The following is a 144,179-nucleotide window of genomic DNA, read 5'->3' as shown; positions in this document are numbered from 1 at the left end:
CAATGAGGAAAAGTCCTGCATTCATTTTCTCTGCTCTGCCCCAGTTGAGGGAAGGAAATGAGTATTCACAAGTGCGGAAGAAGCTCCCTCAGCACTTGAGTTAGTATGCTGCTAAAGAGCATGCCAATACTGGGATAAAGAGTCCTGAGTCAGGGCATGCCCAGAATCATAGGGTTGGATGAAATTCAACTGTTATAATTTTTATGGTGTACTTTTAATTTCTAAATTACACTGTTTACATAGCAAATTATTCGCTCTACCATTAAACATTTTATTCTTGAACCGACAAGTGTATTTTTTTTTTAGCTGTGTGTAGGCAGCCATCTGCATTGTGCCTGAGTCTGAGCTTTCAGAAAGAGCCAACTGTGGAACTGGCCCACCAGGATTGCATGGATCAGTGGGCCCCCCTGCTCCTAACAATTTGACCTACTTCATGGTCATTTCTGAGTGGGAACAAAGAGGAGAAATAGATGTAAGCATGTAAATAAAAGAGACTAGGAGAATAAAGTGGCTGAGTGAGGAAAGGAGGAAAAATAGTTTTGAGAGTGGGCCCATGGTCTAAGGGTTTCTGGTGGGCCCCTGGGGTCCCAGTCCGACACTGGTGCTACTCATTAGGACTGCTTTCAGATAACCTATTGCTTGTCCTACTCCCATCTAACTGGAGGTGTCCCAAGCCAGACTTGGATTTCTTACTATTGAGTGCTGTTCTGATCTACTGTGAGCTACTATCTTGCTCCCTTTCCATTATTCTCTTGATCAGCTGCTGGGGGAAAAAGGAGGGGGGCGATATCACTTCAACTTACAGCTCAGCAGTAAAGTGTGACTGAAGTTTATCAGAGCACAGATCACATGGCTGTAGCCCCCTGTGAAATTTTTTAATTAAATATAAAAAAAAGTCTGTTTGTGTTTTTGAAAAATGTATTTGAATGCAGGAATCACTAGAGAAGCTCTAAAATATGTTTTCCCATGACAGTATTCCTTTTGGATGAAGAATGTTAAAGTCTAAACTTCGACAAAAGAAAATACAAAAAAAAGTGTAAATCTCAGGGAAGGGGCTCAATCAAACAGTGGTGTAGGTTTCGCCAGATCCACTTCAATAAGTACCATGTAAAAATAAAAAAAAAAATCCACTGGAGAGCCAAATGTGTTCTGTGTTGTTTATTGGTTTAGAGATGCATAGCACTACATGTTTCAGACCTCTGGGGCATGGGCATTTGGCATTTGGCTCTCCAGTGGATTTTTTTATTTTTAGTCTAAACTTCCATGTTTTTAATTGTATATAGCCCATGCCAGTCAACAGACAAAAATAGTATTTTCTGGTGTTTCTGGATAATCAGATCTTTAAGAAACCTATTATTCAAAAGTACAATTTAGCATTACAAGCACCTTGTTTGGGTTAAAGTTCTTGCGAATGAATTTAGGGTCTGTAAAGGACTAGATGATGTCTGGTTATGGTACTTATCTGGGATTTTACACATTTATTTAAATATTGTTTACTAATGTTCTTCCCCAATACAGAACTAAGGTTCTAACCACTCTAGTAGTGATAAATACATACATATACAAAATTTGTATATATAGTAATTAATTGGTCTTTGGTTTAAAAATATCTTTCTCTTCTCTTAAACAGCCTGATGCTGTATTAATGCATGTATTCAGTGTGGTAACTTGTCCTTTGGTATTTAAATCCAAATTCAAACTAAAATGTAGTCACTTTAATTTAAAGTATAGCTTATGGCAACCACTGATATAGGTTAAAGTAAGGAGCAGTTATTGCATGTCATTACTGGTGGAATTACTGGTGGATCTGTCAGGGGTGGGAGTTAAGATTAACAGAGACCACCTACTCCTTACAACTGGACTGCCATCTTTATTATAGTACAGTAAGCACTCTTATAAATAGTATTTTTTGTAAGAAAAAAAATATATTATTTGTGTGTCCTGAAGACCGTTTGAGTCTAAGCTGAAATGTTGAATTAAACATAATTTTTTGCTTCATACAAGTCCTGTGAGTGTATATATATATATATACACACATACATACATACACATACATACATACATTATTGAAACACTTGAGGCATGTTCGATCTTGGGCTGAATTCCTTTTTAATATGGATTTAAAACAAACATATTAAAACCTGATGTGCCAACCCTGTTTTAAACGGTTAAAATGGAATGGTTAAAAGTGCAAAAAAAGGTGCAGAAAGTCATACGTCACTCTATTTGCAGTGCCACCTGCATTTGGTGCTGCTGGACACTGAGTGGGTGGTAAGTGGGCAGCACATTTCCTAGGCAGTACTGGTGGGGGGGTATTCAGGGTGCTAGGGTGCCATGTATCACCTGCCTAAAACAAGTGTTAAGTAAAGTGCTTCCTTGTGCCCAACAGTGTTGCACAAGTGTAAAACAAGAAGATGTGTGCCCCTGAGTGCTCTAGCACTAGTAAATGAGCACTTGTGTGAAATGCAATTTAAAGTGGGGGAGTTTTATTTTATCTGTAGTAATAAGTCAAATCAAGTGTCATCTGACTGGCTTTCTCAGTTTGGGTTATCTTCTCTAAATGTTCAGTTAGAGTTTTTGTTTTTTAAAATTGTTTGACATATGCTAAAAGGCAAATAATTTAAAGGAATTTGACAAATATGTCAGAATATTTACTTTTACTGTATATACTCGAGTATAAGCCTAGTTTTTCAGCACCCAAAATGTGCTGAAAAAGTTACCCTCGGCTTATACTCGAGTCGGGTGCCATGGGTCCCTCCAGACTAGCACCCTCTGTACTTTGTGTGCAAATTAGGCCACCCACAACCAGACCCTCCAGTGCCTGTTGTTTTTGTTGACCCTCTTCTCCACTTACAGAGCTAGTTTACTATTTTTCTTTGAAATAAATATTTATAAACATATACCCCACTGATGCCTCAATTAATGTAATTTTATTGGTATTTATTTTGATTATTGAAACTTAGCAGTAGCGGCTGCATTTCCCACCCTAGGCTTATACTCGAGTCAATACGTTTTTCCAGTTTTCTTAGGTAAAATTAGGTACCTCGGCTTATATTCGGATCGGCTTATACTCGAGTATATACGGTACATATAGCTTTTCTCAAAACCCTTTAACTGCCATGGCTTTAACCTTTCAACATAGAAAATATATCAGTTTGCCTCTAGTTATTTCCTTTTTATGTATAAATGGCATTCTTCTACCAAAGTTTTAATCTTTTTTATTCATTTATTGCAATTCATATGCAGGGAAAAATGTATATATATGTTGCACACTACACAGGGATTTATGCAGACAAACCAAAGATAAGTCATTTTGCTTCAATTTCCAGTGCACCATTTCCAGAGATGTTTCATTATCTATGTTGCTGTGAAAAATAATGATTTATTCGTGTGCTTCAATATTTCATTCAGCCAAGCTACCTTTGCTCGGTTGCATTTCATTTTACTTATTAAAAGCACCAGGAAGTTTAAGAATTTTTCTTTGAACTTTCCCCTAGAAATGTAATGACTTGTGACCTCCCCACATGCTGAAATACCCATGAGAGGTCTTTTAACATAAGTCAAGGCTTATTTATCTCATTGGTTATCCACCAAAAAGATGCTTCACTTGTTGATGCATTTAGAAATCCCTTTTCCTTAGCCTTCCTTGAGGTGGCTTAGGAGCTAAGTAACAAAGGCCTTGAGTGGATTTTATGTAGGAGTCCATATAGCTGGAATCCCTTAGGAGCTAAATATGAAATGTGACTAATTACCCTCTATGGAAAATAAGTAAATTAAGTAAAAAAAAAAAATTAGAAAGCTTAAAAGCTCTTGCCACGTCTATAGATCAGTCATTAAGGCAGTCAATATTATGTTATTCTTAGAGAGTACTTGTAATAGATATGCCATTTGTTTATTTACACTAACTGCTTTTTGGAATGGAATACTCCTCTAGAGATTGCTCTTTTAATAGGGACCTGAACCTCAGACAATGTTCTGAAGCTTCTGCATGTGCCGAGACTTTGTCTCATTAAATCAAAGGATTGATTAATCCTATAACCCCTTTAAATGGCTCTTTGCCACAATGACAGCCGGTATGTCCCAGTTGTAAAAGCATGTGTAAATGAAGTTCAGGATGCTGATGGGAAGGTAATTTTCCCTGAGACTCAGACCAAGTTGAAAGTATTGAATTCTTGTCAGCTTACGACTCATCCAATAACAGAAGTCACCCTGCCTTTACCCTTTTCTAAGAAGCATAGTGCTATGATGTGATTGCATCCATTCCCAAAATTCACAACTTGCATGGCAGTCAAACAGTTAAACAAAAGAAATGTTAAATGTTATAAAAGCCACTACTTCTTTTACAGTGTTGTAGAACACAAGTGTTTCAATGAGTTCACCAATGAAATGGCACATCAATTAAATGACACTGAGATAGAGAGGAAGATGTCCTGGGTTCTCATCCATGAAGGGTGAACATAATTTCATTTCCACATTTCAAAACCCTGCAATTGCTAATGGAAGGAGCCACAAATGAGTTATAACCCTTTTAAAGATGGATTTCATAACATTAATCACATATTGGAGGGCACACAAATTATTTGTTTAAAAGAAATGTAATAATTAACTCTTTCAGGGAATTTTGGGAATAAAGAAGAAAAGATGTATCACCAAGAAAGCAACTAGTTTATGTGCTATACACATAGATTGCACTATTTATGTAAAACAATGGCAAGATAAACTGCAGATCATAAAATAGCCCTACAATAGTACAATAGTACACAAAACCAGAGTGCATACCTGCTTATTTGTACCTAGAGATTTTGTTATAAGTAACAAATGCAGTGTTTGTTTACAAATCAATAAACTATTTTTCAATCTGGATGATTGGTTCATCTCAACAAAGTTGATGTTTATTTGTAAACACGTGTTTTTTTATTGTACAGCCTGTACTTATTTTGTAATAAATGAGGTCTCAGCACACCATTAGTAAGCTGGACATTTCTGACAAAACATTGTTATAAAGCCCTTCTTTCAGTGCTCACCGACTGAAGTAAATCATTTATCAGGCTTAGTGGCTTAATACATACAGATTGTTCCAAGCATTATCCAAAGCCATGATATTCACAGTTTTTACCACCTCTTTATTGATTGCGGTGGAGTTGAGGATCATTCTTTACTAATGTACTATATTAAGCAGCATTTGAGCTGTGCGTTTCATTTGTATACCTTGCACATCATGTATACTGCAATAAATGATACTGTTTATACAAAGTAAAATCTTGATAGCATTATTGGAATAATTTAGAAAATGTAGAAAAAATGCATTAATGGTTTGGGTTGTGAAGCAGGTGTATACTGTTGAATGAACCTTATCAGAATTCAAAGCAATGCAATTGCATAACATTAGTGAGGTTTTTACACACTTGTGTTTGCCCAAATTGTTAATATGACTTTGGTTTATTTGTATTATGGCATAGGACTGCTGTGTCGCTCACTATGACCTACTGACTGAAACTTCCTAAGTTATAGTACAGGTTAATATCCCCATTTACTTGTGGGTTTCTTTTCCCTTGCCCTCTCCATGTCATTACTAACCAGGACTTGCTCCTTCACTCATGTTGTCCTCTATAACCCTACCTGGCACCTTTTTTGTTATTCTCTTTTCCCCCCACTCCTTTGAGAACTTAGCTTTTCTTTTTCAGGAGGCATTAGCATGCCCATAAGGTGTCCCTACAATAGGATTTTTCCTTCCTGGGTCTGCTTGTCTGCTGACAGTATTAGCCCCCCCATTACCATCTCCTTGCAGGTCTGGTATTCACAATTAAGGCGTATCCATGCTCCTTATAAAGAATCTGGCATCCGGGCTCTTTTTAGATACAGGTAGGGAGTATGAAAGGCTGGTGTTGTCCAGAAGTAGAAGTTAAGTGTTTCCTTTGCACCAGGAGGAAGTAGATTTAGTTAAGTCTGAGTTTGTCAGGCCTGGCCTCTGGCAAGAGGCCAGCAGGTAGGAGCCTTTGTGTATTAACCCTCAGAACTCCCTTAAAGGGCCAGACAGCCAAGTATGAGAATTAAGGATGTTTAATAAAGACCAAAACAGAACAAAGTAAAAATAAAGTACAAGCCAGAGAAGAGCAAATAGAGTCTGGCAAAAGGCAAGTCCGTAGGCAGGCAGAGGTCAGTCCAGGCAGAGTTCAAGCAAGTCCGTAGGCAGGCAGAGGTCAGTCCAGGCAGAGTTCAAGCAAGTCCGTAGTCAGGCAGAAGTCAAACCAGGGTATTCAATCAAAGGGACCAGGCAGGGCACAAGCAGGGAACACGGTAACAGAAAGTATCCGGAATCAGGTGGCAAGACCAGGCTAAGCGGGAGCGATGATCGAGCAACTGGGTGTTGCCCGAAGAGGGTTTATATAGGCGGGTAATTAGAGAAGCAGCCACACATGTGATAAATGATAACTGTTGCAACATAAGCAAAACTGGTGGAAATGCAGAAGGCACATAAGGGCGACTGATCCCATGGAGCTCATGGAGCCTCCGGTGGCTCACCAAGCAAGTGCACCTGCAGTTCCACACACAGTCCAGGGATCGAATCCCTATAGTTCCTGACAGAGTTGGAGGAGTTGGAACTTTTGTCCAACCCAGCAGAAGTTTAGCTAATTGTATCCTTTAAATTAAATGACATTAAAGACTTTTGCTCAGTCCCATGGCTTAAAAACACTACTATGCCTACTGATGATAAAGCAACCTACGTGGATTCAATAGAGGCAGACGAGAAGCATTGATTTTTCATTTCTGAGGATCCTGGGATCATTCCCCAAATTATGCCTGGATTTACATGGTGATCAAGAAGGGCTACAGACTGGAATTCACAATCAGACATATTTTGTTGGGTTGTCTTCAATCAGCAATTCCAAGAATCCCCTTAAACTTGAAAGCTCCCTTTCAGTGCCTTGACTTGTCAGGCACTTATTGTTTCAGTTTCATAGGACAAGTTAAGATCTGGAGTTTATTCAGTATTGTTTCTGGTCAAGAAGGCAGTGAGTGCAACTTTTAAGCATGGAATAATTGGATTTGGTGAAGCAGTCTCTAGGGCCAGACTACTGGATGTGCCTATCATCCCTTACCCATTGCATCCCGGAACCAGGAGCACTACATTGGCAGAGGATACACATCTTTAACCACCTTAATGACTGTATTCTCCTTAACCCTTCCAGGGATCACAAGAAACAGGGATACATTTCCTGCAGGGGTCATGGTTGATCTCACAACTGGCTGAAAAGCAAGTGTTGCCCTTCTCAGAGGATTGTCTACCTAGGGGCCACCATATATTCTCATGAGGGATTCACTTTACTTCAGAGCAAAGGCAGATGGCTGTCCCTCAAGCAGTCAGGGAAGTGGCTTCATCAGAGAATTAAAAATGACATTTTTACTCTAAGGGCCAGACTGGTGCACACTAGCAGTAGATGCCTTTTTGCAGAAGTGGAACTATCCTTTTGCCTAGATTGTCCTCCTCTTCCTCTGATTTGGAGAGTGATTCAGAAGATCAGGGAGGACATGGCAGAGGTAATATGTATAATTATAGCACAGGTGAGGCTTCCCTTGTCTCCACAGCTACTACAAATGGCAGTGGATTCCCCATGGTTCAGGATGTATTTATACATCAAGATCTGGATCCATTGGCCTTAACAGCTTGGGACTGAATGGCAAAACCTAGAGGTGCAGAGCTCCTCTGTTAGTGCTGTAAGCACCTTACTTAAGTCCAGGAAGTATTCTACTACTTTCTATTTCCAGGTAGAAAGAACACAGGCAAGGCCTTTCATACATGATCTCAATTTGGATAAGCTGGTCATCAGGAGAGCTTATTCATCTAGGTGTAAAGCACACTTTACAAGGGAGAAAGCAACTTCATTGGTGGCTGAAGCTTTAAGGTCCTCTTCGAACACCTTACCTTTTCACTATAAGCTTGGTGTCTCCTCTACAGGAAACTCTCAATTCGGTGTCATGTGCTTAAATGTGTCACTAGAAAGCATTAAACATTCATTAGCACTTTTGTATTTTCAGACCACTACACTCAATTTTGATCTAGAGTAACCAGTTCAAGTTTTAAAATGGCAACCAATAAACTAAAAATAGAACCTTCAAGTTAACAATGACTGGTATATTTTTTCACTTTTATTATTTAAAAGGTACCCTGGATTAAGATATGATCTCCCCTGGCTGCCCCTCTTTTATACAGTGCTGCCAAATATATTGTATTTATTAGGAGGTGGTCCTTGTGTTTTATTCTAATACTTGTAGTAGCACATTGGAGGAACAGGGTGTAAAAGGTAAAAACCATGGTGGCTTTTATCTGTTTTTCCCTTTGCACCTTTTCCTGCCATTTGTAAATGACCCCTTATATATCAACCTATAAAAAAGAGCTCAGTACTGTATACTGGGGGTGGGGGGTGGGGTGGGGTATGATTGGATAAAGGTGTTTTCCCCCACAACTGTTAGATACATATTAGCACAGGCATTTGGAAGGTTATAAGGAATAATGATAAAGCAGCCAGTATTGCAATGTATTGGTTCTAGATTTAGTTTTTTTTTCTTTTAATCTTTTTTATTCATGAATTGTAAAAATTGTCCAATTTATGTATTTTGGATGGAATACTTATCAAATATTTAATTCATATTTTATAAACATATAGTAACATTCTCTTTAATAACCACAATTATTTGAGCATTGTGCCATATTCATTACCTTGCTCTTTTAAACTGATATTTATCAAAGGGCGAAAATGGACTTTGCCACAATTGGCCAGAGGGACATTTGGTGGTCGGTGAATCCTTTTTCAATTCTTTAACCACATATTTATCAAAAGATGAATTATTTAAATGTGAGTAGAAAGGAAATAGCCAGCTAATGCAAACTCTTTGTTTTATCCTGTTATAAATATATCCATTTGAGTCTGATTTATGCTGTTATTTTGGGGTCCTTGTAAATTGCAGTAGAGATCACAAATTAGTAACCATTTCTTTTGTTATTATTTCTTTGCTAGAATTTGTATTCTATTCTACAGTTACACTTTTACACTATGCCAAATTAATTTTGAATTCCTACCTAGAGATTAAGGAAGACCACTTTGTGCTGAGTAGAAACATGAAAGAATAGCAATCTTAGCACAAGAAATATATAATTATCTTATATCTTTGTGAAGATTTAGGATCAGTTTGAGAAGAGAACACTGGTCATTTAATGTTCATTGTACTCTATTTTGTTCCTCTGCTAGAGCACTTGATTGCACATCAGGGTAGAATAACTCTACGCTAGAGACAGAGTTTTTATGCTTCAAACGTCTGTACTTACTTAGTATAATATATATTCCACACCAACCAACTTCATTAAATTCTGCTAGATGTAGGGGTGACAATGCTTTAACTGATATTATGTGACAGTTTCTATAGAACTGGGAAAAGGCATAATGAAATATTAAACTAACTTAGAATATGACATTCTATACAAGGTAATTGCATGGCAAGCAGTGCATTTTTATGGATAGCTTGCAATTTTCTTCAGGGACACATCTCCAAAAGCCAAAAACGCAGCCTCAACAAAAAAAAAAAAAAATCTGTTAGTGAAATACACTGACCTTCATTTTTTTTAATCTAAGGTAATGTGCTTTTCCTGGGGCTCAAGGTCAGGCAGTATTTGGTCAAGAAAAAAAGATCTGCAGATATATTTCAAACTTTCAGTATGTCCACTGATTTTTAAGCATACCATCAAAAAATCTTACAGAATTTCTCTTCCTAAAGGGGAATACCAATATCTATGTCAGAATAAGTTTGCAGTTACTCTGTGTGTATGGACTATGAAAAAACCTAGGGAGATATCTATATGGTAAAGCATGCCACACTACATCCTTGGACTAGCCCACACCATTTATAAAAATTAAGATGTAGTAACCAGAATAACAACCCACAAAACTAAAATTTTGATTGGTGATTCTGAGTGGTGGCCAAACAATAGCCAGATGTATGGATCCTCAAACTATTTGGGGTTAATTCATGAAAATCTTTAACTTCTGTATTTAGTCACATGGTCTGGATTGGTCTGGTCTGGAGTTAATTACATTCTAAAATTGTTAAATTTACATGCTGTAGCGCCCTTTGCATAGTAACCTTCCATTAGCATTTTTGCAACTATTCAGTGGTCTACCACCATTTGAACAATGACATCTAGTTTCTGCTAGTTAATAGCTGTTTGCCAGCTTCAGCCATATTGTTACATCACCTCACTAATGCCTTCATAATACACGTATCAGTCCAAGCAGATCTGACCTTGTGCCTTATAACACTACTCAATACCACTTATGCAGAACAAAGGCAACATTCTACATCCATGTGCTAAATACATATGTCTTGTCCTAGACAAAATACTCTGTATTGTTGAAAAAAGATGGCACAAAAGTATCAGAAACATGTTCTTTTCTCCATTTATTTAAACCATTTATATTATATCAAAGTTAACTTTTACTACATGGTAAAGTAGAGGAGATTGGACATGCAGATGCATCTGGAAAAGAATCGCCCAGCCTCTGCTTTGAGTTATGACAGGGTATCCTCCTGTGCAGATGAGAGTGAGAGTTCATAGCTATAACCTGTCACTTCTAAACAAACTACATATGTATTTAAATGTACTGTAGGCCAACTGACCCAAATCCATAAATATACTTCTTTAGCAGCTCACAGCTTTGAAAAAGAGAAGAACATCAGTCAAACGATGATGTTGCTAAGTAGTCATGAAACTACACAAATCTATGAGTTATACCTAGGATGCTTGGGGTTGATGAGGCAGGAACTGTATGCAAACAGTCAGCAGTAAATGGGGCATATGGGTCTACTAGTATATTGCTCATCTGGCAAAATACTATATAAAATAAATGGAAATAATTTGCATCTACATGGCAAGGATAAATGTGGATGTACTATTATAATAGCATTTAAAAGGGGGGTATGTTCAGATGTTCTTTACCTCTTTACCCCTTGCTCACCTTAGAATATGGGGTATATGTTTAGTAACATTCCTATGAAGGGCAAATGGAGCACAGCATGCAGCTATCTATCCACCTAGCAGTCACTTTGTTACCAAAAAAAACAAAAAGATAAGGCATAAAGCTTGCTAGAGAGCCATCTCCTGCTTATAACAGATGTAAGGGACAGGGCTCTTCTTCAGGAGTGTGCTTTGTGACATATTTTGAATTCAGTTTGCAGTGTGCAAGATCCAGACGCAAGTGCATTGCAGCCCTTTGTACTTAGATATTTCTAAACTAAAGCAAAAATCTGTAAAATTGAAGGAGAAGGAGAGGCTAAATCATTAGGGAGTGCTAAATGTTAGGCACCCCCCCAGTGATTGTAATTGCTTACCTAAAACCCAGTGCTCCTGTTACGAGAAAACTGCCCCGGCTCAGGATAAATTCAGGAACACAATCCTCTTGCCTCTAGAGGTAAAGGAATGCTCGCTTGCATTCACCCAGGCCGGTGCAGTTTTCTCCTAACAGGGGCACCGGGTTTCAGGTGCCTCAATTTGGCACCCCCAGGGATTGTAACTTTCTTTATTTAAATAGGCAGCTGGGTAAATAGCACAGGATCGGACAAAATGCATGCCCAATGGAACAAAGTAATACTGAGCTATAAAAAAGTACCCGGTATTTTCATTTTCCCAGTCTTTATCTGAAAAACAACTACTTTCTAACTAAGGTTCCAGTATTGTTGTTTGTACATGGATAGAAAACCGATTCATGGAGCAGTGTACAGAGGGTGGTTGTTAATGTTATATTCTATATACTTAGGGGGAGATTTATCAATCCACGAACGCTCTGAATGCGTCAGAATGGTTTTTTTTTAGTAATCGTTAGTTTTGCGACAATTTCATTGCCATTGCGACTTTTGCGCAAATTTATTTTCGCCATCGCGACAAATTCGTATTGTCGCGCCGAGTACGAGCTGCAGAGTGCCATTGAGTCCTATGGGAGGCTTCCAAAATCATGCATAGAAGGATCGAAGTCGGAAAGGTTTTCCCGCCGTTTACAATCGTTCAATACGAAAAAGTCACGCCGGCGACGAAAAATTTGTGCAAGAAACGAAAAAGTCGCAATTCAAACTCGTGTTTTAATGAATCGGCCCCTTAGAGTAGGGTTTTTAGTGGAGTCCCAGAGGGTTCTGTATTGGGTCCACTTTTAATTAGCTTATTTTACTTATTTAATATTAATTAGTAGTGTGTGTAATGCATCTGTATTTACATATGAGACAAAACTATGCAGCCCTATTAATTCCATCCAGGATGTGGCATCCTTGCAGCAGGGGTGACCGGCAATATGGGTAACTAAGTGGCAGATGAGATTTAATGTTGCTAATTGCAAGGTTATTCACCTGGTATGTAAAAAAGATGCAATACATTTATACCCTTAATGGAGCTGCACTAGGCAAATCTATAATAAAGGAGGACCTCAGAATCCTTTTATATATAAAGGTACCAGAGAAGGGTAACTAAACTGGTAAAGGGTATGGAAAGTTATTGGGAAAAGACTAGCAAAGTTGGGGCTCTGTAAAAGAGTCGCTTAAGGGGAGATATGATTTATGTATAAAGTTGAGGGACTGGTCTGACTGCCTTCTTGGAGTCAGGAGGGAATTACTTCATGGACATGTGTTATTTTTTTTTAACCTTAGTTACTACTTAATTTATTATATTACATGCATTTCATTTGTGTTTACTTGGGGTACTAAATTGTGCTCTTAATTTTCATCGAATAGGTTTTTACTTTGTAAGTTTATGTCCTGACTGGACAATATTGTACACACCCTGCCTTGTACACCTTGCTTCATATTGGGTAATTGTTTTACACCACGCTGTAGGGAATGCAGCTTTAATATGGAAAATCTTAAATCCAATGACTATGAAAAGATATACCTGCATATGTTTCATTGATCAGTGGAAATCAGTCATGTTAGAAATAAGTAGATGTTCTTATTATGTTAATTTAAAAAACTTGAATTGCAAATTATCTTTAGAAAATGTAGTATGCAGTATAACCTCAAAAAAAAGCAAAATAAAAAATGAGATGAAAATAAAACCACAAAATTAAACAGCGGTACAACAAGCACATTTTATTAAAAACAGAAAATTTACTGCAGCCTTGAAACTATCCTGCGCAACCTTGTAAAATATTTTGACACAAAAGGGAAAATGTACTTTGGTACAGGAACATCTATGGCCGAATTTCAAAATATAAAGATGCCTTTTACAATTGAAAGCTGTTTACTGCTCAGGGAACAAAATGCTATTTCCTCTTCAGCATGAGGAAGTTTACATTAAGTAAAAAAAGAAATCAGCTTTTTTCTTTTATCTTTTGTCCCCGTATCCCAGGAGATAAAATTATGTTTTTCTCTTGCTTAGGGGTGGAAAATATCCAAACCAGAAATGATCATCATCCCAAGAGGTTCCCAAGAAGAGTAGCCTGGCACACAAATGTCCTTGGAGATTTGTTACTGTTCCTTTCTATATTCTGGCTACTTCACAATAAATCTTGTAACATTCTTGGCATCATGAAAATGTAACAGCTGGGTAGTCAGTTCTTTAATTTTACTCGTTGCTTTAAATTCTGCATGCCAGGCCTAGCTGCTGTCATAAATGAAATCACTTGCACTATATTTTCTTTTAATAGCAGCTAAGTAATGGAGTGAGCTGTGATGCTGGTAAGCATATATTTGGGTATGTTATTTTTTCTTTCAAATGAGTGCTGGAATGAGAGGGAAAACAAAAAGATACGATAACAGGAAATTTAATGTCAGTCTGCACATTTGGTGAGAGAACAAAAACACATCCAAGTCATTTCCTTTACAAGTTTAACCCTTTTGACTCACGTGCCACTTATTAAGTTCTTTAATAGGCTTTCATCTATACAGAATGGACTCCTGAACACATTCTCTTTGGTTAATAGCCTAAACCTTTTGTGGTTAACTGATGATGATAAAGATGATATGTCTCAAGAAGATTTTATTCATCTATTATGACATGTATAGTACTGAATGTTTACTATCACTAATCATTTTTTATTCTAAAGGCTACCATGCATTTATTCTATTTAGAGCTGTTTATTCTGTTGCTTATGAAATTGACCTTGAAAATGGGCAGTGACTGCATTCAGTCGTTGAGGAATTTATGTCGGAAGACATGATGTTTTTTGTAAATGGTGACTATGTGGCGTTTCTTTTTCCCCCGCAATTCATGTTTTTTTTAGCTTAAGTATTTTTTTGAGAAAAAAGTGACAATTTCACCATTTACTATGCAGAAAAACTACAAAAAATGTGAAAGTAAAATATGCCATCTAAAAGCTGACGAAGTTAGGTAGATGTCAATGTCAGTTATCCTAGGCAAATTGTAAGAATCTTTAATTTGTGGATTTAGTGCACAAAAATTCTTACAAACATGAAATGTTTGATGTTTTTTGTGGTTTTATTCATCCTTTTTTTGTGTGACATTCATGCTTTTTTAAAAAGTGAGTTTAGCTGTGGTAGAAAAAATTACACAAACACGAATTTTAATAAATCTGCCGCTATGTGTGCTCATTTGTATTTTATCTTGGAACTTACCCACATTGCCTACAATATTTTTGCGTGCAACTTTTGAACAAAGTGTAAAATACCCACAACCCACAAACCTTTTTCCTGTTGTTTCCATTGTTCATTCCTGCAATGGTGTGCTTGCAGGCTCAACTTGTAACTACATAGAGTAAATTAGGTGCCCTTTGATGGCTTCAACCTAAACATCATTCTGAAAACAGTCTTAAATATGGTGCTTAGTGATGAGCAAATTTTTTCGCCAGGCATGGGTTTGCTGCAAATTTCCGCATTTTGCCATTGGTTTTGCGAAACTTCCATGAAAATTTGCCGCAACCCGGTCAGCCACCTCACCCCTGCACCTGCATCCCGCACCAACCCCCGCCCCCCTCTTCCCCCCGCGCTCGAACTGGCTTGCATGTGCAGTTCGAGCGCGGGGGGGGGTCGATGTACGATGCGAAGCGTCGCAAAGTGGATCGAAGACTGGGGGTAGGCAGGAGATGCTCCTGTCTGGCGCCCCTCAACCGTTTTTCCCTAGGCAGCTGCCTATTCTGCCTACCCCTAGTTCCGGCCCTGCTTACAAATAAACTTTACATTTATACTGCAAACTTTTTCTGCTACCATTATTCAGGATTTTGTGTATACATTTTGTTTTGGGCCAATGTCAAACAGAATGTAATTTTAAAATACACATTTCCTAGCTCCCATACACTTGTGCCTGAAAGTGCCTTTGTGAGCCTGGGCTGAAAAGTGTTTGCACCGCAATTACTGGTTTTCCTGTTCAAGTGATTGGGGGGGGCAACAACAAACATATTTCATCCAGCTGAAAGGAAGCATGTCATGCCTTAGACTGAGACCATTATTAAGAAAATAGTAGAGAGGAGTGGATCTCACCGCTGAACTCTGGGTCAGCAATCACTGGAACACAAAAGTAAAAAGTATAATGTATTTATAAACTGTAAAGTGAAGGTGTAGTTAAAGGTGTAATTAACTTTCAGTATGATGTAGACATTGCTATTCTGAGACACTTTGCAATTGGTCTTCTTTTTAGGTTTTAGGTTTCTTTCAGCTATTTATATATTTGTTTAGCACCTTTCCAGTTTGGTATTTCAGCAGCTATATGGTCGCTAGGGTCTTATTTACCCTAGAACCAGTGCTTTGAATAAGAGACTGGAATATAAATAGGAGTAATAAAATAGGAATAGAATGGGAATAGGAGAAAATTAACAGTATCAATAAAATAGTAGCTGAACAAGGCAATTGTTTTTTTGACTGTGGAGTCAGTGACCCCCATTTGATATACTAAAATTTAAAGTTAACCTGAAAGGAGGACTAAAGTCAGAATATAATACTAACTTGATGGTATGTCTCATTTTTTCAAAGCACATTGACCAAGGGTACTTTCTAGTGCAGCACTGCCATCTTTTTTTATGTTTGCAGGTATTTTACAAGGTATGTGCCAGGATAATCGATTGCAGTGATTTTGACTTTCATTCTGTTTTACTCCTTTAAAGCTAGACCTGATTTTATTTAATCTGAATATTAAAAGGTGAGGACAGAACATTTTAGCTGAAGGGTTGGTAGCTAGTGGGTAAGGCTTCACAGCAGGGAAAAGTCATTTAAGTGAAGGTTTACTCTATAAAATAAAGCTTATCTTCTATAGTGTGCTATCAAACTACTTGTACAACCATATTAACTGTTTTGCCAGGAATTACACGCCACCATAGGTCTTTAAGAGTATGACTGAAATTAATTTTGCAAGATTAAAGGTTTGGGATAAAACACTTGCAGTGAGAAGCCATTTAGTGCTAGGATCAGTATCACAGAGAGAGGTTAGAGGGGTTCAGAGGGGATTGAATTCATTATACAGGAAGCAGGTGAGAAAATGATAAAGCTGAAGTAACCTCATTCTCTGTTGTGAACTGAATGAGTCAAGGATTAAAACTGAGGTGGTCCATGAATAGCAAGGTGCAGTGAGATATTATGCCAGGCAGAGTCAATTTTATTCTTACATTTCTGAGAATATCACAATCTTTAAAGTGGATTAGCAATCTGTCATCTGCGAAGATGACATAATAGGAGTTAAAAGAAAGAATATATGAAGATGACAACTAGGTTTGCATATGGAGAAAGAAATCAAATCTAGAGCAGCTCTATAAAAAAAATATTCTGGCTGTAACAATGAATGACATAAAGTTCTTCAGCTTTTTCCTCATGGGATATCCTTGACAAATTTACACTGTTTGGGATTATTATTGCATTAAAGAGTGCTTCTAGGTAATTTTAAAATTCTAGATATACAGTTTGGTGTTTTTCTGCTAAAATATTTATTTATATATAAGCAGCAAGTAATCAGCACTTCATAAGAAAAAGCTAATACCTAGGTGTTCGTGCATCCCTGATGAAAGTCCCAGTAAGGGACTGAAATGTTGGATTAAATAAACCAAAGAAGCTTCTTTTCAGACCTTTTGTGTATGAAAATTCCTGCGAGTGCCGTCATTTGCCTAACTATATATATATATATATATCCTTGTTTGGGTAAGGGAGCTAATAGGCAAGCACCTTTTAAAATTGAAACCAATTTTACTAGGCTCCAAGGCAAGTGTGCATTGATAAAAATTAGGAGAAAATGTATAGTCCAGATAATGCAGTAAGTACAAACTCTATAATTAGGTCTTAAAAAGTATCATATCATTTCAAATGTATGCAATTAAAACAAATATCAGAATTATGCCTCACAAATACCATTTAAAGTAAAATTAAGTACAGGGATTGTAATAAGCCCCTTACAGTATGCATTTAGCAAATTTATGCAGAGTCATAATTTACGGTAAAATATGCCTCTTTATTTTTAGTACACAGAGCTGAGCTCTGTTAGCTAATAAGGTGTTGAGTTACGACAGCGTGGCCTTGCAATCCATAATCAGAGGCACAAGGGAGATAACACACAGTGATGATGTATTTGTGCTCCTTGTAAAGCAAGTAAATTCTGAATTAACGAACCATCTGCTGTATATGTATTTAATGATTAAGTGTACTTGTGGAGATTATGTTAAAAAATAATAATTCCACAGGGCACAGCTCTACTGTTTCGATATTATCAATCACAGTGTTTGAACACCAAATACCTAATGAATTACTCCACTGGTAGAAATAATCCTCCAAATGGTGAATATTAATGATCAGGCTTGCTACCAAGTAAGTTTGTATAATTTAAGCAAAAAAAGGCAATGACAACTGATGCTTAAAGGAGATCTATAAATCTTATTATGTGTAGAGCAGCCAGCTTATTTTTGTTGAAGCAGATCTAATTGATCTTTCAGAGACTGTATTGTATAGAGCAGTGATTCCCAAATTGTGTTGATGGCCCACTAGGGGACCAAATGCAGTGGAAGGGGGACTAAGGCGGAAGGCCAATTAGAAGGAAATTTGAGGATGAATGATGATTTGCTGTCATGGTTTTCCCTAGAACTATAGCATTGTGTTAGTCATATTTTCATAGGTCTGTGATTTAAGGGTAGACACAGCCAAGTTTGCCTGAAAAGGAGTTGGGGCGGAACCAAAAGCAATCATGGATTTTCTTGAAACATTGATTTGGTGTTTAATAAATGGATTTTTATTTCACAGAAAAAGTTCAACAGTATCCATTCTTGACTCTCAGATCAAGAGTACAGTGTACATACATTCTATTGCATACTCCTTGAAATCTGTATCTATTCTTATTTAGCTCTGGGGCCAAATCAGGGATACAAACTATGTGAACAGCAGAAAATAAAACTTTTAAATTAACCTTGGCACTTCATTTAATATATTCAGTAAGATTCTGAATTTATCCATGCAAATGTCCCACTAGTTTGTACCTCTAATGAGCAAAGCTCTCTTTATTTATTGGTGAATATTTTTATTTTCACGTTTGAAGTATACACCTGTCTAACTACCACCCCTCTTATAAAATACTGCAGAATATGTTAGAACCTTAATAATATGTGTTATGAATAATAATCATCAACAATACTCTCTGGTTGCTATGGGGTACTGCACTGGGGCAAACTTGCACAAGCTAGTACCTGCAGCACCTTCCTCCATTAATTCAGGCAGGTACAATTTAATATCTAGTCATGGCAGTTTTTTTTCACTTTAATAAACTTAAACTGATACTGACACTAAAAAACTAGACTTCAAAATGTTATTGGTATATTAAAAGTTACATATAGGCCATGTTGATTGTTTTTTTACTGATAGAGCTGCTTTTGTAAATAATTGTTACTTATAAATAATTGTTAATTGCTACTTAAGGTTCCCTGTCCCTTCAGTCAGTTATATGGGAGAATGTAATAAAAGTCAGAAACAGGAAAAAAATTGCACAAATAAGAATAAAAATTTGCAATGTAATATTTTTCATTATACAGTTATTGCATTGCAAATTTTAATTGTACATGTGCAAACTTTTAACTTAAATATTATTGCGTTTATTACATACACTGGGCACTGGCACAAACTAAAAAAATGACAAACTTTCTTCTACTGTAAGAAGTGGTCACTAAACTGTAACTACATTTGCAAAAGCTATATTAAATTTGCACAATGACAAATTTGTTTTTATTAACTAATTGAACTATTTATATGAACTTATTATTATTAGGGATGCACTGAATCCCATATTCGGTTTGGGATTCAGATTTGGACGAATCAAACTACAAATGTGCATTTGCAAATTAGGGTTCAGATTCCATTCTGGATTTGTTTCCCAAAATAGAGAGTACCATGCATCCCTACTTGAGCCACAGCTGTTTATGTTGGAATGACTGTTTTTGGGCCCCACGTCAAAATCACTGGGCCCCTAAACTTTGGGACAAGACATTTTCTAGAACAAATATTCCAGCTGCTATATCTGTAGTAATAAGTCAAATCAACTGGACTTGCTGTGTTTTTTTTTCTCTTGAAGACGTTTCACCAGTCATCCAACTGGTTTCTCAATTCAGAATGACTTGTACAAAGTTCTTCCTGGAATAAATACCCTGGAATGTTGCTCCAATCAGCATAATCTGTTTATCATAACCAGCATAGGATCAGGGATCGCATGAAGGTGAGGTGTTGATTGTATCAGCATGATTGGAGCTTTGAGGTGTTATTATACCTTCCAGGGGTGCCAAAACAGCACTGGTCCAAGAAGAACTTTGTACAAGTTATTTTGAATTGAGAAAGCCAGTTGCATGACTGATGAAACGTCTTCAAGGAAAAAAAACAACAACGAAAAACAGCATGTCCAGTTGATTTGACTTATTACTACAGATATACCATGACCTGGATGAATAAGAATCTTCAGTTCTTCACAAACTTTCCAGCTGCTGTGCACCTGATGAAGGATCATTGGATCTGAAATGTGCATTTTTCACCTAAATAAATGATGGATTGATTTACAAGGTTCTCCAGATTGATTTAGTTGCTAACTTATAAAGATTTGGAAGGTTTGGAAGAGCCGCGGGCGACGAAACAAGAGCCGCGGGCGACGAAACAAGAGCCGCGGGCGACGAAACAAGAGCCGCGGGCGACGAAACAAGAGCCGCGCAACGAAACAAGAGCTGCGCGACGAAACAAGAGCCGCGCGACGAAACAAGAGCCGCGCGACAAAATAATAGCCGAATTTTTCGCCGTTTCGCGGATCTTTTCAAAGATTCGCGAATTTTTCGGCGAAGCGAAACGGAACAGATTCGCTCATCACTAATCTTCACAAACTTTCCAGCTGCTGTGCACCTGATGAAGGATCATTGGATCTGAAATGTGCATTTTTCACCTAAATAAATGATGGATTGATTTACAAGGTTCTCCAGATTGATTTAGTTGCTAACTTATAAAGATTTGGAAGGTTTGTCAGCGTCTCTGCTCTGTATGAGGAACCCAGATACAGGAGTGATGAAGTAAAATTCACCAGCTGTTATGTATTGCAGCTGCTTATCAATCAAAGTCCTACTGGCCCCCCTATAGTTCCTTGGTCTCCAGCAATTGAAGGGTCAGTTTCCTTTATAGTTATACCCCTGCTTTTCAGTAAAATGATTGGTGAGTTTGTATTGTAGTATCTGTGGTTGAAAATCAAAAATTTTCATCAAGTTCAAACTTTCTGCCTAGCAAACCCTACCCAGTGACTAGTTGTAGTGGACACAAGAAGTCTGGCCAAAAATGTTAGTACTACGCACTTGAGTCCATTTGGGGGCCCCAGATGAATAACTGATTTAATAAACATGTCCTAATGTGTCTCACACTCCCTTCTGTTAGATTGTAATGGGCGAGGCTTTTTATCTTCTGCATCTTCTGGTGTACAGTTCTATAAAACATGCTGGTGCCTTATAAATATGTTACTGATAGTAGTGATTTTTTTCACCAGGCATGGAGGTTTTTCACAAAACTGACACAAAAATTCACTGGGACAAAAATTCGCAGAGCGGGTAAAAAAGTTTTTTTTAAACAAAAAGTTGCAGTCGTGTTAAAAAAGTTGGTGTTGCGTCAAATAAGTCCTAAAAAATTAATGCAGGAGCCGTGTTTTGCAAACTTTTCACCACTTTATAAATTTTTCAGCAGTTTCGAGAATTTTTCAGTGCAGCAAAACGGGACAGATTCACTCATCTCTAATTGATGGTAAACATCAACATCATCATAAAGTGCAGTTTTATACTCATGATGCAATTTTCATACTGCTTAGTTTTGGCACAAGGTTCGGCAGTTCAATAGGTTTTGAGTAACACAATGTTTTTGTTTTGTCACAAAGTTTCAATGACTCTTCACACAAAGCGTATTTAGCAAAATCCCAAAACAGTTTTTTCTTTATTTAGTCACCTTTGTGGCATGTCCGTAAAAAGGTATATGGCAAACGTATTCATCTCTTGATGGATAAACAAATGATGATCATTCCAGATGCATACTTAACATGTGTTTTATAAACTGATTTATTCATCTGAACTAATCGCCAATATGTAATGGAATATTAATATTTTAGAGCTGGAAGATTACCTTAAAATTCATTGTATAAATAACACCTTTAATATCTATAAACTACAATTTCAGCAAAGAGTACACGTATGCAACCTGAATTTGTATTCTAATCTTTCTTCAATGTTCTAGGCTAACGACTATACACTGCAGAAAGTAGTGTGAGTCTATGGTTTGGAAAGCAATGTATGAAACTAAACTCATCTATAATTCATCACTAAGAAATAACCTTCAAGGCTGACCCTTGAAGAGGCATCACACATTATTTTACCAGTAAGAAGCACCCCTCCTATACACACAAGAAACAGAATTTGAAAAATGCATTTTCAAGGGGTCCTTAATCTTGCCATTTTAATCTGTAAATTAAAGATATACTGAATAAATGCATAGAAAAATATATCTGACACAATAATGACTGGTTCTGCTGGATTGATTTATACATTTCTACATCCCGCAGTGCAGCGTGGAAAGAAGCTTCTTGCTGTTAGCTATAGGAATGTTACCTTTATTAATCTTGCATTGTTAACATGTTGGCCCTAAGTGGATTTATATATCCCTCCTGCCACTTTGGTGCAATCAAGTGACATTAAATAGTTATGAGATTAATCACAAGGTGAGTTCGTGAATACCATATTTCAAAGTGTATTTTTATTTTTCAGATCGCTCTAAGCTTCCTGTTTATTATATTTCATGTTTGCAGTGCCCCCTGTCCCCTCTGGCTGTCATTTATTTCAGCAAGAAAATGCATATTAGAATGCAGTATCCCCACTGGATTCATACCTGTTCTATTCTTTTTCATTGAACTAGGAAGAAAACCAGCCACAGGTCTTATTTCTGCAGACTAAGAACGTCTTATCATGTAACTAGATTCTAATCTATTCCAATTACATGAGTATGAAAGTATATTATGTCTTCTAACTGTCTAAGAATATAGAAAAAATATTCTGTGAAGAGTATACTTTATGAAGTAAAGAAAAATAAGGTGATAACATTTTGTCCTTAGGGGATTCTTTAGAAGTGCAGGATCAACACAATAACAGACAGAATATTACAAATGTGTTCTTTGCCCCACTACCATCTTTTATTATGCCTACATTTTTTAAAAGTTTTAGTTGCTAGAAAAAAAAAAAAAAAGATAAAATAATACATTTTTTATGGATTCTGGACCACGGCTAATGTGGCCATTTGACAAAATCTGGGACAGCTTTAGTCCTCTAGGAGCAAAATCTCTGTTCTTCAAACCCCTTACTGAAAACTGTAATGGTAGACATACAGCCCACAGGAGTTCCATGGTTAGTAAAAGAGGTGGGCCAAGCTGGCTGGGCGCACCATTGAGGGGGGAGTGCAGCACTAAACGTGGAGACAGCGCACAGAGGGGGGAGCGACCCGGAAATCAGCTCTAGGGGTAAAAGATCCCAGACTAGGGGTTGCAACGGAGGTACCTGCCTAGCACCCCTTAGCTGTTGTGCCCTAGGCAGGTGCCTCTTCTGCCTACCCCTAGTTCCAGCTCTGGTTAGTAACAATGAAAAAAGCAGAATCCACTGGGAAGGGGGGGGGGTGCAAACAATTAAGCACCCTCCTGAGAATCCAACTGCTATGTTTCTAACTGTTCAGGTGTCCCTTGCACTGACTGACTGAATTGTGCATGCGAGTTGGTACCTGGAGGAGCAGCGTTCTGTTTCTTTTTCCTTTAGGTTCAGCTTTTGCCTTAAAAGAATCACAGTCTGGGACAACAACATGCCAACTGGATTAACTGGGAGGTGCATAACAATTTGCCCTTCTAGTGAATCTGCTTTTCAGTCACTAAAATTTGATTTCCGAGAAAACTGAAAAATCAGCTTAGCATCATACTAAAAAGACTCCGTTGTCCAGGATATAAAAAGAATATATAGAAGAAGAATTAAAATGCAATTTAAAGGGTCTTAGTCAAAATCTCACAGGAAGAAGTTGAAGAATACATGAAGATGGAAGGGGCATTTAGAAACTGGTGATCACTGGGCTACTGCTACAAAACCTTAACTTACTGAATCACTAGAATCCTTAGAATTCACTAAAATCCTTAGAATTTAATGGCACAAACTTATGTGCATTAAAATGGCTCAAAAACTTAATGTATTAATCAATATTTCACTAAGAAGTTAATCTACAATTAAAGGGATAGTAAAATCATAGAATAATAATGTAGTGGTCATCTCCAGACATTTTGTTCACATTTTAGGCAGCACTTTTGGTCAATCCACTTTAGAAATGTAAAAAGCACCTAAAACTTAATAGGTTAAAGAAGAGTAGATTCTTATTTCAAGTTAGATATTTAACAGAAATTAAAAAAGGGGCACAGTAAAAAGCATGTAATACAACAATTTATTAGATACATACAGTGGTGTGAAAAACTATTTGCCCCCTTCCTGATTCTTCTTATTCTTTTGCATGTTTGTCACACAAAATGTTTCTGATCATCAAACACATTTAACTATTAGTCAAAGATAACACAAGTAAACACAAAATACAGTTTTTAAATGAGGGTTTTTATTATTTAGGGAGAAAAAAATCCAAACCTACATGGCCCTGTGTGAAAAAGTAATTGCCCTCTGAACCTAATAACTGGTTGGGCCACCCTTATCAGCAATAACTGCAATCAAGCGTTTGCGATAACTTGCAACGAGTCTTTTACAGCGCTCTGGAGGAATTTTGGCCCACTCATCTTTGCAGAATTGTTGTAATTCAGCTTTATTTGAGGATTTTCTAGCATGAACCGCCTTTTTAAGGTCATGCCCCAACATCTCAATAGGATTCAGGTCAGGACTTTGACTAGGCCACTCCAAAGTCTTCATTTTGTTTTTCTTCAGCCATTCAGAGGTGGATTTGCTGGTGTGTTTTGGGTCATTGTCCTGCTGCAGCACCCAAGATTGCTTCAGCTTGAGTTGACGAACAGATGGCCGGACATTCTCCTTCAGGATTTTTTGGTAGACAGTAGAATTCATGGTTCCATCTATCACAGCAAGCCTTCCAGGTCCTGAAGCAGCAAAACAACCCCAGACCATCACACTACCACCACCATATTTTACTGTTGGTATGATGTTCTTTTTCTGAAATGCTGTGTTACTTTTACGCCAGATGTAACGGGACACGCACCTTCCAAAAAGTTCAACTTTTGTCTCGTCGGTCCACAAGGTATTTTCCCAAAAGTCTTGGCAATCATTGAGATGTTTTTTAGCAAAATTGAGACGAGCCTTAATGTTCTTTTTGCTTAAAAGTGGTTTGCGCCTTGGAAATCTGCCATGCAGGCCGTTTTTTGCCCAGTCTCTTTCTTATGGTGGAGTCGTGAACACTGACCTTAATTGAGGCAAGTGAGGCCTGCAGTTCTTTAGATGTTGTCCTGGGGTCTTTTGTGGCCTCTCGGATGAGTTGTCTCTGTGCTCTTGGGGTAATTTTGGTCAGCCGGTAACTCCTGGGAAGGTTCACCATTGTTCCATGTTTTTGCCATTTGTGGATAATGGCTCTCACTGTGGTTCGCTGGAGTCCCAAAGCTTTAGAAATGGTTTTATAACCTTTACCAGACTGATAGATCTCAATTACTTTTGTTCTCATTTGTTCCTCTATTTCTTTGGATCTTGGCATGATGTCTAGCTTTTGAGGTGCTTTTGGTCTAGTTCTCTGTGTCAGGTAGCTCCTATTTAAGTGATTTCTTGATTGAAACAGGTGTGGCAGTAACCAGGCCGGGGGGTGACTACAGAAATTGAACTCAGGTGTGATAAACCACAGTTAAGTTATTTTTTAACAAGGGGGGCAATCACTTTTTCACACAGGGCCATGTAGATTTGGAGTTTTTTTTCTCCCTTAATAACGTAAACCTTCATTTAAAAACTGCATTTTGTGTTCAATTATGTTATCTTTGACTAATAGTCAACGGTTTTTGATGAGCAGAAACATTTAAGTGTGACAAACATGCAAAAGAATAAGAAATTAGGTAGCAAATAGTTTTTCACACCACTAAAAATGTTGTAAATACATACATAACTATATAATAAAATGTGAATATATAGTATGGGATTCATTATCTGGAAACCTGTTATCCAGAAAGCTCCAAATTATGGGAAAGCAAATAATTCACATTTCTACAAATTATTCCTTTTTTTCTCTGTAATAATAAAACAGTAACTTGTACATGATCCTGACTAAAGGTCCCCATACACGGTAAGATCCGCTCGCTTGGCGAGATCGCTAATCGAGCGGATCTTCCCCCGATATCCCCACCTACGGGTGGGCGATATCAGGGAGCTTGAAGTTTAAAAAAAAAATAATCCGAACGTTTGGCCCTGGGACCAAACGACCAGATTATGTAGGCGGCAATGGGGCAGTCGGATTGGGGACCGCATCAACGAGCCGACGCGGCCCCCGATCCGACTGAATTTTTTAACCAATTTCAGGCCAGATATCGGTCAGCCAGCCCGCTCGTTTCTGCCCCTACATGGGCAGATAAGCTGCCGAGTCGGTCCAAGAGACGGATATCGGCAGCTTCTATCGGCCCGTGTATGGGGGCCTTAAGACATAATTAATCCTGATTGGAAGCAAAACAATCCCATTTGGTTTATATTATGTTTAAATAATGTTTAGGTAGACTTAATGCATGGAAATCCAAACTACAAAGAAAACCCCAGGTCCCGAGCATTCTAGATAACAGATCCCATACCTGTACTAAATTTACAGTTACTGAATGCTGCTGTAATGTGCTTGTCTTTCTTTTTCTTGTGAGCGACGTAAGTAGAAAGACCATTTTGGTATAGTCTTTGTTTTGAGACATTGACTTTCCTTTTAAACATAGGTCTTTTATACATATTGTAGTTTTGTCTTTAAGAAGTATTTTTGTGGACCTGTTAGAAAAAAAGAAGATCTTTCTGGCTGCAGCCAATGTAATCTTGATCAAAACAAAAAAGAAGCACAATTTTTTTCTGTTGTTGTGGATAGCTTCCCTAATTTATTTTACCAACTCTGAATTTGGTATCATACAAATGATCTGTCTTGGCTTTGTTACATTTTGAACAATTCATTTCGAAGGCTACTTTACAATGTTTTATAGAAAATCCTCTATAGATTAAATTAATACTGCTTATACTGCTGACTTTTCAAGGTTTCTGCATGAGTTTTTTCCAGGTAGATTTATCTCCTATGCATTTATCAGAATCTGAATCCTTTCACTCAGATTTTGATCTTCTAATCTAGAGAAATGTACTTGGAGAAGAGTTCACTGTATTTATGTCACTATGTTTTTAGATTACCATTAGATCAATTAATTTCAAGAATGTTAACATTTTATACAAAGACATTCTCCAAAATTCAGTACATTTTCTGTAGTTAAAGAAGGGCAGTTTAGAAGACAGTCTGAAAGATCAACAACATATAATTGGCTTTCAGTACTAAGCTGCAAGGGGTAGAACCTGAGAATTTTCTATAAATTGAGAATTTTTGACAACTGATGATATATCATCTGCAGAAGCAGTGAGTTTTATTTGATGTGCATTATTTTTTTCTTGATAACTCTGAGCTCTAATTAAGAGTTATATCAGTACATTTAAGAGGAGAAGGCAAAGGAGATAGTATGGGGTGAGTTCTTTCTATAACAAATAAAGATTGTGAATTATTATATCATATATATTTATATTAAATCCAAAATAATTCAATGTTTTTAACAGATACTGTAGCTGCAGTATACAGTGCATTATCTTGTCTGAAATCAATGATAGGATTTTGTTTTGCATAAGAAATTAATTTTAAAAAAGTTACTAATGACTTTTCTTAGTACCTGAATGATTTTTAATAAAATGAAACCAAAGACTGTAGAATTCTTCCCACTCTTTTCAACTTTTGTATTTTAATTACCAACCACATGCTCATCTGAACACTAGCTAATTTCTCAAACATTCTATTTACTACAGTAGGATGTTTGTTTCCTTAATGGTAACAAGTACAGTATTCTGTGTCTTTTACGCATTATAGATATTTTCCTACTACAGTCTCAAAAAAAATGCACAAACTTGACCTCTATTCCTTCTATTCTCTTGTGTCGGAAGCAAAATGTTTGACAAAATGTAGAGAAGGATACTGCCAAAATGGAAGGGCTTGCCACACTTCTATTATTTAAACAAAAATGCCAGTTACATTATATGAGAAAGTAAAATTAATGGAGAAAGGGAAAGTAATATGAGAATAAGAAGACAGGAAAGTACTGGGATGATGGAGGCATGCACAAGAAACAAGGAAGGGAGGCTCTATCACAGCAATATAGGTCACAGTAAAACATAAAAATAAATGATGTCTTGTTACCGAGTTGCCATGTCAAATGACATGAGGGATAGTGGCTCTACCAAGGTGTGACTCTTTTGACACTGACTGCAGATGGAAGAACAGAGAAGGTTACTAAAACACCTTATGATAAAGCAATATGAAAACTAATCCCTTTTAGGTAAGTAGCCTGGAATGTTTTATATCCCTAATCATTAGTTAAATATGAATATATATGAAATATGAATATAATAAAAAAGCTTAGTACATTTATAATCTCACAACAAAATAGAATTTTCTACTGTATTTTTGACAAAATATTATCATTTAATGAATATATCAAAACAGTCTTAATCCCCTAAAGGTTCAAAACTTGTATCTGTTGGTTCTGTAGAGATTAATAATAATTTTGGAATGTCTGAAAAATTAGCTGTTTTAAGTCTTCTTTTAGGACAGCCAATATATAGAAATAGCTACAAAAGCAGTATAGGTATGGGACCCATTATCCAAAATGCTCGGAACCTGGGTTTTTTTTGGATAAGGGGTCTTTCTTTAATTTGGATCTCCTTCCTTAAGTCTGCTAAAAAAAAATATTCAAACCGTAATTAAACTCAGTAGGATTGTTTTGCCTCCAATAAGCATTAATTATATGTAAGCTGGGATCAAGTACAAGGTACTGTTTTATTATTAAAGAGAAAAAGGATATCATATTTAAAAATGTGAATTGTTTGATTAAAATGGAGTCTACGGGAGATGAACTTTCCGTAATTCAGAACTTTCTGGATAATGGCTTTCTGGGTAATGTGTCTCATACCTGTATTACACATTAATAATTACCATTTCTGAGGTTGAAATACTATCATGTACCTCAAGGCAGAAGGCTTGTCTTGATTGGAGAGAGTTGATCATAACCCAGCCTCTCCTACACCTCCCATAGGGTACACAGTCACTAAGGGTTGCAACAGGACTGTAATTAAAGGAGTGATAGATTTTGCTTTTTTTGGTGGGTGGCACACCAATTGTCTGAAACTCAAAGCAGAATAAAACACTTCACAATGAAACAAGATGAAGGAGGGTTTGTATTATACTTTAAGCCTAATGGGGGTATGGGTTGAAATCTTCATTGAAACACAAACAGACTATCATGGATTCCTTTCAATCTGCAGAATCAGTTATGTCTTTGTAAAAAATAAATTGGAAGTTCAGGCAGCGTTTATGCTTTTTCTAAATAAGCCCAACTAAATGAGCTAATGCTCAAAAGGATATTTTCACCTCAGTTATTATTATAGTGTGCTTAATGGAAGGACTTATCCAAATGGCTTCTTCAATCAGAAAGAAACACATTCAACTCTTTCTTACAAAATAGAGATATTCCTATCAGCCCTTCAAGTAAAGTGCAAGCTAAACAGGATTCATTGAGTAAATGGATAAACTGTAGTAACACAAGTTTTTCATCTCATTAACTCCATTATGTGTCCATAAGTATCCAACCACTCCATCTAAAACCATGTGCCCTATGTTAGAACACTCAATGCCAACTTCCTGTCTCTGGAAGCAACATCAGCACATGCTCAAAGCATGACCATTTAACTGGTGTGTTGTAAATGTCACTGCATACTCGGTATTAGCAAATATTATTCCCTGCAGTAATTCATCATGTCTGCAAGATTGGTGTGTGGTTGGCAGGTGCAAGGAGAATGCTACCTGCCTGAATGTATAGTACCAACTGTATAGTTGGTGGAGGAGTACAACTGCACCCTACACTTGCCACTTGTTGCAAATGTTTAGTGAAAGACCTTTCTTGTTTTGTTCCTATGGACCTTGCTTTCTTGTTTTGTTCCTTCCACCCTCTACCTGCACCTGACCCTCCATGTCACTTAGGGGCCCATTTACTTACTCACGAACGGGCCGAATGCGTCCGATTGCGTTTTTTTCGTAATGATCGGTATTTTGCGATTTTTTCGGAAAATTATCGCGACTTTTTCGTTACCAATACGATTTTTGCGGAAAAACGCAAGTTTTTCGTAGCCATTCCGAAAGTTGCGATTTTTTCGTAGCGTTAAAACTTGCGCGAAAAGTTGCGATTTTTTCGTAGCGTTAAAACTTAAAAGGCGCGACGTTTTGCGCAAGTTTTAACACTACGAAAAAATCGCAACTTTTTGCGCAAGTTTTAACGCTACGAAAAAATCGCAACTTTCGGAATGGCTACGAAAAACTCGCGTTTCGTATTGGTAACGAAAAAGTCGCGATAATTTCCGAAAAGTCATAAAGGCGCCGAAAAAAAAACCAGCAAAGATACAACCACAGGGGAACAGAACAGAAATGTAATACAGACCACAACATAACTGTTCTGTAGTACTGTCCTAAGTGAATCCTGTACAAATATAAATAAATGGTAGAAAAAAACAATTTCCATTTAAATGTGATTAAAAACAAGCTTTCTTAAATGTATTTAAAGGTGTGCAATTGAGCAGAACATTATTGAAAAATATGGTGTACACATATACAGTATGTTGGCATGTTTAAACAAAGCAAACATTTGAATGTGCCTTTTGCCACATCTTTGTCTTGCTACTCACACTATAAAGGACTGGCAGGACTGTCAATAAACTACCAAAGAAAAATATACATTTCATTTTCTTCTACACACATCTCAGTGAAAAGTAGTATATGCTAATTTCCCAGGACTTAAATTGAGAATATTTTATAAGGTGATGGAAAATTCATGAACATGAAGTTGCCAGTATTCACCTGATTAGATTTCCTAATGAGTGCTTTGCTCACATCAAGCCAAGACTCCAGCATGAAAAAATGAATTAAAAATAAAAGACCATGCCTGCCGTACATTAATTGAATTATGCTTGTCATGGTCCTATTTCACCTAAGGGCAGTCGAACCAGTGGATAAAAAATAGTGCCTCTGCATTTCTTCCACCCATATATTTCATAAAAATGCAATGTAAAATTTTTCACATTTCATGGGAGATCTAATTCTATCATAATACCAATATGAACATAATAGCAACTAAAAGACTAAACAGCACATAGTTTATATTTAAGAAACAATAGAGGGGGGGGAGTGCAAAAGCATTAAGGGGTGCAAGAATGTGCTCCTTAGTACTCAATTAACACCTGCACCGCTGGGGTTGTAGTATCAGGAGGCACAACCCAGCCCTGTCCTTTAGGCCATAATTTAAGGGCCAATATGTGGCCTGTCTCATGTTCTACTTCCTAAATAGTTAGGGCAGGTAGGGAGTTGGAAGGAAAGACACCTATGTGCCTCCCCCCACCAACCCATTTTAAATCTGATGCGTTCTAATGCAAACAGCACTACATTCAAACAGCAATCCCCAGGACTATGTGCTCTGAAATAGAGTAAAGAGGCCTGCATCTATTTGCACAATGCCCCCCCTCACAGTAGCCAAAGTGTGAAAAATGGCCGACTGCAGGTTTTTTGTTTATACTTTGTACATTGTGTGACACATTTTTTGTGACACATACTTTTGGAATTTTTAGATATTCAGTGGGAGGAAAAGTCTGCCCTTTAACCAATATTGTTTTGCACAGCTTTCCATAATTACTTGTGCAACACTTGTAAAAGAATGTAATCATAGCTGTTTATACTGTTAATTATAACTGTTTTTCACAATTAGCTCCAACTACTCTAATCTAATTGATGTACAGCCCTAATGCAAAGGTTAAAAGATGCATCAAAGCATTTATCATGTCGGCAAAAGATGGCTATATCATGTCTTTGTTATGCCTACAAGGGTGATATTCACTGTGCAAACAGATGGTAATAAAATATAATGTATAAGTAATAAATAAATGCTGTATTACTGGATAAAACAGCCTTAAAACATGTCTTTTTATCAGTCATACATTGTGCAGATACTTCTTTACTAACAAACTTATTTGGCGACAAAAGTGCTTAATTGCTAAATCGTTTAAACCAAGCCCAAACAAAAACTATTATTCAGAGCCGTATTTTCTACAAAATGGTGCATGTTTAAATGTAAATGTTCTTGTTTCCACATCAAACAATGCAAAGGAGAATAGAAAGCAGTAACACAGCTCATATTCCATTATTTGGCAAAATGATCACAGCAATATGTTTGCCAACACAATCACACACACACACACACACATATATATATATGCATATATAAACCTGATTCAAACTGTTTTAATGGTTTCTAATACAAAACTTCACCATTGTCATTAAGCTGCAAACACTGATATTATTGTCAATCAATCCTACTTGGGTGTCAATATATTTTAGTGTATATAAGGTATGCTTAACCAAATTATGGTAAGACCCTTTTTTCAGAAAACCCCTTTTCCAGAATACCCTAGGTGTCAAGTAATAGATCCTGTGCCGGAATAAACAGACCAAAAGAGCACCATGCTATCAGAATTTGCACAACAGAAAAAAAAAAGAAATTTATTGGACAAGTCCAACGTTTCAGTCACTAGATGTTTGACCTCAGGAACAAACATTATCACTTTGAATTCCCTTAGGATTTCTGGCATGCATGGCTCTGTGCATGTGTATTTGAACAATTCAAAGGGGGGTAGGGACTGGCCTACACATCTATCTGATCTATCTGCAGGCTGTACCTGACTAAATAAATGCAAGCAGAGGCACTGGAAGCTGTAATACACAGTCTCTCCTGTTTATGCTACCTGCGTTCTGTCGAGCAGGACCTATAAGACCCCAATCCCCCTGCATTGGTTAACCTTCAATTTTCTGTAACCTACACACAGCAGGAACTACCAGTCTACCAACTGAGGTGCAAAGAAATGAAGGAAGCAAAGTGAAATTGTTTTATGTTATTTTTCTACAAAATGCCTGGAAAATATGTGCAGAACAACATATTAAAGGTCCCCAATGTAGAAATATTTTGGGACCTTATTTCACAAAAAACAGCAGAAAGCCATTCTGTTGTACTATTTAAACTCAGTGAGCTGCTGTCATTGCCTGAGCCCCTGCAGCTACCCCCGCTGCACCAATGATTGTACTGCCCTGGAAGCAAAACATACTGGCATTGTTCATTCTGCACAAGAATCTTCTTAGGCACATATTTGTATTTAGATTATTATCAGTGTTACCATACTGCTATAATACAATCATCTACAGAATAAATGGAAACAGTGCCCTCTGTGATCAAATAACCATGAGAAAATGAAAAATCTCTGCGCTAACCTCACTAAGCATGTCATTGTTATCAAAGCATTTATTAGACATTAGTGCCCATATGTCAGTATAAAGCTCCTTTCATTTATTTATTTCCTGTATTTATATAGTGCCACACATTTTTTTGCAGCGCTTTACAGTGATTATACATCATTCACATCAGTTCCTGCCCCAGTGGAGCTTACAATCTAAGGTTCCTTTCAAATTCATGCACAGAGGGGACAATATTTATCAGGAGCCAAGTAGTCTGCCTGTATGTTTTTGGAGCATGGGAGGAAAGCAGAGTATGTGGAGGAAACCCACGTAGACACAGGGTGATTAAAGGGCTATTCTGATCTTGTATAAGACTGATACTTGCTATTGCTACTAGCTCAATCAGTCTCTATTCATATACTGAGAATAGCACTCTGTGCCCAGAATGCATGTGGTAGGGCTTTTAGAGAAGAGTATTTTTAACTGTATTCTCCAGCACTGGATCTTTCATGAGTTTCAGCACATGAAAATTCTGGAAGAAATGTTGGGCTGTATTACCTATTAAGCTGTACTCATTGTGGCGCATTCCAAATGCAGGTGGATTGCAACTCGATATATTTCACCAGCTTTCAGCACTTGCTTGCTCTTTATTGAATACAAAATGATTGGGAAAAAAGGGTTGCATTTCTTTCCCTAGGTAGAGGGTGGCAGTTAAGAATGATCGTGTGCAAGAGCCTTTAAGGTAGAAAAGGTAGAACCAGACAAATAGAAAACCCAAAACACGGAAGGTTGTCTGACCACAAAGAACATAGAAGACCATAACTTTTACAATAGAAGGCTGTCCAAGAGGAAGGACACAGTGTTTCATGGCAGGAGTTGTGCCACCTTGGGCAAATACTGCTTATAAACCCAAGTGCCAACCACACCAGGGTTATGGATTTAAGATTCTATGAAAAAGGCAATACCACTAAAGCAGCTGAAGGATCCAATATACCTGTATTGGATGTACCATTATGTTAAGTACATTTTAGGGAGAGGTATGTTATTGTATCTCTACATATCTCTCTGAGGATTATTTTACAAACATTTTCTGTGTGGCTATCAATAAAACCCATGAATGGTCTAATACAAAATCAAGCAACTGGAAACTAATGTATTTTAGGCACAAATTTATAGCAAGTATGGGACCTGGTATCCGGAATGCTCAGGATCTGGGGTTTTGTTGGATATGGGATTGTATTATAAATTGCGTCTCCATATTTTTAAGTCTACTAAAAATGATTTACTTATTAAACACAGTATGATTGCTTTGCCCTTAATAAGGACTAATTATATCTTAGTTAGGATCAAGTATAAGGTACTGTTTTATTATTACAGAGAAAAAGTAAATTGTTTTTAAAAAAATTGAATTACCTGATTAAAATTGAGTTTATGGGAGATGGCCTTAACATATTTCTGAGCTTTCTGAACAACAGATTTGTTGATAATGGATCCTATACCTGTAGTAGCATAAAGTCCATCATATCCAAATAAGCTATTGAATAATAAGTAAAAATATAAAATTTTTTGGACCCTGTCACCAGCGTTTGAAGACAAAGAAAAACGGTTTGCTTGTTTGTTAGGACATGCAGCCACACAGAGGTGGTCACTTGCTGCAGGGACAGTTTTGGGGGAAGGTCCGAGAAGGTGTTTGCCCAGCGCCCACAGGGGACACGGGGCATGGTAAGAGAAATACGCTATGTCAGGCTGTTTCCCTCCTGCTTTTGTGAAACTATATCCCCAGAGATTATCTGGCAGTTGCACTACAACATCATTTTCTATTAACATATCTATTTCTCTCACACCCAGTTCCCAGTCCCCCCTGCATAGACCCCTTTCCAACCCTGACTTGCTCACTGTTACCTCACACACACTATTTACTACACACACATTGCAGGCACTGCCTTTCCTCTATTAGCATTAAACATGGAGCAAGGCTACAGAGCTATAACATTGCCTCATAATCACCTTTCCCGTGTGTAAGCAGAATGCACGTGATTAAACTTCGCACATAGCTCGGGATAATAGAGGCAAGCATTTATTCCTGAATCATCACAAACAAACGAGCTAGAGAGGGATGCAAGGTGCACCGGCTGTTCATCCATTCCGGAGTGAAACATACATTATTTGCCACAGAAGGCAGAGCCTTGCTATTATCAGGCTGCTGCTGCTGCTGCTGGATGTGCTTTCTCGCATCTTAAATTGCAGTGTGAGTTGTGAGGAGGAGATCATGTGAGCCCTGACTGTCGACAAGAGCTGGCAGTGTGCGAGGCCAGCAATGAGCTGAGGAGTATTATAGAAGCTACTTTCCTCTCCTGCTGAGCTGATTTACTTGTTTAAGGTGTGACCTCATCGCCCTGTCAGTATGGAATCCCACCTCCACACTTAGCCTTGCATGGGACTGAGTGGCTGCAGCATGCTACACAGGGACAACTGTTATTTGCAGGTTCTTTTAGGAGACAGAGGAGGCAGACAGAAAGGCTACAAAGAAAGTAACAACAAAGGATTTTAACCAGCTCTGGAAATACACCAGTGCTCTATTACCTCTCTTTCTCTCCTTTTCTTATTTTTTTAATATACATATATTTTAGCTTTCCTTCTTCTTCTTCTTCCTTCTCTTCTTCTTCTTCTTCTTCTCCATTCACCTTATTTTTTTGTAGAAGCATGTCGGTATCTGGGAAAAAGGAGTTTGATGTGAAGCAGATCCTAAGGCTGCGTTGGAGGTGGTTCAGCCACCCCTCTCAGGGCTCTGCAGGCTCTGGTGGCTGCCTGCAGCAGGAAGGATATGAGCACAGGGGGACACCGGTTCACAATAGGTTGAAAAGCCACTCACGGGACAGGAATGGACTAAAGAAAAACAGCAGCCCTGTCCATAACATACTGGCACCAGTGCCAGGTCCAACCCCTGCATACAATCGATCCATCCAGTCCTGGCAGCAACAAAACATCATTGAAAATTTTCAGGCAAGCGAGGATATTCCAAAGCCTGGCACTGAGGAGAAACTGGCGAAGGAAGAAGAGAGCAAGGGTGCTGAGGAGGTGCAGGCAATCCCAGAGGAGCACCCTGAGGCTGCCACTGACAGGTAAGTTTGGCACACTTTTTGGCTCCCTTAACTGGAAGCACATGGTTAAAATCTGAATGACTGTAGTATTCTTGAGCTAAATACGTTATCATACAATAGACAACTTCTAAGAAATTTCATTTTTTGTATTATTTGTATCATTTAAAAAGCAGAGTGAGCCATTTCTTTTACCAGCAATGCCCTGACAGTCACAGAGTTGTACTGGTGCAGCGGCACATTCCACAAAAGATGCAAAACTATTTGTGTGACTGTCTATACAGCAAACAGAGAGAGAAGATGGAGGAAAACCTTTTTGTGAACAGTGGGAATCCACTGCTTCATCCTTTTGTTTTTTCCTAGATTTGCAATTAACCTTGAGCCATGTGAAAAATGGAGCAACTTTGCTCGGCTTTTCACATGCTTTATCTCCAGGCATGCTACACTGGCCTTTTGGCTGCTTTACAGAGACAGCAATAAACTCCATGCAACCATGGTAATAAAATCCTAGTTATAGAGTGCTGCTATCTTGATGCAGAGATTGCCAGGTAATTCATGAAAAGGATGTAGATCTGAGATGGCAGCTTCTCCGGAGCACATCTATCCTTTTAGGAATGAAAAAGCTTATAGGGAATACAGGGCTTTATATCTATATATAAGAAGTAAGACTGGCGCTTTCAGGCAGACGTACCTTGAGATCAGATTCTTGCTAGCACAACATTTAATATTTTCTGTAAAAGGACTGCAAGAGGAAGCATGTAAAGGTATATGGCTCTTTTAGAGTGTATATATAGATTGACAGCAGCCCTGACATTGAAGTTGATAAATGGGGTAGTCTTGTATATGTTACTTTGGGTATTTGCACTATAAAGTCAACTTTTGTTTGCTCAGTGGTGCTGGGCACTTAGCTCAACAAGCGAGAAGTACTTCTGTATTAATAAGTCTGTGTTAGTATCTTATATGTGTGTAGTCTGGCTGCAAATGGAATGGGCTTGCGAAATGCAGCTTTTCTTCACAGCCTGAATGCTAGAGGAGGCTATGGTGTACAGTAAACTGTGCACGGAATGATCATTAAACATAGCAGATCATTAAACATAGCCCACTTCTTTATGATCCAAACACTAGGGACCAGCAGTATTGCTGCCTTGCAGAGATATGATCTAATAAAATAAATTCCAAAAAGCAGTTTTCCAGCTTGTGTTTACTACAGATCCCAGCATTCTTTGTCAGCAGCTGGGGAATACTGGGACGTGTAGTTTGGAAACAACCACAGCACTGCAGTTTGGAAATCCTTGACCTTAATTGAGTCTTTTTATTGTGGGTAGTAAAAAGACAGGATACAGGGTTAGTCAGGGATCATTTTAAATTCCTTCCTGGGTTAAACTTTTGAGTGATTTCTAAAGGAATGACACCAGTTTCCTCTGTGTGTTCCTTTATTTCTCACTCAGCTCAAAAGAGGGTTATGTTACCAGAATATGTCTTTTTCTAGTGTATAATTATTTTTATGTGTGCTTTCTCTTTTCTAGAATAGGTTTTTAGGGGATAGTTGCAAATGTATTTTCTTAAGATGGAAAAAAGGAAATGGTTTCATAACCCAGTGTAAACTGTTATGGCAAGCTTATTATAGAACTCAGAGAAAGGTTAAAAGAACCTTTCCCAGTAGTACACACAAAACCATTTGTATATTTTAATACTTTAATTTGCAAAGAACTGCAATTGTTTCATGAGTGGCTAGGAATATTAATATATGCACCACAGGTTTTTTTTAACATTAATTTCTGTATCTAAAAATGTTGCAATTTAATACTCATCCCGATAAACATCTCAGGGTATCGTCCGATGTTGAATAACATTTAACAAAAACAATTATTTTATTTCTTATCCAGATACAGTACTGTACTAAGTTCCACTCCATGAGAATGAACAAGGAATGCCAGCCAAGTCACTGATTAAAACAGATTATATATATATATATATATATATATAGGAATAGAAGTCACTGGCACTCACGTGTAAAGCACAAATTCTGCCTGGGTGCAGCGTCCAAAATCCGGAAACAGAATAGAAAATAAAGAAGCCGCTCTCACAGGACTTATGTGAAAAAATAAAGATTCCTTTAATGAATGGTGGACTGACGTTTTGGCTGAACACCTCAGCCTTTCTCAAAGTGAGAAAGGCTGAGGTGTTCAGCCGAAACGTCAGTCCACCATTCATTAAAGGAATCTTTATTTTTTCACATAAGTCCTGTGAGAGCGGCTTCTTTATTTTCTATTCTATATATATATATATATATATATATCTATATATATATAGATATATATATATATATATATATATATACACATATTAGCTAAAAAACAAAACTTTATTTATGAGAGTATACACTGTTAACGTTGTTTTCAAATGTTATTTTCTTAATTAAAAATCTGCCAGCAGTAAAACCTAGAGGGGGGAAACAGTGGAAGCAACAAAATGTTCATAGCGGAACAGCAGGGGATATTGAATCAACTAATGGATTCAAAGTTAAAATGAAAAATAAAAAAAAAAATCCTTTTCCTATAACCTGCTTGGTTTTTAAAGTATATTTATTTCTGCTGCAGAGGTTTTACATACTGATGGGTATTTTTGCTACCTCCAAAGTCATGAAAGGCACTTTTATCAGAATTAAGAACCAAAACCTTTTCTAACAGGCCTTTCTGGACATCTTATATGGACACTTGCATTTTCTGCTAAAGAGGTTGTTTACCTGTAGGTTAAATTTCAGTATGAAAATAGCCAATAGGTAGCAACTTTGCAGTTGGTCTTAATTTGTTTCATTCCTTATGGTTTTTGACTTATGCCTTTATATTCTGACTCTTTCCAGCTTTCAAATGGGGTCACTGATCAAAGAAGCAAAAATCTATTGCTCTGTGAGGCTACAATGTAATTGTTATTGTTAGCTTTTATCTTATTTTCTCATCTTTCTATTCAGCCACTTTCCTATTCATTTTACAGCAATACTCAAACCCCTGCTTGGTTGCTAGTTTAATTTGGACCCTAGCAACCAGATACCTGCTGAAATTCCAAAATGGACAGCTGCTGAACAAAATGCTAAATAATTAAAAAATCACAAATAATGAAAAAATGAAAACCAGTTGCAGATTGTCTTAGAATATCAATCTCTACATAATACTAAAAGTTATTTTAGTTAACATTTCAAGGTGAATAACCCCTTTAATAGTTGAAGTGACTCTCCTTCAGCTTACCTACCCTCTCTGTTTAAAGTTGGATGCCAAGAGTGCAAACTGCACCAATCTTGTTTCCTATGCAAGCAGAAAGAAAAAGAAGAGGTACATGACAACTTATTTAAATGTTGTCTTTAACAGAAAAAAGGTTGATTTACTAAGGTGCCAAGTTGTTCATTTGCAGTTACCAACAGCAACCAGTTGCTTTTAATTTCATTTAGTTCAAAACGAATTACTGATTGACTGCTATTGCTATTGACTGCATTCTCTTTATCTATTATAATAATATTGGCAAAAACCTTTGTGTGGTTGCTTGTGTTTGTAAATCAGCCCCAAGTGTGCTATAAATGCAATTGTTTCAGAGGAATAATTCAAATTGTTATAGTATTAGAAGAGCAGTAAATAAAAACCAGGCTTTTTATACTGGCAACACTTTTAAGACTAACAAGCCTTTTTCCATTTATCTATTACCTTAGCTACCCCAAGTTATTACTTGTTTTCAGAGCACTCGCTACTCTGTGCATGGAATATGTGCTAACTGTACAGTCTAAAAATGAGGAAGACTGATATTGTTTTTTTGTGTCACACCTCGGGGGCCTTTTGGAAAGATCACACCATTCTCCCCTGCAATTCTGAAATCCTGTGTAATGAATCAGAGATGCACACAAGTGACTGTGGTGATGAGTGCTAGCCAGCATAATAGGAAAGAAATGAAAAACTGATAATATATACCCATGACAATATTCAGTTGACCCAGGTTTACTGCACTGGAAGCCTTGGAAATATCAGTGATTCAATTAATGATTATTTTGCCTATAGGGTTTTGAACAGTGTTTTTTTGATTACCATGTTTGATTTGAGGACCGAATAGCCTTTAGAAAAGACCTACTTTATTTGTGCCTATAAAAAGTTATGCGGTGCATGCTTAGAAAAAATAGTAAGGGGGTGGTTCACCCTTAACTTAACTTTTAGTATGTTATAGAATGCCCTAGCAACTTTGCAATTGGTCTTTTTAAAAATAGGTTTTTAATTATTTGCCTTACTTTCCTGTATTTTTCCAGCTTTCAAATGTGTGTCATTGACCTCCAGACAACAGTTTTATTGTTATTCTTTCTATTTATTACTTATCTTTCTATTCAGTCCTTCACCTGTTCAGATTTCCATTTCTCTGTTGAATTACTGCCTGGATGCTAGGGTAAATAAGGCCATAGAAACCAGACAGCTACTGAAATACCAAATTCAAGATCTGCCAAACAAAAAGCTAAATAACAAAAAAACCACAACAAAATACAAAAATGAAGACCAATTGCAAATTTTTCATCATCAGGTTAACTTTTAGTATGTTATAGAATGCCCTAGCAACTTTGCAATTGGTCTTTTTAAAAATAGGTTTTTAATTATTTGCCTTACTTTCCTGTATTTTTCCAGCTTTCAAATGTGTGTCATTGACCTCCAGACAACAGTTTTATTGTTATTCTTTCTATTTATTACTTATCTTTCTATTCAGTCCTTCACCTATTCAGATTTCCATTTCTCTGTTGAATTACTGACTGGATGCTAGGGTAAATAAGGTCATAGCAACCAGACAGCTACTGAAATACCAAATTCAAGATCTGCCAAACAAAAAGCTAAATAATAAAAAAACCACAACAAAATAAAAAAAATGAAGACCAATTGCAAATTGTCTCAGAATTTTTCATCATCAGGTTAACTTTTAGTATGTTATAGAATGGCCTATTCTTAGCAACTTCTCAATTAGTATTCATTTTTTTTTATAGTTTTTTAATTATTTGTCTTCCTCTTTTGACCTCTTCTGACTTCAAATCTCTGTGAGGCTACAATTGTTATTGTTACTTTTTATTACTTATTTTACTTAGTCCCTCTCCTATTCATATTCCAGTCTCTCTTTCAAACCACTGCCTGGTTGTTGGTTAGATTGGAATCTAGCAACCAGATAGCTGTTGAAATTCCAAACTAGAGAGCTGCTGAACAAAAAGCTAAATAATTGAAATATTTCAAATAAAAAAATGAAGACCAATTGCAAACTGTCTCAGAATAGCACTGTCTACATCATACTAAAGATTAATTTAAAGGTGAGCAACCCCTTTATGGTCACCTATACCTGCAGCAGAGTAACATAAGTCATGCAAAAATGGTCAGTAAAACTGAGAGAAAATTGAGAAAACCATTCAGCTGTCTTAACTGATTACACTAAAATGTCTGTTATTCATGGGAGATATTTAATGCAACATTTATTCTATCATTGTTGTTTTATTCTGAACATAAAACAATAAATTTTAGGTTCTCTTGTAGCATCAGATAACATAAAAAAAAGAAATGCAATATTACATTTTCAGTACACCTTAGCAATGTGTAAACTTGCTAACCATGTGTCAATGCACCAATAAAGGTACATACTTGTAGCAAAATCAGCAGCAAACTCATGCAGATAATGCCAATCATTTTTATCAGTTTTGAGTAACTAGCTCAAATTTTGCCTGTGTGGTTCCAAAATAAACCAGGCATTCTGACCAGGTCTCGATGGTTTGTAATCCCTTTTCCATCAAGTTTTGTAGGCATTCAACTTTAAAGAGGTTTATGGTTTTTCCAAGTCATACAACTTTTTAAAAACTCTTTTGCCAGTCTGTCCCATGGCATTTATGGCAAGATTGCTATATTTTTATCTTACGTTCCTATTAACACTGGCACCAAGCATCATTTTTACTGGCCAGACCAGTAAAATACCAGCCTAGATGTAGTTCAACACTGTATCACTAATAGTGTCTCAGGACACCTATTCTGCTATACTTGCCAGGGTCTTCCAGGCTTGTAGGGGATAGTAGAGGTGACTCCTACTGTATGCAAGGTGTGTTACAAAGCTCTTTCCCAGTATAATAAAAAGCAAGCAAAACTATATCCTACACCAAAGTTTGAGTCTTATCTGGTCATTGTTATAGGATTACTCTCAACTCAGTTGAGAATTATTTGCATTTGTCTATTTGGTCTTTTTTGCTTGGAGTTGTACTTTCTATCACAGAAAGTGAGCACACATACACAAGGGCACAAATTAAAAATAAACCTCCCTTAAAAAGGAAAGGCTCCTATACTTAAGTCCTACAGCTGCACAAAATCTCTTCCTGACCCACCTTTGCTGAAGCTAGGTTGGGCAGGGTCTTCAGACCCTTCTTTGCCTCATGGCTTTTTCTGGGTTAAGCTGAAGCTTCCCTCAGGGTTTCAGGGAGGACTGGTGCCTGATAGTCACACAGTCACCTAGATCTAAAGGGGAGAGCCCTGATGGGTCCATCCTCAAAATCCCAGTAAGGAAAAAGATAAAGTAGAAAAAGTGACAAACAGCAGTGCAAAAAGATACAGGTAATTGTATGAAATGATAGAAGAGTGCCATGAATTACAGCCCCAACTGATGGCCAGAGTTATAACAAAAATGTCTCTGCATCAGCTAGGAGGCCAGAACATTTGTCCCACTCCCAAACCCAGCATACTACTGTGGTAGCCATGGCGGAACAGTTATTGGAGTCAAGTACAGATAACAACTAAATCATTAGTGGTGGCCATATGTTAGTGACCAGAAACGTCTAATAATAACCCACTAATGTCTTTATTACACTTCTCCAAGGAGCTTGCAGTGCTTTAGTTTGCTTTTTTATTTAATCATGCCCAATATATTGAAGAGGAAGACATTTTTATGGTACAGGTTAGCTAACAGCAATGTTATACTTTTACATGTTGTTTGTCCTCTAACCTATTCTGAATAATTTATGGTGTCAGAAACTTGTATATGTTTCATCTCTCTGATGTGAAAATGACATTTTTAATACCTCTTCTCTTATAAATATATATATGTTATGCTGTTTCTAAAAGATTGCTCTAAAATTCATAGATTCAAAAACTCCACTGTATTTAGGATGTCAGTTGCATAAAATTGCTCAGTTGGTTTATAGAAATGTGAAAATATACATCAGTAAAAATGTTTTAGTATAGCATGTATACGTCAGTGGCTGGTAAGTGAAGTAGGCATATTCCATAGATAGACATTTGCTGCTAACAGATTTTTTTTAACTGTACTATTTCAGTGGAATCTTTTAGTCTAAAGAACAATAACTGGTGTAGCCTTATGCTAAGAGCCCTTGTACACTGGTGTATTATATAATTATCAAGCCAGCAAGGAGCGTTTCAGTCACAAGGCAAGGTGAGAACCAGGTGAGAAGCTGCCTCTGGTAACTTTCAGAATCAAATTTCCTTTTTATTGAAACATGCATTTAGCTCTTCTAGTGTAATTGCACTCTCTGCACTAGCGATGCAGCCTCCCCTCAAACCCACTCCTCTAACATGAAGGAGATAAGAGCTGGAGGTTGCGGGGGGCAGCAGAGGCCCCTGGCTTGCCAAAGCTACATGTCCTAAAAGGGTAAAAAGGTGAAAACACTGCCATCAGCACCTCTGGATAAAACCACAAGCTGTCGGAATTTCACTAAAAAGCAGTCAATGTCCAAGAGACAGTTTATATAAATGTATCTTTTAAATGAATTCTTGGTCTTGGGGTACATAAGTGAGCAACCAGGGTTGCCTGTGTGGGTTATTTATTGATGGCCCCCACTATATACAGTATAAGTTGGTTCCTGTAAAGTGAGTGCCTTTATACAGGAAATAGAATTTTGAGGTGACTTCTACAGGAAGTACTATTTATTTACTATGGAAGATGTTTTATTATTCTTATATTTTTGCAAAAGTTTTAATTGCTATGTTTTTTGTACAGAACTTTTACTAAGATGTGATGTTACATTACTAAATATTTATTGTAACTGATGAACTCACTAAGTCCCCTCTATAAGGATGTATTTTACATATTTTTCATGTATCTATTAAATAACATATGTATAGCATGCACACAAACAGAATAAAAATGCAGGAAACTTCTATATGTGTACTATTATTATCTTGCTATCTTATTGTGTTCAACTCTAGGATAATAGTTAGATTTTTTTTAAGAAAAGCAGTGATCTACAGTTACCTGGAGGTATAGCATTTTCTGCATACATTACTTACTGTTTTTAATAGAAAATGTAGAATCAACATTTTACAGCAATTTTTTTTCTTTTTATCCTGGAGCATCTGTTAATCTGTGAAGCTTTAGATACCATGAAAAGAAATGTACCACAATGCAAATTCTAGCTTACATCTATATGAACATGATGCCTGAATAGTTATCTAGTTTTACCCTGTTTTACATATTTGCATTGGAGTCAAGGCCTATATGGTCATATTCATACACTAGAAATGAGCGTATTGATCCATAAAAGTTTCACTTCTATAAATGATTACAGTTTCCGGTCCCTGCAGTGTGTGACCATATATCTGAACAGAGGTCCCAAAAGCATCCCTTTTGATCAGAAGACAGGAACTTACACTGTAAGGCAGTGATCCCCAACCAGTGGTTCGTGAGCAACATGTTGCTCCCCAACCCATTGGATGTTGCCCCCTGTGGCCTCAAATCAGGTGCTTGTTTTTGAATTTCTGGCTTGGAGGCAAGTTTTGGTTGCATGAAACCCAGTTGTACTGCCAAATAGAGTATCATTTAGGCTGCCAGTCCACATAGGCACTACCAAATAGCCAATCACAGCCTTATTTGGCACCCTCATGAACATTTTCCATGCTTGTGTTGCTCCCCAACTCTTTTTACATTTGAGTATAGCTCACAGGTGAAAAAGGTTGGGGATCCCTGCTGTAAGGTGTGGTTGGTGATAATTGTGGAAGTTGTGGAATTCTCTACAAAAAGTATCTTACAGATACACTAGATATTTTTAATAAAGGGTTAAATTCCCTTATAGGCAAATAAGAAAATCTCAGGCTGCTGGTATTATGATTTATATATACTGTTGATCTGAGAATGGTCAGAACTGTGCACATTTGTTCCCTTCTGACCCAGTTTGAAGACAGCTTGCAACATTTCTAGAAGATTTTTCATGTGCCTAAAACAACTGTTACATGGCCAAATGTGTGAACATAATGGGCCTAAAAATCTTCAAATGCTCCTGATTTAGGATAGACAATCGCACATCATTGGCCCCAAAGGCTTGGGGGCTTAGAGGAAAATTTGGGATTTACTAGGGGTATGTCTGGGCATAGCCTAAATTGTTACACTTGTTTATATATTTAAATGTTGAAGGTATGTCTGAAATCACTGGGGGGGAGAGAAGACCCTTAAAGGGGACCGGTCATCCTAACAGATAATCTAAATTTATTTGTATTGTGTTTGTAAAGCAAAATTTCACTTACACTATATAAATCCTATAAATATTGTTTCTTTTAGCATGCAGGCAGGTGCCATTTTGTGTGCACTGCTATTAAGGCAAGTTTTGCGTCACCCCAAAATCTTGTGTATGCACCAGAATAGGGGACCTGATGCACATGCCCATGCACAAGCTACACAATTACAGATGAAGCCACTTTTGTTTGTGTGTTTAACATAGAATAACTAAACTCATTTAACTCACTTATCCCATTGAAATTTGCATCACGGTATCCTGTTTAATTTAGTAGTTGCCTTATGTAAACAATGGTGCTCTTTGAAAGGTTAAATGTGTTAAATGAGTTTACATGACTTAAAATAACACAGTTTCTTCGGTTTATCTCTAGTCATGATGCATTTAACACACAAACCCAAGTGGCTTCAACTGTAGATGGTGAGGAGGGAGGGGGAAAGGGAGTGCTGAATGGAAAGTTAAAGTGTCTGCCCCGCCTCTATATCTAAGGCATAGAGAAGGGGCAGGCAATATATGATTGACAGCTAGAATTTTTAACAATGGGTACAGATGTGTTAATAGAAAATGTAATTTGGGTTTCATGTTTAATTTGAAATTGACTTTTATTATACAGCTTTTTATGTCTGGGTGAGTGGTCCCCTTAAACTAATACCTCAGGCTGGTGCTCCTTTTAGGAAAAAACTACTGGCTTAGGGTTATTCTAAGCAAGCAACAAAGGGCAATCTGCTTCTCTTCTTCCTACTTGTTTGCATTAGTGCTTTGTGCAGTAGGGATGCACCAAATCCAGGGTTCCGAATTAAAAAAAAAAACCATGTGACTTTTTGTCATGTAAACGCATAAGTTAGAAATGTAATCCTTCCAAAATCAAATTAGTGTATGTGGTTCGGTATTCAGCCGAATCCTTTGCTAAGGATTTGGGAGTTTGGCAGAATCCAAAAAAGTAGATTTGGTGCATCCCTATTGTGCAGTAAAGTAAAATGCCAAATTTTAAGCAAAAAAGCTGGCTTTTTCTCTCTACTATACATGCATCAGCCATTAAGAAGAAGAAGAAAAATTATGATAGCTCCATGGTATCTGGTATCAGAAGCACCAGAGTAGCAGGTAAGTGATTATAATCACCTCTCCTTCTTGTAAACAAGTCTATAGATAGACATAGAAAATTTAAGCTGTATGGCACACATAATTGCTCTTGGCTTTACTAAGCTAGGATTCTTAACATTCAGTTTGACCAAAGTGGAGAACCAGTTTATCTAATATCCACCCATTTTTCATCCTTCACTTCACTCATCACATAATCAACATGTCTACCACCTCCCAACTCTGTTCAGCAACTTACAATTAATCCTTCCCCCCAACCCACAGTGCTGATGGCAGAAGGCAAAGCTAGGGGTAAGCAGACAGATGACATATTTACCTAGAGACACCCGGCTGTTGCATCTATGCACATGCCTATTTTGCCTACCCTCCTAGACACTACTGTATTAAGATAATAGATTAGAACAATAACACTATCATTTTATAGAGGTATTTATAAGAGGTTTACTTTCCATCATTGCTCTAGGTACCCCTTCTTTAAGATATTTGTTATATTTGAACTTAACTTATCTTGGAGGTAAGAAATTTATACTTGCTTCTTTCAGATCTGAATGGGTAGAATAGTGGAAGTGAGAATGATACATATATGGGTTTCCTAGCCAGAGGCTTACTTTCATTGAATACCAGAATGCTAACAATAATACATCAATATCAAGGTCAATTATTTATCCAAACATTGGCCTATTTTTCAACCAAATGTTTGGCCTTATTTATGCAAACATTTTTTCTGTTTACAACTTTTATTATATTTCCCCCATGTTCTCCCATGTTCCTGCTACACAAACCTTTATTTATTAATTTTTTGCATAAAAATACTTGCTTGGCTTTTATGTTATCTTGTCAGTCACACAGACACTTAGATATATCAATCCATACACAAGAATTCATAACAACATCCCACAGATTTTGCTTATTTTGCAGTTTGGCTTTGGGAGATTTAATGGACTCCCAGGATTCAATCCTTGTTTAAGGTACCACGTAGTCTAAAAACTAAGATTGTGTGATTTAGTGTTTAATGGTACTGAATCACACTGACATGAATATCAACTACATCAGCTATCCATCATCTATGTATCTATAAAAATATAAGCATAGCTCTTTTGGTTTTCCAGGATGACTGTTAAATTGATGCACTAATTGAACAATTCTATCATGAAATATATATTTATTATAAAACTTGCCATGGAATGGGGTCCTCCATGGAATTGGGTCATACAGTATGTACGTTCCGTATGTATACTAAATATGATTTACTGCTGTGGAGTGAAATTCATGTAATTGCTAATTTTAAACAAAAGTTTTACTATGGAAGTGACACAGAAAATTGTATAATACGGTTAGCACTGAAGGATATATTCCTGCATTCCAATTAGTAGTTTGTTCTTTCTCTTCCCTGCCCACCATTCATCTGTCAACATTTCTCAGCTAAATTTGTATTTTTAAAGAAAATAACCATGATACAGCAGACTGTAACCTTTCTTCTTTTCAACTGGATACTTACAAAGAAAACAATAGTATTTATTTTTCTCTATTTTATTTTTTTACATGGTTTACTAGTGCTATTTTGAGCAGCACAGTGGCTTAGCGGTTAGGACTTTTGACATACAGAGCTGGGATCCAGCCTTTACTTCTGGTCTGGGTGATCTGCAAGAGTTTGTATACTTTCCCTGTGTCTGCATTGGTTTCCTTTGAGTTCTTCAGTTTACTCATACACTCCAAAAACACACAGGCAGTTTGATTAGCTCAGTGTAAGCGTGACCATAGTATTTGGGAATAGCTGTCAACTCAACTAATTTGGCCTCCTCCCCCCCCCCCATCTCATGTCACCATAGCCAGTTCCTCAGGATTTTACAAGTTCTCTGGTGAACACCGTGTGGGTATATAGAATAAGCATTCAGTGATGTCAGCATGAGCATAGAGTATGGTGATGTCATGGTGTACATCAACATTTTTCACTGTTTCCCCCAGCAACGACCATGGTCAGTTCGATATCCCAGGTGATAGGGATCTTCGATTTCAAGCTTCACTGGGGCAGGCACTGATGTAAAAGATGAACAATCTTTGTATAAATGTGTCAGTGCTCTATAAATAGCAGACAATAAATAACAATTTGGTAACATAGTAGGTTCTGAATTCATGTAGATTTAAAATTAAGGAAACTGTATATTTGCCCTCAGCTGAGCAAATTAAAACCTTTATTCATCAATGTAACTACTACTCACAAAACATAAGAGCAGTATAGACATATCAATTCGGCCTCTCACTTCCTCAACATATTTTGCACCAGAATCTGGTTTCAGCAGTACACAGAAGGGAAGTTTCAGCGTGCCATTTTTGCTGTAGCTATTTTGTTAAATTAATATCTACAAGCAGCAGAGAAGTAAATATTGATGTGCCTTTCAAATAAAGGGTAATTGAACTTGCTTTTTGTTGTGGGAATTTGTCTTGAGGGATTTTTTCTTTTGGGATTCTTGATACTGAGAGTTAATGTAGATTCCATGCAATTAAGCAGTTGAGGGCTCCTGTTATTTGCCAGAAAAGAAATAGATATAGCCACGTGAGTACAACAAAAAGAATTCCTCCATTAAGCATAAGATTTTTGTAGAGGATTAAAGCATGCTTTGAAGACTACAAATTACAAAGATAGCATTTTCCAATATTCATCAATACATAGCAGATATTTTACTATATTTAAGGACTGTTTTCAGTGTTTGATTTTTCATTTATTTTTGGGGATTAAAAATTAGAGGCATAATAATAACGAACAATATAAGTTATACACTATGCCATTTTTTGCTTTTTAAGGGTGAGTTTTCACAGTGCAGAACCCCAAGAAAGGATGTCTGTAAAATGTGTCTGCATATGCTTATGGAATATGCAAATGATTTTTCTTTCATTATTATGAAAGGGACAAACACCCTCTCTTTGACAGAGGTCATTTAGTTGGCTTCTGTAAACCAGAGTGCCTGAAACCAGAGCTTATATAAAGGCCTTTCTTTTTTCTTTTCTTGCGCCTTGTACCTCACAATTAAACAGAGGATGTTCACATGTAGGACTGGAAAAAAGCATAGATGTGCATTTTCTCAGTGTATTTCTTTGGAGCTTGGCCAATTAAAGGCTTACTTGCACTTTCTCTGTACTTATAAAAGATCTATATAAGTCCTGGATATGGGTACTACCTGTATAAAAGCACTTGGCTTACGACCTTTGTGCTTTAATACGGCAATAGTGACTTCTAATATCCTTATACAGGATCTGTAATGAGTAATGCTTGGGACCTGGGGTTTTGTTGATAAGGGTTTTTATTATCCCAAAATTTGGATCACTGTACCATAAGTCTACTAAAAAAAGAAAATATTAAATAAACCAAAAAATATTTTTTTAATCAATATAGATTCATGCAGCTTTGTTATGCTCATGTTCAAGGTAATTATAATTATTTGCTAAAATGAAAGATGGCCTTTCTGTAAAATATAGTTTTTCTGATTGGATATCAGAGATCTAATACTTATAAAAGAGGATACATTACTGTATACACTATGGGGCAGATTTATTATGGTGTGTAAAAAATGGCAACAAAATTTGCCACGCATCGCCGTTTAAAAATGGTGTAAAATTGGCATATTTTGTACGTGGTTTTTCTTCCACCGGAACTTACATAAAATAAACGTGTAAAATCTGGTCAACTTCTCCATCTTTTTCACACAGCCATTTTTTGCAGCGAATTTAATTTTTTCTGTTTTTTTTAATTCCACCATAACTTACATAAAATGATGGTGTAAAATCCCTAGATATTCTTATCCTGTGTCACCATAAATGACACCTGTATTTTTTCACAGATAACAATTTAATGCTGTGCCCCTCCCTCTAAATAAATAAAACCGCAATCCCTGCAACATATAGTACTGTTTGAGAAACCTTGATTTCATAATAAATAGTATGTTTAAAATGAAAAAAGGTCTTGCCATTAGAAGCACTTCTTTTTTGCAGAGAATGGATAACAGTTTGTTTCATTTCGTTCTACATTACATTACAGAATTGCATTGATACTGTAGCTGGAATACTTAACATGAGTGTGTATTAATTGTAATATCTGTCTGTGTCTGTAGCATGTGTTAAGCACTTAAAATAAGGCTAGCATATTGAAAACAAAGCAATAAAGACATCTATTCCTTAAGTAGAAACTAGAAAACCACTCGTATAGAGATGACACATTAAAGTCCATTTTCTCAGTCTGCAAGATCTTTGTGACAATTATTATTCTTGCATTAAAAATGCTTCTTCTTGCTTAACAGTACCTATGCTTCTAGGGTTTGGAGTATGAAGTTTTCCAGAGGTTAAAAGAATAGTAAAACCTTTTACTTAAAAATCAACTTGCAAAATTTTGCTTATTAATAGTTAATTTTTTTTGGGAAACAACATTCAAGCATTTCCTATCTGGCAATGGGGCAGCTTTATTAACATTTTTTTGTTATATTTCTTTCTGATCTATAAAATTGCATATTTAGATTATTACTCTAAAACACAAATTTTTCATAATTTATTGTAAAAACCACGAAAAACTTGAATAAAAAACTAAACATTGAATACCAAACATCTAAAAGCAGTATCATGTAGAAGTCAATGGGAACTGTCCTTATTAAACTGTAAGATCTTTATTTAATTCAAGGCTTAAGAGATTTTTTAAATTTGGAATCGCACAAAAATTCGACCAAAAATAAGGATTTTGAAGTTTTCATATTCTTATTTGTTTACGTCTTTCTATTTTCTTGCACTTTTTATATTCAGATTTATTAATATATGAGTAGACATTCATGCTTTTTTTTTTAAAAAGAAAGTTTAGTAATGTAGAAAAAAAAAATACACAAATATGAATTTTAATATTTTGTGTATTGGATATTGGTATCAATAAACATTAAATAATATATAAACTAAAGCCCTGTGCTACTACTCTTCTACATTTGGCTTTTACAAGCAATGATTTTATGGTTATTGTGCAGATTTCACTTGCTGTGCACCCCCTTCCGGTGGGCTGTGAATGAGAGCTGCAGAGCAGTGAGGAATGGCAATATAACAGCAGTCACTATGCTCACTGAAGCAGAACTCACTTGACATAAAAGCAGCTGCAGAAGTCATGTTGTGACCAAACCATACCTTTTTTGCTGTGCCCCTTAGAGAGGTATTTGCATACAAAAGCAATGAAAGTTGATTCTTGTGCTTATTTATCAAAGCAAACCATTCAGTTAAACATTTCTACCAATATTTTTCTTGATAAACATTTCTATGGCCCTCATACAGCTATTTTTAATTAACTGCAATGGATTTTGTTACCAGAGACAAGATGACTGTATCCAGTGTTATCCGTGATACCGCTGTATTTACTGTAGGGTAAGCTTGAGAAATGTCAACTAGGTAGGATTACCTGTGAGATGAATCACGTCCAAATGTGTTGTTTCATGCAGTTCTTTTCACACGCAAGATGCCAATTCTCTTTAGAGAAAATCTTTTTATACTGCAACTCAGCTGCCTTAAGAGACAAATATAAAATTGTGTTCCGCTGGTTCCATTAGCTGTAGCAGCTGAACATATTCCTTGAGAATATTCAGTGTTTAACTGTTGTCTACATTTAATTACTAAGGCAGTTGTCTTTGTTCTGTCAAGTATTTCTGACACTGTAAGCAGTTTCTACTCCCTAAACCGCACTGTCTGGACAAAATGATAACTCAGGGGACTATTACTAAATGTTGTCCTCCAGAATAATTCAATTTGAATAAGGCATTTAATTCTTTATTTCCTAGTTAATGCCTGAAGCAATTTTCCCGAGATGTTTTATTTTTGTTTATGCGGCATTAAAATACATTGGCATTTTCTATGTTAGTTTCCTGTGTCAGGAAAATGATTCAAATCTTATTTATGTTTAGAAGAGTGTATCAAATTTAGATGATGCACTTTGGAAATTTGGTAATCACTATGTTAAAGATAAATTCTTATAAACTCCTGGTGTTATAATGCCATCACAGCCTATGCGCCATGAACATGCATCTATTCAACACCTTTTTATCTAATCTTAAAGTGTTGCATCTCACAGAAGTATTTGTAAAATGAGCAAAGGTGACTTATTTAATTTAAGGCTTTAGACATTTTTGGGATTTTTTTCTGGCCCTGCAGTTTATGCAGTAATCTGTACCTAAAGGTTTGTGGAGATGCTCCAGTTTGTACCAAGGCTCCACTGATACATCCCTGTCAACCAACAGTGCAGCAGCAAACAACATACTGAAAAATCATCTATACAATGGAAATAGTGATTTAGCTTAACAAATTTAGTGAGCTGAGATGGAAACTGTAACTCTTTATACATATATAACAAGGACTTGAACTGTCAGGTTTTCTTCTATAATGTGCAAAATATCCCATAAAACTAGTACCCCTTTTTATAAATTCGAGACAGATATCTCATTGGGAAAGGGCAGAATAATCATGATTCGCTAATGAGACACACTGACCATAATCAGCTGTATACTATTTCCACAAAGAAGCATAACAGAAAATTAAGTAGGCATGCATCTAGTTTTTGCATGTACCTGCTTACCTAGCTGACCATACTTTTACTCTAGCTTCCCTTATTGAAATAATATGTCATGAAGAGTAACTTAAAAGTAACTAATTGTAAACATTTTTCTATTTTCACTTGCTAATTTGCCCATTGAATGTACTGACAAATTTAAGTTTAAATATACTTTTCAGTTTTACCTTAACATTGTTAATTAAAGAGTAGCTCTTACATATATAAATTAATACAAATATTTTGGAAATAAGGTTGTGGGGAAAGCGGTTTGAGTTTATACTATGACAATATATGACATATATAAATATATATATATATATATATATATATATATATATATATATATATATATATATATACACTAAACTCTAAGTACTTTACAAGCAGAATGAAAAAAATATATAGATCATTTTAAGAGTCTTTCCAATATCCATATATTACAAATATTCTTTTTGTAAATTTAATTGCAACTGAAATCTGTATTTTTGTTGCCTTTGTGTTCTGAAGTTTTGACTTATTGAAATATTTTAGCAGAAGTCAATTTTTCTCCAGTTGTGCTAATCCATTGACTTCTGCTGCATTGTTTGAGGAATCAGAAAAAGGCTAAATTATATTGCATATAAGCTATGCTATTTTTAGCTATATGATTACATTGCCCTACATTGTTAGAGAAGCTCCTTTCTACTATGCTACATTTGTTCTTTATAGAACTTATTCATATTGACAATGTCTTCCAAACACTGCACCTGGCCAGTCCTTAGAAAGACTGGTGATGCGGGGGTGTGGAGAGATCCCGTTGGCTGATGTGGAAGGCTAGGGGTGCACAATAATTATGTTTGCATTATACTCTCTGTTGATTTTAATAAATTGACTGAATTAATTTTATTAGTTTAATACATCATTTCTATTAATTATACCTTAATTTAAATTTAGGGTCCATAAATGATTTTAGAGTCCAGTATGGGGCTTTTTGTATACATGACATTAATAAAAAAATGAAAAAGGCATTTTGGCATGGTGCAAAAACTCCTGGAACACCCCTACCTACCTTATCATCCAGGGTATGCAAAGAAATAGTGCAAGGGGGCATAAAGGAGAGCAGTGCGTAATAGTACTGGGTTCTCTTGCAGCTGTAAGTGTTGCTTGATCAGTCTTTCAGTTCATCAAAAGGTACAGAGTGCAGTAGCACAAACAAAGACAGTGCTAAGAGCATGGGGTATAAGAGGCCAAATCTTGCTCCCCTTTGTGCCTTCAGCACTTCCATTACTGACCATACTAAGTAGACTCTATAATGTATGGAGAAACTCATTTGGTGAAGTAGAGATAGTTATTTATATAGCCATAAACTCAATATAAACAGCCTTCTGTCTTCACACACAAACACAAATGTGTATCCTACTGTGATTATTGCTGGAAAATATTTGAGACCCCATGGCCATGACAACTAATCAACTGAAAGGCATATGTTGCTGCAAAACCTCTCGAGAAGCATTGTTCTTTCTTATGAACCTCTCCAATACAAGAAAAAATAAGAAAGATGGTTCTAGTTGTTATGTTTATACAGAGAGAGTGAGTGTGAACATTTATATAAGCACGTGCACGTAAGTTATTTTGAAAGAATGAAGCCAGAGCTGTGTCAGTAAGTCCCATGGTGCATTATTAGACATTCTTCCTTTTCATTGACGTGCTTCCCAATAAGATATGGGGTCAACGGAATCTCTTAACATTTCACAGCAGTACATCAACTTGGCATTAAAGAGTCAGGCCCTAAGTACAAAAGTATACACTTATCTATGGTAGTTTCATAGCAATCACCTTCTACAACTAAAACCTTAGCACCTGCCTATGCCTGTAAATCGGTGCGTAAATTATTAAAGTATAAAAAAAAGTGTAAAATGTTTGATAAGCTATTCTAAGAGCTTACCAAGGGTTCCTGTTGCTAGGGTAACCACAGTTTTTTGCACTGAATGTGTTTCGAACAGCTGCTCATTTGGAACCTATTAAAGGTAATTTCAGATTACATTACAGCATTAACAATAATAATAGCGATAAAGAGAGAAAATATAGCTCAATGAAAGGGAAACTAATCGAGAGTAGTTAAAGTTGAATACACCAAACTCTCACAAACCTCTCTAGTGACTCTTGAATATTGAAAAGCATGTTTCTATTCTACATTAATAGTATTTTTCAGGAATTTTTATTATTTTTATTAATACTGAGAAAGCAAATTATATAGTGCAAGATTAGCAATTGGTCTTATCAGCAGGAAACCAAAAAACATGTACAGGTATCGGACAACCCATTATCCAGAAAGTTTAGAATTATGGAAAGGCCATCTTCCATAGACTCAATTTTAATAAAATAGTTCACATTTTTAAAAATGGTTTCCTTTTTCTCTGTAATAGTAAAATAGTACAGGTATAGGACCCGTTATCCAGAATGCTCGGGACCAAGGGTATTCAGGATAAGGGGTCTTTCCGTAATTTGGATCTCCATACCTTAAGTCAACTAAAAAATCAATTAAACATTATTTAAACCCAATAGGATTATTTTGCATCCAATGAGGATTATTTATATCTTAGTTGGGAACAATTACAAGGTACTGTTTTATTATTACAGAGATAAAGGAAATCAGTTTTAAAATTCTCAATTATTTGATTATAATGGAGTCTATGGGAGACAAGCTTTCTGTAATTGGGAGCTTTCTGGATAACGGGTTTCCGGATAAGGGATCCCATACCTGTACCTTGTCCTTGATCCCAACTAAGATATAATGAATCCTTATTGGAGCCAAAATAATTCTGTCGGGTTTAATTATTGCTTAAATACGTTTGTTGGCAGACTTAAGGTAGGAGCAGATCGGAATTACGGAAAGAACCCTTATTCAGAAAACCCCAGGTCCTGAGCATTCTGGATAACGGGTCCCATACCTATATTTGCAAAGGTATTAGAACTTAGTTAGAAATCCACAAAACCGAAAGTTCTACCAAGTTTTTATAATTTATTTTTTGTGCATGTTTTTATCTATGGCTACATGCTCACAAACAGTTATTTATACCAAGATTTATTAACATTTCTTATGGGGTTTTCCAGGTAAAGGATAACCTCTGCACTTTTAGCTAGAGGTTAGTGATAGGGACAGCCTGTGTCACAGCTAGAGTGAAGAGGAGTGAACATTATTATTACATATTGCCCAGGGCAACCAATCAGCAATTAGATTTCAACAGTTAAAAAACCAATGCAAAGCATATAATTGGCTGCTATAAGCAACATCGCCGGTTATGTTTTACTCCACTTTTTACACAGCATAATAAATAAACCCCTTAGTGTATGTGTATGTATATATATATATATATATATATATATATATATATATATGAACCATTGAATACTGCTCCATCTGTATCAGTGAAGTATATAATATAGATACAGTGTATAGCATAAGGATAGTGCATGATGGCCTTTCATTTGTTTAGATTTTTTTTTTTTGTTTTTTTTTTAACAAATCAGAAAATCTAAAGAGGAAGAGAATGACAAACCATAAAACTGCCCAGCAGTGACTGAAGGTACAAAAGGAAAAACTCTTGCTTCTGCTTTTTGAAATAATACTTTGGGTTATAGACAAACTATTGTGAAGTAAATAAAGGGAATTTTATACATTTTGAAACTTTTTAAAAACTTTTTTTTAAAACATGTATAAGCCTTGAAAATATGAGGAAAGTCCATTCCATATATATTCTGTCATACATTTTAAAATTCTGGTTTCTATATGTCAGTTAACATTTACTTGAAATAGCTTTTTCTACATGAAAGTGATGAGTGCAAAAGGGAGCAAGCCACCATGATGTGACCTCTCATTAACTTTTGAAGTGTAATAGTTTCTGTCCACAGAGAAATAAGGAAGAACTTTTCTCTTAAATACATTTTAATTAAAATACCACTCGGGTTGGGAATTTGGTTATTATAACAAGTCTTTTAAAGGATGCTCTTCTGATTCCTTACACTAAAAATAACAATGTCAAGCTAAGATAAAACCAAGGCAGAAAGTTTTCAGATCCCTTTCTTTTAATTAAATATTTCTTCAACATCCCACAACTGCATTTAGAATGGAGCTTCTGACCTTAATGCAGCTGTGATAGTCTATAAACCTTTCTATTGTTATGTTTATTCTAACTAACAGCCTTAATACAGGTATAGAACTTGTTATCCAGAATGCTTGGGACCAAGGGTATTCTGGATAAGGTGTCTTTCCGTAATTTAGATCTCCATACCTTAAGCCTACTAAAAAATCAATAAACCATTAATTAAACCCAATAGGATTGTTTTGCACCCAATAAGGATTATTTATATCTTAGTTGCGATCAATTACAAGATACTGTTTTATTACTACAGAGTAAAAGAAAATTGGTTTTCAAATTCTGAATTATTTGAATAAAATGGAGTTTATGGGAGACATGCTTTCCGTTATTCGGAGCTTTCTGGATAATGAGTTTCCGAATAAGGGATCACATACCTGTAGTTGGAACAGCAGGAAGAGAAGAGGAGTTGCAGCTTCACTTATTTTAAACACCCCTTTTTTGACATTATGGGGCTGATTTACTAACCCACGAATCCGACCCGAATTGGAAAAGTTCCGACTTGAAAACGAACATTTTGCGACTTTTTCGTATGTTTTGCGATTTTTTCGGATTCTGTACGAATTTTTCGTTACCAATACGATTTTTGCGTAAAAACGCGAGTTTTTCGTATCCATTACGAAAGTTGCGTAAAAAGTTGCGCATTTTGCGTAGCGTTAAAACTTACGCGAAAAATGCGCAACTTTTCGCGTAAGTTTTAACGCTACGCAAAATGCGCAACTTTTTACGCAACTTTCGTAAAGGATAGGAAAACTCGCGTTTTTACGCAAAAATCGTATTGGATCCGAAAAATTCGTAAAGAATCCGAAAAAATCGCAAAACATACGAAAAAATCGCAAAGTACCGATCATTACGAAAAAAACGCAATCGGACTCCATTCGACCCGTTCGTGGGTAAGTAAATCAGCCCCTATGACTAGAATATACTCTGTCCCCAGGTCATTCCCAAAGCTTTCTGTTGATTTGTCGACACAGTTTTTAGAGGAACAATGATTAGTGGAACTGAACTTTCATTTGAAGCAGCGTAGGTGGTTTTCTAACAGTGAGGTTGGGGAAATCCCTTCCTAGTGATGTTGTGATAGCAGATTCTGCCTGGATGAGTTCTTGAACAAGCATAGTATCCAAGGCTATTGTGATGCTAAAATCTACAGTTAGTATGAATGTATGGTTTATGTATAAAAATAAAAAATTGTCAGTGAACTTTGTATAAAATACTTGAGAAAGAAACCTTTAGCTCCTAGTTGTTGCTCTTTGCTGCAACCAAATACAATTGTAGAAATCCCAAAAATAGGAAATAAGCTTCAGCAGGTTTGCTGTAAAACATTTATTATGGGTAGTGGTAACACAACATGTTTCGGGTCAATACCCTTTATCAAGTGTACACTTGATAAAAATTGTAGCCTCAAAGAGCAGTAGTTCAGTAGTCCAATAATGTGGTATTCAAAGAACTTCTAGAATTGTAGTCTTTTGGTTAATTATTTGAATGGTAATGGTCAGGGCTGGCAGCAAATTGCATACTCTAGTTGGAGATATTCAATATAGTCAGGAAACATGGTAGACAATTATAGTGCACCCAGGAACTTAGGAAACTTTCGACCATTGAACCTGTGTCCAAATGTGATTTTTAATTTAAATTTGGATCTAGAGCGTTGTGTCACTGACATCATTCATACATAACCGTCTCTCTGATCAGGGAGAGAAGTGCAACCCAACAGAAATGTCTTATACGGTTTTAAAATAGATATGATTTTAAATGTGTTTGTGTTTTATACATTATTTTGCATTATTTGACACTTTACTGCAAAATGTAACATCCTAGGACATTTCCAGGAACAGAGGGTCACAAATGTAGGTGCAACTATAATAACTAACCATTGTACTAGTGCAGTTCATGGCACAAAGACCTGTCTAGTGTAGCCAAAAATATTCAGTGTTTCTAAATGAGAATTTTGAATGGTATGGTGATGTTGTATTGCTCATTAGACCTCACTATTGGGATCCACTCAATATGCCACTGGGTCTTGCACCCTATTTATATTTTGCACTAGAGATTGAGACATTGAGAAACTTACTATGTAATGCACTGACCTCTTTATCAATGTTCTGTATGATAAAACTAGATTAGTTTCCTTTTTAAAGGACTAAATATTACTTGCCAGAGGTTTGAAATATAAGCACTCAAATGCAACTGAAAGAGCCATATCAAAGTAAATACATCGTAGCTTTTGCCTGAAAAGTTCCATCTTGCTGTGCAAGCTGCAATTATAGTATTGGTCCACAAAAGCAAAGGTTAACTGAGAAAAAAAGGACATTCTTTCCATCTCTTTCCGAACTTCATTTGTTAGCATTCAATTTCCTCAGTTAATCAGGTCTATTGAAATCATCCCAGCTGTTAAAACTGATAGCAGCAACAGCTAGACCCAATGGGAGATTGGCAGATTGAAGAAAACCTTTGAGGGAGAAAATCTAAACCTTTCATGTATAAATACATTCTTTTAAAGTTATCCAGACTATAACAGCATGTTCACTTGCAACATAGTGTCCAGTGATGAAGCATGTATAATCTATTTTTCTGGGCTAATTTTAAAATAGTCATCTGTAAATGCACATATAATTATAGGCCTACTGCTAGGTTATTCATTCCAAAAAAATATCAACTAAATGAAAAATATATAAGGAAAAAAATCTTGGGGGGTATAGTAAATTGCAGTAATAAAGTAAAAATGTGTGGGGGCCATACAAATAAAGAAAGCAGGCAATTTGCAAACACTTTATGTTCATTATAAACAATTACTGAACATCACTGGGAAAACTCAGTACTACATGTATATAGAAAGGAACAAAAAGAAAACAATACCGGAGACACGGAAAAGAAAAGTAGGGAAGATAAAAGAGGATACGAAGGAGGAAGAAAGAGAAGAATGGGCAAAGGAACATTTGAAACAGGCCATATAATTACCCTTGACCTCACAGAGCAGTTTTGGCAAGGTCGTAGGTGCCTGGGATATCTAGCCATGATTTTAAGATCTTTAAACATTGGTTGGGCTTCTAACCATCTTACCTTGACTGGGTTAAGGAAAGGTTTTGATTCTATAACTAACTAAATGCAATTAATTCTATACAGCTTATTTCTTATATTCTGTGTAAACACGTGGCTTTTTGTCCTATTCAACTTGAATGGCTGCCAAACTGTCCACACAGCAGCAGCTAATTTATATAAACTATATTAGTGTTTCTATAGCACGCACACTATTTGCCAGTTCACTGTAGTACACATCATTATATTTTAATGAATATAAAGCACTTTAATTTTAGGCCTTATATTAAACATACTTGCTCCACCTCTTCCTGAAGGAAATACTACGAGACAAAAATTAAGAATACAAATCCACAACTTTCACAGATTTTTAAAATAATAGTTTACAAATAAGTTCTCCAAAACAATAAAGATTAAAATCCTGATTTATTCTATTGTGTTCCAGTGTTAATTTCCTGGTTACGTGTGGCCTTGGTATAATTAGGGTATCGTGCTGGTGTGGTCAAGACACATCTGGATCTGAAGGGATATTGGTTGGTGTCTATGCAGAGAGCTCCCCATTCATCCACATGCCTAATATAATTTATTCACATGCCTACTATTATTTTTTTAAAGGTGTCTAAAACATACAAAAGTATGGCATTACAGTTTATATGCTGTTATGTAAGCCAGAGTAACAGATGGTTATGTCAAATTTGTCAGGTGCTCCTCTAGATAAATATGTTAGTTTGTAGAGTCCAAGTTGAGCATTAACTAGGCTTTTCCAGTGATCCATAAGCCTACTATTGTTGAACTGCAGCTTGTCTTTCATCATCACTCCTGGCTTGCAAGGGAGGCTGGACCATATATTTCAGTAAGAGGTGTATAAGTACTTCATGCAGAGAAGAGACTGAGTATCTAAGTGTTCTGTGATTTTAAGAGGTGTCTATCAGGGTAACTGGCTTTTACATGGGTATATTAAGAACTAAAGCTCAGAGAAATATACATTTAAAAATATTGCATAGTAGGCCCGGCCCACACATGAGGTAGGCAGAACACATTTATAAAATTAATTAAGAAGGGACATCTGAGAGCTGTACAAAAAATGGATCTTTTATCCAAAATACTTGGGGGGCAAGGGTTTTCTGGATAGGGTTTTTTTTTGTTATTTGGCTCCATATACTTAAAGTCTACAAAAAAATAAATCAAATAAAGCCAAAAGCATTGTTACACCAACAAAATCAATTTATGCGAATTGGTTAATGTTGTACTACAAACTACAAGGTATCGCTTATTATCGCAGAGAAAATGACATAGTTGCAAAAATTAGAATAATTTACTTAAAATGGACTCTATGGTAGATGTCCTTCCTGAAATTCAGAGTTTTCTGAATACCAAGTGAGATAAGAGTAAGATAAGTATGTAAAATAAGAGATCCCATACCTGTGGTAATAGAAATGGCATTTTCATATCATTATGCTCAAGTTTTATAGATAATTTACTATTACTTGTATGTATACATTAATCAGCATTAAACATTTTCAGCTATGCATAAATATATACCTACAGAGGAACACTGTGTGTTAACAAAATGCTGAAATTGGGAAAAACCCTTGCAAAACCTCTAAATTATTTAGAACAAAAAAGTAGGTGAAATTCTTTTTTTTCTTTTTTTTTTACTATTTATCAAATATGCATGGCAAGACAACAAGGTTCCCATGTATAATTTATTACATATGCAGTTTCCCTGCCTCTAAAATGGTTTGTTATTTTACTGCATATTGAAATGGATAAAATAATATATTATTCAATATTTATTTTGCATGCAGAAACTTTCTCAACTGCTTTAATCCCTTCTGGTGCTTGATAGACAAAGGTTCACGTTTTTTATTGCCTTAAGTAAACGCTGATGAAATACAGTATGCAGCCAGTAAGGGATTTGCTACTGTTGTTCAAGAGCTGCCTTCTGTGTCCACTGATTATCCGAGCCCACAAATCACTCACAATCAATTGGTTGGGAAACTATACAGACAACCCCTGCACGTGTCTGGCCCCATTTCTCCTCTGGCTCGCCCACAGTCGTCGGATCTGCTGTGTGAGTTGTACCACTTAGTAAGGGTCTCTTATATCCTGAGTAATAGAAGCTGAAAACATTGGGGGAACTAACAAAGTTCAAGAGAAAACAATTAATGCCACAGTCTAAAGGCTAAACCTTGCTATAGGGTCAGGGTCAGCTGGGCCCGGCGGCCTAGACCCCACCCTTGCCGGCACTCTTCCTCCCCTGACGCGTCAAATTTATGCTCTCGGGGGAGGACATCGGGTGGGGGCCCTGCGAGGGGGGTTAGGGGGGCCCCTACGGGGGGGTGGTTAGAGGATGCGCCCGGCCTGTACAGAGTTAAAAAGAGAGTACAGTATTCAGTACTCACAATATAGACTATGAAGTATCATTGAACACCTCAGGATCAGAGTAGTATATGCCACTGCAGAAATAGACACATGAGGGTTATTTATAAAGTTTGTGCAGCTCATATTGTATGCCATATTTAAAAACCTTTTAAGGACAACCACACAAAAATTCACTAATATATTTGCACATTAAATGAACCAATCTTATCCAGCTTTATAAATATAAACATGACAGGGCAAATATGTTCACTGTGCAAATAATTCTGTGCTGCGCAAACTTCATAAATGAGCCCCACTGTGCTTTATCGTCTGTGCTGTTACCCGTAACTATAAGCCATACACATCTATGCAGGACTGCCTTATTAAATCTCCAAGAATATAGAAGACTGTCTGACAATTGCATGTTTGTAAGAGATGGAATCAGTAATAAATTATTAATAAATTAGCTCTGGATAATTAAATCACAAAGAGGCACAAGTAAGCATTGTCAATACACTTTATTTACTAGCTGCAAAATGTTACAATTATTAAAGCTGTAAAATACAGCCTATTAAACAGGTGGTTCACCATTAAATTAACTTTTCATATGTTATAGAGTGGCTTTTTCCATTGGTCTACATTCTTTCTTGTTTATAGTTCAGTCTTTTTCCAGCTTTAAATGGGGGTCACTGACCCCAGCAGCCAAAAAACTATTGCCTGGTGAGGCTACTGTTTATTACTTATTTATTTATTATTCAGGCCCTTTTCTATTCATATTCCCATCACTTGTTCAAATCAGTGCCTGGTTGCTAGGGTAATTTTAACCCTAATAACCAGATAGCTGCTGAAATTCCATCAATAGGCACAGCATACCGGTACCTAAAAAATTATGTAAGGATGTTATTTTAATGCCGGTGCTAAAATGACGCAACCCTGACTACAAAAATTTTCAGCATAACTGGGTCCAATTCATCAAAACAGACATGCGATTGCATGTGTTTTGACACAATGGGTGTGACTGCCAGATGCACCTGCCCCTCATAGCTGCCATTATGCCAGAATTATGGAACAAACACTGCATTCTGGGTAAACACATTTCATTATAAATTGCACTTTGCAGTTGCATTCGTAAATGAGCTGTCTTGTATGGTTGAATGGTTAGGAGTCAAAAAATGGGAGCCTGGGTAAAAATGTGTCTTTGCCTTGAGATAAATAACTTATTTGTGCTTTTGTACAAAGTAAACCCAGTCCCGTTCATTTGATTAATAACGCATTAGCTCCTAAGCATGTCCCATTTCAGGTCTGTGGTTCAGAGATGTCTTGCATAATGCTCAAAAAACACAGTTTCAGTGATGCGGTAGAAGACTTACCCTTGGTTATGATAGGTCCGGGTGCTCATGCCCTAGACCTTTTTGTCCTGCATAAACTAGGACCATTGGGGGGTATGGGTAGGTGTTGTTGTTAATGTTTGTGTATTCATTGTGTGCTGCATTCTCAAACAAATTATTCACCAAGTATCTGTTATAGAGGTAATAATTCACATTCACACTGTATGTAACAATGCTTGTTTATAGTGATGAGCGAATCTGTTCCGTTTCGCTTCGCCGAAAAATTCGCGAATCTTTGAAAAGATCCGCGAAACGGCGAAAAATTCGCGAAGCGGCGAAAATGTCGTGCGACAAAAAAAATTGTCGCCCGCGGCTATTATTTTGTCGCGCGGCTATTATCTGTCGCGCACGGCTCTTGTTTCGTCGTGCGGCTCTTGTTTCGTCGCCCGCGGCTCTTGTTTCGTCGCGCGGCTCTTGTTTCGTCGCGCGCGGCTCTTGTTTCGTCGTGCGGCTCTTGTTTCGTCGCCCACGACTATTCTTTTTTGACGCCGCGACAATTTTTGGACGTGCGGCGAATTTTTCCGCGGTGAAATTTTTCATCCGTTTCGCAAAACAATCCGCCAATGGCGAAACGCGGAAATTCGCCGCGAATCCATGCCTGGCGAAACTTTTCGCCCATCACTACTTGTTTATTAACGTAGCAAATTCATATTATTCAAGCTATGCTATCCACTGAGAATGACTAATTTATCTGACATTATCCATTACCTAAATTAAGCCTATTGACCCTGTAATAAATATTAAAGAAGGAGAAGTTAAAATCCCAAAATGCCAAATGTTAGGCATCCCCCAGTGATTGTAATCACTTACCTGATATTGCACCAGCCCAGGGTACATGCAGGCAAGCGATCCTCTTCCTTCGTTCTCATTTTGTTGCCATCCCACTGGCCACACATGTGCAGCAGAGTAAAAAAGCTGACTTTTTAGTCAAAGTGCAGACAGAAGAGGATTGCTCCCCTGCATGTACCCCGGGCAAGTGACGTTTTTTGCTAACAGGACATATTTTCTAATATGTGTTTTACGCTGGAAATGTCTTCTCCAATTCCTAACACATTTTGTAAAGATTACACCTGGAAAAGATGAAATGGTATTTAGATCTCAAATTGTTTGAGGTTTTAGATTGCTTAAGTGGAACACACTCATTTGCCTTCAAAAAATCACATGGAACACAGAAGGACTTTCCTTATGGAAATACAGTGAAATATATTAATTTGGTTAAATTCAACCTACTCTGTAAAGAAAATACACACTTAGCTTTGGCAAACAGGGTTGGGAGCAAGCTACTATAAGGGGATAAAGAATGGCAACTTTCCAGGGCTTTGCGCCTTTCTCTCACATCAGAGCAATGCTTTTAATTCAAATGTATAGCAAAGGAAAATATTCTCCCATAAAAAGAGGTGTTAGCTTGAAAAAAGCTGAATAAAAACTGGAATTGAGGTTTTGTACAATATTCAGTACATGTATGGTGGATCGACGAGACGATATTGGTGGGTTGGAAATTTTGATCCAGCACCATTAAAGGAGCCCAAACAAATGCTGCACTTAGGGCTAAATCATCAGATAGGGGCAGACTTTTTATTATTTCTACCTCCATATCTGCCGATTCAGCCCTGAACGTCAATGGAGGGTATAAACGATCAACGGTTGCAGCAAAGATTGTAACTGTAACGTGTATGGCCAAACTTTAGATGGTGTGTATAATCTCTGTTTGCCTTTCACTGGTGGGATCTGTCATCCAATGACAATCCAATGATAGTGTAGGTGTTCGGAAAATGTGTATGTCTGTCATCTTACTGATATATAGTTACATAGTTACATAGTTACATAGGGTTGAAAAAAGACCATTGTCCATCAAGTTCAACCCATCCGAGTAAACCCAGCACACAACCTATACTAACCAATCTATACACTCTATACATAAACTATATATATACAACCAGTAATACTAACTGTAGATATTAGTATCACAATAGCCTTGGATATTCTGCTTGTTCAAAAACTCATCCAGGCCCCTCTTAAAGGCATTAACAGAGTCTGCCATTACCACATCACTAGGAAGGGCATTCCACAGCCTCACTGCCCTCACCGTGAAAAACCACCTACGCTGCTTCAAATGGAAGCTCCGTTCCTCTAATCTATAGGGGTGACCTCTGCCATCTCCAAGTTGGCAATCAAACCAGTCCCTGGATCAACTTGTACTAAGAGCTATCTCCCATAACCCCGTATTCCCTCACTTGCTAAAAAGCCATTCAGGCCCTTCTTAAAGCTATATAATGTATCATAGTTACATAGTTACATAGGGTTGAAAAAAGACCAGTGTCCATCAAGTTCAACCCATCCAAGTAAACCCAGCACACACAACCCACACCTACCAATCTATGCACTCACATACATAAACTATAATTACAACCACTAATAATAACTGTAGATATTAGTATCACAATAGCCTTGGATATTCTGATTGTTCAAGAACTCATCCAGGCCCCTCTTAAAGGCATTAATAGTATCTGCCATTATCACATCTCTAGGAAGGGCATTCCCCAACCTCACTGCCCTCACCATGAAAAACCACCTACGCTGATTCAAATGGAAGCTCCGTTCCTCTAATCTAAAGGGGTGACCTCTGGTGCGTTGATTGTTTTTATGGGAAAAAAGAACATCCCCCATCTGCCTATAATCCCCTCTAATGTACTTGTACAGAGTAATCATGTCCCCTCACAAGCGCCTCTTTTCCATAGAAAACAACCCCAACCTTGACAGTCTCACCTCATAGTTTAAATCTTCCATCACCTTAACCAGTTTAATTGCACGTCTCTGCACTCTCTCCAGCTCATTAATATCCTTCTTAAGGACTGGAGCCCAAAACTGCACCGCATACTCAAGGTGAGGCCTTACCAGGGGACCTATAAAGGGGCAAAATTATGTTCTCATCCCTTGAGTCAATGCCCTTTTTTATACAAGACAGCACTTTATTTGCTTTAGTAGCCACAGAATGACACTGCCTGGAATTAGACAACTTGTTATCTACAAAAACCCCTAGATCCTTCTCCATTAAGGAAACCCCCAACACACTACCATTCAGTAGATAGTTCGCGTTTATATTATTTCTACCAAAATGCATAACTTTGCACTTATCAACATTGAACCTCATTTTCCAGTTTGCTGCCCAGTTTTCCAATTTTGTCAAATCGCTCTGCAAAGCGGCAGCATCCTGCATGGAACTTATAGTTTTGCACAATTTTGTGTCATCAGCAAAAATAGAAACAGTACTCTCTATGCCCACCTCCAGGTCATTAATAAACAAGCTAAAAAGCAAAAGACCAAGGACTGACCCCTGTGGTACTCCACTAACCACACTGGTCCAATTAGAAAATGTTCAATTTACCCCCACTCTTTGTACTCTATCCTTCAGCCAGTTCTCTATCCAATTACAAATATTATGTTCTAGGCCAATATTCCTCAATTTGATCATTAACCTTCTGTGAGGTACTGTATCAAACACTTTAGCAAAGTCCAAATAGATGACTGACATTCCAGCATCGAGATTCCTACTCACCTCCTCATAAAAGGCGACTAAATTAGTCTGGCAAGATCTGTTATGTATAAAACCATGCTGCCACAAACTCATAGGGGCTGATTTACTTACCCACGAACGGGTCGAATGGAGTCCGATTGCGTTTTTTTCGTAATGATCGGTATTTTGCGATTTTTTCGGATTCTGTACGAATTTTTCGTTACCAATACGATTTTTGCGTAAAAACGCGAGTTTTCCTATCCATTACGAAAGTTGCATAAAAAAGTTGCGCATTTTTCGTAGCGTTAAAACTTACGCGAAAAGTTGCGCATTTTTCGCGTAAGTTTTAACGCTACGAAAAATGCGCAACTTTTTACGCAACTTTCGTAATGGATACGAAAAACTCGCGTTTTTACGCAAAAATCGTATTGGTAACGAAAAATTCGTACAGAATCCGAAAAAATCGCAAAACATACGAAAAAGTCGCAAAATGTTCGTTTTCAAGTCGGAACTTTTCCAATTCGGGTCAGATTCGTGGGTTAGTAAATCAGCCCCATAGTATTGTGAACTGCAATGTATTCAAGTACCCTATCCTTTATTACAGCTCCCAAAAGTTTTCCTACTACTGATATCAGCCAGTACGACTGATTCAGGGAGGGAATTCCACAACTTCACAGCTCTCACAGTAAAAAATATTTTCCGAACGGAACTCCCCTTTTTCTAAACGGAGCGGGTGCCCTCGTGTCCGTTGGAAGGACCTACTGGTATTTCCGCATTTTTTTGCACAAAAAAGGTCACGGTCACGTCAAAAAGTCAAGGTTGCGTCTAAAATTGGCGCAACCATTTTTGACACGACTGCCACTTAGACGTGTGACAAATTTTTCCGTTGCTCAAATAGGGTGTGGTCACATCAAATTGGGCATGTCTGTGTAAAAAATTGATGTGATCGCGTCAAAATTGGACGTGGTAACGTCAAAATCAGCCCCTACCAAGGGCAAGGTCATTAGTCACGTGCAACAGATGAAACTAATGAAGGAGATGACCTTGAGGTATAAAGGGTTAATTATACGTAGTTTAAGGAAACACCTTCCACCTTAATAACATATTTGATTTTTTTTTTCTACTTCAATCTCCAGTCCCCCTGGATTTTGTTTCCCTTTCCTTCTTTTTCTCTGTTTTTTCCTTTTTTCATGGCTTTCGCCTTAGGTTTGGGACTGTTATGATTTACTTTGTATAAGAGAAATATAGACATTTTAATGTTTGTGAAATTGCATACAAAGTATGAAAGAATTCATATGTTAGTGGCTTGTATAAAATATAAAAAAAGTCCGCCAAAATTAGCCTTTACTAGGCACTCAATTCATCCTTCTCACCATTTAGGAACTGGTTATGTGTTATGTACCTTTTTCTGGGGGAAATCCTCCTGAACCCTAAACTGTCATCCTTAGATTAAGAAAACATTTTTAAGATTAATAGTAAGACCTTTCTGAAAGATGTTTTCCCAACACCCAAGCTGTCCTAGACAGGGGTAAAACTAATGCTGGATGCTAATGGTGGATTTTTTCATTTCTAGTCATTTTTGCTGGTTGTCTGCACTGCCACAAATATTTATTGCTTTGAGACCCTCTTTAACATTTCTGATTATTGTATACTACAGCTGAATGTCTGTCTCTTGCTGCCTCGTAACCAAGCAAAATCAAGTGCAATGTTAAGTGTATGAAAATGTAGCTATAGAGTCTGTAATAAAACTTTAGTATTCTGTCTTTAACCTTTTTATACAGCCTATTTAATTCTAATTGACTTTCCATGACTAACAATAATTTATTTAATGTTGGCCTTGCTAAAAAATATTTGCTTTGCTTAGGTATTTATTATTTCCATTTAAATTGCATTGTGGAAGAAAAAAAAAAAAAAGACGACCTTGTTGTGAGTTTTCAAAAGTAGACATTATGTTAATTTTCAATTCTATTTTTGAATCTCTTCAACAACTCTCCAGCATTTGATGAGATGCTATCCTCACATTTAATAGCATGTGTCAGAAAATTAAATAGGATAGAGATTATACCAGTCTTGTTTGTTATAGAGCCTAGAAACAAAATGTAGCTTCAGGTGCGTGTCATGTCTTTAAAATATTTTGTCTAGCAATATATAAGAGTTATTCTTTTTGTAATATTATAATAATTAGTTTACTAATTATATAAAATATCAGTATCTACAAGAATTAACTTATGGATAGCTTATGGATACAGTAACATATTGTTGCCCAGAATCTGTAATCATTTTATAAAATGATTCAGTTTGGAAATATTAAGGTGAAACACCCTGTCTTTTTCCTCTACAATATTGGCTCTTAAAACAATGTAGAATATTGATGAGCATTCCCCTTTATCAATTTATTCCTGGGTTATGGGCTGTAGCAGCAGTAGCAGCAGTAGACAGGTAACACACCTGGTCCCTTCTCCAGTAGCTCAAGTTCAACTCTGTTTTCAAGATGACACTTATCTCACTGACAGGTAGGGAGATGTGAGGTTAGAAAATATTTTTATTCTTTTATTATTATTATTATTATTATTATTATTAACATTTAAGCGCCAACATATTCCGCAGTGCGGTACAATAAGTGGGTTTCATACATTGGACATACAGAGTAACATATAAAGCAATCAATAACCGATACAAGATGTGAAGAGAGCCCTGCCCAAAAGAGCTTACAAAACAAGCTACAAATCTACAATCTACTTTTAAGGTTATGGTTAAATGCTCTTTAAAGAAGAAGAAAAGGTAAACATCACTGGTTGGTGCCAAATGTTAGGCAACCCCCAGTGATTGTTATGGCTAACCTGAAACCCCCGGCTGGTGCTCCTGTTAGGTAAAAACTGCACCGGCTGGGGGTTCATACAGGTAAGCGATCCTCTTCCTTCCGTCTCCTATTGACAAGATTCCAAGGCCCATGCATGTCCATGTAGTTTATAGGTAAAAAAAAACCAATCACATTAAAAACTTGAATTCAAACATTAATAAATAATCTCCCAAGTTGCAACAAAATAGTGTGCTGCCCATCTGATGTTTATAATTGTGCAAAATCTATTTAATTGTATATTTGATTCTGTAATATTCTAAACAGCTACATGGTCAAAGCAAGGAATATATATATACTGCATATATAAGATTGTCTTCTCTGAGGTTGTCTAGCAAAAACTAAATTAGTAAAAAAAGAACTCTTACTTTAATATAGTGCTTCTTTTTGAGTCTCTAAAATCAACAAATCCAAGTATCATATAGTTACCTAAGGGAATTTAATATCCAGTAAAACAACACTTCTTTAATAATTTCATTTGGTTTCCCCTGAGTATATATTCTATTGACTGGTTGGCTCGATTGATTTTTGCCCACAGTTTTAAAAGATAAATGTGATTTTATTCTATAATTGCATGTCAACGTGGAGTCAGTAAATTTCCAATTTTGTATCAAAGAAAGCTTAAACTTAATTACTGACAAAGAATGCACTGAACACCTACTGTCATACTCTGCATTTGGCTACAGTTTTGGACTGTGTAGCCTAAACAGACACCAGCAATTCACTGTAGAATTGTTTTATTACTTTATTTTTAAAAAAGTATCATGGTAGAATTGCTTTTATTTCTTTATTTTATTTATCAGTTAGTTTTATTTATTTATTTTTGCTTCTATTATATACTATTTTGTAGTCTCTACATGCTACAGAGTAGAGTTGCATAGAGTTGTAATCCTATGCATACTAGGTATCTTACTGAAGACCCTTCTTTTCACATGTATGATATTTTATCTTGTACCTAAGGAAACGTCAGAGATAGGGTGCTGAGTTCATATTTGTGTAATTTTCATGTCTTTTTCTAACACCACTAAACTCACTTTTTTAAATAGGAAAAATGTCTGCATTTATGAAACAAAATACAGTTATAAAAAGCACAAATGTTAAAAGTCTAGGACCGATTATGACTAAGAATACAAAAACCTCAAAAAACATAATGAAAGGTCCCATTGACTTCTACATAAACTGTCCGGCTTTTATATAGCAAAGTTTTGCTTTCGAGTTTTTCATTGTTTTTACGCTTGATAAATAACCAAGAATTCATGTTTTAGACTAATTATCTAAAGACTTTTAGCCCTAAAAGGGTGGATTTGGGGAAACTAAAAATTATGAACATTAATGAATTGGTACCGTAGTGTAGATTATTACTTTGGTAGTTTCATGCAGAAAGACATATTTACCAATTTTGCATTCATCACATTGCGTGCTTTCCAAAAATATGTTTTTCTGGGGTAGACTTACTTTAAGGGGCTTTCATGCTACATTTTCCTTACTCTACCCTGAGCAAGTGCATACACAGTAAAGCAGTTTTGAATCTTGATATACTGCTTATGCACCAACTTTTAAATGCCATAAGCAATATCTGGGAGTGGAAAGCACAGTGGCAGCCAATGCTCAGAAGAAAAGCACCTCAGGACAGCATACAGTATTTTTTAAAGAAGTGGCAAGCCAACCTAGTTCTAAGGATAGGCAGTATGATTAAGGGTTCCCATCATGCTAAATGCTTTCTTCATTGTAGCTGCTGTCTCACACAGCCTGCTGTCTATTTAGGGCAGACTATAAGGTTAATGTGAGTGACACAACCTGGCAAACATTTACTTTGAGTTGCTGCCATCCAGAATGCTACACTGTATACAAATGCATATTTAGGGCCAGTATTAGAATTTTATAAAAACATGAAAATGTGTGTTATTCACTTGTAAAATACTAAATGTGTTGAGGCAACCATACATCCACACACATATACACACACAACAATATGACAAATAATTGCTGAAAAATTTTGCATTGCTGAAAATTTTAGGTACAGTAGCCTGCCAGGGAAAGGGTTAAGAGAATTTTAGTTTCTATATCATTAGCAGGGATAGGTTTTAATCATATTATGATGGAAAAATAAAGTATGAACTGTGCAATACTTGCAATTTCATATAGATTAATTAAAAGTTGATGAGCCCTGTAGCACAGATAAAACAAGGTTGTGTGAAAGGATGCTTCCAGATTGTTGTAGTTGTGCCTCTGATGTAATGCACATGACATATAATCGATTCTCAGCTTTGTTCTAGAAATGATCAGACAAAATTTTCATTTGTGACTGGAAATTAGAATAGCATTCATCTATTTCAGTCTATAGAAATTTTTATTAATATGAATGCTAAACATTTTATCTCATAAAATTGTGTCCAATGCTGCTAAACATTAATTATACATGCATTATAAAAAGTTATTGGCTTCTTAGGCAAGAATGAATTTCATCATTCCCTCAACAGCAAAGGGCCCAGTCATGTGCAAAATATATGAAGATATTAATATATTATCTGTTTAAAAATGTATCATAAACTAAATCTCTTGATTCACTTATTGCATTTGTTACAAAGTTTTGTTGCTCTGGGCCCTCTTAAAGTTAAAACTGAAATCTTCACATTATATTTTCAGTATCAAAGATTTTAATGCTTTTTGACTGAATTTATTTGCATATTTTGTAGCCTTTTATTGCTTTCATATTTAGATTTTGTGTATGAATAATAGTTTTGTCTGTTACATATTGTTTTTAGATGTAATCAGTGTTCTCTAGCTGCAGTGTTAGTCATGAGCTACCTCTGCCTTAGATATTACTTTCCATACCCCTGTGGTAGTGGCACAGACAATTAGCATACTGTGGGCCACGCACACCTCAGTCAGAGAAAAGTCTTTAGTTTTGCTCCATCTTTAGTTCCTTAAGGTGGTTGTGAATAAAAAAAGAATCCACACACCACCTACAAAACATGTGGGTACTACTGTATTGTTTTAATATAGGGGATTCGGTACAGTAAATGTACAATAAATTCCCATTCACTGTTGATTCACTGACCAAAATCTGAATGTGTGCTTTTTAATCTTTTATCTCCAGTTGTTGTTTTATCACAATTATTTCATTGGGGTGGGGCATAACAATAAGGTAGGAGCCTCAGTTTGAAGGCCAGTTAGGATGAGAACTGGGGAAAATACCTATTTGCCCTTCTCAAACCCAGCTTGGACAGCAGTTAGGGTAAAATCTGGGATGAATAATAGTGGTTGAGGTGCAGGCACAGGTAGGAGGTGTTTGGCAGTATTTTCGGCAAGCGTTTCTCAGCTTGCCGAAAATATATGCCATACGCCTGGTCTGACATTAGCCTACATTCAAACTGAAAGCTTTGAATTATATGAAAATCATGAGACTGAATACAGGGAGAAAGGAATTTTATTTTGGGCACTATTTAGAGTAATTTTCGAGATAGAAAAATCAGCACCCAGCCCGGCTCCATTCCTTTATTTCCCCTCTGCTGTTGAGGGGGTGTGGCCTCATGAAATGCCACAGCAAATCAGCTTTCACACTGCTCTGTCACTCACACATTTCTGTGTCCCTGACTCAGACCAGGGATCCAGAGATTCTGGAGGGTGGGGGATGGAAGGCTGCTTCAATAATTAGCCATAACTTTGTAAAGGTTTAACATTTTTTAAGGTATAAATTGTTAAAATGTTTGTCTAGACTTTATATTTTCAATATTATGAATACGTTTTTCATGATTGTTCCCCTTTAAGCAGCCACTTACGCCCCTTTAAGCAGCCACTTCTAGAAAGCTAGCCTTCTAATATTTCTATATAGTTAGCCTTTAAAACACATTTATGCCACTCTTGGGCAAAAAAACACTTTTTGTTTCTCTGATCTACTGGCCAACAGTGAAAAATCCTTGTTTGAACCTTGTTTTCATGGCAGTGCAGTTACATTTTCAGTCTTTATCCTACAACATTAACAGCTGTATTCTTCATACACTGTGTTTTTTCAGTTACTTTAAGTTTCAGTGTAGAAATGGTGAATATGTCGCTTTGCAGTATATTTGTATCCAGAACAAAATTCAAATGTTAACTGCAGTTGGAATAGATTTTTATAGCTGACCTGATTTGAATGTGCAATTAAGTAATCGTATATAATGAACTTGAAGAATCACTCTGTGCTGATTAACAAAAACTATTGACTTACAATAGACAGGACAGATGAAATCACTTAATGCATTTTTCTTTATCATCGCAGGCTTCACGTCACATGCAGCTCTCCTAATAGAATGAACGCCAGTGGTTCAGATGAGTATTTTCAGTCTTTGAACCATGCTGAACAGACATTTCGCAAAATGGAAAACTACCTCCAACAAAAGCAACTATGTGATGTTCTACTGATCGCCGGAAACCTTAAAATCCCAGCGCACAGGTATAAAGTCAATGCAAATCAAATATAGACTAAATAGAATTTTGATCCATGACCATAGTATACAAGATGCAGAGTATAATATTTGTGCCTAACTATCTTTAAAGATATTTAGTAGAATAGTGCCTAGTGCCTGCATTACAACAGTAGCTAGTCAGTGTAAATGTAGCTTATTAAAATGTGAATACATCAAATCCATCACCCTTTAAGTGACTATCAGTGCAGAGGCATATTCTAACCAGGGACAGATAAGCAGGGCATGTCCCCAGGAAATAACTAAGCCTAGACATTGCACATGTTCAATCTAATCACAGATCAGTAGGAAACAAAGCAACCCCTTCTGAATGTTGGGGCATTATGTGCCATGTTTACAGTATAGCCAACTGCCTCTACTAGATGCCTCAGGAGACCTTTCGTGCAGTGGAAGGGATCTGGGGCAATTTGCAGAAGTGTGCATCCTTGACTTAAATTATCTAAAGCCAGGGTTGGACTGGGGGTGCAGGGCCCACGGGGACTCCCGCCCCAGGGGCCCTGCAGGTGCCCCAGTCAGCCGTGTCCCCTACCCCCCCCAGGGGCCCCCACCTGACGTCCTCCCCGAGCGCGTATAAATTGAACGCGTCAGGGGAGGAACAGTCAGTTGGGGGAACGCCGGCAAAGGTTGGACTGGGCCGCTGGGGCCCACCGGGATTTTTCCCGGTGTCCCGGCGGCCCAGTCCGACCCTGTCTAAAGCTTAAATGATGCCACCCATGCAGTGAGGGGAATGTACAATGCATTTGCACATGCACTTTACACACTAGCAAAACTTGTTAATATCATTATTGCTTCTATAATGATAAAAGGTGACCTACATTAACTCAGAGAGAGCTACAGTAGAGGCAGTGAAAAGGCCTCTGAAAATTTTCCCAAGATTTAGAAAGCAAAACTGAGCTGTTTGCATTAGTGATCACCCCTGCCCTTGGCTAATTTAAGCAGGGAAGTGGAAGTAGGGGGGATGGACAAATAAACATTCAACAGGGGCGATACCGTGCTCTGCTAGGCTGTCTCAGGGCTGAATTGCCCATATTTTTGGATCTTAACGTTTTTTGCTATCCTGGTAACCTGCAGGGTATTGCTGCCTGAGGCAAGTTTCTCAACCTGCCTCAATGCAGAATCCAAGAGTGTGTTATTATTACTTATGACACATGTCTCTAATCTAATAACATCTTTAAACTAACATAACTGGATTTTTGCACTGCTGGAAATGTTGGCTTCAATTCAATACCAACAAACAGTGTATTAATACATTTTTTAAAATCGAACTGCAGTAGCCTGAAATTCCATAAGTTGTCATGAACATGCCCCGGGTTTTGTTATATTTACTTTTGTGTTAGGCCTCGGAAGCTAGGCAAAGAAACAGCAATCAGCTTTACAGCCAAATCACAGTGTGATAACATATAGTTCAATCTACTCAACTGACTAGAAAAAGAGCATTACCATATATCATAAGAGACAGGCTAAGAAAATATTGGATTATGCAGTTACATCTACAAAATCGATTTTATTTCTGTGCACAAAAGAAAGAAAATGGTACTTTTTGTAAGAAGGTTGTTACAATATTTTCCTTCTTGTATATATTTAATTTTTCAAGGTTGGTCTTAAGCGCAGTGTCAGATTACTTTGCTGCGATGTTTACTAATGATGTGCGGGAAGCAAAAGAGGAAGAGATAAAAATTGAAGGTGTGGACCCAGATGCACTAAAGGCTCTTGTACATTATGCCTATACAGGTAAATCATTGCTGCATACATCTTCACAGACATTGAAGCATGTGCATCTACATACGCTTAAATCTTTAATATTACGCTGTTCTTTTGCAGGAACCTATCAGTACCATTTAAGGAACTTTCCTGATACTACGATAATCAATGTCATGTCTTTTTAACGTCTTTTTAATGTCTTTTTCTAACTTACATGACCTTCTCTCATGTCTGCTAGAGCAGCAGTTTCAGGTTGGGTGGGTCAGAGTTTTTATCAGTATGCCAACCTGTTGGGTCTTTGCCCTGCCTCAAGAATAACGTCACTACCCCAGCAGCCAATGGTGAATAGATGGCATTGCTTAGTAGGGGAGTGGGCGGCTTGCAGGCAAGGTTATTAGTATTAAAAAAACAAATCATATGATATTTTAAACTAACATACCTATAGGCCCACATGCTCACATAAGTACACAAGTGTTCAATTGCAGTAACTGGTATTACAAGCAGGAATCAAGGAGATATTTTCCAACTGTCAACATCAAAGATTCAAGGCATGGTTTAGTAAGGCTCTCAGTAGAACAAAACCTTTTTAAAATTCTGTCTGCACTATAAAACTGTACATCTCCCTATTAATCCTTATTCAGAGATTAAACAGATGCCTCTAGGAAAACAAGTTAAATCTAAAACAAAGGACAAGGGAATTTTTAAAGAAGAAGAGAGTTAAAATAGTTTGTTAAAGTAAAACATTAAAATGGAATTCAGCAATTTCAGGGCTACATATTCTCATGCAGATTAAGAAGACCAATATTTGTTAAATCGATGGGCTTACATATGAGTCACTGAGAAATTCCCATTAGAGTTGCAGGCAGTAATTAATGAATGCTTCTTAAATCCTTGCAGATCTATTGTACATTTTTTTTACTTAAAGCAATACAGTCAGGGGTTTTTCAGTCTTTGATCAATAATTATCTTTCAAAGAATTCTAATGACTTGATTGATTTTTAGTGTAAATAATCAATTTTGCTGTGTAGCTTGTATTTGTTGTCTGCCAAACTCCTCTGCTTTTCAGCATGTATGCTGTGCTTTTGTTACAGGACCATGCAACAGAATCCCTATATAGGCAGCAGGGATTCTATTTTTTAATTGAATGTATGCATATAAGTATATTTTTGAGTAGCATCACCTGAGTGTGCAGCACATAACATTTATACAGTACATCAATATTGCAAAGTAACTAAGTGCTGATTACAAATACAGAAGGAAGAAAAGTGATATGCCACTCTCAACATTAAAATGGCAGCTTCCCAAGAGAAATGTCTCCTTCCTACTACATGCTCTCCAAAGTATGCAGCACAAACTTAATTACAGATGCAAAAGATTCTCTAGCAAGCATCATCCCTTTTTCCGCTATATCAGTCATCTCATTGTTATTCAACATACTGAGAGATCTGTGCAATTTCTGCTTGCCAACACTATACTGCATACTGGTGTTCAGAGACAAATAATGCCTTTGGAGACATTTATACGAAACCCAGAAGATAGAGTCCAGGCTAAGGATTCTCACTACATATATATGTAGTGACCTACATTGTTTGGGGGTATAGTTTCCCTTTAAGTGCTAGACATCAGGGACACAAGCAGACGAGAGCCCAAAGTGTTTTTTGTGGTTTGCACAACCTTTACATCTGAGATTCTGTTTCTCTTCAAAACAGAACTAAACCATAGAAACAAATATGGGTATAGATACTGTATAATATATATGGAACTTAGTATACCAGCCTTAAAGTTCTTTATCTTTATAACAATAAGAAGGCTTTTAAAACTGTGCACAGGAGCTCCCTATCTTGAATGTTGTTTAGGCATGTCAGTGACACTCGCATGCTCAGTGTGCTCTGGGCAGCTGTTGAGAAACTGAGCTTAGGGGTTTTTGCAAATTATCAAAGCAAAAAATTATGTTTATATGTCATAGAAGCTGGTTCTACAGGACTGATTAAAAAAATCTAATTGCAAATTGCACTGGTTTCTGAGATGTCAGGCTAATGCCAAAATGAATGGAATACGCTCGGGTGCAGGCACATGTAGCCGAAATACGCATAAAAACACGAGACTCTTGTGTTTTTATGCGTATTTCAGCTACATGTGCCTGCACCCGAGCGTATTCCATTCATTTGGGTGCAGGCACATGTAGGAGGCGTAGGGCAGAGTTTTAGACAAGCGTTTTTCCTCTTGCCGAAAATATCCGCCCTACGCCTCGTCTGGCATTAGCCTTATGTCATGAGAATTAGAATTAACTACTAATCAGCCTTGTGTTGTGGCTTTTATATTTTATATATACAATATACTGTGAGTCTATTCCTAAGTAAACAACAGCAGCACAGAGCATCTGTAGTAAATCAGCAGTCACAAGTACCTTCACAAAAGTGGTTTTAGATGCAACCCACTGCAGGGAAAAGAGTGTGGACAAAAATGAGCTATTGTGTGTGTATATACCCATATGCTATGGAATTCTAGTGCCCTTAGTAACAATATCCTCATAATATTTAAGATAAATGATGTGTTGCCAAAGATTAATACATTACTTAAAAATATTGATACTGTACTTAATAATCTATACATTATTATCCTATAATTTATATGAACAAATTGTATACCATGTAATTTTACAATAACTCCACATAAAACACAATGTTCAAGATTCTTCTAAATCGCATAAAAAGCATCACACCTCTTAACAATTTTCACACTTATCTATGGGTATAAAGGAGCTCACTTATTATTAATGTACTGCTGGCACCAGCTGTTCTGATGTAGTGAGAAAACAGTATGGGATTAGAAAGGAGGGGATAAGACAATACTTTTATTGATATATGCTAAAGTGTTTTTCTTTTGTTAGCAATATTTGGTAGTTTTATTTGAAGCATTGTCCTTCCTTAACAATAAAAAGGAATGTGCACTGAAGTACTTTTTTTTGCAGTTATGACTTGCTAAAATTTGCATGCATCTGTAATATGATTAGAGAAAAAATGATTTAACAAGGGGCTCCCTAGAGGTACGATCAAGTGACAGTTATCGGACGTTTTCTACAAAATTCCTTTGTTATTCCTACAGAAAACCTTTGATTACAAAGACATTTAACCAAGCTTAGGTACATGTTATTGTGCTAAATGTTGAAATGATGTCCTGGAAATACTTTCAGAGACCTGCTCAGGGCCGGAACTAGGGGTAGGCAGAAGAGGCACCTGCCTAGGGTGCAAAAATTGGGGGGCGCCAGGCAGGAACATCTCCTGCCTAACCCTAGCCTTTGCTCCCTTCTCTTGCCCCCTCCGGTTGTCATAACGAGGTGGGAGGAATGACTCCCTCTCTCTCTCTCTCTCCCCCCTGCTCCCCCCTTGCCTACGGCGCCCGGTTGGCTTGGCCCGTCCCTGGTCCTGCTACATATTGAGGACATATACTATTGGTATTTTGGCCTTATTCAGACTTTATTTTTCCACTCAATCTAATATTAGTAGGGATGAGTGAATCTGTTTCGCTTCGCCAAAAAAAATTGTGAATCTAAAAAAAGTTTTGGTCCTTTCACAGGCCTCTTTTTTGATGTTGTCTGTCTTAAAAAGGGTTCCTGAAAGCACCAAAATGTTACTTAATAAAAATGTTTTTTCTTTTTCACCAGCACCTGAGGTAAACATGTGTCAAGTTGCTGCACCAGCACTGCTTGTACTCTCTTTGTAGTACAGTACAATGGTGGCAGAAGTTATGTGTTATGCTTTCATTGCTGTCAGCAAGAAGATGCAGTGCCTTCATTAAGTGAAAATAGAGGGTTGCAGAGATGATTCGTAAGTTGTTCTAAGAGGAGAAGGATGGGGATAACACTTAATTGTCTGCAGAAGTGGGTGATCACTCTAATTTAATTGACAAGGGTTGTAGGGAGCTGTGACAGAGCAATTACCTAGGGAACCTATTGTATGTAGTACATGTTATATACACACGCACATATACACACAAATGTGTCTGTGTGCTATGTAATTAAAAAAATATAATATTGGTATATATATTAGTACAAGGGGTAATCTTCCTGGAGGGGCTGTTCTGCAGCTCTGGTTAGACCACAAGAAAGGTTGTTGTTTTTATATAGATCATGTCCAAACTATTATATTTTAAGTCACATATTTTTCCAATTTTTTAAGTCATAGTTATAATTGATAGGTTGAGAAGGGACAGTCAGGTTGGCAAAACAGTCTGATTTAAGTAACAATTACTTATAAAAGCAGCCATATCAGCAAAAAATGATCAACTTATAGGTAACTTTTTTATGTACATTCATATTTTGAAGAGTAATGTTAGTGTTAAAGTTTAGTGTTAAAGCCAATAACAGCCATATAAATGACTTGAATGTTGTAGCTGTTATCGGTCTTCTAAGTCCACAGCGCTTAAGCCAAAGAGTGATAGCTTTAATGGCAGTATGTAATAATAGTTGCAGAATAAAAATTCACAGAATAAAAATTCACAAGAACAAGAATGAAAAATTGTGTATTACAATGTAATATTGTTTGTTAGACAGTTTATTACATTGTAAATTGGGCAAACTATGCCAAACAAAAATATAAATTGTGCAGAGGAAAAACAGTTCTTACATTTCGCAACTCACATTTTATTTTCTATTAATGTTTATTAAATTCCCACACAGGGGTTCTTTGTTAGAAATATTATAGCAGCTGGGCATGTTCCTTGCCCCATATGGTGGCATTCATAAACTGCTGATGAAGACTCACCAGTGTACATGCTGTAAGCCTAAGACTTGCTTTGTTGTGCAAGAGCTAATGGCACTAGGCTCTGTGATTAGCCAATACTCACAATTTTGTGGTTTGTAAAAGGTGCTGTGTTTAGCAAATGGGAATAATGTCACTATAAATTAAAAAATGTTCTTTATCTTATATTGTTTTAAAGCTGTCATCACAGTTTTTTTTCCTTAGTAGATACAAAATTCGGCAAAAAAAAAAATCAGTGAATGGAAAACTGCAGTTTTATTGAAATGTTTGAAATGGAAGCTTTCTCCGGTTAAAACAGATATCTTGGAGGCAGAGAATTACAATAAATCTGGTTAATGTTTAACCATTATGTTACATTTTTGCTTCTTTTCTGTTTAGAGAATTGAAATAAGCGTTGGCTTCACATAAATTGAAACATTTAGAAGCTCTAAAATGCAGAAATCCTTAAATTTGCAAAACAGTTTCATTTACCACTGGTAATTTGCAGATGACTGCCAGTTCTTATTGTACTCTGCCAAACTGCTATTTGTATGGTTGTAACTGGAAATGCAAATGAGCTTACATCATCTCAATGGGATCATAGAGAAAAAAATGATTGTGTTGCAGGGCCATTTCTGGGCTGGCCATCTTTGAAGCCCCCCCCCCCCCCCATCCCTTCCATAATGCAGTCTGTCTTCCTGCTGTGGAACTGGGTAAAATGAGGAATTGCTAGTATAGAGAGTGGCCATATACTTTGTTATAATAAATAAGCTTCACTTTCAGTAAGGTATTCCTAATGTGGAGTGTGGTCATATGCTTTCTATAGTAAATGAGCTTTACTTAAAATTGGCATGTTTGAATGCTTAATATATACTGATAAGTGAATTTTTCCCATGTTGCTTCACCGAAAATGTAGCAAAACTGCTGAAAAATTTGCAAAATGCATTAAAATCAATGAATGACAAATCTTTTCTTAATTTTTTACTCACAACTCAACGGGCATTTCCTTACTCCTACAGTGTGACTTTTTAGGTTACAAATGGCAAATTGGCTACTTTTTGTCACTGCAAATTGCAGCTTTGTGAAAAAAAATTGCTGATAGTGAAATGAGTAATTTCTCTGCAAATTATGTGCTTATTACTATTAATTTACAGTACCTACTCTCTTTGGTTTTGGGTTTTTTTTGGACATTACTGGAAAATTCTTGTTTGGCTCTTGATAAGTTAGGTACCTTTGATTTTAGGCACCACAATAATATGAGGAGATCTAATGAGGCTGTGGCCCATTACATCTTTTTGTACAGCCCTGTCTAAACCTAGTGTATGAGTAATATTAAATAAACATTAAAGGCTTTCCATTTACTGCATTGAGAGTATGAATAATGCTGATATGTCTGTAGAAAATAACCACTACTGCATTAATTTAACCTAGAAAGAATCCAGAGTGTGATTACCATTTACTGTCCCTGTAAGTAACTAGATTTGATACCTAGTCAATATCTTTTGGTTCATTTATAAGCCTACATACTGTTTAATGAACTCCAGTATTTTTTCTTCTTGCTTGCATACTCAGCTAAGGATCAGAGCTTTTTAATATAATAGACTCAAATATATAATTCTAATGGAAGTGGTAACCATAAATCTAAATTATGCTGCCTTGCTATGTAAAATAACACAAATTTTTCTTTTTCCCAATGAAAATCTGCAGGGGTTTTAGAACTTAAAGAAGACACTATTGAGAGCTTGCTAGCGGCAGCGTGTCTCCTCCAGCTATCCCAAGTTATTGATGTTTGCTGTAATTTCCTGATGAAGCAGCTTCATCCCTCCAACTGTTTAGGGATTCGCTCATTTGGAGATGCACAAGGCTGCGTGGAGCTCCTGAGAGTGGCCCACAGCTATACAATGGTAGGATTTTTTGTTCACTAAAGCACAGTGAAAGCTTATTTACCTCCATTAGGTAATAAAATAGGTACAGAACAAGTCCATTAAATTCCTTACATGGTGTCTTTGTGCCTTCGTTTTCATACTGTGTGTTAGTATAGCTATGTGCAAGTTGTGCCATGTTTGGTGTAAGCTACATTAGACTGTAAGCTTCATTGGGGCAATGTCTGATGGGAATGATTTATCATCTCTCTGAAGTGCTGTGAAGCAAATATGACACTAAATAACAGATAATAAATAAGGTGCGATATTCTCTAGCACTAGCACTTCACTTCCAAACACACATTAGGGTTGATTCACTAAAGGTCGATAAAACATGCGTTATTTATAACGTGCATTAAAAATTTTATCGCATCTAATTTTTCGCGTCTTAACGCACGATTCACTAAAAGCATACTTGCGTTAATTTACGCTCGAAGCTGCTTGCGTTATTTTAGTTGCGAAGATTATTTTTGTGCGGTATTTGACGGAACGAGCGCTAATCGACGCACCGCGAACAAATATTTGCAGCGTGCGAAAAAACGCACGCCATGTTAGCCTTTCGGAGAATTACTGTACTGAAAATGACCATTTCCCTGCAAACTGGAGGCTACATCACTCTAGGGCCAACACATACTTGAATAAATCACACTGCAAAGTCCATATTTTATTGCCAAAAGCTCATTAACTGTACTTTTCTATAATTACCGCCTGCCCCAAGTAGGTGTTAATTTTCGCATAGACTAATGCGATATTTAGCACGTCTAAGTGTTTGTGAATCATGCGTTAGTGTTATTTTGGCGCGCAAATTAACGCATGCGGTAATACTGTAGTGAATCGCGCGGTAATTTTCTCATCTATTTTTACGCAAAAAAGCGTGTGCGATAAAAATTAACGCACTTTAGTGAATCAGTCCTATTGAGTCCATTTATATATATACTAATGCCCACCTAATATTGTTTGTGTCTCTGGTGCAAAAGTTTATACCATATTGTGGCCGGCCCAGTTGTGCTGGAATTTATTGAAGTTAAATAGTGTATATAAAAAAAAAAGATAATTTGTTGTAATTTTTTTGCAATTTTTGTACTATTTTTGCATGTCCTTGAAATGACTGTGCAAACATTTTAAAGTACTGTATAACTCACTGGCTCTACACAGAGGCATAGTCATAAAGTAGCGTAAAAAGCATCACACAAGCAAATTCTTTAAGTTCTTTTTACACTGCTAATCACTGTAAAAAGAGGCAGATTTAACCAATGTTAAGAGGCTGCAAAATGAATAGTAAAGTTGATTCAAAACTGGCGTAGTAAAATGGCATACAATACACAACTTCCTTACACAGTATTACTAACTGCAGTGGTATATTCAATGTATTCATCCATTTATTGTATAGCACCGCAGAATGTGAGGCTTTATGAATATGCGTTATTAATAAAAACAATACTTTCAGAGTTAATACCTGCATTCAACTTTCAGAGTTGAATGCAGGTATTAAAAGTATATTAAAAAAAAGGCTGTGATATTTATGGCAGAATATACAATACTATAGGTGAGCATTTGGGATGCAGGTCAGTACAGCCAAACATGTCAGTACATAGAAAGGAGGAACCAGGCTAAGTATATTCTTTCTAATGTGAAGGAAGAAGAAAAAAAAAAAAGAGTAGTGAGATTTTTAAAGTCTTACACAAAAGGGGAATCTATCATAATTTTCTAATTGGTAAGGGATGCTGACCTAATACGCAAACAGTGCAAGGCTGGCCCTAAAAGTAGTGCTGTGCATTTGCTGAAATTAACCATAAACAGGAAGACATGGGTTTTCCGCACTCCAGAAAGTATTGCCGTTTCCTTTGTAAGAGATACAGTATACTGTCATTGGTATTCACATAGTAGAAGATATTCAGCAAGTTTGTAATGTTTGTTTTCAACATTTGCAAATCATTTATTGACTGAGAACCCAAAACAAAAGTGTATGTAAATATTTTTTTAATTTGGATAGCTGTTTTATTGCAGTCATTTCACTTGATCTTTAATTATTAATGCATATGTATTTAAAATCTAATTATACACATTATAATCATTAGGTAAAGACTGTATAAAACAATAAATGTGATAATTTCCAGTAACTATTTAGTGAAATTCCTTGTATGCTTAATCTATGTGAATGGACCCTTGATACCAATTAAATGGTGTATGAATAGTGGGATGAATAAAGATAACACGCCTTCTACTTAGAAAGTTTATTTCCCCTTCTATAAATAAATAGAGTTAGCCTTTCAAGACATTTCCTGCTCTGTGTTGAACTACACAATAGAAACAGGAAGCTGGACTCATTTGGATTGATGGAAATAGTAGTCTGTTTGTAAAAAGTAAAACTCATCTGCCCAAGAGAGATATCGACAGGAAGCTGTTCGTGCATCTTCTCATTCTGAGCCTCACAGAGTAATTGTACACTAACTGCTTGTTTCATTCAGTAAGCTATTCAGTTAGGTTCATACATGCATGTCATGTTTCTAAATGTAGGGGCTTTATTTAGAAATGAAGTACAAAAAGAACATGAGGAAATATTCGGTAGATTTTCAAATAAAGGAAATGCATAGATTTTCTGGGACTTAAATAATGTAATAATGCCAAATGATAACTAATTAGCTGCTATAGTATGTTCTTTATTGAGATTCCATTTTACCCAGCTGTATTAGACAAATCCTTTTGCCCAGAGAAATTAGACTATTATTGCAGAAATCTTATTCCTGGAGACCATTGTTACAGAAATACTAATCCTGTAGAAATTGGCTATTACTGCAAAATTATAACAAGATTGTCAAGCCCCCGGCTCAGCTTGCACGAGACCGGAGAACATTTTGTCTGCTGTAGTGCAAGACATTTATAATTTGGATGAAGAAAGGGAATGGATATACTATATGATTATATAAAATGTTATAATATGTGGGTGTGCCCAGATGGTTCATGGGACTTTTACCTTATGCCACTATTTTCCCTTTTAAAACAGTTTTAAACAAGCTGTTTGGCTCTTACAGTTAAATGCTTTTCTATGCCTTGTAATTAGAGGATTAGCCCCTGGGCCACCAGGCCTGTCAGGGAGACTTATAAAGCCTCTTTTCATTTTACATATTTAATTTGCTGGAGCTTTTAAATACGTTTAATTTATTGCATATAAGTAATTACCTGGCATACCACACATGCCCAGAAATCAGTCAGCAACATGCATGAAACCTGATTAGCATGTGTAAGCTGATCAGATCACCCCTTCAATAGAATACAAAAAATATCTTATTAGCTATGATTTTAATGCATTTGTGCAGCAGGTACCTACATTGTAAATTTATCGGTGTCAGCAGTTCAAAGTATGAGTGTGCAGTGATCATTTGAATCTGGAGACTGATGTGCTCTTAAGAGACCTAGTTATGAACCTGCCCAATGATGAACAAACACTAAAGAATATTAGGAGCACTAATATTTATATCTATAAGTAATATAACATACAAGAATGACTTTGAGAAATAGAGTTCTGTAGCTCTTCAAATGTCATTCTCATACTGTACTAAAAGTTTCAAATACCATGACATTTGATGAATGCCATAAGTCCAAGAAGTGAGCTGTCATTTATATTGCTAAGCTTGGAGCAGAAGGGGCTTTCCTTTAAACGCATTTGCAGATTCTAACTATTAATACAAGCATGTATGTATTAAAAATGTATATAAAATATAATGATTGGCTGTTTCATGTTGCATTTTTTTATATTAAAGGCAGCACTGTGGCTGAGTGGGTTACACTTATTGTAATGCTGGAGTCCTAAATTGGATTCTAGCTCGGGCACTGTTTGCGTAGGATTGATATATCTGTATGGATTCCCTCTTGGTATTGCAGTTTGCGCAACTAAATAAAATTGTTCCAAACTTGCACTAAGCCACCCAGCACATCAAACCAAATTTAAAACAGTTAGGGGCTGATTTACTAAGACACGAATTTGAATCCGAATTGAAAAAATTCCGATTGGAAAACGAACATTTTGCGACTTTTTCGTATTTTTTTCGATTTTTTCGGCGACTTTACGACTTTTCGGAAATTATCGTGACTTTTTTGTTACCAATACGATTTGCGCGAAAAAACGCGAGTTTTTCGTAGCCATTCCGAAAGTTGCGCAAAATCTGGCGATTTTTTCGTAGCGTTAAAACTTGCGCTAAAAATCGCGATTTTGCGCAACTTTCGGAATGGCTACGAAAAACTCGCGTTTTTTCGCCCAAACGTATTGGTAACGAAAAAGTCGCGACAATTTTCCGAAAAAATCACAAAATACCGATCATTACGAAAAAAACGCAATCAGATGCATTCGGCCCGTTCGTGGGTTAGTAAATGTGCCCCTTAGTCTCAATTAGCATTCGCTCGCAAAGTTGGTTGGGGTTCCTTGCCCCTTCAATCAAGGAAGATTTTTTCCATGACAGTATCTTCATAAAAAAAATCACATAAATCACAGTTTTTCATGGACACTCACCCCACTGATCCAATGATTCGGGTACAGCACCCCAGACCCATAGCAAAGGGAGACCCAGCAGTCACAAGCACAATTTCTCAATGGGTGAGCACTCCAAACACAGGTGAAGGTGGTTAAGAAAAAGCTTTATTCACAGTAATCCTGACGTGTTTGGTGTCTTTCAACATGTAGACACCAATGACTACATGTTGAAAGACACAAAACGTGTCAGGATTACTGTGAATAAAGCTTTTTCTTAAACACCTTCACCTGTGTTTGGAGTGCTCACCCATCGAGAAATTGTGCTTGTGACTGCTGGGTCTCCCTTTGCTATGGGTCTGGGGTGCTGTACCTGAATCATTGGATCAAAAACAAAAACAGGTTAAATGACTCCTGATAAATTTACCATAGTAAATGCAATAGGGACCTTAGACTGTAAGGTCCGCTGGGGCAAGGACTGATGTGAATAATATATGATCTCTGTACACAGATAATATACTAATGCTTAAAAAATGTGTAATTCTGCACCAGAGCATTTAATTCAAATTTAGCGACATACAGTGTAGTTACAGCTGTGGCATTGATTTCTCATTCTCCTTTACACGGAAACATCTCCAAGAACATAGCATAGCAGCATAGACCTTTAGTCCTTTAGCCAGCTCATGGCAGCAATTGTTGACTGCATGCATGGGCAGATGTCAAGAGTGAATCCGTTTCAACTAGAGTTGCCACCTGACCGGTATTTTACTGGCCTGACTTATAAAAACTATACTTGATCACTATGTTATGAATAGGAAATACAGATAAATATATATATAGGAAAGACAGTACAGGTATGGGACCTGTTATCCAGAATGTTAGGGACCTGGGATTTTTCCAAAATTTGGAACACCATACCTTAAGTCTACTAATAATAATTTAAACTTAAAAAAACCCAATAGATTTTTTTAAGTCATAAGATTCATTTTATCTTAAATAGTACACGGTACTATTAAATTATTACACAGTAAAAGGAAATCATTTTTAAAAATTGAAATTATTTGATTAAAATGAAGTCTATGGCAGATGGCCATACCGTAATTCACAGCTTTCTGGATAACAGGTTTCCAGGTAACAAATCCTATCCTGTATTTCTTCTTGTTGGCATCAAAAAACCAAGACCCCCAAAAATTGCATTTGTAAATGCTACCAACTAAAAAAAGCTACCAACATTACTGTGCTGCTCTATATTTTATTAACAGACACTGAACAGGGCAGTATTGAGAGTTCACTGTGGTGTGGTCCAGTTGGCAAAATTAACAATCCAACCCCATGCTGCATTATTATTATTGTTTATTCAGCCCCATTATGTCCTACGGGACCTAACAGTTTACATAATATATATGAATTCATTGTACTGCCATCTCAAATATATAACAAAATTAATGTATTGGTTACTTATGATTCGTAGCTGTGAATTGCAATGAGAAATATTTAGTTCTCATTTTATTTTTAATTTACAGTTAGAATGTGATTGTTATTTACTGCTTATTTGCTGGTAAACCATCATTGATTCAGAAGACATTAAACCCTGTTTTAAATTGGGTAAAAACTAAGTAAGCTTTATCAGAAAGGTCTATGAAAATATAGCTATAAGCACTCACAGAGTCCTCTGTCAAAGAAACACAGGATTTCTTCTTTGGTGTATACATGGTTTTCAGTATCAGACTTACTTCTCTCAGAAAAATCCTTCAGGGCACGGCAAAAGTCTGCTTAGTTTGAACCTCTCTCTCCCTCCCATCGTCTCTATTTCCGCACTACCAGCAGCTGGATCTGCAGCATGGAAGCTACTGAGACCAAGCTAAAATGGCAGCTGCTATCTTAAACAAACCAAGGGAGCTTATAGGGCTGTTTACTCAGGTAGGGTAAAGCTTTATGCAGAGTAAATATAGCAATCTAGCTTGCACTATTGAGGCTAATCTATTGCCAATAACATTCCAAGATGCCTTTCCTTCTCCTTTAACTAGCAGTAGTATTAATTAATATCTCCTTGTGGATGCCTTGTGACTCTCCCCTTAATAGGTTCCTATAAATAATTTAACTTTCCACTGAAGCTGTAATATCTTATTAAAATGAGAGCCTCAGAGGAGGTTTCTATGAAGAGCTCTTGGGGTCAATTTGGGCAGTGTATAGCTGACATTTGCACATAGAAGTTATATTATCACTGGTTTTCTTATCCAGGTCAAATGTAATTCATGGTTCTTCTCCACAGCCATAAGAAATAAAACAGTTTGATACAAAATATGTATCACGTTTTTGCCATATTAAAGGTCTTCTGATATCTTAATCACTATGGCTTAAGAACATTAAAACATTAAAAAAGCACTCTTTAAGTAGCACACTGTGGCAAATGACATTGTATTATGGAATTTCTGTATAAAAATACAAATACAAAAACATAGATACCATACTTATAATAATATTGGAATAACTATCATGCCTTTTCATGGATTATGGGTTTTTCTCTTTAAAAAAAAAAAACAGTTTGAAATTGGGTACTGAACCTTGTGATTCTTAGGCTGAAGTTTATATGCTGACTGTTGCATGGTACAGAGTACTGTATTCAACTAGAAAGTACAGTTGGGGCTGAGAGCAGAGCAAGGGTTCACTGGAAAAATCAAAGAAGGTGGCTGACCAGTATTTTATTTTAATTTATGTACCTTGGGAGAGTGCATTTTTCAGAGAAGAGAAGCACTGGGCAAGAGTCCAGTGGGTTCCTAACCATTTGGTGCCCCCAATATTGCACTAATGTGGATTTCATTGTTCTTTAAGATTTCTTTTTCAACAAAGAAAAGAACAAAAGGAAGTTGTCAGACTGTTAATAAGATCCTCACTTCATGACAGTTTGTTGAGTCATAACATTTCTTTTCATTTTCAGGAACATTTTATTGAAGTTATACGCAATCAAGAGTTTCTCCTCCTGCCAGCAAGTGAAATAGCAAAGCTGCTTTCTAGTGATGACATCAATGTTCCAGATGAAGAAACAATATTTCAAGCTTTAATGCAGTGGGTCAAGCATGACATTCAGTGTCGACAAAGAGATCTGGGAATGTTGCTTTCCTACATTAGGTTACCCTTACTTCCTCCACAGGTACTTTAAAATAAGTTAAAACATACTTTTACTGTAATATGTCTTGCAAGTGAATTGTTCTTTGCTTTTCCTTTTATACCTCCATATGTAATAAAAAGAAACAAGGCTTGCCCAGCTGCAGTAAACCTTTGCACTTCTGATGCAAGCCCTGTCCTTTTATGATCCGCAAATCTGACAGTCCAGTCTGATGGACCACTACCTGCTACTAGGGTTGCCACATTTTCTAGGAAAAAATTGCCATCAATAACATTTTTACCGGCCAGGTGGCAAACCTACCTGCTGCAGGGCCTCTGATAGAACTAATACCACCCCCCCCCCCCCTCTGATGGCAGCCCTGTTAAAAGTGTTTTGTGATATTAGAGTAGGTTTACACTTTTTAAAATGTTCCTGAAGATGTTTAATGAGTGTTAGATAACTGCAAAGAAAAAATGTCATAAAAGTTAGTGCTCCTTCTCTTCCTCTGATTTCCAATAAGGCTTGGTTCAGCTTGTTTAGTTTAGCATATTTTGTGCACATTTAAGCCAAAGGCACTGCCATGTGCAGAAGATGATGGTACCTGTTTTGGTCCTTGCATACTTTGATAACCTCCAGGACATGCAAACATTCCCACCCCAGAATATTATAGCTTAATGCACAAAATGTCTTAACATTATATTGTAACCCCTATTTGGCTGTAAAACAGTCGAACACCAGCTAGGATAGGTTAGAGCATGGGGTACATGCGGCTCTCTTAAACAGGATGGGCCTTTGCTATATGGAAGTAGCCTGGGGTGTAGTGTAACTGCAACTCACTTTAGCTGTGTGCAGAGTAAAATAGCAAATAATGGACCCAGAAGGTTCTTGATGGTGAACAAACAATAACTGGGTTTATTATCCAAGATAATTCAGTGCAGAGGGTTAGCTCATATACTCACAAATGCAGATGTTATAGCAGTAGTACACTCTGAGGACAACAAGAGATAATGCCACCGGTTTATCCCACCTCTTTTTGGGATACTGGGCAGGGTAAAGCACCTGGTCAGCTTGGTACCGCTAAGGAGGGCAGTCTGGATAGATACCTCAGTCCTCAGGTTGAATACCTTTAGCTTTAAAGAGTCCTACAGCCGACTGTGGATCACGGTTAGGTACTAGCCTGTATCCTGTGTCTTAACCGTGGCCCTATGCTAAGGCAACAGTGCCTGTATTGAAGGGTACTTCCAGCTAACCTCCTGGATGGAGCCAAAAGCTGCTCTTACTTCCATACCTAACTACCTTGCTTTCCTAGAAAGTGTTTGATGGAGTGTAACTATATAACTGGCCCTCATTCACGGGGTCCCTATCCCCGACTTCTCTAGAGTGTAGATGGGTACTCTAGGATAGAAAATGGCTTTACTGGGGCCCTGTTGATCCCAGGCGCAGTGGACCTTCACCTGAGACATAGAGGCAGCCATAGCAGAAGACCCACTCCTTTATTTAAAGTAGATAAGACCACTCTGTTTGCAATGATTTGTCTATTTACATTGAAAGCAAAGAGACAAATTCACAACTTTAAATGGCACACATATAAACAAATCAATACTGCAGACCCAAAACTGGCTTGGAACATTGCTAACTTGATGCTAAAATGGTTTAAACCTTTAAATGCCACAAAACGTAGACTCTATGTTCTGTGGATAAAAGTACCTAAGTGCCACAGATTGTAGATTCTACATTCTGGAGCACTTGTCCTTGCTTGTTCCCCAGCCAACGAGTAGAGGTGGGGGTTAAGTGGCCCCTGGGGTGCAATCACCCAGGGCCCCATAGGAAACAACAGGCACGTGGAAACTATGTGCCTGCTGTTTCCTGCTCTTCTTCCTCTGCCCCCAAACCCAGATTTTACTCCGCCCTGTTTCCTCCTGGTGCCTTCCAGTCCTCCAGCCTCTCTGAAGATGGAATTGGCATTCTGATACCTCAGATTAGTGTAACACACACAAAATCACACACTTGGCACTAACACACACTTACATTTACACTTACATACACACAGATTTTTAAGGGGGTTAGGGGGGTTATGGGGGTTTTACACATTCACAGCACTCGCACACAATTTAGTGGCTTTTTTATTGCATTTTTTTTTTAACCACACTGCACAATACATTTTTAATGTTATTTAGGTGATTATGTTAAATCTTTGCCCATTTTATGGCATTATCTGTTCTGTATAGGTGTTTGCTTAATTCTGTTGATAAAATATTCAAACTGTGATTGATTCAACTGACTGTTTTTTACACTAGGTGGAAAAAAGCATTAATTTCAGTGGTTTTATTAGATTTTAGTAATTTTATTGCATTCTGCATTGTTTTTTGTTACTTATTATTGGCCATAGAAATTTTGTCTGCTATATATCCATTTGGGTGCCTCTGTACGCCACATAGTTTGGTAAATGTATGCATATTGGGCATATCACTGTTCAGCAGACATTTTAGGCCACTCATCTGATCCACTTTTGGTCATTTCAATTCAACTATATTCCAATTCACCTCAAGCCCCACTCTCCCCAAAACCTTAGTTCAGTTTCAGAAATAAGAAAGTCTGTCTGTATAGGAACCAGTCAGAGGGTATGGTTTGTAATAAATGTATTTACAGGATAGTGCCCTCTTTGGACAAGGAAACTACAAAATTTTAACTTATTGCTAAATTATAAGTTTATTCAGGATATTGTTTTTCTTTTAAATTCTTTAACACTGTTGTTGTGTGTATTTGAGGCCAATGTACACCAAAATGGGTTATTGTTTAGCTAATTAGTTTACTTGATCCAGTTACTTGCAGATCTTGAAAACAGCCCAATGTTTGCAAATGACTTGGAATGCCAGAAATTTCTTATGGAAGCAATGAAGTACCATCTTCTACCAGAGAGGAGATCAATGATGCAGAGTCCCAGGACTAAACCAAGAAAGTCAACTGTGGGAGCCCTCTATGCTGTAGGTGGAATGGATGCTACAAAAGGTAGGACTAGTGCATAGGCTGCTTTATTTTAAGATGGTCAACAGTCACTAATTGTATTAAAAACAAATAATTAGGAATTATGCAAGTATAATAAAGAAATAATAACTATAAATAACATTACTTAGGTATCATGCTGACCATGGCTAAAGACAGAAGTTATTAAAACCGTACTTTTGTCTAACCAAGAACTGCAACTTCGATGCAGTTTCAAGCTGTTCAGGCATCAGGTGTTTTGCATTTGAACAATTAATGATGCCAGGGTTTATTAGGAAGCAAGAATTGGAATGCTTGTATTTTTTAAATATGTATGCAACCATGCCTCATTAACATACCAGTTGGGAAAAACAATTGTTTAATTAGCAGCCGTAATGAATATTTTGAATGTTTTATACAACTATACTTGTAATTTGCTATGCAAAAGCTTTTCTTAAATGCAAATGCGTAGTAATACTGTTAATTGATTGCCTTCATTAGGCCATAAACACCCACAGGTTGACCATTTTTGGCTGCAAAATTTCACTTTAATAATGAACAAATATAGATTTCTTGATAAATGTGTTATGGCAAACACTTGTCTGCCTCTGATAGTTGTAGTGAATACCTGACACCCAGATCTTAATAATTGGCTCATCATTGCCTCATTTACATCATGCTGTTATTACGTGTATTAACTGCATCTTATATACAGCAACTTTTCTGTAATACAGTATTTTCTAACATGATCTTAAATTTCCATTTCACCCTTTGATACAGACGTTTTTATACAAGTTAATTATACGTCATCTTGTAAATTTACTTTTTAGGGGCTAACATGTTTACTATTTGTCCTTTAAATAAAACTATTCAGTGTTAAAGGAACAGTAACACCAAAAAATGAAAGTGTATAAAATTAACTAAAATATAATGTGCTGCTGCCCTGCACTGGTAAAAGTTGTGTGTTTACTTCAGAAACCCTACTATAGTTTATATAAATAAGCTGCTGTGTAGCCATGGGGGCAGCCATTCAAAGGAGAAAAGGCACAGGCACATAGCAGATAACAGATAAAACACTATTGTATTATACAGAACTTATCTGTTATCTGCTATGTAACCTGTGCCTTTTTTCCAGCTTGAATGGCTGCCCCCGTGGCTACACAGCAGCTTATTATATAAATTATAGTAGTGTTACTGTAGCAAACACACCAGTTTTACCAGTGCAGGGCAACAGTGCATTATATTTTTATTACTTTAAAGCTCTTTTATTTTTTGGTGTTACTGTTCCTTTAACATGATATCTCTAGATTTGTAGCTTAAGTTTATGTCCTTCTACAACAAAAAATTAATAAAATATAAAATAATAATTAACAATTAATGTTACAAATTGGAACAAGAATTGGAACACAAGAATTATGTCCTACTGCATATTTGATTAAAGAAGTATCTATATAGTATTAAGACATACAAGTGTGATCATTCCTATATCATCCAGTACATATTCAAATTAGTTCTTGATTCATTTATAATCGGATGCTATTGTGTAACCTAAAAAATTGTAAAGCTCTGAGGTTTAAGTTTAATAGAATCTTCACAATTAAAACAATATGAAATGTGATATGTTATACTTATAATAGGATACTATAACTAAACTGCTTAACTTCCTATTAAGAGCACTTCAATGAATTGGAGCAATGGCAGTAAAACTTTTATTTATATCCTGTGAGTGTGATTTATGTTGCACATGTATGTATACTGTATGTTCTTATCTATCCTTAAACACTTCTATATAGTGATGATTAAACGTGCAGTGTTTCACAAAAGTTTATATAGCATATTCAATGCCCACCATTGTTAGATGCAGTGATGTTTTTGCAGTAGAGCATGAAAGTACAGCCTCTACACTAACTATAAACCATATTGGATATGAACCTCAGAACAACATGTTCCCTGGTAATTCTGACTCACACAATATCTCTGGTGGATTTTGGCCAAGTAAATTTCAATTTTCTAGATCAGGCAGTGATAAATCTTTTACTGTTGTATAGTATCAGCTGGAAAATTTAAATATTACTACTTTTTGAGATTACCATTTCTAACTACTGAATCAAAACCTTTCTATATGTTTGATCATGCAAAATACAACAACACATCTATCTGTTCGATCCTCTTATTGTGTTTCATTGCTTCTATCACATCCCTCAATTCTATTCTTTGCACTTATGTAAACTTATATATGAAGTGCAAACAATTGAATTGTCACAGATATATAATGTCTATTGGGGTAGTAAGGGCATTGATTGGCAGTGGAAATGTATAACAATTGTATTTATTTACATTTTTGCATACCTATCTGCAGAATTTACTTATTTTAGTAAGACATGCAAATGCTGCTCAGAAAACGAGCAATACATTTTTAAAAGGGTTTTTATTTTCCCCCATCATTTTCCCATTGATTAAGATGGCTACTAACGCTACAAAGGTGCTTCTATAGCAATATACATAAAATTGGCCCATTGCTATTATTCTCTAGGCTGTGTATAACAGATATTCAGTTCCACAAACTGTTATTCTTCAAAGCCTTCTCTACCAATAGCTATGTATCATTGACCTTTACAAGTGTACTGTGGCACCCAAACATGTGAGATTAGTAAAGATTAGCAAATCCATTCATGTTTTGACATTCTACAATTATGGTGCATTTTCAACAGAGAATCCGTTTGCTACTGAAAATGATACCTATCAAGTACCCAAACGAATTCTATTGTAGTGATTCATCATATGGTCTCATACTCTAATTGATACACATGTAACCATTTTGATTTTACACATTATTTAGGAATAGGCTAAGGTCAAAATGGTTTCATCGAATAATGACAAAGTAAGGGTGCAATTTTTATTTCACCTACAGAAAAATCATGGGTAGCATTAATTGCTTGACTTTTTTATTGTTGCCAATATGTGCTCTAAAGTCTAATTTTAAATGGTAAATATCGATAAACTATTATTTTGAACAACACCATGAGTGAATTATTTAGAAAGTAAGCTCTCAAACCCTACTGCGTTGTTCTATAATGCTTATTTATTTAATGTAAGACCCCTGTTTGAATCATATAGTACAGCATTTCTGGTGCTATGTAAATAAATAATAATGGTGTCCTCTTAAAAATTGACCCTGCTTTTGTTCACAGCGGCAGTAAAAATGGTACTTCAAAATGTTTATATGTAAAACCACCACAAAATTGGAATTTCATTAAAACATTTTAGTCTTATTTGTAAATAATTTAGTGGCCTATTTTGTAACATTTTGAAAAATCAGGTTCAAAATCTTGAAATTTTTTTAGGTTCTTCCCCAAATTGTTTTTCTCACAATTTATAATTTGTCATAATAATTTTTCCACTTTTCTGCAAAATATATACCGTAGAGAGCAAGAGTTTCTCAAAGATTGTCATTATCTGAAACTTTATTTGTGCATGAAACATGGTGACTATTGAAATTCTTTTTTTTATAGAATGTTGGAAAACTTGTCATACTTTTGATATAAGTTCTAATGGTTTATGTCACGTTAGAGCAGCGGAACACTAAGGTTATAAAAAAAAACATGAACAACCTCGACTTGCAAAAGTATAATGATGTGTAAAATATTTTATCCCTCAGGCTACTTTCATTAACTGAATAAAGCACTTCCGAAACCATGGAATTTTTTCTTGGATTATTTATAACAAGTAATAACATTAATAAATTAATTTAATTAGAATTGAATAATTAATATTTTTATGAAATGATTAATGAGTAATTCAGTAATTGTTAGCACATACTGTATGTAAATGACATCCTTCCCTGATGGGTGATGCTGGGAACTGAAGAATTAGTTGTAAAGCTTGTAAGTAAAATAAAAACCTATTATGTAACACAAAAACATTATTATACTATAATATATAAAGAAATTCAGGTTTCCATATACAGTTTGCTCTGTACAGCAGATCAGTGATTCAAATTTCAATATTATTTTTAAAGCCAACAATTATATCTTTAAATGCATGTTTATTTTACTACAAGAATGTATTTTGGATTTAGCTTTCTGAAAAAAATGTGGACTATTTGATTATTGAGTTAGATTTTATCATTTCAGATCTCAGTCATAAACAAAGAATGTATTTATGCTATTTTAGTTAATTTCCTTCAATTTTATCAGGTGCTACTACAATTGAAAAATATGATCTGAGGACAAACAGCTGGATACAAATTAGTACAATGAATGGAAGACGTCTTCAGTTTGGAGTTGCAGTTATTGACAATAAGCTATATGTCGTTGGTGGGAGAGATGGTTTAAAAACCTCAAATACAGTGGAATGTTTTAATCCAGTAACCAAAGTGTGGTCCATAATGCCCCCAATGTCAACTCACAGACATGGCTTAGGTAAGGTATATGCTATACAGATTTAAAAATGAAAATAAAATTTGGACATTAAAAAGAGTGATGGAAAAACCCAGAATGGCATTTGAATAAAATCCTAATAATTACCATATTATAGTCTTCAAAAGTGAATTAAAACCTCAAATACAAGAACAGATTTAATAAAAATCATTTGATCTGACTGAACGTGATTAATGCAGAACAAGAAAAAAAGCTCCAACTGGTCTTTTTTTTTTGCACTTCCGACACTGTTTCCTGCATTGCATAAGTTGCTGCAGGCCTCTGTGCTTTGTTTTGGAGCCCAGAGACCTACAACGTGCCCCTTGGATAGAGCCCTGCCTGCATTGGCGATTACTGCAGTAAAATAGTCACAAAAAAAATTGCTGGAACATAAATAACCTTTTGTGATTCTGGACTTATTTAGCCTTTAATAAATGTGCCCTTAAAACTACAAATGCTGACCAATATGTATTGGATAGCACCACCCCAAAGTTACAGCAGACCAATAACTGTAAGACAATATAATTGTGTCCTCAGTGACTAATTTCCTACCTCTTTTAACAGTATTACTTTGGAAACAAAACAACTAAATATAGCATATAGCTTTTCTGTTCTTTTATGAAGCAGGCCTTATTCTTAACAACCTTTCATACCTAGATAATTACAGTATTATGAGTCTGGAAAGAAATAATTAGTCTTGATTAAATCTGCTATAATTTCAATTATGAATACAATACTGTATTAGCCTTTATGTGTAGCTTTACTGCACCACATGACTAAATTAAACACCTGTTTTTTTTTGTAAATTTTACCTAGGAGTTGCTGTTTTGGAAGGGCCAATGTATGCAGTTGGTGGCCACGATGGATGGAGCTACCTTAACACTGTAGAACGATGGGACCCCCAAGCACGACAGTGGAATTATGTTGCCAGTATGTCAACTCCTAGAAGCACAGTAGGGGTGGCAGCACTAAATAGCAAGTATGTATAGACTGAGTTTCTTCTTTTACAAAAGATGAATTTTTGTTAAAGAAAAATACATCTAGCAAGTTTGAACAGGAATGCCAACAGGAACACTGACACTCACACGAAAACTTGAACACAACAAGGGTTTTTTTTATGTTCTCCAGTACTTTTAGGCATAAATAGGAGTTATGCATACATATAGACACCCAGGCTTTCCCACCAATATAGCTCTCACGGCTTCTCTCCCAGGCTAGTCTTCTCATGCAGTATGCTACCAACTGGAACAGTCAGGTGTACCTCAGACACCCCTCTGCCCTGCTACAAAACAGGAGTTTTCCTCTCACTGTTACCCTCCCTGTGGTAAAGCCACAGCTCTAAGCCAAAGTAACTCCTTGATGGGGTTCGGGCTGCCCGTTCTTACTAGCCTGCCTTACTCCTACACCCCATGCACACTCCCCTACAGCTATCCTCTCTATCTGATTCTACCTTTCCTGAACCAGGTCTCTCCAGCTGATGTTCCTCTGTAGGCTGCAAAATCCCCAGACCTCCCATCCTCTTGGACGTGTCCCCCCTTTTATATCTAGTGAACTCTATTGTCTAGTGGCTAGAAACTATACCGCACCCATTAACCCATAACCCAGCTCTTACTGCAACCTAGTGGCCTAATAATAATAATAATTACTAACATTTATTTAACCCTATAATGGGGAATTGCCAATAATTTGGGCACCCTCACCGTCCACCCCCCTACACACACGGCTGGAAAATATTTTAAAATAACTCACTCTGGCACAAATAGAGAAACAGAATTTGTGTCAAAGTGAATTATTTTAAAAGTGTGAACTCTAATACATCTTCTATACAAAGGCAGCAAACCCCCTTTAATGTGTCAATCAAAATCTGACTGACTCCTGCATGTAGAGGGAATGAAGAGTGACAGATAGCTGAGGACATGATAGAGAGCACTAACTTTATTATTTCAGGTGCAGAATCATTGTTTTATATTTAGGAAGCTTCTTATTTCCATAGGACAAAGTACATTTTTTATAGCTTATAAATATTTTTGTACCCCTTGCCATAGACTGATAGTAAGTACAGGAATCTACTGCACCCTGTGGTCCTTGATAAACTCTAACCTGCATTTATTAATGATGCACAGGTTAGAGCACATTCCAAGAGACACTCATGTGGTGTTCTAAACCACTTCTCTGAATGTAGCACTGCCTATCTATCTATCTATCTATCTATCTATCTACACAGTATCTATCTATCTATCTATCTATCTAATCTATCCACAGAATCCATCCATCTGTCTTATCTACATGCTACCTCCCTATTTCTTTTATTGAATCTATATGATTAGGAAACCAAAGTCAGACCTTTACAACAAATTTTTGTACATCCAAATAAAATGAAAATAACGTTAGTCATAAGTCCACACTGTCAGTTGCAAATTAAAATTGATTAAAAATGTAAATTGTACTAGAAAAACTTTCTGTGAGGCCTGTGTGTATATTGTGTGTATATTGTGTGTATATTAAGGGTATACAAGTCTTTTAGTGTTAATGTATTAATTATCCAAGTTTGAGAGTTAAGCATAATTCTAATTTGCAGCCATGGCACTTTGGGAAGCTAGAATTGCTTAGAACTGCAACTATAGAGCAGATGCAGCTGGGCTATTAATGTGACATCTTTTCAGCCTTCTAGCTTTGGTTCTTCTGTATAAAAGTATTCAAGCAATTGATAAATTGTAACACAATTACATGCTGTTTATTCTGAGAGATTGGAACATCAGCAGAAAATGTACTTGTGTATTATAAAGTTCAGTTGTTTTGAATTTAATAATATATCATTATATATTTTGTCAGCGGGACCAGCCCCATTTTAAACCATCTGTAGTTTAATTTAAAACATTCATGAAAAAGGGACTGTGCAAATGTAAAATGTTATAAAAAATATTCTGTCCTAAGAAATGTGATTAATGCCAATAAATTGCCTAAACTTTTCATATTTTAGATGTACCTTTCACTTTGGTTGCTTTTCTAGATTATATGCTGTGGGAGGAAGAGATGGCAGCTCTTGCTTAAAATCCATGGAATGCTTCGATCCCCACACAAACAAATGGAGTATGTGCTCTCCAATGTCAAAAAGAAGAGGAGGCGTTGGAGTAGCAACATACAATGGTTTTCTATATGCAGTTGGAGGCCATGATGCTCCAGCTTCAAATCATTGCTCTAGACTATCTGATTGTGTTGAAAGGTAAGATTTGTATTGTCATATAGGCTGAAGACCTGTTATACAGAAGGCTCCATAGATCCATTTTTTTAACTTTTGATTGCATTAATCATACATTATGTTTCTGATGCATGTACAGAACATTGGTAATAAATTAATTGGCATTGGCTAACTGTCTAATGCAGACCAAAATCCAAATTACTACAGAAACAAGTATATTAACCCATCTTGGATTGTCTAGAATAGGTATGCCCCCCCTTATATGTCTAAAAGCCATTTTTAAAGGTTATAATTTGTCCCTAAAAGATATTTCATGCATATGTTGATATAATTTTCCATAATGTAAGTCTCAGTTACCAGAATTTTAGAAAGAGTTCAGTGCTTTGTAATAGGTAAGGGCTGTTATGTACTCTCAAAACCTATTGAATATTGTTTATAAGTTCTTTACCGATGTTGATAGCATGGGTGATCTTCAATTTGATGCAATTAGGCATTTTGTATACAATTAATCACCTTTTGTGGGGTTTTTTTTTTTTTTTTTTTGCTTACTGCTTTACTGGATGTCCCAGTATATATATCCGTGGATCTCTCAGAATGTATACACAGACCACTGTCATAGTAATTTCTTTTATCTTTTGGTGCTCCACATCTCCAGCAATTTTCAGATGAATGTGTGTAAGCTATTCAGCAAGGTGGGGGTATGGGTTGCCAACTTAGAGTACATAAAGTACATAAATCCTTTAGCATTTGTATAATTTTTAATGATTCTGAATCTATGAATGGAGGAATTAAAATAAAATCGGCAGTAGACAAAAGTAAAGTAGATAGGATTGATTTAAAGGAAAATTAACACTAAAAATTTTTAAGTAAAAAATCTATTCTACCCTGCCCCAATAATTGCCCTATCCTGCATACCATTTATTATTTTGAATGCTTTATTAGAAAATACCTGCTAAAACTTGGCTTCCGGTCATTTGAAATATGGCAATACGGTGATGCAGGGAAGAATCCACTATGCGACGATCGATTGATCGATCCTAGCCTGACTCCTTCTTATACAGAAAAAGGTATAGGTATTTTCTAATTAAGCATTCAAAATAATAAATGGTGTGCAGGATAGGGCAATTATTGGGGCAGGGTAGAATAGATTTTTTACTTAAAAAATATTAGTGTTACTTTTCCTTTAAATCTGGAGACATTGCCTTCTATAACATATTTCTAATTTTTATAACATAGTTTAAAGTGTTATTCATCTTCTTAGTAATTTCATTAACTATAGGAAATGATCTGGCATATTTTCATCTTGTTAGACTTTTTTAAAAATGTAATATATTTATTAATGTATTCCTGTACACAAGGTACGATCCCAAAACGGATAACTGGACGATGGTGGCCCCTTTGAGCATACCTAGAGATGCAGTTGGAGTTTCTCCTCTAGGAGACAGGCTGTATGCTGTGGGTGGATATGATGGACAATCTTACCTTAACATTGTTGAATCATATGATGCACAAACCAATGAATGGACACAGGTAACTAAAGTTTTTTTTTTTTGGGGGGGGAGTAGGGCAACTAATATTTTATATTTGGTTATAGATATTATAACAAAAATACAAAGGTTGTTTTAGCTAGTAAGGTATTGCTCCACCCTTTACTTTTAGAGAAACTTCTTACCTGTAATAGGTTTGGATTGTCTCTTAGGAGATATATGACAATTTTTCTGGACTTGTCTAGATCAAGTTACTGCTTGGCAAAATAATATTTTGTTTAAGTGTTTTAATTTGCCTAAATGTTTCTTATCCTATTGTATTTGCATTGGGGATCAAAAATTGAATTTACTACTTAGGGGCACATTTACTAACCCACGAACGGGCCGAATGCGTCTGAATGCGTTTTTTTCGTAATGACCGGTATTTTGCGATTTTGCAAAAAAAACGCATTCGGACGCATTCGGCCTTAGGGGCTGATTTACTAAGACACGAATTCGAATTGGAAAAATTACGATTGGAAAACGAACATTTTGCGACTTTTTCGTATTTTTTCCGATTTTTTCGTCGCTGGTACGACTTTTCGTAAGTTGTCGCGACTTTTTCGTAACCATTACGATTTGCGTGAAAAGTCGCGACTTTTTCGTAACCGTTACTTTTTCGTATTGAGCACTCGTAAGCGGCGGGCGAAACTTTCAGACTTAGCATGATTTTGGAAGCCTCCCATAGGACTCAATGGCACTCTGCAGCTCCAACCTGGCCCAAGAAAAGTCACCATACTGAAGCTTGAATGAATCCGAAACTTTCGTACTCAGCTGCGAAAAAGTCGTGACAATTCACGCAAGTCGTAACGCTACGAAAAAGTTGCGACATTTTTCGAAACATTCGGAATGGCTACGAAAAAGTCGCAAAATACCGGTCATTACGAAAAAAACGCATTCGGACGCATTCGGCCCGTTCGTGGGTTAGTAAATGTGCCCCTAAGTGTTTCTCAAAGCAGTCAAACACATTCTGAGCCATCTATCTGCTTATATAAATTTGACAATTCATAAGCATTGACTGTCAGATAAATAGGAAAAGAAAGAACTCCTGGGAATCATTTTGCATTTTCTCGGTTAAAATTATTTATTAAACCGTCACAATTGTCCCAGATACAATCACAGTCACTGTAAACCAGAAGGTGCTGCCTTCTTCCAAAAGAAAGGCAAGCTCCCTGTTGTTATATAATTTACTCTATTCCTTTTATAAAATTGCACTTACAATGTGACAGTCGCTTGTTCATCAAACAGTGAAGCAGTTACTAGTGATGAGCGAATCTGTCCCGGTGAAAAATTAGCGAAACGGCAAAAATGTTGCAAATCCTTTCCTGGTGAAAGATTTGCCCCTCACAAGCAGTAATGTTTCTAAATGAAAAAGTAAATAACAGGTCAATATAACTCATGCTCTATTCCGAGTTTGTCTTTTTTCTGTGAGCATTCACCAAAATTATTCACTTGTGGGGCTATTTTAAGTCGGTTGCTGACAATTTTAAGTATGCATTTTGCCCCTGAGGAACTCAAATTTATTGATGAAACATGTTGGGCTTTAATGCATCACTGATTGTACATCATTTTCAGAGACATGAAGGTAAACTATCTACGCTAGTTTAGAACATTCTATGAAGTTTACACATATTTAGAGGAGACCTTAATCAGAATTTGACTTTATTTTGGAACATTCTATGAAGTGTCTATGAAGATTTTCATTCATCCAGGTCATGGTATATCTAGTATAAATAAATTTGAAGCAACTGGACTTGTTTAGTAATCATTGAAGACGTTTCACTACTCATCCGAGCAGCTTCTTCAGTTCAACTGACTGGTATGGGAAGTCCTCAGCATATATACTCTTCCACTAATCCAATCACAATGGCACTATGTAACTCTTCAAAAAGGTGACATCTGAAACTCACAGAGGTGTGAATGCTGTGGAGTTACTTTGAAAGGATTACCAAAGTATCATGCAACTCTTCAAACAGGTGTTACTTGTTAGAGTTGCATGAATGGATGTGTGAAGAGTTCTGAAACTGCCGGGGTACAGATGGTAGAACAGCATTGTATGTAGCAGACAGATGGTGTCGAAGGCCCCCGCCTCTGTTAAGGGATGGTTTCTCCACTTTGACATGAATGGCCTCTTTTACACCTCTTTCAAACCAGCGGTCTTCTTTGTCCAAAATTTGGACATTGCTATTTTCAAAGGAGTGTCCCTTGTCTTTTAGGTGTAGAAAGACAGCAGAGTCCTAGCCTGTAGTGTTCGCCCTCCTATGCTGAGCCATTCGCTTAGAGAGCAGTTGCTTTGTCTCACCAATGTAAAGGTCTGTGCACTCCTCGCTACACTGGACTGCGTATACAACATTGCTTTGTTTTTCCTTTGGTGTTGGATCCTTTGGGTGTACAAGTTTTTGTCTCAGTGTGTTGCTAGGTTTGAAAAACACAGGGATGTGGTGTTTGTTGAAAATTCTCCTGAGTTTCTCCGACACTCCTGCTACATATGGGATGACTATATTGCGCCTTCTCTCTGCCTCAGGATGGTTATTCCTTTTGGTGTTCCTGTTGGGCTTAGTTGCTCTTGTTTTGACAAAGGCCCAGTCTGGGTAGCCACAAGCTTTCAGTGCTCCTCTGAGATGTTTACATTCCTTGTCCTTGGACTCTGTATCAGTTGTTACACTTTCCGCCCTGTGGTGTAGAGTTCTAATGACACCCAGTTTGTGTTCCAGCGGATGGTGGGAATCGAACAACAGATATTGATCCGTGTGAGTGGGTTTCCTGTATACTTCTGTTTTCAAGATACCCCCCTCTTGAATGGATATCAAACAGTCCAAAAAAGCAAGTTTGTTCTCATGGACATCCTCCCTTGTGAACTTGATATTGTTGTCCACTGAGTTAATGTGTTCTGAAAAGGCCGCCACTTCGTTGGATCTGGTTTTTAACCCACGTGTCATCTACATACCTGAACCAGTGACTTGGTGTAGTTCCATTGAATGTGAGTAGGGCCTTCCTTTCCACTTCCTCCATATACAAGTTTGCTACAATGGGAGAAACTGGTGAACCCATTGCACAGCCATGTTTTTGCCTGTAAAATTGGTCCTTGTATTTGAAGTATGTGGTGTTCAGGCACAAATCTAACAATAAACATACTTGGTTGGGACTGAATTTCGTTCTGCTGCTGAGGGTGTTATCTTTCTGCAGTCGATTTCTTACAGTCTCAGTAGCCTCTGTGGTAGGTATACATGTGAACAGTGAAGTGACATCATATGATACCATAGTTTCTTCTGCCTCTAGTTTGACTCCTTGAATCTTGGTGACAAACTCTTTGGCATTTTGGATATGATGCACTGTTTTACCTACCAATGGGGCTAAGATGTTGGCCAAGTATTTTGCAATGCTGTAAGTCACTGAATTGATGCTGCTGACAATAGGCCTGAGTGGTGCTCCATCTTTATGTATCTTGGGAAGTCCATATAAGCATGGTGTAGCTTCTCTGGGGTACAGGCGGTGGTATAAAGCTCGATCAATGGCTTCCTCCTTTTCAAGTTGTTGTAGGCAATCTATCACCTTTTTCTTGTAACTGCTGCTTGGGTCTCTCCTTAAAGGTTCATATGTATTGCTATCACTGAGTAGCGAGGTCATTTTGCAGTGATAGTCAGTTGTGTTTAGCACAACTGTGCATCGCCCTTTATCTGCTGGCAGGATGGTGATGTTCGGGTCCTTACTGAGAGATGTGAGAGCTCTCCTCTCTTGTGTAGTAAGGTTAGAGGGGGGGTGCTCTGGCACTTGACAATGCAGCTGACACTTTTAGTCTGAGTTGTTCTGCTTCCTCCACCTTTATATGGTTGTTATTGATGGCAGATTCTGTGGCTGTGATGAGCTCAACCACTGGGATGTGTTGTGGTGTCACTGCATAGTTTAGCCCCTTGGCTAGTACGTCCTTTTCTGGCTGAGTAAGTACCCGGTCTGATAGGTTCTTAACCCATGTATCTTTGGTGTTCTTGGATGTCTCATCTTTCTGCCTCCAGGTTAGTTCTTCTGTCCTCAAACCGCTGCTACGTGACAGTAAGCTGGTGAACTTGCTTATTTGCCTCTCCTTACTCTTAATGTGTTGGGCCATCTGTGCATGTTCAATGAACTGAACCACCCTTTCCAGAGTTACATCAGGTAGCTGTTTTGTCAGACTCTGTTTCAGTTGTTCAATTTTCTTTTTAAGGGCCTCAATGGTGAAGTTGATCTGTCTAACCCGTTCATTTAGTAGATGTTTTTGGGCCTTCTGTAAGATATTGCTGGCTCTGTGACCTTTTACGGTGGAACCCAGGCATAGGCTACAAGGAGTGAGTCCCTGATATCTGCATCTGAGATTGAAGCGTAGATGGTTCTGATAGTCTGCGAGTTTTCTTGCTGTTCTTTCATATTCCCGAACCAGTTTTAGAGTATTCTCTCCAAAATAAATGGCAATATGTCTATGTCCACCATCCGCTGGAACACAAACTGGGTGTCATTAGAACTCTACACCACAGGGCGGAAAGTGTAACAACTGATACAGAGTCCAAGGACAAGGAATGTAAACATCTCAGAGGAGCACTGAAAGCTTGTGGCTACCCAGACTGGGCCTTTGTCAAAACAAGAGCAACTAAGCCCAACAGGAACACCAAAAGGAATAACCGTCCTGAGGCAGAGAGAAGGCGCAATATAGTCATCCCATATGTAGCAGGAGTGTCGGAGAAACTCAGGAGAATTTTCAACAAACACCACATCCCTGTGTTTTTCAAACCTAACAACACACTGAGACAAAAACTTGTACACCCAAAGGATCCAACACCAAAGGAAAAACAAAGCAATGTTGTATACGCAGTCCAGTGTAGCGAGGAGTGCACAGACCTTTACATTGGTGAGACAAAGCAACTGCTCTCTAAGCGAATGGCTCAGCATAGGAGGGTGAACACTACAGGCCAGGACTCTGCTGTCTTTCTACACCTAAAAGACAAGGGACACTCCTCTGAAAATAGCAATGTCCAAATTTTGGACAAAGAAGACCGCTGGTTTGAAAGAGGTGTAAAAGAGGCCATTCATGTCAAAGTGGAGAAACCATCCCTTAACAGAGGCGGGGGCCTTCGACACCATCTGTCTGCTACATACAATGCTGTTCTACCATCAGAACTCTTCACACATCCATTCATGCAACTCTAACAAGTAACACCTGTTTGAAGAGTTGCATGATACTTTGGTAATCCTTTCAAAGTAACTCCACAGCATTCACACCTCTGTGAGTTTCAGATGTCACCTTTTTGAAGAGTTACATAGTGCCATTGTGATTGGATTAGTGGAAGAGTATATATGCTGAGGACTTCCCATACCAGTCAGTTGAACTGAAGAAGCTGCTCGGATGAGTAGTGAAACGTCTTCAATGATTACTAAACAAGTCCAGTTGCTTCAAATTTATTTATACTAGATATTCTATGAAGTTTACACATATTTAGAGGAGACCTTAATCACAAAGCTACATTTATATACTGTTAACTTTGCGCCAATTACATTGATAGTACACTGTAAGTGCTATTGTTAATTATAAAGGTACTAATATGAAATAAATAATATATTGGGATGAATATACTGTCATTTATCATAACGTTTTTTTTGTTACTTTTCCTTATAGGATGTTTCCCTTAATATCGGGAGAGCTGGGGCGTGTCTTGAAGTAATTAAGTTGCCATGACAAGTTTTCCTTCAAAATGGCACAAAAATGGCACAAAGGAGGACACTAAACCTAACACATTCTGTGCAAGTTATCTTCTCTGTGAACATTGGCTTTAAAGTTAATGTAGTGGTGGAAATATCAAAAAGACATTGATCTGCAGAAGTGTACATATGTAATTTCTGTTGATACTTGTTATATATAACCTGTGCCAAAACTTTAATTCCAAAAACACCATGGTTATATAGTGAAAGGTTTGACACAGTATGCATTCTAGATAATACCAAAATTTAGTCTTTGCAAATATATTTATGTACCATCTCGAAAGATGATTAGTATGAAAGGCTTCTATTTTAATATTTCACATTCTGTTATATAACTAGTGCAAATATTTTTTAAAAAGAACAAAAGTTGAAAAATGTGTAGAACCAAGTAGAAAGTTCAATTAAAATATGACTACCCCTTTATTTTATTACATGATGGGTTTTTTTCTAAAAAAAAAAGTTACTAACATTAAACATCATAGATGTGTTTCTCATTTTGGTGCTTGATATTTTTAGTACTGAAAGCAGTTATACTGAGGCACAATAGAAAAAACTTTCAATAAAAAAAAGACCATACATTTAAGTCTGCAAAACAACAGACTAAATGCAACTTTTGCATGTCCTCTTGGTTGTGATCTTTTGTTTGTAAATATGTGCTTTAATGATATGCTTTTGAGCCCTAATGTCCTATCTCTGGTATAAAAATCAATGTTCATCAACAGCCACTGAAATGAAAAAGCTGTAAAAATGTCAAACACTTTGCACTGAATATGAAAAATATAATTACTTCTTGTTCAGGTGGAAGACTAAACAATGTATACAAAACACAGTCTCTTTGGCCTAAACTTTGCATGACCTTGCTTGAAGGAGATTTCTTTACTTCAGGAAGTTGCAAACTCACATTATAATAACAAAGAAGACAGGCTTACAATTGTATTTCCTCTATTTTTTTTTTTTTGTTTGTTTAGACAGTAGAAAAATGAAGATCCTCATAAAACTTAAGCATATTATCTTTTTCTATATTTAACTGGTTAAGTAAACACTTTGAGATAATGTTATGTTTGGAAAGGCAGCTGGTATTTGTGGGAATTTGTAACTACTTAAAAAGATAAAGATTTTTTTTTTATAATTATTTACAATAAAAGGCGGTTTTGGGCTCAGGAGCTTCTTTGCAATGAAAAGTATTGTTGGAAAAAAAATAAAATAGGAACACTAACTTTTTATACTTTGTAAATTTAAAGGGACAACCAGTAAACAAGACTGTGTCATTTACAGTGAAAAGAGGAGTTTAATCAGCATGTAAAACATACTGTACATGTTAAATTGATTAGTTGAAAAAGGCCCTCAAGCTTTCAATCTTCTGCAGTTCTAATATAACCAAGGTGATATTTAAATTAACTAGTGATGAGTTTATAATAATTCCCCAGGCATGGATTCACTGCAAATTTCTGCATTTAGCCATTGGTGAATTTTTTCACGAAATGGGCACGCCAAAAAATTGTCGCTCGCATCAAAAATGTGACATGTGCAACATTTCCACCATTTCCGACAAAGCCATAACCATTTAAGTTTTCAAACTAAATAAAATGTGACTCGTCAATAAAGTTATTGGATCTGTTATCATGAAACCCATTATCCAAAAGCTCAGAATTACAGAACACCTTCTCCCAAAGAATTCATTTTAATCAACTAATTTAAAATTTAAAAAAAAAACCTTTTTCTCTGTAATAATATAACAGTACCTTGTATGTTTAAAGTAGATTTAGATTGCTGACCTTGTCTCACTATGCCTCTCCTTTAATATACTGTTGACTATACCCATTCTATTAAATGTATGATTTGACTTATGTCAAATCATACATTTGCACCAGGTATTGTGATGTCAAAATTAAGTTTGCTCTGTTTATTAACAAATGCAGTTTATACAATGTAAAAGTTTATATATTCCAATAAAGCCAGCAATAACAAGAATTCAATGTGATTTCAGATTTAAAAATTTAGGCTAGCAAAATATTGATTTGCACCATTTGTTCTGAGAGCTGACAGGACTGCAGTATATGCCTTTCAAATACAGTACACTACCTTCTAAACTGCACCATTGACATCATTTTGATCAGGAATCTGACTTTTTGCTATGAGTTACTGCACTTTTGAAAATTATGTTAGTAAATGCAACCCTTATATGCAGTTCTTCCTAGATACAACCCAATACAATAGTAGTTTCCAATGGTGTTTTAACTGAAAACATAAAAAAACAGTCTCCCCTTCTATTTTTAGAAGCTATGGAGATTTCTGTAACAGGGATAGTACTACACCTTCACCTTTAATCCTTCTTTAGACAAATATAAGGGGAAGCACATTTTAGTGCCAATGAAGTATGTTTAAACTTGCTTATCAGCACTATGTCCATAACTCTCAAGTATTAAAGTGCCAAATTTTGCCTTCTTATCATTTTAGCAAGAATTTTGCATATAAAATATTTGGCATGGCTCTTGGCTTTGTAAGTATGCTTTATAAACCCGGAATGTCTTTTGCCTGGCACCAACATAATGGGATCATGTGATATGGAACCCTGTACTTTAGTGGCTGCAAGGTATCGCCTGGCATAAATTGCATGCATGCACTACTTTCTTCCTTGCCTAAGACAACCCTTATCTCTGCCCAGATCGAAAAAATTTAAATGGGTTTGATGATGTCTACGAAGACATTTCTAGTATACTTTTTCAATAATTCCCTTTACCCATTACCCAAATTTTGATTTTAATCTGTATCTGTATGTTATTGTCTGCAGCTGGCCACAAGCCTTCCTTCCTTAAAGGGTTGCCTCATGTCCAGTTTTGACATTCTGAAAACTGGGCAGAAATAATCTGAATTGTGTCCAGTGGATGCCATATCCCCACCCATGACATCATTGCACCAACCGAGACAGCATCATGTCGCTACTTGCGTGATGACACAGGCAGTGTGTGCAACGTTGTTAGTGGTTTATTACATGGCAAAGGTTGCAATTCTACTATGTTGAAATTCAATTACATTGCAGGGGTAGAATGCATGGGCTAGTGTTCCAGGACTCATGGTGCAAGTGTAGGTATGGGATCTGTTATCCTTTAACGCAGTGGTCCCCAACTAGTGGCAACATGTTGCGCACAAACCCACTGGCTTCAAAGCAAGTCTTTATTTTTGAATTTCTGACTTGGAGGCAAGTTTTAGAGGCATAAAGACAATGTATACTGCCAAACAGAATCTCCTGTAGTCTACCAGTTCACATTGGGCTACCAAATAACCAATCACAGGCTTTATTAGTCACCCCCGAGGGACTTTTTTCATTCCTGCATTGCTCACTGGCTTTTTTTTATATTTTTATGTTGCTCACAGGTAAAAAATGGTTGGGGGCCCCTGTTTTAACCCATTATTCAGAAAGTTATTATGGCAAGGTCATAGACTCCATTATAAGCAAATAATTCTTAAAATAATGTCCTTTTTCTCTGTAAAAATAAAACAGAACATTGTACTTAATCCCAGCTAATATATAATGAATCTGTATTGGAAGCAAAACAATTGTATTTGGTTAAATTAATGTTTAGTATATTTAAGGTATGAAGATCTAAATAATAAAAAGACCCCTTACTTGGAAATCCTCAGGTCCCGAGCATTCTAGATAACAGAAATTCCCCCTAAATTTGCTTAAATTATGTAGAGAGGAGCAGTTAAACTAAGTTGATATAGGTCTTCACCCTTATGTATTACAATTCAACAGCAGAGCTAACTAGGGTGGGCTAAAAAAATTTAAAAAACACTGAATCTCTTCTTAAAATGTTAACATGTGTTCTATATATTTATTTGTGAATATTTAAAAATGTTTACTGTTCAGTTTACTGTTCCTTTATACACTGTATGCTCATGTTGTCAGTGTAAATGCCACTGATTTTAGCAGCATTTTAGCAAATGACTACAGCTATATAACTGCATTCCAGTAAACTACAACTGATTGAATGATGTATTTGCTTTCCGTTTGTGTATTATTACAAATCAATGATGTGTTTTTGTATTAATTTGTATAGTATATCACATTGATATATGATGATTTATGACCTCAAATTTAGAGTGCCAATAACACACACCTCGTAATGTACATAATGCTTACATAAACTTGTGTACTGTGAAATGTAAATGAGCATTACAATAGCATGTTTACATTTTTGCAAGCTTAGTAAAAATTTCAAAGTCAAACATCTCATTGAAACATATGAAAAGGGCACATCCAGCTTGCACGGTTTACTAGCCACTGCCCAATTCTTAGCACCTACTCTCCATGCTCTAGAGTCAGAGTCTGTAAAATTTCTAATGTAGGGAAATGGAATGAAGAAAATGACTTGCTTCTAATACCATTTTCGCTGTAACTGTTAATTTCTACACCACGTGAAAAATAATGAAATTGTCTAAGATAATATAATTTAACACTACATGTTTCAAATACATGTTAAAAGCCATGCTCTGGTTTGTATACTAACATAGAAGCTTGTTAAAAAGGCAAGTCACATCATTGCTTACTATTTAGTACTGTGTATTGCTTAACCAGCATTTAAAAACCATTGTATCAAGGTCACGTGTTTTACATCTCCAGATTTAAAAGGGTTACATTGAATTAGCTTCTTATTTTTAGACAATGGCATCATCAGTTTTTTATTTAACATAAATTGTGAGTTTTGTTTAATGAACCAGGAACCCTGGGCCATGGATGGATACCTGCACAAATGTATGAATCTATTCAGGCTCTGGATTCTATTAACATTTTCTGTCTCTTTATGTGTAAACTGGACTTAATAACTAGATTAAAAAAAAAAAAAAAAGTGCTCCGACTTTACTAGAACTACATTCTATTAAATTTTTAATCAAAATTTGCAAAGTTTGTCATTTCTAGTACTATTTTATAGAAATCACCTTAATGTTTTTCTAACGTTGAAAATCACGATAGTGTTGAAAATGCATTCTATATGTAAAACCACTTTTCTTGTTAAATGTGAAATATTTCTAACTAAAACTTGCTTTATACACTGTCTATGCCAGAAAGTGCACACATGTATGCATTTTAAAACAAATGGATGACATTTTGGCATGGTTGGAGAAATAAATTTCTTTTCTACTTCAAGCTTGTGAACAATGTTTTTCCTTTCTTTTATTTTTTATTCATTATATATTCTGAATTTGCTAAAATCTGAGGAGTAAAAAATGCCTGTGTATGCTCCGAGAAGTTACTTGCTATGGTGACCTAAGCACTGGAACATCTCCCTGACATAGAGAACACTTGTTAACATGGCATGAATGATACCGTACCTCCAAAATTGAGGCAGATATTTGGATATATTGGATGATATGTAATTATCTTTTCCATTCCAAGTGGATCCTTCTATTAAACACAAGGGTCCTAGCTAACTAAACAATCACAGACTGGATCATCTGGAAAGTAAAGCCAGCTAGCAGGACTGTACGAATTATTGTAAATGCTACCAATGCTACCCAGCCATTTGCATTTGCTCCTTATGATTTGAGATACCTGAAGTTTAGTTAAAATAATCAAACAAAGCTATTTAGTTGCTACTGATGAGTGTGTAAGTATGCTTTCAGAACAGTTTTTTGTGCCCAATCCATTTTGCATTGCATTTGCATTCCTGGCAAGAAAGTTTGGAACATGTGCTCTTTTCAACATTTCTTAGAGTAAAGCGCCCTAGCTTACTTAGGGAATACATATTTTTGTTTTCAGGACAACATAAGATTTCTAAATCTGCCTAAAAAACATTGCGAAATCCCATTTTGTTAACAAGATTTAGGACTCTAAATATCTAAAGTTTACATTTTTTTATAATATAAATATAGCATAATTAAAATACATACATACAACTAACTTGAATAGTCTTATCTTAGCGTCAATACCAAATATTGTTTTATGGAGATTGCTTACTTGTATACATCAAAACCCACAGCCGTACAATATCAAACTTTAAAAGCAATGCAACGGAAATAAGCATACATTTGTTTTCATTTGCCAAAAAGACCCCAACTGTAAACAACCACTGAAAACCATATATTCTCAAAATATACATTCTGACAACTTGTTTGAGGGTAAATACAGTATGTATTTCTATTCCAAACTACTAAATTCAATTACTGCTAAACTTGCTGCTTGATTGCACTTCACGGGATCTTAACTTCCACATGTTCTCGGGTACAAAGATAAAACAACAAATATGAATGACAAGTATCACTTGATGGTCTGCATGAATAGGTTTACCTAACTATGCAACTTGTAGGTTCTAGAAAATATGCTGTGAATACAAAATCATAAATGCCCCCTAGAGTATATTCATGTCAGAAGCCGATATACTACTCTATTGACTAAATAAACTGGTTAATAATTGTTCTACTTCAAACCACAAAACCAAAGCTTTGTAACATTTAGCATATTTACTGAAATTTCCACAAAGCATAAATAGTACAGCTTTTTATTTGACCACAAAAACTTTTTAGAAGACTGGCATTCAGATGTATGTGCTTCTGCACCCAAAAGGGTTAAAATAATTGGCTCTAAGCTTATAGCAGCATGGAACGGTTTCCAACACCAATAAAAGTTTTTATTTTATTTGCACATATTGAAACACTGATTGGGTGAGAAACAAATGTTCATAACTTAAATATCACCTAAGCTGTGGCAGCAGCGTAACTAGGGTTTTGCATTTGACCTTGTCTGAATGTCAGAGGCTTTTTTTCCCTATTAGAATAAACTAAAAATTGTGCCAAACTAGAATGTTTGCTTATTAAAAAAAAAAAAATTGAATAAAAAAAAACTTGATTTAATAAAACCATAAAAAAGAATGTCAGTGCATAGAATTTTTTCAAATTTTACTAATCATTTTCAATCTCAAAAAATTCAAAAACCACGTACGACAACTCCATTGACTTCTACACGAAGTTGCAACCTTTTAAATGCCAAAGTTTTACATTTGAGTTATTCAATATTTTTGCACTTAATAAGTATCAAACATTTGAATTTTGAAAGCCCTTGTTAAAATTTATCACAGTTTAAAGGCAAAAATAATTGAATTACTGCAAATATTAGATCTGCTTAGATCTGCCTGGGTCTTCTCATGTTTAAGTAGCATAAAATATACATAAAAAATTTTGGAAACTTCACTTATGACCACACTGACCATAGATTCAGGCACTCCTACATAGGAGCAACCTCTGTATGTATATTTTGGCTTACAGGATGCAGAACAACCTATCATTGTAGATCTTTTTAGTAAACCTTACTTTGAAATCAGCTCCCAAGCTTCTTTGTACTGTTAGTTCAGTCTCTCACCCTTTACCTCTCTAACACTGCCTGTAACTGTAAAGTTAGTTTGTCTTAACGTGGTCCATGGTGGAATATGATCAAGCTCTATAAGGGTTATTAATAAGAACTCCTATTTAATATTATCATAATAAATAGCTAGACTAAACAGAGAAAAAAATATTTTCCCAGAAGGCTGATGCTGGTATACTTTAATACATCTGGAAAGTCTGTGTTTGCTCTTAAGGACCAGTAAAATGTAAGCACTGTACAAGCTGCTCCTACCTAAACACTATAAAACATCTGCAGGCGTAATGAATAGGGTACTATACTATTGGCTGAATATATGTCTCATAATAAGATACAACTCCTAAACACGACCACATGTATTCAAACATTTTTTATATATACACTAAAAAGGAGACACTGTTTGCTTTAAAAAGACCTATGAAACTTTACAACAGACCAAATGAGCAACAACTATTAAGCTTCTTTCTTTGGTTTTCAGAGGATAGAAAAAGGCTCCAGGCAGTATCTTACTGTAATATGGTTTATTTTAGCAGTATGAGCACACTACATGTTTTGGGAAAAGCCTGGAAATATTAGGACAATATTTTGTTGTAAAATCCAGGAAAACATAAAAAGCACCAATTGAAACCATTATAAATTGGTGGGATCACAAATAAATGATGTAAAGTAAGGAAAAACTGTAAATGTAAGGTTTCATCAGTATATTCTTATACATCACATGTTACTATACTGTCACCTTGTGGAACACTTTCAGTATTGTACTTTGGAAAAATCACAAGCTCAGTAGTAGAAATACAGGCATTACCAGTTAAAGATGTTGTTCACCTGTAAGATACCTATAGGTTTTGAATTATTTGCCTTATTTTTGTGGCTAGTTCTAGCTTTCAAATTGGGGTCACTGACCCCAGCAGCCAAAAACAATTTTATGACTTATTTATTATTACGGTTACTTTTTATTACTCCTATTCATACTCCAGCAACCAGATATCTGCTGAAATTCCAAACTGGAGAGCTGCTAAATAAAGATGTAAATAAAAAAATTAAGACCAAATGCAAATTTTCTCAGAATATCAGTCTCTACATCATACTAAAATTGAATTTAAAGATAAACAACCCCTTTAAATTATCGTATGCTAATTAAACAATACTAAGTGGTCAATAACCGTAATTATTCAGGAACAAAGGGTCTAACAGCTGTTCATTATGTAGAGACCTGCCTGCTGTTGGTAATGGCACTAGAAGACTTTTCATTGTAGAAGATAAGGTATCCTTCCACCAAACTCCTTAGCTATTACAGTAATAAACAGTGGCATAACAAGTTGGCACCAGGCACCCCCTGCAAAGAAAAATCTTTGGAGGGACCAAGCACACAGCCACTCTCACGAGCGAGACAGCTGCGGGAAAGTAGCTTGGGTAAGTTAACCCAGTTATGTGCGGAGGGAATTAAGCAGTTACTTGGCTCCACAGTCCCTCCATGCTTTCATTAAACATTTTAGCGCTTTCTATAAACTTGCTCCCATTAACTGTTCTGGCAATACTGTTGCTCCAGTCAATATCAATATTAGACTAGCAGCCTTTATTATTAGCAACAGAAGCTTAGCCTCATCCTTTCCACAAACATGAGTAGATCTATAACATACCCCTACAAATAATTTGCTGCAATCTGTGAAAAGCTCCACTCAAAGATTCAGCTCCCTCATTTTCCATCATCACTTTTACTTTATATTTGCCTTTAAATCCTGGTTAACAAACAGACATACTATTTCCCCTGAAATAAAGTATAGCCTCCTATATTTACTGCTCAGTCATGTGACTCAATTAGCCATGTTTCAGCAATGCCAAATACTGTATGCACAACTATCTCCAGATATCACTGGTGGATTCTGGCACTTGAAGTCCCTTTGCTTTACATAGTGGGTGGTGCACAGATTTTCTGGAAATCAGAGAGACTTCAACTTTCAGCAATTACAGAGCAACAAGTTCCCTGTTTGATCTGTGTAATCAATTATGTCTTTTTTTTTCCACATAAAGAATGAGCTCACATCAAAAAGGACAGAGGGTTATACTTGGTATATTTTTCCTTTAAACAAGAATGAAAGGCAAACAAAAACCACTGGTCACCTGTACTGAACTTTCATCCCTCTTCTAAGTTGCAGCAAGGACACCGGAGAATGTCACTGTACAAATGCTAAAAATGCAGAGATGTGAAATGGAGTTGCCGGCTGCCATGACTGGCCACTTGACTTTTGGTCCTTTGTTCTTTGGTAGGGATTGTGAGGAGTGGCGTAACAAATCAACTTTTGCCCCCCACCACCATGCAAAAAGATCTTCAAAGGGACCCAGCCCATGGCTATTCTTATCTGAACCCCACCTGCCCACTTCCTGCTTGTCCATTTCCTCTGTTCCCCACATGCAGATAGGTGTGTGGCTATAGAGGAAGAAAACCTTGGGGTCCAAAGCCCCTGGACCCCCCCGTGCAACTGTGAGATCTGCTTTTTCTATAGTTATGATTATGATTAGGGGCCAAGAGGGTATAGGGCTGGAAGTCAAGTCGCAAGTTATGTTATGTGCCTTTTGCACAGTTTTCATTTTTAGCATTTGTACTGGAGAACAGGACAATCCTGAGTGATGTCCTTGCTGCAGTTAGGGAGAATGGAGATGGGCCAGTGCAGGGGACAACTGGTTAATATTAGCCTTTTTTCTGCTTTAAATTGTGCAATGTGTAAACAATACAACACACACATAGTTTCTTCTCTATATACACAGCTGGGAATGATGGGAGCTACAGCGTGGAGCTGCTCACTGCTTCTGTTAAACTAAAGTAAAAGGAAAAGTTATATTCACCACTAAATTTAGAATGAGTAGGTAGGAGCCTGCATATGAGGGTGACCACAAAATTCATACAGATAATAAACTAATAACTTCCTAATATTTTCTTTCTAATATTTTTTAGTTAGCCATTTAAAAGTATCACCTAGATGCCACTTAAGGCTTTTAGTGCTTTTGTTATAAGTCATTTTGATCCAAGTTTCATGACTGCAAATATATAAACTATGGTAAGATAGTGACCTCTTGTGGATACAGTTGTCAATTCATTTACATTTTTCCTCTTGACAAAAGTATAGTAAGATTAGAAAAATGTATATCCTGTATTTATCATATAGAACTCTAAACGTTCTATATGATAAGTAATTATTAGTGATAATATTGGCATATATCAAAAAATGTTTATAACATTCTCTTGCTTGCACAACACATTGCTTTAAGCCAGTGGACTCCAACCAGCAGCAACATGTTGCTCACCAAGCCATGGATGTTGCTCCCAGTGACCTTAAAGGAGAAGGAAAGTCTAAGTCACTTGGAGGTGCCAAAATGTTAGGCACCCCCAAGTGACTTAAAACGCTTACCTTTTACCCCGGGCTGGTGGCCCTGTACGGAGAGAACAGCACCAGCCCGGGGTAGCTGCAGCGCTTCCTTCTTCCTTGTTCGCTGCGCGCGCATGCGCAGTAGAGTGAAAAGCCGAACTTTAACAGAGAAGTCGGCATTTCACTCTACTGCGCATGTGCCTGTCCTGGATATTTGCCAGCAGCGCTAATAGGGAAGAAGGAAACGCTCGCTACAGGTATCCCGGGCTGGTGCTGTTTTCTCCTAACAGAGGTACCAGCCCAGGGTACAAGGTAAGTGAAGACACTTGGGGGTGCCTAACATTTTGGCTCCCCTAAGTGACTTAGACTTTCCTTGTCCTTTAAAGCAGGTGCTTATTTTTGAATTTCTGGCTTGGAGACAAGCTTTAGCTGCATACAAGCCAGGAGTTTATTAAAGCTCAATGTGTTATTCCCTAAGGCTGTAATGAAAAGAGTTTATGTTTTTTTCTTATAAATTTGTAACCATGGTCCTTACAATCATGTTTTAATTCAGGGCACTTTTCTTTAGCTAACCATTATTTTAGTCATTTTACTCACAGTAGTAATGTGTGGACCAGTCGAAACCTGCAAGACGGGTCAGGAAAGTTTGGGCCAACATACTTGGGTTGCGGGCAGGTTTCGCCAAGCTCTTCCAGCTGCCCTCCTTGCACACAAATTAATTGTGGGGGCACACCTGTCCTGCCCCCTCTGTGATGTCAGAGATGGGACAGGTTGAGTGCGGGTATTTAAGTAGACGCAGGTCGGGTTGGGCACAGGTGGGTTTGGGTCAGGTGCAGGTCAACTATTTGTCAACCTGCACATCACTAGTTAGCATGGATACGAATCAGAGGCCAGATGAGGCAAGGGTCTGTAACCCCTATTTAGCTGATTAAGTCAAATTTGTCCAGCTAGTGAATAGAGCATGGGGTACATGGGACTATGCGTCAGCAGGATGGGCCTTCGCTATATGGAAGGTGCTTATGGAGGATGTTGCAGAATTATACCTTCCACTGCCCTGTGTAGTGCAAAGCTTAAATAAATGATGGAATGGATGCCAGAAGCTCTTGAAAACCAACTTTAACTGTTTATTGTCCAAGACAAGTAGGCAACAGGCAATTGGTTTGCAACAAGCAGGTAGCATTCAGACAGGCAAGATCAGAAGGCAGATGCAGAACAGGCAGGGAGGATGGGCAAGCAGAGTGAAACAGACAGTAACTCAGCTCGGCTGAAAGATCACTTAGCAACGAATTGGTGCACCTGGCATGTGTTGGGGGCATGCATCAGGACTAGTGATGAGCGAATCTGTCCCGTTTCACTTTGTTGAAAAAGTTTCACTTTTGCAAAATGGGTGCACATTTTTGCACCCATTTTGCAAAATAATCTGCCATTGGCGAAATGTTAAAATTTGTCTCGAATCCATGTCTGCCGAAAAATTTTGCACATCACTAACCAGGACTGGTGTGGTATACCTTAGAACTAGTGTGGTGTGGGTCAGAATTGGCATTGAGCCAGAACCACCACAGTATGCAAAATTGGCACAGTGCATGTGCAATGTTTTCGCATGCCCAAGTATTCTCTATATTGTACCTTTACTCCACATTCTAACTAGCCAATGAGGGATCTAGAGAAATTGGAGGCCATATAAACAGTGCCCTCTAGTTGCCCATAAGAGTAGCTATTTAAGGACCATGTGCTAGGAACATAAGCCAAATAGATCCTTTATGCATTTGTTCCTAAACTGCAGGGTTGGTTTTTATGGAAGAGCCTGAAACATTGGCTGATGGGTGGGAGGTTAGCTTGAAGACTGGTTATAGTAAGATTTTCTCTTTTAGTATACTCCTGAAAAGCTCACCTAGAAAAAGTGTCCATGAATTTTCAAGTGATCTAGTAACCCTACTCTACTTTCTATGGTAGATGCACAGATTGTTTGGAAAGCAGATGGACTATTCAGAGTCCATCTATTCTACATTTTGCTGCAGATGTCAATGCATTGACAATAAGCAAGATTCAAGGTGCAATTAAAAGGTTAACCAATCTTAGAATAATCTAGGCACATGACTGAGATTGCTCTGCTTGGGGTTTGTACAGTTCTCAAACCCTTTATTTCTAACCTAATTATTTTTTTAGAACTCCTTTATCTAGATGTACAAATCACTATCCTTGTAGGCAACAATGAAACAGACCAACAGAGCAAAGAAATATATAAGGACAATGATTTGTTGAACACAGGCAGTTCGCATAACCCTTGTGTAATTCCAGAAATCCCAAAGGGCTTGTTTTTTTTCACTGGGAAGATTATATTCCGTTACAATATTTATGTGGGAGTAGCACAAACACTGCACAGTGATATAAGAATAATTAAAATGCAAAACACAGTACAAGTATGGGATCCGTTATCCAGAAACACATTATCTAGAAAGTTCTCCCATAGACTCCATTATAAGTAAATGATTATAATTTTTAAAAATGATTTCCCTTTTCTCTGTAATAATAAAAAAGTACCTTGTACTTGATCCCAACTAAGATATAATGAATACTTATCGGAGGCAAAACAATCCTGTTGGGTTTAATTCACGTTATATTGTAGTGTCACTCACTGTGACCTACAGCACTTACATTTGCCCATTTGTGTCTGCTAGTTACCCCTCCCATATAGATTGTAAGCTCTACGGGGCAGGGACCTCGTTCATCTTGTTTCTGACTCTTATTGCAACTGTACCTTGTATTTATTGTATTTATTGTTGTACTTTCTATTTATCCATTATCTTTAACCCCCTGTTTGTATTAATGTATTCTACTGTACAACGCTGCGTACATAAGTAGCGCTTTATAAATAAAGATATACATACATACATACATACGTTTAAATGATTTTTTAGTAGACTTAAGGTATGGAGATCCAAATTATGGAAAGACCTCTTATCCGGGAAAGCCCCAGGTCCCGAGCATTCTGGATAACAGGTCCAATACCTGTACTATGGGATTCATTATCTGAAAAGCCACTATCCAGAAAGCTCTGAATTATGGAGAGGCCATCTCCAATAGACTCCATCTTAATCAAATAAGTACATTTTTTAAAAAGAATTTCCTTTTTTAATATATAATTATCCCTTTAAGTACCAGCAGAATTTCACTTTTCAGTTACTTGAAATGCCAGACATTTTGAACATTTTGTGCTCTCCCATTTTAGGGGCATTTCCTGGGAAGGGGGTTTTAGGTAGGAAAACTAAATATTATTGTTTTTTTAATCTGTCTGAATTTTTTGATTGCTCTAAATAATAAAAGAAAAATATTTTTCATGATATAGGGATTTATACCAGAAAAATATTTTATTTTATATACAAATATTCAACTGGTTCAGAAAGCCTCATGTCTCTGTAACATGCCAATACCTGATATGTATAGCTTTATGACATCTATAGATCAAAAACTCCAAGCAGTAAATTATCAAATTTTCAAAGCATTATAGCAGAATATGGCATACTTTAGATTTCAAAGCCAAAAATCTTTGAACATTAGGTTTAACTCAGGAAACCATATCTTTTTTTTTAAAATACACATTCTGTAAAATCTGAAATGGGTAACCATGTCTTTCTACTCCTAAGTACCAAATAGCAATGCTTTTCTATAAAAAATTATGAAAATTCTAAAAATAAATTGCTTCTACTTTCAAGCATCTTATCTCAAACATAATATTAGGTAGTAAGAAAAATCATTCTCAATATAAAAGCCAAGGGTCCACTGAATAGTTTGATGCCCATTGTGCATAGGATCACCAAAGTATCAAGCATTTAGAGACCCCCAGAAGGAAGTGAATGCATACATGTTTCATGGCATATATTTCTACTACCAAAAAATACACCGCCTGATTTATGTATAGTAAAAGTGGCAAATGTAAGTTGACTCCAGAACACCTCATGTTTTCAGAAAATACTCATATAAAGTGGGTAAACAAGTCTTTGTGTGGCAAAGCACCAAACTACAAAGCTATGCTAAACACAGTGGTTTTTATGAAATATCTGATCATCACAATGCTTGCATTTTACCCCATTATATATCCAATATTATGTAATGTACCAACATAAAAAATTCTAAATATGAACGTTTACTGAACAATTTGATGCCCAATATGCATAGATTTAACAAACTATATGTGACATACAGAGACACCTACATGAAAATAGTGCATATGATTTTTCATATCTGACACTCTGGCTGTTGGAATATAAGCACCAGATATGTGTATTATGTGCCAAAAGACCCCATAACAGTACAGAGACCATAGAAACCATAATTTTCTGAAAGTACACATACTGATAAAACCAAAATGGGTAAATACATCTTTCTACTGCAAACTACTAAACAGTAAAGCTATGCTAAATATAGCAGTTTTTATGCCATTTCTAAAAAGCGTCACAAAGTTTGAATTATACCCCATAATATACCCCATAATTCATAAAGTGCCAATATTAAACATTCTAAATATGAATGTCAGGGGTCTTCTAAATAGTTTGATGCCAAATATGCATAGATTTACCAAACTATGTGACGTACAGAGGCACCCAAATGGAAACATTGCAGACAAAATGTCTTTGGGCACAAACTAGTACAATGTGAAAATCACTAAAATCAATGTGTGTTTTTTTCTCCTAGTTTAATCAGCAGTCAGAAACACAGTTTGAATATTTTAGCTTAGACAAATAAGCAGTGATAAGCGAATCTGTCTTTGCCGCAAAATTCACAAAACTGTTGAAAAATTTGTGAACCACGTTGAAGTCAATAGGGGACTTTCACTCATAACTACAAACACCTATGCAGAACTTACAATACAATAAAATGGCTACAAATGTAATAAAATCTGTAAAAATGCAGCAAAATCGCCAAAAATTTAATATAATCACTGAAATAACATACAAAAAGTATTGCACAGAGTGGTTAGCAAATATTTTTCTGGCAAAAAAAATCCCCATCCTTCAAAAATGTATGTGTGTGTAAGGGTAAATGTGAGTGCGTACTAGTGTAATAAGTGTGTGTTTGTGTATGGGGTAACAGACAGGCAGAATGCATCAAATGATGTCAGATTACTTCCTGCTCATAAACACCCGAAATTCACCAGAGGACTTCATGAGAATTCGCAAAAAACGGGAGAATGCAGCTGGGGGATGGGAGAATGGGGAGAGCCTTCAAAATTTGGTAACTCCTGAAGAAATATGGGGGGTTGACGGCTCTGCATCTACAGGATGAGGTGACCCTTCCTGTATATACATACACTGCAATATGAATTTGCTAGAATGTATGGGAAATGTTTCTGTTCTCATTAGTTTAGCTATTTAAGAACTGGTATACGTAAATACAATGCACAGGACACCGGGAGCAGACTGCAGTTTTAGTTCTCTCATTCTCCTTGAAATGATATTGCACTATTATAGCAAATTTTAATTCCTACCACTGCATAAGATGCTCTTAGATGGGCTTACACAAACTGAGAAAATAAAAATGAATCAGTTTCAACCTGTTGTGATAGTTTCCCAGGAAGGACCGCCTGGTTCAAAACTGCCTGCCTGGTTTTTAGACATCTGAAAACTGGACTGTCCCTGATTGATGTGAAATGCAGCCAATCACATGCTGCCATCTTACCTCGCCCCCCCCCCCAGACGTCATCACACCCACCCCCAGCTTATGGCGTTCAGTGGTCACCAATTGCTCGAGTTCTGAGTGATGGGTGCAGTTAACTGCTTTAAATTGCCTACCTGACATGGCTGCAGAAGCTTAGCATTTAACCTTACCTCTGTGTGCCTGTACACGTAAATCACTTGTAAATGATGGCACAACTATTTTGCAGGAACCCACAAAAAAAACCCTCTACATTTTAAATAAAAAAAAGAAAGAAAATAGATTTTTGCTAATATTTAGCATTTAGCACATAGCACTAGTACAGGTATGAACCAATTATCCAAAATGCTCAGGACCTTCAGATAAGGGATCTTTCTATAATTTGGATCACCATACATTGTCTACTTAAAAATAATTAAAGCATTAATTAAACCCAATAGGATTGTTTTGCCTCCAACAAGGATTCATTTTATCTAAGTTAGGATCAAGTACAAGGTACAGTCTTATTATTATGAAAAAAAAAACATTAAACAAATATGAATTATTTGATTAAAATAAAAAATCAAAGAGGGGCGGCTTTCCCATAATTTGAAACTTTTTGGATAACGGGTTTCTGGATAATGGATCCTATACCTGTATACTAAATTAGCCTTAGAATAAAGAGAGAATGTCTAAAATGTTCTATCATGCTTGGTTGTAGCAAACGGTTTGGTCACAAGATGTCACTGTTTATTCACAGCTAATTGCCCCACCAGTTACAATTCTAGCATTTCTATTGTAATTGCTCACTATATAAACTGACATAAATTATATCTAAGTTTATTTCATCATACAGAACAGAATGAGAAAGCAAAACAATCCTATTTGTGCAAGTTTATTTCCTTTAAAAACACCTGAATACAATCCAAACTTTCTTATTTATGAGACTGATATAGGGCTTCTAATTTCCCTGAAGTGCAGGAACATTTTACTTTTTCCATTGCATCTGAAAATCGAGAACAGGCATCATTTGCATTTTGTTTTCCTTTCTAATTACTGGATACACGGCACTCATAAACAGGCAGTTCAGGTGAGTTGGAGAATAGTTTATATATGGTTATGTAGGTTACTTTCAGTACATATCACAGCTGTCAGCTTTCTATTCTTTTTTTTCCCTATGTATAAACCACTGAGTGATTATAAGATAGATGCTGCGATGTAACAGCTAGAAACTATAAAGAAGGAAAATTAACTGCTAGGCTCTGCTACTTTTGGTAAGGAGTTTATAACAGCTGTAGTGATAGGCTTGAGAGACAGTAACATTTTTTTAAAAGGTTTCTTTTTATTGTTTCAACTGTTAAACAATTTATAAACAAAACGTACATATTGTTGAATTTATTAGGTGCTCCTCTAGATAGGTACAGTATCTGCAGCAGAATTTTGTGCCTATCTCATGAAAACATTTGCTGAATGCAGAATTTCACTGCAAATCCATGCCTGCCAAAAAATTTGCTCATCACTAACTAAGAGGCAAATTTTAGGATCAAGAATCCATGGAAGGTTCAGTTTGTTTGCCATAAAATCAATGATTTGTGACCAATATTTCTGGATATGATAATATTCCCAAATCAAGAGAATAAAGGTTCCTGTTTCCATTTTACACCTTAGACAATTGGGAGGGGGGGGGGGGGTAATTTCTCCAAGCAGCACAGCTTTAGTGGAGTGAGATATGTTTGATGCAAAATCTTAAAATGTATGAGCCTGTCTCTGGCACTGATGAGGGGTCTTGCATAGTATCTGTTATTTCTGCCCAGTCATCTTCACTCCTCACTGAGAGATGAGGTGATAGGTAGGGATGTAGCGAACCTAAAAAAAAAAGTTCGCAAACTTACGCCAAAACCCGCGAATATTTGCGAACTTTGCGAACCCCATAGACTTCAATGGGAAGGCGAACATTAAAAACTAGAAAAGCCATTTCTGGCCAGAAAACTGATTTTAAAGTTGTTTAAAGGGTGCCACGACCTGGACAGTGGCATGCAGGAGGGGTATCAAGGGCAAAAACTTCTCTGAAAAATACTTTGTTGGCACAGAGTTGCGCAAAAAACGCAAGCTATTCTAGCGAAAATACGCAGCTTTTTTGCTATGTCACGCTAAACACCATGAAAACGGGATTTGCGGAAAAACGCCATGTGTGACTTGTGCGGCGTATTGTGCAATACTTTTGCGACGATAAAAAATGCAGCGGAAAACGCTGCGCGAACCCAAACTGCGAACATACGCTGAAAGTTTGCGAACATACGCGTAGTCTTCCTACCAGGCCTCAAATGCCTTATCGTAGGGACACAGAAGTGCTAGGGACTTAGGTTAGCAAATATGCCTTGCCCTAACCTCTTGATGAGACGGGACTATGCTGGTGAGCTTCCTCTGCCTATCCTTCTGTTGGTGTTTTAGCTATCCAACCTCTTGATGAGAAGGGACAACTAGGAAAACATCATATTCTACCTATTGATCATCTGTAATATCAATTGTACTTCTGTATGCTGTTCTACCTCAAATTCTGAGTGAGTATATTATATAACCCTGAAGTTACAACTTGTCTTAGACAATAAAGCTTTATTTAGTTCATCTGCAAGAGCTCCTGGCGTCTCATTACTTAACACACTACACAGTACCATGGGAGTTGTAGTACAACAACATCGTGAGAGTCTCCTTCCACTTAGCGAAGGCCCACTCCTTTGAAAGAGAGTCCTAATGTGCCCCATGCTCTAACCATAGCCTGGGTTCTAAAGTGCTTTTTAGCCAAAAAGGGGTTACAGAGGTTTCTCTGTCTTCCAGGTAAAGAAGGGTATGGTCTACATATAATGATATCATCTGCTCAAAGGTTTTATATTTAAGGCCTTTGACCTGTGGGGATGATTTGATCAGTATGGCGAGTGTCTCTATTGCCTCTGTGAAGGGGGAAGCTATGGAATGTTGTAGCAAAGTAGTGGGCTCCTAAAAGTTCAAGCCTACTGTACATACCCATGTCAGTGGTCTTACAAAGTCACTTGCTTCTCCAGGTGTGGTGAAGATGTATGCCTTGTTTGTGTCCTGAATACAGAGCTTGGTGGGATATATCTTGGTGGGATAGCATACTCTTAACTCCAGCAAAGGAGCTGCATTGTTTCTGGATTTGTATTGAAAAATCTGAGTATAGTGGTATTGTGACTCAGTTGAACTGCAGTAGCTGTGTGTCTCATGCAGCAGACAGGACTATATCACAATCTCTGTAATACAAAAGCTTAATGAGGAAGGGATTTTTGCTAAAATGTTATTTTTTCCCGTTGCTGGGTACTGTTACTGGTGTATTTGCTGTTCATAAAATTTGTTACGCAAAGGCTACGGAGAAGTAAGATGAGGTATTTCTGCCATTCTGGCAGTGGTCAGAAGAACAGCTGACTTGTCAGGGAAAGGGCAGAGGTCCAGTTCTTTGGAGGATAAGAAGCTTCCATTGCAGAGATTTATTATGATGTGATCTGGTGAATAAAAAATGTTCAGATTTTCGAAAAAAAAGATTAATATAATTTCAACAAGGAAAGGTAAATTCACTGGGGGCTGCTAATGTTAGGCACCTCCTCCCTGCTGCTTATCATTTCTAGGATTTGCTATGCACTGATGCATGCACTAAAAGAATAAAGTTGATATACTGTATCTTACTTTACTGCACAAGTGTAAGGCCAATTAGAGGACCTAGGGGAACAAGGTAATATGGTGGCACAGTACTTTGCTAGTTATTCACCCAGGCAAATATTCAGGGGTGCTTAACATTGCCACATGCAAAGTTTTTTACATGTTAACCTAATGTTTGTTTTGCACTTGAATAGGATTTGGGTCTGTTAAAGGAGCACCATCAATTTGTTTTATACTTTTAATGCTGCTTAGAGTTACTTTTAGTAATTTTAGTGATATACATTCATTGCTTGGAAAATGGCATCATGGTTAGTGATGGTCAAAATTTTTCACCAGGCACGGATTTGCGAATTTTACGACGAAACAGGAAAGATTCGTCCCCTCACTGATGGTAAATGTTTTAGATATCATTGAAATTTGCCCTCTCAAACAGCTTTATGATGTTACAGATTCATCCTCAATAGATTAAGGAGTGTATTTAAAATTAAGTCAATAAAGACTACGGGCTACAGTCATCAAATCACGACTAGGAAAAATTCGGATTGGATATAATAATTTCTAAGATTACAAATACCACGAAAATGCTTATGAAAAAATCGTATTAGTCACAATAATATCGTATTGGCGATCTGAAATTTTGGTACCGAACGATCATAAACAGCAGGAAAACCTTTCCGACTTTGATCCTTCTGGGAAGCCTCCCATAGGACTCAATGGCACTCTGCAGCTCCAACCTGGCCCAAGGAAAGTCTCCCATAGGGCTCAATGGCACTCTGCAGCTCCAACCTGGCCCAAGGAAAGTCACGAGACCGAAGCTTGAATGAATCCGAAACTTTTGTACTCGGCGCGACAATACGATTATGTCGCACAAATTTTGTGGCAAGGTATGAAATTGTTGCGCCAGGTACAAAATTGTTGCGCAAAATAAGCTCGGAGCGTTCGTGCATTAATTAATGTCCCCCTACATATAAGAGAGATTTAGCTGCCCCCACAAAACAAGAAAGATACTTTCTTTAATCAGAATAATCTCAAACATGTGTAAGCGTATACAGCAACCCTGAAAAACCCTGTAAAATATATTCTTAAAAAGGGTGCTTAGTGATGTAATCAGTTATACTTACCTATAATGTACCTCTTGTTGTTAAATATGAGCATATTTAAAGTCACCTTGGAATCCCATGGCCTGTGGCCTTGCGCCTTAATATGGTCATGGAACTCCTTGTACCCACTACTGTAGAATATAAGGATTACTAAATATAAAAATTATCACATTATTGTCTATGTCTCTTATGTCATATATACTGTATAAGTATACTACTATATTATATGTGCTTTATAAGAGATGAACACAAACAGCAATCTGGAATGAGGTCCTTGCCCCAAAGAGCTTACAGGCTACAGTAATCTCTGAGTTTCTCAAGTCTTTAGTTTGCTGCTTCCATGCCACTCTGAATGCTGACAATTTCACAATTTGGGAACAACTGCTCTAGCTTTTTACACATTTTCCAGATCTGATGGGCTACATATTGGTTCTAGCCCACCTTTCTTAGAAGCTTAACACAGAGAAAATAATGTAATTACAATATGCATTTACTCCTCAGTGAAATGTGCCTAAAGACTAGACAATGCAAAACATAAAAAAAGCAAGAGTGAAGCTGTAGTCTGCCTTTTCAACAAGTAATATAATTAAAAGGTCAATAAGTTCTATAATTAATAGCCTGTAGCCACTACCATGACTGTGACCTCTGAGAGTTGATTAGGACAGTAAGCCTTTAACAGATGAGACTCATGTAAAGTGAAAGTGACCCTTTAGGAATAAATTATGGCCAGTATTTGGCTTTAACACAACAAGAACCTTTGGAAAAGTCACACACTCCTAATGTCACTAATGTCAAGAGAACATCTCCTGTGTAGTTAAGTTCCCCAACACTGCAAAAAATATCTTTCAACACTCAGTCCAGTTCCCAGGATAGCAATTATCTATCCAACAGTTTAACAGAAATAATCTGTCACTTTCATGAAACAGCAAGTAACATCAAAAATGGAAATAATTATTTCATTGGACTGTAATGATTTTATAGGCTGAATGGCACAAGGAAAACTATTTCATTTGAGAGTAGAATTTAAAGCAGTTTGTAGGGTTAACAGTGTTAGTCATAGTGGGGAAGGGTTAAGTTGAATTAAAATCCCAGCTGCGGAAAGGTGCCATTTGTTATAAAATATCACATGCATTACCATACAAAAGGACACAAAGGGGATTTCATTTTAAAAGCAATTTCATATATTATAATTCTGAAGAAAGTAGATATGAATCAGACATCAAAGAACATATTTCTCTCCTAAGGTTATGTTGCTTTGTGCCATTCATATGCAGTAAAGCCAGTTGCTGAATGTGACACTATTTGACTCGTTCACTCCTGCATTCATTAATATAATGTCTGAAGGCACATCATTCTATGGTTAAAACATCTTGCTAGAGTTCCCAGGCATAGTAATGAATTTCCCTAAGTACGGCTAATTTTTGTTTTATAAAATAGAGATCATGGCTGTTTTGGTGACCCTATATTGAAATATAAACTTCTGTTTAAAACAAAAGGAAAAATTAGCAGAATTGCAGATTTTCAGGATGTGTGGATCCTTTATAATTTATTGGGTTATTTCAGTTCCACATTACTGAGAGCTCAGAATAGCAATGGACTGCTTGTTCATCTAGAGCAGTGCTGTCCAACTGGCGGCCCGCAACCCCCCTCTGTGTGCCCCCCCCCACTTGTCTGTCTGCTTTGATAACTTACCTTTGTGTAAGCTTTAAATTGTATCAGTACTGGCCCCCTGCATGGTTAACACCTCAGATTCAGGCTGTAAACCCCCTGTGTTGTTCACACCTTTTAATCCCTGCACTGTTCACCCCCTGCAGTGATCACACCTCAGGCTCAGGCTGTAATCACCCACATTGTTCCCCTGTTCACACCTCAGAACATAGGCTGTGGTGGTACTGCAATTAAAAAGTTTTTTAATATATAGTTATTGTGCAGACTGTAGGAGCAGTGCCAGCATTGTGTCACTGTAGGCTGCCTGTGTGTGCCATACTCTGCCTGCCCTATGCTGTCTGTGTGTGCCATACACACAGGCAGCATAGGACAGGCAGAGTATGGCACCCACAGGCAGGGTAGGGCAGGCAGAGTATGGCAAACACAGGCAGGGTAGGGCAGGCAGAGTATGGCACACACAGGCAAGGTAGGGAAGGCAGAGTATGGCACACACAGGCAGGGTAGGGCAGGCAGAGTATGTCACACACAGGCAGGGTAGGACAGGTAGCGTATGGCACACACCGGCAGGGTAGGCAGAGTATGGCAAACACAGGCAGGGTAGGGAAGGCAGATTATGGCAGGTTTTTGCTGTACTACCACCATTAATATGGCTATGGTCATGCAATAACATGGGTGTGGATTCAAGTGGGTGTGGTTTAAAAAGGGGGAGTGGTCAAAACTAGCTTCCATTTTTGGCCCTCCACTACGGATGCCGGAAAAATTCTGGCCCTCTGTACCACAGAAGTTGGACAGCACTGATCTAGAGGAAGGCAAAAAACCCCATTTGAAGCCTCTCTAATTTGCCGCAAAGGGGGTAACATTTCTTCTTGACTCCAAGATGGCAATGGGACCAGTCCCTGGATCAACTTATACTATGAGCTATCTCCCACAATATTGTATTCCCTCACTTGCTAAAAAGCCATCCAACCTCTTCTTGAAGCTATCTAATGTATCAGCCAGTACGACTGATTAAGGGAGGGAATTCTACAACTTCACAGCTCTCACAAAAGACCAATGATCTAAACCATAGTAATCTAACTATGAAACAAAAGATATTAGGCCTAATTTATGACCACAACCACAGCTGTGTATGTCCAGGGTTGCCACCTTGGCCTCCATCAATGCACACAGCAAACCTGCATGTAAAGAATCATACACAGATATCATTTGACATTCTTGAGTGATAGAAATTACAACATCCAAACTTTTTAGGATTATTGCATCCAAAGAAAGTATACCAAATTGCATCCATAATTACATTGCGCACACTGCACTTTTGTAAGTAACTGACCCATATTAATACCGACACAACAGAAGAACCCTCACAGTAAGTAGTGGCAGATTCTGTACACTGACAGTGCACATTTTTATTCACATTGTGTCAGTATGTATGTATGTATGTATAACTTTATTTAGAAAGCGTCACAAGGGTACACAGCGCTGTACAATCTTACAAAATACAAAATTACACACAGAGAGGACAAGTTTTATAATAAATAAATACAATAAATATATATAAATGCACAGGGAATAAGTGCCATGTGGGAGGCACAGTAGGAGCGAGGTCCCTGCCCCGTAGAGCTTACAATCTAAGTGGGAAATTAAGGTTGATTTTATAATTTCACTGATGACTTGAAAATAGTGATATTTCCATGCTTCATTCAAACAGAAATGTATATAAGCCTGCATACGAACATGCCATCTGGCTGTTGGGGTCACTGATCCTGGCAATGAAAAAATCTTTAACTATAATATTATTATTGCAACAATTTCAAATAATGCAACTATTAACAATGCTGACTTCATAAATGCTACTTAGTTGCTTGCTTGCTAGGTTAAGTAAGCCCTAGCATCAAAAATGTAAACAATTCAAAAGTCACACAAAAATGAAAAACAAACAAAGACCAATTACAAACTGACTTGAAATGCTCCTGTCTATATCATACTACAAGTTAATTGTAAAGTGACCTATCAGTTTATTTCCCTTATATATCCTATTGCCTGTTAAGTATATTATACCTTATATGGAACTTTTTTGTAAGGCCCTGCATTGAAACCCATTTGCTCAGGAGCCCCCCCCCCCCCTTAAGGAATATGAAGGTCATAGAGATATTGAAACACTGATGTATCAGCCATTCATCTGTTGTTTCAAGGTAAGCTATAAGCCTAAAGGGTAGCAAAGTGATTACTGGGCAATACAGGGACAAAAACAAAAAACAAACAATGTAATGGACTGCCTATCAAGGATCTTAATATACAACTTATTTCTCTACTTTTGTTTATTTTTTGTTTAATTTTTTATGAATGTAACATAAATGTGAGATGGGAAGAGTTAATTTATTATGATAAAGCAGTGTGCAAAGAGCCCTTTACTTAAGCTATTTTTATTATAGGGAAAACCTAAGAAAGTAGCCCACTAACAGCCTCTAGTATTGCTCAGTACACCACTAACTGTCCATTTAAACAAAGGGATAGTGCCTGTAGCATAACCTCCTGCTGTTTAAATTGATCAGCATGGGCTAAGGGCCATTACAGCTCCCATGCTGTGTAAAAAATTAAGCATATCTCCTGAAGTGTGGATGGATGGATTAGATATCCACTCGTACATGACCTGCGCTGTCTGAACAAATGCTTTGAAATATTTCTTTACTGCCAAAGGAGACTGAAATAGAACCAGAAACTTGTGCAGGTTTTCTACTATAAGGTTAATCACTTATCAAAATCAACTTGCAATACCTGTAATGCTTGATGCTGCACTTTTTTTTAACCAATTAACAATTTTCAGATAGAGTCATTTTTTAAAGGTCACTGGGTGAGTTTTAAGACATTATTAATGCATTTGTCAGATAACATGGTGCTTCTTAGTTAATACTGTTGAAGCTTCAAGAGGATGTGTGCAAGGTACATATGTTTGCATGCTGTCCAGATCCTGTGACAGGTGTCAAGAGTCTTTTATGTGCTACTTTTGTTATTTTTACATTGCACAATGAAATTATATGACATAACAAGTCTTATTTTCCCAAACCTTTTCTTTCATAGTCCATTTTTGTTCATTTTTTCGGTTTTTAAAGTAATTTACCTTTACATTTTAAATGTTGCATGGTCTCCGAGTTTCACTACATGGTCTGTTACTTGGTCTTTGAGCTCTAATATATTGTTTCAAAATATCCTAAAACATCACATATTTTAGGTGCTGGTATACATTATAAGACTTTTCAGCACTGTTCCCAAACATAACACAGTCCACTTTGCCCATTTCAGCACAGTCACTAAGCCAGTTCCAAGCTTTGGAGCAGAGTCAATAAGTAGCCTGTAAACTACTGAGATTATTGTTATACCCAGGGTTATGTAAGTATTACATGTCCTATGGTAAGCAGTAATTACAGAGAGGGTCTGTCTCAAAGTTCTTGGCAAGGTACTGCACTTAGGGATTTCTTTAATCATTCAGTGCCTTTTCAAACTGTAGTGGAAAGATACACATAAAAGTCATTATGCTACAATTACACACTTGTCTGCACACATGTATGCAAGTATGTAAGCATACAAAACAACTGATATAGTTCAGTATGTGACATTGTTAAGACAGCCCCATGTCTAGTGCTGCTGAAGATTAATCAACCAGCCCAACGCATGTCATACTAATATGATTTTCGTAGGTTGAATTTTGTGTCCTCACATTCTACTGTAGGATTGAAGTCATCACTAATTCATGGGACATTTTAAATGGTATTGAAAAGGATGGAGCCAGTTATAAACAATGCCCAGGCAGAATTCTGTTCATACGTATGAAAGCTACTTGCAAATATGCCTCTAATTTACCTCCAGAAAAACATAACTAGATATGCAAATGCCTGATTTTGCTTACAAAGAGATCTGTGAAATATAAAAAACCCTCATTTGACTAAGAAATAAGACACAAGCAAATGAATGAACTCTTCCACAACATGACAGCTAGCAAAGACATGAAACAGATACAGTCAAAGAAAAGAATATATATATATAAACTTTATGCTTAGTTCCTAACCGGCAAATTTGGTTTTCGTTGCGATGGAGACTTTGTGCGCTTTCGTGCACACACCCACCACTGCCCCTTCTGAAGTGTTGGCCGGATTTGATCCCGGCAATGTCAAAAGACACCAGACAATTGGGCGCACTCAGGCTGCTTGCACGCTCCCTGTGCAAGTGACACACACAACTTCTGTTTCCTCCCCTGCTCCCTGCCTCCTGCTCCTTTCATCTGACTTTCTCCTGCTTGGCTCTTTCTATTATACTTGCAACTCCCCTTTTGGGCTCTCATTTTTTATCTATGCATGGCTAATCTATTGTGAAACTACAACTAACACATACAGTTGCACAGAGGGTACATTTCCCCACGTGGGGTCCCAGTGGCACTGTACAAATATTAATGGCTTCCCTTACAGTTGTATGGGGCATATCTAATGATATATTTATCATATGACTATAATCTTGATCTAATTGCTTTTAAAACATTCCTTCATATTGTCTAAGAGTTACAATTGGGGTTTGGTGGGGGTTGGTAGGCAACCATATACAGGGTGCCAATAACCTCCCCCTGTGAGTAGATTTAAAGGTCATGAGAGATGTTTGTACTGTCTTTTCTCTGCCTCCTGATGAAAGTCCCTGTGGGGGACTGAAACGTTGAGGTCTGTAATGTTCCTTTTTCATATTTTGTAATAAAATTTACCTTTTTTCAAATAATTTAAATCCTGTGAGTGCTGACACTTTTTTGTTTTATTATATATATTTATATATATATAGAAATTGTTTTGTCAAGCTGCGAAAAAATGCTTTAATCCAGTTGCTCAGCAACTGCAATCCTGATTATCATTGTAAAAGCAAAAAATGCCTTGGGCATCACTGTTAAAAGTCACGGCAAAGCAAAGACTTTATCAGACTCTCTCACCTCATGTTGTTTATACTTAACATTCTGTGAACAACAAAATAAAAATCTTGACTACATCACCGCCAAAGAAGAAAAATATACCCTAAAACCACAAGTAACTCTGCAAAGAAAATAAACACTAAAAAACTAATGAGAGTTTTGTCTTCAGATGATTTTAATAGGTATCATTAAAAGTGCAGTCTCTCATAGGATAAAAGCCCAACACTGTCAGGAACACAAATAATAAGAGGACTGCAAGTGACACCTTGAATCTATTAACAAGCCACCTTATTTTTAATAAATTGTTAACAGTGCTCTAGTTTAAATTAAGTAATGGGGGTAATATTAATTTAGTAAACTGTCTTTTTCTACATCTAGCATCCTTTTGACACTTGGTGACCTTATAGTTGCACTAAAGTGTCACTTGTGTTATTTTAATGAGACAATCTGAGAAACATGAAATCCTTCAATAGAAATTCCCAAACTGAAACATGACCTTGATCACGTATTAAAGATAGAGTACAAACTTGTATACAACACTACTGGAGGTCAGAAACTCTAGTTTGTTAAAAAGTATTGAAAACATCTCGATAACTTGCTTACCTGAAGATGGTTCAAGTGGTAAGAAATGTGTTTTGTCTATTATGGATTCAGAGGTGTGCGGTGTAATTTAGATGTACCTATTTTGAATCCTCTTCACATGCTCACAGGTCCAGGTATTAACTGTAATGAAACCTTTTATTAGCGCTTTGGAATATCTAGATTTAAAGAATTTGATTTGAGATCATGTCCCATGTATTGAAGTATCCTTCGGCTTTAAAGGGATTCTGTCTTGATTTTTATGGTGTACTTTTTATTTCTAAATCAACCTATTTACATAGCAAATAATTCACTCTACCATTTAACATTTTATTCATTTAGCTGTAATATTAGTGTGTAGGCACCCAAGTGCATTGTGCAGTGAACTTTAAGGAGCCAGCACTACACATTAAACTGCTTTCAGATAAGCTATTGTTTCTCCTACTCCCATGTAACTGGCGGAGTCCCAAGCTGGTCTATTGAGAGAACTAAAGGTATGCCTGCAGTTTGAGATTAACTCTTTATTAGCTTTTCCTTCTCCTTTAAGATAGCCCATGACCTTGCTCCCATAGTATAACATAGTTGCTACCCATCGCCGACGATGCCAGAAGCAACAATAACCTATATACCACCCTGGAAATGTGTTTGCTCTCTTTTCTTTTCTTTTTCCTTTCCTTAACATTTATTTACCTTTTGTCTTTACATATGCTTAAACATTCTTTGAATTGTTCCATACAAGATATGGATGCTGAGATGTTTGAAAAACTGCATAAAACTGCATAAAACCCAATAAAATATACCCCAAAAAATAGTTTGAATCAGGCTTCACTCAAATACCAGAGGAAAAAGATTAAATTTACATTGGAATGAATAGGAGTTCTGAAAAATCCAAAATCAACAGGAAAGGCTGTAGATTCCCAATGTCTCTTCGGAGTCCTAGTCACATTAGCAAAAATACTACAATGTCCTGTTTCCTTCATAGAAACTTGTCTAGATGCCTGTAAGTAACTAGGCAATATCAGGCAATGGTGCAACAAGCACCATAGGGTTACATACTCCCTAGAGTCCCTTAACACTTGCTCTTTATTCACTATGCCCTTGTCTTTGGACTGACCTCCCAGGTAAGGTGTAAAATAAAGTGTATTTATTGTCACATCTGCTTCTTGTGTGTTGCCAGCTATATAATCAAGTACAGGTGCACTCGAACATCAACTGTGGGTGCTGCAATGTTCAACCTGTTCAAATTGGGATTTTATATCCTTGTATTTTTGAAATTGCAAAATACAGTTGTAATCATCATTCATTTATTGTGTTAGCCAGCTATAAAAATAAATAGATGGGTTGTTAGGATTTGAATGAAATTAGTCTATTTTCATAATTACTGTGGAACCCTCTGCTATGATGAACAAATTTTGCCTAATTAATTACACCTTGCCATATAAAACAATTTGCAACTTTTGGCGCGAGCCAGTAATATCCATTTATTATTGGCATGTTTCGCAGAAAGTAAACACAAATTACATTACCTCAAAATGAACAGGTACTTTGTTTAACATTATAGAATACTATGCTTAAAATAAAATAGTAAATAAATAAGAAAACTGCTGAGCATGAAATGATGCCTGCATTTACAGTAGTTTAGTATAATCAAACAAGGCTAAGTAAGAAATTGCTTCCTACTGTTATCATAATAACTAAAAAAAGACAAAAGTGTATGATATTCTTCACTTTAAAAATCATTTTTATTAAGAAATTGTGTAATCATTTTTGTAGCGCTCAAGAAAACCTTTTATTTTAAAATCCCCTAAAACAACTCTAAAAAGTTCTAAGAATAACATACCTTTCTCCCTGCACTTATTCTACTTCCTGGTATAGCATGAAGCTCCGCCTCACTTTCTCTTCTGAGCTCTCCTTCTTTCTTTGACTGTGAAGATGGTCAAAGTGGTGCCTACTGCGCAATGGCAGATCAATTTCTATTAGGGCAGAGGCAGCAAGCATGCACAGTAGACACCTCTTCACAGTCATGGAAAAGGGGCAGAGCTTTGTGCTAGACTAGAAAGAAGCTGAAATGAACCGTATGATTTTGAAATGAAATTAAACTGAATGCAGGGAGAAAGGTATGTTATCCTGACCACTATTTAAAGTAATTTTACAAATATAAAAAAGTTTACTTGTTCTTTAAGGGCAGTTTAGGGCAACATTTTAGGGCAAGTCTCTGTCTGGCATTTTTGTGCAAATTTGAAACTAAGCACATTTGAACAAACTTTATTTATATAGCATTCTGTAGTACTTTACAAAGATTATACATCATTCACATTAATTCCCGCCCTAGTGGAGCTTACTGTCAAGAATTGACAACCCTTTCTGGGGTTGAGGTCAGTACCAAGGAGGAAGCGAAGTTCAGAAAATCCAGTGTGTGGAATCCAAGGGGTTAAGAAAGTCTCTAAGCAAGTCGAATTCAGGCAAAAGATAGAGGCAGCATAGAAACAAAGCAGAAAGCCAGGTACCAGTGGATCGAGACAAAACAGTAATTTAAATGTACCCAGGAACTTCACAAGGAAAGACCTATATTCAGGTATTGAACCCGGGTCTTTGGTGTCTTTTTATTTTTAATTTTCTAGGCAAGCACAGTGCGATGAAGTCACCATGACGGCACTGCGTCCCACATTGGGTGCCGTCATCTTGCACGTGTCGCTAAAGAGGACACTAACTATATAAGGTATCTGCATAATTAGTTTATAAATTAGAAAGGAAATTACATTTCTTGGTAGGCTTATACCAAAGCCCACTGTGGTTTAACTTACCAGACTTTTCTTTTTGCTTCTAAAGCACTTAGCTTACTTATCCCACTGCCCAAAAAGAAAAGCAAAACTGCAGGCTACTATAATTGGGCTTCTCTAGTTTTATTTAAGGAAGTAAAGATATAACTACATTTTTCTTTCCCCAGAAGCTTACAAGAAGTCTCCATGAAAAAAAGTCCATAGACTTTGTTTAGTTTATTTTTTTTTAATTTGGTTATCCTTGAGTGTTAATAAACTTTGCTGTAAATAGCTGATGTGTATAATCTGTATAAAGTTCTTATATGTATGTGCTAAAAGTGGAAATCTTTCAGTAGTATTAGTTCAGGTTAAAAAACTGAGGCCTACTTCGAAGCATGTGGCTCAGCTGTGCTGGTAGTGTGTTTTTTAAATGGCGCTTAAGCAATTGTATGCTAAAAGCTATGTTTGCTACATGTGCATGCAAAAGTGTTTGCAAACTTTGCTTTTGTATAGAACATTGCAATTGCTTGTACAAATGTTAAGATTCATAAAGCACTTAGCTAAAGCTCTCATAGAAGCCTCTTCCTGAAGGGGTGGACAGTCTCTGTGAATGAATTTTTATAGGGTAGATACTGACCACCTGGTGGCAGTATAGAGCCTGTATGACAGCTATAAAAAGCTGCTAACTGATCGCTTTGTCAAGCAGCTCCAGCAGTTATTAAAGCACAAATTTCTACTTAAGATCTGTCTGGCTACTGAACATACATACATACATACATGCAATCAGTGACGTGAAAAAATTAGCCATGAGATAAAGCGGCTCTGAAAAAATGCCCATTGACTTGCATTTTACAAATTTGTGCACATTCGCTGTTCATTATTGGCTTCTCGTGATGAGCCATACTGTTGCTTTCCAGTAAAGATTAATAAAGAAATAAATACATATATATATATATATATGTAGACAGCAACAAGAGGTCCTCTGCACTCACCCATTATCAATATATATATATATATAGGACATTAACACATTGGGGCACATTTATAAAAGTACGATTAATTCCGAATACAAAAAAATTCATATTTTTTCTAATTTATAGAACTGTACGTATTTTCTGAGTTTTTTTCACTAATTTGCGTGCCTTTTTCGTACTTTGCAACAAATTTTACGTGACAAAATGATATTTGTCGCAACGAGTACGAAAGTTTCAGATTCATTAAAGCTTCATTATCGTGATTTTCCTTTGGCCAGGTTGGAGTGCCATTGAGTCCTATGGGAGGCTTCCAAAATCATGCACAGAAGGATCAAAGTCAGAAAGGTTTTCCCGCCGTTTACGATCGTTCGGATATGAAAATTTTGTGACTTTCAGATGGCCAATACGATATTATCATGACTATTATATTTTTTTCGTGAGCATTTTCGTGATATTTCCGATCATCAGAAATTATCGGATCTAATACGAATTTTACCAATTTCGGGATTGGAACTCATACTTAGATGAATCTGCGCCATTTTGTGCATTGTCACCAAGAAATTCCCTTCCCTTTAAGCAAAACAGGGATTGTTTGTCCAATATACTTCAAGCTGGCCAACTGCGTCAAAGTCATCCCTGGTCTCACCAGTCCTACACTCATTTTTATTTGCTTCTTTAAGAATTCTACTGCTTCAATAAACATTTAACAAAGGGACTAAGTTTTAGGTTAAAACCCCTAAATGGTTGCTCTTTTATTGGCTCCACTGGGATCACCTGATTATAGCTGGGAAGAGTGGGAGCTACATACAGTACCACCGCTCCCTATACGCAGAGTACGCAGTCTGCGTAGGGCACCAACTCCCAGGGGGGCACCATCCCAGCTGCTCAAAAAAATCGTTTTTATAGGAGTTAATAAGGCAGAGGCCGGCGGCAGGGAAAGGGTTAACAAGGAGCGCAGTACACATTCTGGGATATCGTCTTGTTTACCGGTGGCAGGCAGTACCAGTAGCCAATCAGCGCTCTCTCTACAGGGGCTGGGTTATTCTATTGGCTAAGGCCAATGACGCCTCCACCACTCACTGCCTGGTGGCAGCGGCAGGAACAGAGCCCCGATGAAAGGCAGGAGCGGTACCCCCCGTACTGAGCCCAGGTAACGCCGGCAGATCAGCTGATCGTGGTGGGGCCCTTACAAATGGAACTGTCTATTGAGGGGCCCTTACATAGGAAATAGGCACTGTGTCAGCTGCGGGCATTTACATTGTCTTCCTGATTGTGAGCTCTGTATTTATGTATTTACTTTTATTTGAATAAAGTTCTATTTTGGCCCCTATAGTAGGTGTTTTTTTTTTATTATTTTATTTTTACTTTCATAATATTTGGGGGAGGGGGCACAAAAGTAAATTTCTGCTTAGGGCACCCATTTGGCCAGCAGCGGCCCTGGCTAAATCACGGAGGTGGGCACTGCTCCTGTATAAACTACAATAAGGCTGTGACTACAAAATTCATACAGACAACAACAAGAAATTCTCTGCACTCACCCATTATCAATATATATATAGGACATTAAAACATTCTTTGCAGTAAGATACCAAGAATTGCCCTACTCTTTAAGCAAAACAGGGATTGTTTGTCCATAAATATTGCATATATTGTATATGTATATATAGTGTAAGGTTCAGGTTAGATGGGACCACAGCCTCGGCACAAGATGAGTCTAAACTAACATTTTAAAGTTTAGTGAAGCTTTGCTGACTTTTATTGTGAGGGAAAAAGTAACAAAGTAACATAAGGAGTAACTTGCTTTAACAAAAGGAACAATGCTGCTTTAGCACATAGGTCAGTATACAGAAACGAAAACTGTCTAGCACTTCCAGCTTTCAGTGCATGATATTCAATAGCCCTCTGATACAGCTTTCAGAAGTGAGTTTCACAACAAAGAACTTTCTTTTTCTCTCTGTAGTCACATACTGTAAGGTAGTTTCTTCAGCTCAGGGGAACAAACAACCAGGTCACTTTCCAGCTTTCACTCAGACTGGGAGAGCCTGACTGGCCCTGACTGCATGGGCCAAAACCACTGTGACAGAAACCTGATACAGATATAAACTTTGTCAAGGATTTTCCCAGGTGTTCTGTCAGCCATCCTGTTGCAATAGGTACTGCACATATAAACTTTCCATTGTTGCAAAAAAAAAAAAAAAAAAAGGCCAAGGTAGTATCTCCTGAAAAAAACAGGTTACAACATATGCCACAACACCTTGATGCAGATAAATCAAAGCATTTTGGACAAAGATTCTTTTTAGAATGTACTAACACTGCTCAAAGAGTACTGTGTATAGGGTTGCCACCTTTGCCAGTGGCTAAACCCGAACAAAGGGCTGATGGTATCAATGGTGGGGCAATGAAGTGATGGGTGGGCATGATGACATCAGGGTCAGGCACATTGGATGGGGTTATGCATCACTTACAATTGGCTGGAGTTTTGTTTAGTTTTTTTAAATGGAAAACTGGGATTTCCGTTTCAAAACCAAATGGTTAGTTGGTTGATTCTGCCTAGTGAGTAAGTGCTATCCTTCATTTGTATGGTTCTGAAATTTGCTTTTTCTTTCTGTCATAATAAAATAATTAAACTTGATGATAACTGAGCCATGTTGATAAAAAAAATCTCAGTATTTACATGTTTTTCATTTATTGTTCTATTATTGTTCGGGTTTCACAAGGCTAAAAACCAAACAGACAGTTGCAACCCGAACAGGAAAACCGAACTTTTTGATTCAAAACGGAACAGGTGACAACCCTAACTATGTATGCCTCACCCATGATTGGATAAGGAAAAACCCTAACAAGTATTCCATCTTTTATCTGCCTCCTCTTAAGCAAAAACTATATCTGAACTCACAAAAGATGTTGGCAAAACACAGCGGTTCATCCCCACAAACAGCTACATATATTCCAGGAACCCTCTTCTTGTAGACATGAGAACATATACAGTCTAGTTTGCCAACAAGAGAAGCATGTACCTAACTCACAAGATATCAACAAATTAAGCAAAAAATAAGATCAGTCAAGTGTAAAATATAAAAATGATAACAGTACCAACTTCAGAACACAAGGTGATATTGCTGTCCTTTATTTTGGTCAGAGCTCAGGATTTTATTAATCATTTATTAATCCTTGCTTCAAGCAGGAGTGTCTGTGCACATATAAATTTTAAATTGGCCCTATAGTGGTAGAGTGTGTGTATTTAAAAAAAAAATGTATTTCTTGTTTTACCTTCAATTTGCAGTTGGGGGGTGATTTTATTAACGTTTAAATTCAATTTTACA

General features: G+C 36.8%; 1 protein-coding gene across 1 annotated transcript; it reads left to right on the top strand.

The window, feature by feature from the left end:
• The first annotated feature begins 35,498 nt into the window (after positions 1–35,498).
• klhl4 (kelch like family member 4) lies at positions 35,499–110,011 on the top strand. The gene is made up of 11 exons (NM_001102957.1): positions 35,499–36,128; positions 74,823–74,996; positions 76,622–76,758; positions 83,175–83,371; positions 90,793–91,005; positions 93,783–93,969; positions 98,139–98,363; positions 99,177–99,339; positions 101,371–101,583; positions 102,918–103,089; positions 108,730–110,011. The coding sequence occupies exons 1-11, from the start codon at positions 35,710–35,712 to the stop codon at positions 108,787–108,789; spliced, it is 2,160 nt and encodes a 719-aa protein (NP_001096427.1). The 5' UTR covers positions 35,499–35,709; the 3' UTR covers positions 108,790–110,011.
• Positions 110,012–144,179: the final 34,168 nt, after the last annotated feature.

This window comes from Xenopus tropicalis, chromosome 8 (genome assembly GCF_000004195.4).
Source record: "Xenopus tropicalis strain Nigerian chromosome 8, UCB_Xtro_10.0, whole genome shotgun sequence".
Taxonomy (NCBI): domain Eukaryota; kingdom Metazoa; phylum Chordata; class Amphibia; order Anura; family Pipidae; genus Xenopus; species Xenopus tropicalis.
Note: the sequence above shows the minus strand (reverse complement) of the source record. Positions and strands in the feature narration are given on the sequence as shown.

Excerpts from the sequence above, each read along its gene's own strand:
- klhl4 (NM_001102957.1), top strand. The coding sequence starts at position 35,710 with ATGTCGGTATCTGGGAAAAAGGAGTTTGATGTGAAGCAGATCCTAAGG. Across the intron at positions 36,129-74,822 it reads CCTGAGGCTGCCACTGACAG|GCTTCACGTCACATGCAGCT; the intron begins GTAAGTTTGGCA and ends TTATCATCGCAG. Across the intron at positions 91,006-93,782 it reads TACCCTTACTTCCTCCACAG|TTACTTGCAGATCTTGAAAA; the intron begins GTACTTTAAAAT and ends TACTTGATCCAG.